The 143,838-nt window shown below is 43.6% G+C and overlaps 6 protein-coding genes across 9 annotated transcripts; 2 read left to right on the forward strand and 4 right to left on the reverse strand.

Moving 5' to 3' along the window:
• Nucleotides 1–3,272: 3,272 nt before the first annotated feature.
• MOB1B (MOB kinase activator 1B) lies at nucleotides 3,273–45,250 on the reverse strand. 2 transcript variants are annotated; one of them, XM_082482545.1, is made up of 6 exons: nucleotides 44,829–45,250; nucleotides 17,920–18,086; nucleotides 13,216–13,309; nucleotides 6,654–6,787; nucleotides 4,346–4,509; nucleotides 3,273–3,762 (listed from the first exon to the last, which is right to left on the reverse strand). In XM_082482545.1, the coding sequence occupies exons 2-6, from the start codon at nucleotides 17,972–17,974 to the stop codon at nucleotides 3,685–3,687; spliced, it is 525 nt and encodes a 174-aa protein (XP_082338671.1). In that variant the 5' UTR covers nucleotides 17,975–18,086; nucleotides 44,829–45,250; the 3' UTR covers nucleotides 3,273–3,684. The 2 variants fall into 2 exon arrangements, with proteins under 2 accessions (XP_082338671.1, XP_082338670.1); XM_082482544.1 differs by lacking the exon at nucleotides 44,829–45,250 and adding an exon at nucleotides 40,161–40,239.
• Nucleotides 45,251–46,161: 911 nt separating this feature from the next.
• Nucleotides 46,162–56,234, forward strand: GRSF1 (G-rich RNA sequence binding factor 1; the record flags this gene model as incomplete). Its single annotated transcript, XM_082482187.1, has 10 exons — nucleotides 46,162–46,335; nucleotides 46,682–46,826; nucleotides 47,723–47,878; nucleotides 48,207–48,347; nucleotides 49,847–49,976; nucleotides 52,410–52,570; nucleotides 52,726–52,850; nucleotides 53,567–53,702; nucleotides 53,928–54,011; nucleotides 56,099–56,234. 9 exons carry the CDS (start codon nucleotides 46,162–46,164, stop codon nucleotides 53,984–53,986), a joined length of 1,227 nt encoding a protein of 408 aa, XP_082338313.1. The 3' UTR covers nucleotides 53,987–54,011; nucleotides 56,099–56,234.
• Nucleotides 56,235–58,242: 2,008 nt separating this feature from the next.
• RUFY3 (RUN and FYVE domain containing 3) lies at nucleotides 58,243–104,342 on the reverse strand (the record flags this gene model as incomplete). 3 transcript variants are annotated; one of them, XM_082482822.1, is made up of 18 exons in its annotated part: nucleotides 58,243–58,991; nucleotides 60,525–60,599; nucleotides 61,615–61,642; nucleotides 62,980–63,059; nucleotides 64,874–64,976; nucleotides 67,910–68,029; nucleotides 71,498–71,595; nucleotides 72,328–72,495; nucleotides 73,094–73,174; nucleotides 73,917–74,009; nucleotides 76,022–76,091; nucleotides 76,201–76,266; nucleotides 77,378–77,439; nucleotides 78,111–78,234; nucleotides 80,032–80,133; nucleotides 81,494–81,611; nucleotides 82,960–83,133; nucleotides 104,165–104,342. In XM_082482822.1, the coding sequence occupies 18 exons, from the start codon at nucleotides 104,340–104,342 to the stop codon at nucleotides 58,848–58,850; spliced, it is 1,884 nt and encodes a 627-aa protein (XP_082338948.1). In that variant the 3' UTR covers nucleotides 58,243–58,847. The 3 variants fall into 3 exon arrangements, with proteins under 3 accessions (XP_082338948.1, XP_082338949.1, XP_082338950.1); XM_082482823.1 differs by lacking the exon at nucleotides 104,165–104,342 and adding an exon at nucleotides 91,275–91,404; XM_082482824.1 differs by lacking the exon at nucleotides 62,980–63,059 and having other exon boundaries at nucleotides 58,829–58,991.
• Nucleotides 104,343–117,360: 13,018 nt separating this feature from the next.
• On the reverse strand, nucleotides 117,361–119,039 carry UTP3 (UTP3 small subunit processome component). Its single transcript, XM_082482066.1, has one exon. The coding sequence runs from the start codon at nucleotides 119,020–119,022 to the stop codon at nucleotides 117,430–117,432; it is 1,593 nt and encodes a 530-aa protein (XP_082338192.1). The 5' UTR covers nucleotides 119,023–119,039; the 3' UTR covers nucleotides 117,361–117,429.
• Nucleotides 119,040–123,803: 4,764 nt separating this feature from the next.
• On the forward strand, nucleotides 123,804–130,536 carry JCHAIN (joining chain of multimeric IgA and IgM). The gene is made up of 4 exons (XM_082482513.1): nucleotides 123,804–123,873; nucleotides 127,458–127,593; nucleotides 128,541–128,621; nucleotides 129,091–130,536. The coding sequence occupies exons 1-4, from the start codon at nucleotides 123,810–123,812 to the stop codon at nucleotides 129,290–129,292; spliced, it is 483 nt and encodes a 160-aa protein (XP_082338639.1). The 5' UTR covers nucleotides 123,804–123,809; the 3' UTR covers nucleotides 129,293–130,536.
• Nucleotides 130,537–132,658: 2,122 nt separating this feature from the next.
• Nucleotides 132,659–139,077, reverse strand: LOC309671228 (protein FAM47E-like; the record flags this gene model as incomplete). Its single annotated transcript, XM_082482433.1, has 7 exons — nucleotides 132,659–132,775; nucleotides 133,249–133,326; nucleotides 134,522–134,671; nucleotides 135,794–136,000; nucleotides 136,565–136,718; nucleotides 137,430–137,563; nucleotides 138,730–139,077. 7 exons carry the CDS (start codon nucleotides 139,075–139,077, stop codon nucleotides 132,659–132,661), a joined length of 1,188 nt encoding a protein of 395 aa, XP_082338559.1.
• Nucleotides 139,078–143,838: the final 4,761 nt, after the last annotated feature.

The following is a 143,838-nucleotide window of genomic DNA, read 5'->3' on the forward strand; positions in this document are numbered from 1 at the left end:
CGATTTAAAAAACAAACAAACAAAAACCTTCCCAAGCAGAAGTATGCCAAAGAAGAGAACTACTGCACTGCTATCACTCCAAGGAAATCCTCACTTCTAAATATTTTTCTTTTGGGTTTCTTGCTAGTACACGACACCAAACCGATGAGACAGCTTGAAATCTAACAGAGGATATCTCCTATTTAGCACCTTGGCGCCAGCTTCTGCCATTCTCGCTCTCATATTTTGCTGCCACGTGCTAACACAAGCTCTGGCGCTGGTTGAACGGCTCCTCTCCAGCACGCGTTCCCTGCACACCGAACATACACACGCAGCCTCTGGAGCAGCACTCTGGCTCCACTCAGCAAAGAGGTTTTCATTGGAAAGTTTACAGGATTTTTGACACCAAACTGCATCCGCAGCGCCCTTCACACCTCAGTAGCTGCAAATTTTCAGTCATTAAACACTCCTCAGATAGAAGCAGGCATAAAAGTCTGCGTGTGTAAGATCACGTTCTTAAATTCAGCGCCCTGCATGACTGAAGACTGCTTAAAATAGCGCAGCTCCAATTTGGGAGTTAAGCTGCTTTTGCATAGTCAGGTGGATGCTGACGGCTCCCGCAACTCTGAAAAGATGACAGTCTTCTGTGTTATTCAGCCCTGAACTAAGAGAGCCCTCCTCCACTGCACTGCCATCCTCCCACTCCCAAACCAGGCTTCCGTAGTCACGTCCAGATGAGGTGTCAGGGACGCTACTCAGTTCAGAACAATCCTGCAACTGCAAAGACATCACGAACGATGTGTGCCGTCCATGGAAGTACTGCATTCCCAGCTACCTTGTGTCACACATACCCTACAGCACCCAAAAAGGAACGCTTTCTCCCCTACTGTTCAACTGGAGGGTACTTGCCCAGTACAACACATGGGACATTCTACCCATGGGAGCTCCATCTTTCTTACCAGCCCATTCCTCAACTCCAGACAGCAGCGCTGAGCTGCCACAGCACTGACCAGCCAACAGAATTGTAGAAATCCAACGTTTGCCAGACCAGCTGTGTCCTATGAACAGAAGGACTGACAAAAGCATTGGGGTGAATACTGCAGTGACAGGTGACTCGCCTAAGGAAAGGAAACTGCGCTCGTGCTTTGTGTTTGCTTTTGCCTCTGATCTTCTTATGCCTTGTGCATATTTTTCCCACCCCCAACTCCCTGATGAGGTAACAGACATTGAGCGTCTGCCCTCTTTTCCTCCCATGTGTGCGTACGCATACAGGAGAGTCAAGATCCCTAGGGCTGAAAAGTGATAAGACCTTAGTCCATTTTTAAAACCACAAGTTTGTTCAAACATCTGAGGGAGAGCCCTCTTTGCATCATCAGCTTGACTCAGTGTGGACTGTGGTAACTCCAGTCCAATCCCTATACTTAATGTTAAAAAAAACACAATATAGAAGTCCTTTCCCTTGACATCCACACATTAAGAAAACTCATTAACTGTCTGATGTACAAAAAGCCAAAAACGTAAGGATAACTGAAAATTTCACTTGTCCTTTGAGCAGATTATAATGGGCAACAAGATTGAACTGCAAAGGAGCCAAATACATTCTACGTTTTCTCAAACTGTAACGATGCTTTGAATGAAACCAAGGGCTGTCTTAATTACAAATACTAAACTGCAAGTGTTTTGCAAGCAGCCTCCCTATCTAACATTAGTGTAGCCAAACCTAAATTCAGTATGAACACCACCGCATTATCACTCGGAGAGACAGAAGAGGTAACAGAACATTAAACTGCTTCTCCAGGAAGCAGTTTAAGCAGATGAGGAGATTTAACGCCACTGAAGAGAACACAGTTCTTAAAATAACCTTCAGGTGCTTCTGAAATACATCATTTTAACTCAGTAGTGATTCTAGTCTCCCAAATGAGTGCACTATTACTGGGCTTAGATGTTTATTAGCTGGCTATACGAATAGCCACTTACATACTTTACAGGCTGCTGCCCAGCGTTTTCCACTTTACTCAGCATTTTCAGTCAAGCCAAGGCGCACAAAATGTAAGCTCAACTCTTCTGTCGCATGCTAACCTTGGCTTCACCCGTAAATTTCAGAGGTTCACAGGCCAGTCTAACGTACACCCGTCAGTTAAGGTCTTCACGTTCTTCAGGTCTAAAAAACAGTGGGTTTGCAGAGTCACAATCTAGCCAAGCCTAGCAACATTAACCACTTAGTGTACTGTATTTGGCAACTAGTGATATCACGGGATAGCACGCTGTAGAACATAATACAGGTTTCTTTGAATCCAAAATACAACAGCTCTGACAACATCCATAAATGAACAAGAGAGCTAGTCGTACAGGCTTCTGCAATGGGAAACCTGACTGATGCTGTTGCAGCAGAAATTTCCAAGTCATCCTCTGTGGATCACCCCAGAGGCTAACATCACAGGTGATTCTCATTTCTGGTTTGAGAAAACACAAGGCTAGAGAGGCATAGAGACTCAGCCAGGTGGGGGAAGGCCACGTTTTGATCAGGTTTTCTCAGAAACAGAAGATGCACTTAGCAAATTGCAAACCACTACAAATCCACTAGTATGTTCCTATTACTCTTCCCAACCGCTGCAGTTCCTTAGAGATGGGCTGTGATTTTAAAATGGGGCAGAAGCCCTTCACGCTAACATAAATCCAAAGTGGTCCATGAAATCATATTCCCTCCAAGAAACATTTCCTAACAAAGAACACACTGGCCACCAGAGCTCCTCCACAGAGCTAGGCTTTTTAGTCATAACTTACAGACATCATTTCACTAGTTATTTTTCAAGCCAGATTTTTCTTCATATTACCCCAGTGCATTTTTTATATTGAATATTTTTCCCTAACTATATTTGTGCAAACTAACCATTATTTGGCAAATACTAGTAAACTTAAGCAAAGTGACTAACCCAGGTTGATGATTCCCTTTTTAAAAATATAAAAGCAACTATGAAAAGCCAAAACCAACGGCAACAAACATGTTATTACTTGCGATGCGCAGGTTATTTGTAATTTTGACACCACCTTCATCATTTCAGTTTAGCGACTAGAACTTCGCCATCACTTTTCTTTATAAGAAAGATCTAGTTTTGAAAAATTCTATATTAATCTCTAAAAAAATAAGACAAATATTTGTATTAAAAGCTGGAGATCATTGATTTCAGTAAGTTATGGCTTTTTTTTTTTTAGTGTAAGCATATATATATTTTTCTAAAAGAAGTATCAGTAAGTGTCCTGGGTGTTAGTTCATATTTTCTGTTTCCAGCAATGTTCAGTATTGTATGTGCTTTGCACCTCAGAAGTGAGTCTGCCAAGGCACTTAGAGAATGTAAGCAAGTCTTTTAGGGACTTCATGAGAATGGGCAACCACTGACACAATACAAGAACCCATCCACCGGCAGAATCAATCCCCCAACCAAGCATGTTTCCTTTATAAACACTCAGCACCTGCTAAAATTCCACAATGAGTAACAATCGGAAAAAAAAAGCTATTTACCACGTGTCACTAACAGATAAAAGATTTCCCCTAATAAAAGCACAGAAAGTAGATCTTGGCTGTCATTAGTAACAGCACAGGGTTTTGTTTTGTTTTTTTTAAAAAAAAAAAAACACAAATGAACAAAAAACAAATATCACACGCTCGCTTAAAGAAACAAGTGACTTCAAGAAAGCCTTTTTCTTTTATCTGTCCTTAGAGGTGAGTTTTTCAATCAGTTCTTGAAGTGGTGCAAGTTCTCTTCTATCAATAAGGTTGAATTCCTGTAACAGGGATGAGAAGAAACACATACATACAGAGTTTAATATATGTAGCTCAGGTAAGAAATCTTATTCAGACAGAACTTATTTGGTAGTTGGCTCTTCCAGTCCAGGCCTAGTGCCTACCGCATTTTCTTCCTGTCTGCCGTTAGCTGAATAGCACCATTCAACTGCCTAAAGCTTTTTTCCCCCCACTTAAAGGAAGAAAACACAAGAAGATGCTCTTTTTTTATAAGGGGAGGAGGAATGTAGCTTTGAAGCAAGCACACTCTTTTTAATCTAGCTTCATATGCTGTCCTTCCTCTTTCTTTTGTTAGGAATTAGTGTTCTGTTGAATTCTTTGGTAGGGAACACTTTTTGGTATTCAATTTTGTAGCTAGCAAATACTTTGTTGAAAACTTTTCCATTTCTTGAATGCTTCTAGCAGTAAACACACATACAACTGGAGTCAGACACTATCTTAGGGTTCTGGAGGTGTTGACTCTCTTACAAATAAACCAGCTGTTAAGAGACTGAAGGTCCATTACTCTAATGCATTACCTTTTCCAGTCTGTAATTGTAACCACCACGCTCCCGCCACACTTACCTGAACAAAAAATATAAAGTGCTTGAAAGAAGTGTTAAGGTGTGCCTCTTCCTGTAGCTGGATCACTGGATCAAAGTGCTGGTGATAAATGTGAGCATAAACTCTGAAGAGACGCTTTAAAATTGTCTTTGCCACTGACATGAAATTCTTTGGGAACGGTACACCTAGAAATAAGAAAACAGAGGGCTTGGTTTTAAATGCCCACGCCACATTCATGTATTTTGAAAGCCATTATAACCCAACCCTCTCTCTTGCACAAGAAGGGCTGTTTTGTTTCACTCAGCAATTCCATCTATACATCAAGCAATGTACCTAGGCTGAAGCACAATGACAAGTTAATTAAAAGGCTGGAGGGGAGATTTCCCTTCCTTCAGTAGACCAGTGGCTCATGAACTTTTCCCAAGACAAACGTGACTACGTTTCCACGCTGGACCCTCCCAGCTTCAGCTTCCAGCTACTAAGTCTTGTTATGTCCCAGTATAGTTCTCTGAAGACAACTCTGTGTGAGAGGCTTTGTGCATGTGTCCAAGATCCCACAGGGTACTCCAGGGGACACCAGTTACCTTTGTGTAGGTAACTGAAACCACCTTTGGTGTCAGCCATCGAGTTTGAGCCATCAAACTATGCTCTCTTCCATCTGTCTCATGCCCAGCAAAAAGGCTCCCGTTTCCATCCTGCTCATCACCATCCCTTAGCCAGAGGCCACTGCTTTCTTAACTGCCTGCTGAAGTACTATGAATCACGCTCCTTTCAGTCATTTCACTGAAAACGACCCAGCACAAGTAAAATCAGTTTTAACAGCAGATCTTTGAGTGCACAAGTTTATTAAAATTGGTTAGGGAACAGCAACTGGCTCCTGGGAGCAATAATCTCTTCAGTCGACACATCCGCAGGCTAAAAAAAGATATGTATCAACCATCTAAAGAGATTAAACCTGTCTAGCTTCTCATCATGTAGCAGTCTTCCCAGTCAGCTTAGTTCTTCTGCAGTCTTCCCAACCGCTGTAGTCCTGTCTGAAGGCCACAGGCCCAAGCTGGATGCTGCAGCCCAATCATGATCTCACCAAGGCTTCAAAACCCTAGCAATAAAATTTTCATACTCCTACTTACGCTTGCCCTGCTTCTATGTACATCGCATTCCCTTCCTTGGGAAGTTCATAATTAGTTTGTTATCCACTGTGGCCTTTAAGTCTCTTTATGAATCGCTACCTTTCAAAATTACATCGTATTAAAAGAAAAAAAAACTCTTCAGCAAAGTATATGCTGCAGTTAAAGAAAGATCAAATCCCAATGTAGTCTTTTGAACACAACTTTAATATTAATTGTAACTATTTAATACCGTTCCTATTAGTAGTGGACTTCTACCCCAGCTCTGAACTCTACTCTGAAACGCTTAAACAAATGTCGTAGTATGTGAAGATACTATGCTCACATCTACCAAGCAGGGAAGATTTAGCTTTTTGTCACTTCTTCCCAAACTAAGCAGCCTTCTCTGTGTATCTGCTTAACTGAAAGTAAAAACAAATGCCACTTGATTCTGACAGGTGGCCCTGTTTCTCCAAAGAGGCTTATTGAAAACCTGTCAAATTCTTCAGAAACTGTTCACAAAATAAAAGCAATTAAGAGATCTCCCTTCCTTTTTTCAGAATGCATCATAAGCCTGTAAGTAGCGGTGTACTGGAAAACTGCCAATTAGGAGCTTTAGAACAAGTAGTCCTTCGTGCCTCTGGAAGAAGGGTTTTCTTCTTGTTATCGTTTCCGAACTAGTGGTTGTTATTATTTTCCTCCTCTAAGAGAAACCTCTTAAAAACATATATCTTTCATCTTCACTTGAAAAGAAAAAATATCATTAACTTAAGATGAAAGATGCAATTCAGCTTCTTTGGAGGTAAGGCCCAGAAGTTCCTCATGAGGATCAAGCATCTTTCCTGTATCAAAAAGCTGCCAGTTTGTACCAACTACCAATCATCAGGTTTTGAGACCCTTATTTCTAAGGAAACAACCCACTGTTCAAAACGAAAAAAACATCAGATTTGATCAACAGTCAGTTATTAAATAGAAACAGTACTTCCTGCATTCGGATTTGTGATAGATGTTTATTTAGAGTATTAACGCATGGATCAGAGTTCATGTACTAACACATACATTTTATCTTAAGAGATAAAAAGGCCTTTATACATATAATGTAACCCTTTAAATTTGCCCTACTCCCATCAGTCATTTAGGAGAGCTTTTAATGCGCTAAGGCTTGAATATTCCTGTACAACTGTAATCCAAACACATTGTTCAAATTTATTTATTTACTTTACCTATTTTAGAAGGAAATAGCGTTTCATCATCCAGCTGATCCTGGACCCAAGTCATCAGGTAATCAATGTACTTTGGTGCAGAGCACTTAATTGGTTTCTTTATGTTTGTCCCATCTGCCCAGTGGTACTCATATCTGGGTTGGGACGACAACAAGAAGACATTTCTTAACACAAAATGAATCATTCATATTAAAGTCTGGCAGCTGCTCTTCCTGCTCTGCTGCCAGTACTCCCACAGCCTCCCACAGCCCTTCCTCGAAACCGAGGTCCAAATGCTCCCGGGTCATCTGCAGCTGCTCTGTACCCAGTCTCCCCACCACTATCCTGCTTTAGCTGCACTCTCTTCTGCAGTCCATTATAGCACAACTCATTCACCCTCAGCTGCTAAAACATATGCGGCAGCCTGCGGTCAAACCTCCATCCCTGTACATCAAGAGACGTTGCACGAGTTGGTTTCCAAACCTTGAAAGTTCAAAGGCTACTTGTTCTTTTTTAAAGCTTTTTTTCCCCCCACCTCCAAAAGAAAAACATTACAGACAGTTGAAGTGAAACATCAAAAAGATTCTCACTTAAATAAAAGCTAAGCTCCAGGGCTCAAATCCGTGAAGGCACCTGACTGACTGAAGAACGGTAAAGCAAATGGCAATGCTCAACATCTGCAGCAGCTGCCAGCCAGACACATTAGACCTCTAACATTTATGGAATTTCTTTACATTTGAAAATATTCTTATAGATTTTGCATAACTGAAGACCAAACTACATTGGCTCTTGCCAGAGATCTCAAATTATGGTCGTATTAGAGACATGGAATAGATTCAGAGGTAGGTGAACGCCGAGGATTACCATTACAGAACTGGAAGCAAGTATAAAGCGCCTTTCAGCTAACAGAAAAGAAGCTTCTAGACTAAATAGTCCTCCTTACAAAAGGTTCATATCTGAAGGTCTAGAGCTACCATGTAGTGCACCGAGATCCAGAAAAATCTCAGTTTCCAGTAATACCACTGACCCACGTGACAGCTGCAGGCCAGCAACTGCCGTTCAGCTTAATTCTTCCATCTGTAGATAAGATAGTATCACACCTTTACAAACCACTGACATGACTATGGAACAGTAAAATGTGTGCTCTTTTCATCCTTTTCCATACAAAGAGCTAGTAACGTTGACATCTTTTATGTAGCATATTTAATGAGTAGATTCCAGCATCATTCATTTTACAGCTATCATTTTAACTTCAGGAATTTAAAAACGCATGGAAAAATGTATTAAACAGCAGCCGTTCACATGCACAACCAGACAGAAACAAGCCCTCATGAGATTAGAATGGAACAGGTATTTTGACCGGCTTGGGGAACGCAACTGGCAAGTCCAGACCCAGGAGAAGATGGCTCATCTTGAGAATATAAAGCTTAAAAAACAAAAATCAATCACATTTAACACTGGGAGTCTGACAATGCCAGCTTTCAACCACAGTGTTTCTTTCTATGCCTTACTGAGTACAAATGCATCTATCTTAGTATTTTTTGCCAATCCGTAACATCTGAGCAGTTTCTGCTCACCAGCGCAGAGCCCTCTCTTTTAGATCGAAACAGAGCATAGTCTCCCGCCTCAGTTTTAAATCAGGCAGCCTTGCTCAGCCGACCGGCACTGCTCCAGAACCACTACCCGTGGGGCGCGCCTGCTGCCAGGCCAGAAGCAAAAAGAACCACTGAGCTCTGCGACTCTGAAATCCTCCCACAAAAACAAACGAATAATGATTCACACTAGTTGCAACACTCCTCTTTTAAAAATACAAAATTTAAACAAACAAACAAAATATACAAGGATCGTGATGTCAGCTCAGTCATGCTTTTACAGGAAACACACCCACTTAATATACAAGTTTTATCTCAGTTCTTTTTAAAAGAATTACAAGAGGTGTTATTAATGGTTAATATTTCTTCTTTTCATGGACGATAGAGTGCTCAATTTGATTGTTATTTCTTAGTACAGCAGTAGCATACCACAACATCTGGGCTGCAACCACCACTGTTTAAATTTTCCCTTGCTACCTCCAATCGTGCAGACACTGGAGAAGGGCTTCTATTTTAAAAATCACACACATCATTTTATGCAAAGCTTAACTGTATCTGATAAATCTGGCTTCTAATTTTGTTTAACAAATTCAGTTTTGTCAGAACAGTAACTGGGAGAACGTTTTCACAATAAACAAGTTTTACAAGTAATTACGAGCATGCTGCTCACAATGGGATAAAAAGATCAGAGAGTCTGAAAGCATTTTAAAATGGTATCGCAAAACCCATGCAAAAATTCCATACATGCTGAATGGACCAAAACGTGTCTGGATTTCAGAAAAATTAGTACTCCTCACCACCCAGTATTACCCTAATACTGAGATTTAAGTGATATTAACTTAGGACAAATATCAACACTCAGCTGAGGTGCCAGTTTCAGTATGGAGAGAAAGTAAAACAACAAACTAAATTACATGTTCAAATCTCATCCAAATAACATCTATCCATGAGATGCCTGCCTGCCTCCCTCCCTCCCCACCTGCCAGCCCTATGGGTTAATTCTACATTTTTTAGAGGAAGGAATGCCACAGAATGACGCTTTAAGTAACACAGCTCTTAAGAAACACCAGATATATCCTGACAAAAATAAACATATAGAGAATCTGAAAGCATTCCGGCAAACACCCCATGCTCCACGCAGTTGGCGTAACATTCACAGTTGTTCCTAGACGGTTGAAAAGCTTCAGGTCGCAAGGCAGGGAAAAAATAAAATAAAAACAAAACACACACACAAAAAATTCCCACATATCAGAATCATTTGAACAGCTACAGGAAATGAAGGGTAAAATCACATTTCTAGCTCAAGCTTGTGAGCAAACAACTACAACTCTGGTGACAGAAACAATTAACCTTATCGTGACAGGTAGTTCCTCTCCAGAAAATCCATTTTTAGAAACCTCTACAGTTTAGTAGAAGTTTTTAAGGGCAAAACAATATGTGAAGGATAGAGCAGAAAATATACAGTGCACTTCAGCAAGTGCAGGGGAAAAGCTAAGAATCCCTAACGACTCTGCTAGAAATCGCTCATATTAATAAATACAAGTTATTTGCCAACTATAAACAGAAAATCCAACTATGCTTCTCACACTAGAAAATACCCCTAAGTATAAACAATCATAGGACAAGCTCCTCTAAGGTGCAATTACAGGTACATGGCCTACAAGAAAAAAAAAAAAAAGAAACAAACGCAAAACAACACAACAAACCAGCAGGTTGACTAAAATTAAAGCTGTTACCCTGTCCAACAGCAATAAAATGCAGCGGCTCAGTAACATCTTTTGAAAGATTCTCAGACATTTATTTAGACCTATCATCTCTGAATCTCAGCAAAACTGTATTCCATCAAGACCTCCGAAAAATACTTACTCTGTTTTGTCATCAAGTGACACAGGCAGAGAATGGAGTGTCACAAAAAGGCAAAAGGATTGATATTGCTAAGAGACACGGGGTATTTCAATGTCCTGATTAGATGATTTTTTTTTTTATTATTTCTTTTTCTGCAGAAGGCAGCATGCAAATATTCAGTTACACAGTATTACACCCACGTAGGATTTGTGGGAGGTGTCCACTTTGGAGCACCCAGCTATTCCAATTTGAACCTATGTTGGAACTGCAGACCAACAAACCAGGAAAAATCAGAAGAATATCACTGTCATTAAGAGTGAGCATAGTGTATTCACACAAATGCCTAAATATGGATTTTTAGAGCCCCAGTTCAGACATCCAGCTTTGAAAAATACAGCAGCCACATCTCTCCTTTATGTTCTTCTTGAAGACTTACAATCAGGCAGGAAAATAAAGAAAATACCCCTCACCCAATGCTCGTTAATAAACATATTATTTCCATGCAGGTTCTCAAATTGTTATCGTGCCTCTTGGACTGATGGTGATGCTGCAACTGATACAAGAATAGCAAGTGATAACCAACTAGGATTTGTTGGGGTAAGAAATGGTTGGTCATTGCTGAAGTAAAAAGAACGGAACATTACCGTGAGTAATCATGTGTTTTGGAACAAGTTAAACCGATATTTTTTTCACATTGTTAGACAGTACAGCAGGAGAGGGAGATCTGTTCTTCAACTTTACGTCAATCCTTAACTAACTCAATGTACCAACACCCTGATACAAGCAAAGTCAGACATCCTTCCCACAAAGACTAGTACAAAGCAAATGAAAGCGATCCCACAGCACACAGAGATTTACCTGCCTCAGCTAAGCCCTTCTGTTTAAGATCGCTACCAAAAGAACCAGTGGGCTGTAGAAGTAGCCACACAGCCCCAAGCATTTGTCTGAAGGTAGCCCTTTAGAGAAGATAACCCTCCCCATGATAAAAAATAAAACGCAAATCCCCCCAGACATGAAACCTAGGTGACCTGTCTGTCACCAAGGGTCTTTTTCCTTTAAAGGGGTTTGCAAGACAAAACACCAGTACCAGGCAGTGGATGCAGGAAACATCACACTTCTGCTCTAGTTACCCTCTCATCTCAGATGTCTGGTTGAATTCTTCCATAGACTGCTACAAGTTTAACAGGTGAGCTAAGAAAATTGTGACTGAGCCACGACGAGTTCTAAACAGCCACCTATGTATGCACCAGCACCTTATCAACCCCTTTTTAACATATGAACCATAAACACTTTTCCAGCGGGAATGCCAAAATCAAATTTTATAGCCATAGAGCACTTGCTGCTTTTTGGTTCTCTCCAGCTCCTCATGTCAGGGCTGCCTAACCTGTTTCAAACAGCCTTATGCCAGTTCTTTCAGCTAACTCGCACTCTTTTGCCTGAAACGGGTGAGGATGCAAGACCGGTGGCAGCTCAGCCACGGACGTCAGCAGACAGCAACCTTCGGCCCAGAAGCACTAATGAGCACCTAAGACTCAATGCTGCTTCAACCAATATAGCTGGAGACAGAAGAGAACAGGAAACAGGTAAGAAAAGAAAAAAAATCTTAAAGTATCAGCGCTTTCATGCTGACAGGTTTTCCAGCGGTACCTCCCTGAAAAAAATTTTGCAGGCCACCTTTTAAGTGAAAGCAAGCCACACTCACTCAAACTAAACCCACTGTATATGGTCATCTGTCAGGCACTGCCAGCTTGACACATCACCCGTCCCTGGCCCTACCTGGCCTCAGGCACCCACACACACACACACCCCCTTCTGGTACTTCCGCAAAACCCATCCCTGAGCACACAAGGGGGCTGCAGTTTGGGGAATGCTCTACCAATTCTATGGACAAGATCACCTAATTTAAATCTTGGCAGAATGCATCTTCCAGCCTCTAGCATTTCTCTTCTACACCACCTCATAACTGTTTGAGCATGATACATATTTCTGTCAATGGTTATTGGTCTCTTTGGAGAGAAATAAACTGTTTACTCTGGCAACCAGACATATAAGCCTTTAATAATTAACCTCCACCCCCAAATAACTGCTACTCAGCAGACAAACAATAAAGCAAAGAAATATTTTCATGCTCTTATTAAATAAGTAAGAGTCTGTTCTGCATGCTGAAGCACAAAGTAGACAATGGGCCATGTTATTGCACAAGCTTATCCCAAAGTTCTTTTGCATAATGGTAAATTTCTATTCCTTTTGTATTTTCACCCCTCCCCGCTTTGCAGTGGCAGGTCTGCCTGCCCACACTGGTTTTGGCATTCAGCAGTGTCCATTTTTAGTTGAAGAACGTAGTGCCAAAGCTTTTCTTGGTCCTCCTGGCTGCTTTTGCCTTGCCTGCCCAGCTGCACCCTTTTGCACGTCCTCAGCTCTCCACCACACTGGCTGGCAATGACCGGCTTCAGACAATAACAAGTCTCACAATAAAAGAGGAAGAAGTGGAGGAGAGGACTGGTTTTTCTTTATTGTTTATTTAAGATTTTTCAGTAATTTAAAAGGAAGCAGTGCCCTGCCTTGCCACTGGCTTAGAAATGCAGGTATTTTCCCCTGCAGACCACACTAATCAACTGGAGAGCAAGCAAAAACACAAACATGGGATGTCTGTACAAAAGCATAACCAAGAATCAAAGAAGTGAAACGCAACTGAGGGACAGGGTAGGGGATTCTTATACAGACTACTCAAAACCATAGCCAAGTTTATTTCTATAATACCTACTCAAATGCCTAAAAGAAATATTTTGGTAAGCCCTAATTGAACATTTGCATATAAAAACTTCAAATCTTAATTGAAGATGCCCTCATTAACATTAAAAAAAAAAAAAAAAGGAAAAAAGTTTTGATAGTCCGTTTACTTCCCAGGCTGAAGAGAAATAAAAAAAAAAAAAAAAACAAACCCAAACAAAACCCCACCTTTCCCTTCCCCACTCCCTTAACAACCATTCAATTTTGCTTCCCCACCAGGTAACACTAGAAGACATCCTTTCCACTCACAGAAGTTACCTTATCTTTGGCATTCAACTGAGCTAGTCTCAAGCTTTCAAATGCAAACTAATCTCAAAAATTGCACACTCTCAAGAATGTGTGAAAAATAATCTTACTTGGGGCCAGCGGACATCACGGGGCAGCTCTCCTCTGTGCAGAAGTCCGTAATGGTTCCATAAAGCATATTGATCTGGTTGAAGAAGTCAACAGCTGTAAAGCAGTTAAACCATCAATTAACACACTGCAGTGTAATGGCACCACAAGCTTCCTACAGCCTTAACTGAAAAACACACAATGCTGAAGAGGGTCCTAGAGTTTGGGGTTTGTTTTTTTTTTTTTTTGGGGGGGGGGGGGAAATATGTCATGGTTATTGCTTTTAAGATGTATTACAAAGGAGATGCAACTTTCTAGAACCGCCTCTGGCAAGTTCTATTTAATTGTTCTTGCAGCAAAATCCTCATTTGAAATAAAAAAAGGGAAAGAGAAAGCAGAGTTATTTCCTTTTCTGAAAGTTTGCTGCCTTTTATTAGAATCCCACATTCTACTGGCAAGTGTGGAATAAAACAAAGATTTTCAACGTAAATTTTCCAACTAGAGAGAACTGTTACCCATCAGCTGATGCTGATGTCCCTCAGGCTTTGTATTCCAGAAGACTATCTTTCAAAGAACATTTCATAGAATCATAGAATGGTTTAGGTTGGACAGGACCTTTTAAGATCACCTAGTCCAACCCCCTGCTCTGGTAGGGACACCTCCCACTAGACCAGGCTGCTCCAAGCCCCGTCCAGCCTGGCCTTGAATTCCTCCAGGGATGGGGCAGCCACAGCTTCCCTGGGCAACCTGGGCCAGTGTCTTACCACCCTCACAGGAACAGATTTCTTCCTAATATCGCAGCTACATCTCCCCTTTTTCAGTTATGCTATGGTTCTTAGGAACTGGAGTCACGGTAACCGAGTTTATAAAAGCCACTTCACCTCCCCTCAATGAATGCCCCCCCCTTGCATCTGTTGGGCTGCACAGCTCATTACCAAGGTATCAATAGGTAAGTTGATCTTTTCAAAACGTCTTTCAGATAACAGATGTAATGAGTGAAAATTGAAAGGTGACCAATATTAAGCACTAGGAAATAAAGTTTTAAGTAGGCTAGGTTAAATCCTTACAACTAACTAAGCTCATGACGTGGTTCCAGAATAACAACTCTACTACATATTCCTCTCTCCCTTATCCTGAAACAGTTACTGTAAATTCTGCTTCTGGATGAACCCAAGTAATACAAGCATACGGGAACTTAAGACTTGTTTGACTAGCTTTGGTGTCCTTATTCATTCATTTTTATTCATGGATAAAATTCAGCAATCATAGAAAAACCCAAATCAAGTCTGGTGGAGTTCAACTCCTTCTATTTAAGCACAGTGCTTTGCAAATTTAACTATTCCACCGACACACCTTTACCCCGAGAGTAACCATATATAACATATAAATAAGATTTAATGTCCCAGTGCTCAGTCCAGGCTACATGGCTTCTTCTGCGACGAGCAGCGGGCCTGCCACCTCCGCCAGCAGGAGCCTTTACAGCTAGAAACTTCATTCAGGAATCACGTCTGCAGAGCTAGTCCTCAGGACGAGAAACCAGTACGCAGTCTGCCTGAGCTCAACATCATCTAAAACTTACTTTACATCAGTGCTACCCGTGTTCCACCTGCAATTCAACGTGCCAGTGATAAACTGTTTCTTTATTGAGACGGATTTCAGGAACACTCAAATAAAACCCCTTATCAGCAACACTGACAGTCTAATTACGTCACCAAATAGCCATGTGTTATTCAATTTAGTGTTCAAGCAAGAAACAAAGCTCTTCGCTCTGAACCAACACAGAAAGGTTTTCCTGTGACCAGTCTCTGCACTAGTTAGACATGTTTGTCTTAACTTAAAAAATGAATTTAAAAAAAAAAAGTTTAAAAAACTTACCACGCTGAATAGCCTCATACAACCAATTTGCAGGACACTGGAATTAACACCAACAATACGCTCCTCTCAAACTGGTGCCGTGCCAAAGAGAAGCCAGCACATTACTGGCTAGCCTACCCAAATTTGTATTCCTTGCTTAACTGTGTTACAGAGCTAGACAGTTTTGCTGTAATAACATCCTAAATGTCAGCACTAGGAGATACCATGTACTGTGAAAGTAATCAATAGCTGAAGGAAAGGGAGGGTTAAATATTGCAGCTCCCCTCACTGATTTTTCCAGAAAATAAACGTCAAAGGTTACAGGAACCTCATGGCAGCAAGTTACAGCTACTGTTCAGCAGATGCAGGATACAAGTTACAACTGCGTCATGCAACTTCCCAGGTACAAAAAAAGGGAAGCAAATTAAAAAAAAAAACAGTATGGCATGCACCTAGAACAGCTCATCTCCAGCAACAGAATCTCTTGGTTTTTTTTTTCCCCTGCACAGCAAAAGCATAAAACAGCCAAACAACATCGGGAAAGGTTGAGTAAAAAAAGTTACAGAGGACGAGGAGGACCCTAAAGCTTGTTCGGGCAGGGGGAGGAGGCAGTTAACACTGAAGGCAGCAAGGAGTGGTTATATACAGCCCTTGTTTCTTAAGTGTACGCAAGAACTGTTAATTAAGTTTCCATTCCCTGCTCCCAGTAGAAACCACAGCCCAATGTTTGCTTCAAGGTAAGCATGTTCAAAAAACCCGCATAGGCTTCAACAAGATGACTGATTATTGTGAATCCCGCACTTGCAAGTCTCAAAAGGCCATGAGACACACGGCCCATCCACCACTGCCAGCAGCATCTGACAAACAAGAAAAACACAAGAACCTCCTTTCCAACATGCGTAAAGCGGTACAGTGTCTTTGCGTGTTTTCATTTCCTCTTTTTATTCATTGGTTTTCAGTTTTGAGGGCTCAGTTTATTTTTTTCCAAGTGCTTTTCTACTCGCAGTGCACACTGCCTGGTGTTCTATTACATGGATAGAGGCAAGATGTACTTCGGAAATTATTCTGTAATATTTTCAAATCAAGGAGATTTCAAATGAAACTCAAAACAAACTGATTGTATGCTTCCCACCTTTTGATTTTTTATTTGAAAAACAGACTTGAAAAATCTACATATAAGTCAACTCATTCCCGTAAGACATCAGTGAGGCTAAGAGTTGAGCAAGAAGTAGCAGAGCAAGGCACATTTGTTCTGTGCTCTCGCTATTGCGCAGGGCAAAACCAATGACATTAAGTCACATATTTTATTTCCTTATTAGATATTTCAATCAACAGAAGGGGCTCATAGTTACCATTAACTGGTACTAGGTGTGGTGGAGGGATGCTGTAAATAAAGGGAGCACCTAATCAGTTAATCACTTCTAGACAAAAAAAAAAAAATAAAAATCACAGCCCCACTTTGCTGCAGGAGGCATGACAGAGGCCCATTTCATTACAGAATGCAGCTGTTATCAAAAGGCAGCTCCCACTCTTTTGTCAAGTGCTTGTGTGCCTTTTGCCAAACACAGCTAATTTAGCAGTTAAGTCATTTGGGAGGGGAAAAACACCACTGCCACATAGTAAAGAAGAGACATGGAGTGGAGGAAACACCAAAAGGGAAGGATGCCAGCAATGTATGAAGCATATTTAGTAATGCTTACTCATAAAAATGGGCTGGCTTTTCTTTCTAGAACGTTTTGCAATACAGTGTGACTAAAGAATGGTGTCAGCAATTTCAACATTCCCTGGAAGCAGTGGCAAATCATATTCCAGAGCACAGTGTGGCTAATTAAGAACCGGAAGGTTGAAGTCAGTATGACAGTTTCACTTCCCAAACATGTCCAAAGAGCAAGAAGAAACAGACAGAACCACATAAACCCTTAGAAGACATTTATCTTGAGCGTAACTTCTACTGCACTGCAGTGCACAATCAATACCATACAATCACAGAAGCACACCAAGCCAAAGACACAGAAGACAAGGAGATACTCAGACAGGACACCAAGTTTGTGGCAGCCAAAACTCTGCATGGGTTACGGAGCATGATAAGACTTGAGTTAATCCATTCTTTAAGAGGAGAAGGCAGGCAGCAAATTAATGCAGCAGGGAGAGGAAGGAGGAGAAAACATGGTCAAGCAATCAGAAAACACTAATTTGGGCATCATTGTTTGGCCTGGCCTAGCGTAAAAGGAGAGAGCAAGGACAAACAGCTTTAGAGGAAGTTAAAATAATGACATCAGAGACTTATCAGAGCAAAGGCTCACAACTTGGTAGAAAAAAAAAAAAGGAAGTAACTAACTTTAGGAAAAATTACAAAGACCTACCTCTGGGTTTGTTACAGGCAAAAGGAAATCCAGGCCATACATGTGACCTCACCCTTCCACACCTTTTAGACCTAGCCTTCACACTTAACGAAATTAAGGTTTTATGCTTAGCATGCAGAGGCTTGATGATACCATTGGGTAACAACCCTAGCTGAAAAAGAGCTAGATTAAACATATTAAGACAGCACTGACAGGCTACTTTCTAAAAACAGCAGTGACATTTCTACTTCAGCGCTTGTTTGTGATCAAGTCCTCAGACTAAGAATAAGAATTATTTTGTTAACAGGAACATATTTTTGGCACAAGGAGATTAAGGAGTTTTTGTCTCCGTGAGTCGCTCTGCATCTGTCAGCTCTCAATGACACCGCATTCACCTCTCCCAACAGCAGCAGAGTGCTGCACGCAGGACAGAAGAGCCTATCCCACCGGAAAGGATTACACAGTTGTCCTCCCACAAGTGTCAGCCCACATTCAACAGCCCCCTCATGAAAAAAAGGTTAGCCGACTTACTGTTAACTGCAACCCATTCATTTAAGTCTTCACCTTCTGGAAGCATAACAGCCATCCGGAGATTACCGCTTCCAAGCGTGGCTTCGGCATGTTTTAGCAGCTCGTACTGGTGAGACCCCTCTGGAATATTCTTCTTTGGTTTGAAGGTTTTGGAAGAGCGACTACCACTGCAAATGGGAGAGGAAATGTTTAGAGAACTTGTGCAATGGGAAGGGAAAAAGAAAGGTGTGGACAGGTCACACATAAGCACAGGATTAACTTTAAATATTATTTCCCCACTCCCATATTTTCATGTGAAAAAAAGATGGCTAACGAAAACTGGGATGCAAAAGTAACAGGTACTTTGACTTGTTGTTTTAAACGATTGAATGATTCTCCACTACCCTGCCTTCTCATCTGCTCACTCTACTGTTAAGCCAGACGGACAATTGGGAACACTCAGACTCCCTTCCCTCTCTCAGCAAACCAGAATTTGGACAGCCACATATCAATGCTAGCAGCCCAGCCAAACACAAACCATTACTCTGAATAGTCATGAAGCTTGCATAGCAATTGAAGATACTATTTGTTTAACAGAATAAAACATGTTCTTTTTCTAACAGCCACCTTCATGAGACATGAAATATCATCACACCTGCACCGTAAGTGTAATAAGAAGGTAGAGACAGCTTGTTCAGACCCCTGTCTTTTCAAATGGTATAATGTGTTAAGTAGTTACTGTTAATTACTCAAAAACAAGCTGCTGTTAGTTAGGAAAGAGTACTTTCTGCAGGCCTAATTGATTCAGAATATTATCTTAGCTACCAACATAAAAAAAAACACAACTTTTTCAGTATCTGGTATTGTTTAGGAATTTAAGTTTTTAAAATATAGTTGCTCAAAAATAAACTAACGCTTTCGCCAAAGACTGATAAACTTGCAATGTCCTTTTCCCCTGGTTTCACAGCATACAGACCTTTCAGATGCCAGTTAGGCAAGAAATAAGGATGACAACTTTTACAACTTTCATATAAATCACTTCCTTACCTACAGTTTTGGTTGAAAAAACATGGACTGACTTAGAAAGAAGTTTAGACATTTGAATTTTAAATGATGGCAGTGAGCCTGGCAGTTAACCCCTAACATGTCAGAAGCATGACGTGTAAAGTTAAATATTTGCAGAAAAGTGCCAAATAAGCCAATATTTGTAAATGTTTCAGTGTATAAGCTGAGAAAAGATTTCTGTCAGAAAACTGAGCTCTGAATTCCAATGAAAAGAAGTGGAAAGATGTGAAACCCAGACAGCAGAATTTTCGTTACAAATATTATGCAGTTCCCGTTTCTTTATATAAAAGACTGCCAAATTTTCACCATCTCTTTACAGGACCAGACAGAAATTTTCATTAGTAGGTTGTAAGGGTTGTCCCCGGCTCACTACATATTTAAACTGCATGTTTGAACACGCAAGGGTTGTAGCTTATCTTTGGGGCAATGCTAGTGTAGCTGCACTGTCACACAGAAGCACTCTAAGAAACTTAATTCTGCATCTCATTTTCCCCACCACACCACAGCCATCAAGAGAAAATTAATGAAGATCACTCGTTTCTACCATCCTGAACGCCAACAGCTCTAGCAGAGATACAATGTGGACCAAAGAACACAACAATAATTTTGCTTTCCCAAACACATAATGACAGGTGATCAAGAACATGTAATTTGCCAAGTATATGACAAAACCGCCTAACAGTTCATTAAGTCTCATTTTAGACCGGAACAAGAACAATGGAAGAAGAAAATACATCGAGTTCCCCAAATTGTCTTGGGCAGGTAACAACATCTTTGCAGGTGCATCTCTGGGTATTGAACAGATCCCACAAGTCTGGCTGGTTAGAGATTTACATGGTCCTGGTCCTCCTCTGGCTCTCCCTGTTAACAAAGGAGCAGCAGCATCCTCCCCCTCCCATAGGCCTCCAGAGTAATCCTGATTTCTAACCCTTGGAAAGAACCACTTGGCTGGACTAAAAGGGATTGGGGGATGATACAGTCAAAAAGGGCATGTACATTCACACAGACACCAGAACATTATTAATGCAGTCAGCTACAAAATGCAAGTAAGAGTCAGCAATAGGAAGAGGAAACGTATGGCTCCCATATATTCTGTTACAGGACGCTTCTAACGTGCACCTAAACTTGCATTTCACCCTAAGCAAGGATACCAGATTCAAATCTTAAATAAAATAATTGCCTCCCAGTGGGAGTGAGAAGCTTCTGCGGCTCAGGGAGTTCCCTTCACCTCCCACCCCTCCAGCCACCTGCGATTGCTGCCAGGCCAGGTTCAAACCAACACTGAAGAGAAAGCAATTGAAAAAAAAAAAAAAAAAAAAAAAACAAAACCCACACAAAACAAAACAACACACCTAAGAAAAAACTAAATCTTCTAACTGACTACTTAAAAGACCCAAGTTTTTCTCTTCAGGAACTTATCCACTTTATAGCCACTATGCCACCACAGTGGGTAAAAAGGCAGCTTAAAACATCTGGCAGTTGCTTTGGTGTATGGCTGTATGGACAGGGCTGACGCAAGGTAATGGTGACAACAACTGAAGAGCAAGAGAGACTGGTATCGTTATCTTTCCATGCTCGTCAGTGTAAGCAGAAGAGAAACAGTTGATGCTAAACACAAGCACAGCACTTCTTAACTTGCTCACAAGATTTTGTTCTCACTCCATCATAACTAGACGATAAGGGAAACCAACTCCTAACACTTTCATGAAAAGCAGACCAAAGGTTTCCACAGACTTATCACTGCTCCAAAGCTCAGGCCATTCATTCATTATAAATGCAAAAGGAAAATAAAAGATCCTCCGCACCAACATAGAGTCCCCAATTCCTGAAGCCTACGTCCTCTTTTCACCACATTTCAAAACCTAACATACATCAGCTTCTCTTTTGCAATACTGTCATTTTCATACAATAAGAAGGACTGAAAAGCTTAACTGCTGTAACTGGTTTGGTGCAGTTGCCCGCAGGAAGACCTACAAGCTCATTATAGAGACTACTACTGGGTGTGTGGAGCTCCCCGAGTGTGAGGAGGAAAGCTCTATCCGGACAGAGGAAGCACTTACCAGAAGGATTCACATAGCAAAGGGCAGCACCCTACTTACACCTTCAGCAGAAAATCTTTGTTTGGGAGGAAAGGATGGTATAGAAACATATGAAGCAGTAACTGGAAAAAGGTTATGAAATAACTAAGCCAAGGAAATTTGGATTTTAGCAAAAAGGCTAAGCCAACAGGAGGCATGAGGGTTCGAGAACAAGGCACAAGGAAAGCATGGCGAAGGAACTCCCTAAATAAAATAGTCTAGTTTGAGAAAACCCTGGGTAGGAATTCACACCATGTCTACCCCAGACTGTGAGCTTGCCAGATAACAAACCAAGTCCTTGCAGATCTGTTGAATGCTCAGCAGAAATATTCTATGGTCAAGGAAGCCGAGAATGCACACCTCACTGGAAAATCATTAGGTATCACCTAGTCTCAGCTACTCCATCCCCAGAAACAGGGGGGTTCTTCCCATAAGCTGGCAAAAGCTTTAACAAGAGGATACTCAACGATTTGGTCTCACCAACTATTGTAAATAAGCCATTCCTTATTTGCCTCCGCTACCTTTCCCATCACCACATCTCAAATTCAGCACAGCTGTCCTGAGAGAGCAGGAAATGGTCTCACAAGAAAGGCAGGCAGGCATCCAAAAGGAAAAGCAATTAGGATAAATGCAGGCTGCTAGTCGTCGCGTGCTATGGAAATATCTGCAATTTTGGCAATAAATTATCAGAATTCCATGCATTTATGCAGTTCACCATATGTGAAAACAGTTAACTGCATGCCCGGTCATACACTCCTTGACACAAACAAAAGTTCAGGGACTCAATAACTGAATACAGCTTCTCTAAGCTAAAACCCTTATAGGACACATCTGCTCTTGGGAAAGTCTAGTTGTAAATGTTGCTGTAAACATTATTTCAACTACCTTATTAGTTCAGAAGCTCTCCTATTATTTAACCAAAACCATCCTCATTTATTTATGCCTTAGCACCATCAGTTAACTACCCAGGCACGGTTACCTTACTAAGTAATCCTGCTTCTTCCCTAAGCCGTGAGCACAGCAGCATCTTATTCCTGCTATCCTACATTACACTGAGCTAAAAGCATCTTAAAAAAAAAACAAAACAAATAAATAATTTTTTTTCCTAGATATTTATCAGTTACACGTGACATATTTGTTAAGTCTTCTTGTTCCAGGTCTACTTCCTCAACTCCTTGAGCATTCAGTGAATAAAGTAACTTTAAAGACTTCTGTCTGGTGGCCAACAACACACACAATAATAGACGTCTTGATCAAGTATGACATTTTCTTTTCAGCTACATTCCATAATAGAATTACCTATATCTGTGAGCCGTTTCTCCTGAGACTTTAAAATGCTCCGAGCTAGCAGGCAGCACCTGCCTTTTCCTGTTAAGAGTCTCTGAACTCTCCTTCAGTTTTGAAACATCACATTAATGCAGAAGTGAAAGGGGACAGAGAAACTCTCAGAAATGCCACACCGAAGATCCCATTTGGCTTGGAGATGAAAAGGTCACAGAATGGGGAAAACATTGCATCATCCCCACTATTTGTCACAACCAACTTCTGGTCTTCCAAGAAGAACTGCCTCCTCAAAAATATCTTGCAATTCCAATGACGTTTTGCTCCTTTCACTCCTACATCCAACATTTCTAGCAAATTATGCCCTTCTATTTTTATAGGTAAGTACAGCTACAGCAGTGCCAGATGCAGTTCCACCTATTGCTAAATCAGGAAACGTGTTTAAAGCAATTGCCTCACTGAGCTGGATGAGTCTGGAAGCCTGGCGAGGAAGCCAACACCTCCGAGTCACAAAGCTCTTCCCACTGTGAAAAGCCCACACGCTGCTTGGCCTCACAAAGACGTCACAACTTGCTTGTAAGCAACAACACCAAATTTCTTCCAAAGCTGTAATTTTACCTACTCATCTGCTGGCAGGGATGCTTTTTAATGATGCGGATTCTGCAAGCTGTTCTGTCTTCGGTTGGCAAGATGATGTTTCCAGAAGAAAGGAAAATTTTCAGGCATCCTGTTTACAACCACACATACTGAGCTGCCTCAACAGCCCACTTCAGCTTCAAACACAGCGCAGCGCTGGCAGGTCTTTTACAATCAAAGCACCTAAATATCCACCCTAAACTCCTGATGCACTTCTTGTTAACCTGCAGGAAAGGGGCCGCTTAAACCTTCAAACTCTTCAGAGAAGCAAGCTGGCTGCCCTGGTTTAGACCTCCCCCAACTATTTGTACAGTGGAGTCTTTCAAGTGAGCTTTTTATCTATTTCTATCAAGTCTGCTGCATATCCAGGGAAACTTGAATTAAAACAAAAGTTGAGGCTCCTTATGCATAAAACTTAAGGCTTCACAGCTTGTCCTTACCACAGAACTAACCTCAAGCTCTTACCAACTGTTGCATCTAACACGGCTCATACTGACAAGCAAAAAACCTTGCCCTGAATCTAGCATCTTCACAATCAAACATACGGATGCAGATCAAAGCCCAAATCCTGCCTCTACCCAGGCTGCCAACCGATCCCTTTCGCTGGAGCACCACAACCTAAACCACTAAACCACTGAAACACTGACAGTGCTCCAAAGTCTTCCTCAAATTCCTCTTGAGTGAAAAAAGACCAGAGCAAGTTATCCCATAATCCACTAACAATTCATTACAGCATCTTAAACTAATGCAGTACTTATAAAGTACGTGACGATTACCATGCCATTGTCAAAATGGAAGTCGTTAAAGAGGAGAGCCACCCTGGAGAAGATGTGAGAGCCTGAAAACCTTTCTTTTTTTTTCCCCCCCTGCACACCTACTTGCACATCACATACCAAACTGACATGTTTTACAGGAAATTAAGATTTTATTTCAACCTGTCACAAGCATTCAACTTCCATGGGAAGCACAGAGAGCACTGCTCCTCCAATCTGTTTCAGGCTACCCGTAAGCTCAAGAACACAGTGCTGCAATTACCTTACATCATTTCATACAGGGCTCATCAGTGGACCATTTTAGCAAACACTGGAAAGGACAGAAACTTGCCCTGGGGAAAAGTAAATAGCAAACACTGAAGCGGCACCGTTTTCAGGATACACCTGCCACCTATATTCTTCTGACTGGTATGTATTGCCGAGTTGTGGCATATCATCTTTCTTTCCTTGGGGGAACGTGTGAGCAAATAACCTCTGCAAGTACAGCTGTACCACTCAGTGCCTCCCCAAAAGCCATTGCCACCATGGTCCAATGGAAATAAGCCTTTCAAAATATTTGGAAGTGCTCAAGGGATTTCTGAAAAAGCCGTACTCAAGACAATACACAGAACATTTACCTGGGGCACGCAAACTTTTTATATTTCAGCTCGTGCTTTTTCATCTTCAAGGGCCTTTGCATGCATTAATTAATCCTCACAGAGTATCTTTGAAGTAGGCATCGTTAGCTTCTTGTTAGACACAGGGAAACTGAGGCAGCAACCTATTGCCAAAGGCCGAGTTAATTTGTCAGCGAAGTCCCGAAGTCTTAGTTCTGTACCTCCTTGTCTTTTTTCTCCTGCTGCTCCTCTTTTTAAACCCTAATACAGAGAAACACTAAGAGGAGCACCAAATTCCAGAAAAGCAAACATTTCAAGCCTTCAAACAATAACATGGGGCTTCATATGATAACATCCTGCTAAGAATAGACACATTAGAGTATGATGTTAGTTTCCAATAGCCAACACATCAACACAGAAATTAAAATAAAAGATCAGGCTACTTTTTGGAAATCAAATCTAAAGTTGTAGCATTGAAACGCATTTTCCCTGTGACAATCACAGCATGAGAAGGACAGCAGGTAAAATTAAGTTGTGCGTGTTCAAAATCTGCACTGACAAGCTTTAACTTGAACATTTCTATTTATAAAACTGAGGAGTCAAAACATTTCTGTTCTGAAGAGACGTCTGTGAGCCAGGCATTACTTTCTTCAGCTCTTACAATACCAAAGGGTCAATTATTTTCCAGTCAAATTTCCACTCACTAAAAGAGCCTGTCTCAGTTAGTTCACTTTAATTTGCTGGTAACAAATTCAATGTAAGAATTCAGGAAGCAAGCATGCCACAACCTTGCGTTTCTTTGATGTACCACCATGCAGCAGGTCTAAAGACAAATAAAGTAACCAACTTAGGACAGAGAAAGACGACCAAAGAAGCTTCAGTCCCACACTTAGAGGTTACAGGGGCAACGGACCAGAGAAACCAGCGCTTCTGCCATACTCTGGAGCAGGATGAGAAACCAGCTATTCAAGAGCTATAAACAATTCTGCCAATGCTGTTCTACTCCCCGATATTACTTCTTATGAAGATGACTATGAGACCCCTTGAACAGAGCAGGCTAACGGTTTGAAATGAGACGCGGTGCTATCAGCCCAGCCTGCTCAAATTCAGAAGACTGAAGTGCTCCAGGACAGTACAATACTGGTTTGCAACTCAACATTAAGAGGTATTTGAAGGCTGTTCAACACAGTCTGAGAGATAAAAGCCAGCACGCATATGGGTAAGTAGAGACTCGTAAGCGCACAAGCTGATAGCTCTCACCTTGATAAGTGTCCCCCTGTGTAAATTTTTCAGATGCAGCCACTGTATTATTCTGAACACCAATAAAAGCAACACTCTTCTAAAGAGCCCTCCCATCTAACAAAAACAACATTCACAAACATTAAGCTGTAAAAAGCATAATTCTCTTCACATAGAGGGAAACGCAGACTCTCGCAAGATCACTAAGCAAACCGAAGCAGCCTGTATGAGAAAGAGTTAAGAGCTGCCAACTCCTTACACAACATAGATTCTCTCCCAAAAGGTAAGGCAGGGGTTAGAAAACAATTCCAGACCCAGGGGGCTTTTTGTTTTGTTTTGGGTTGTGTGGGGTTTGGGTTTTTTTTGTTGTTGTTGTTGTTGTGGTTTTTTGTTTGGTTGGGGTTTTTTTGTGTGTTTTTTTGTTTGTTTGTTTGTTTTGTTTTTTTTTAAGGAAGAATCAGTTGCACTGACTTGAAAAATTGCAATAGTCATTCCTACAGAAACAGAATATGTTGCACATTGTTTATACACTCTATTGTAGGAAACAATAACTGAAATATTTAGATCAATGGCACACAGCTCAAGTCCCCCAGTGTAGCTAGCATGCGATATAAGAATAACCTAAATTGTCTACTACACCCAGTCACTGAAATCAGAAATATCAGTTAAAAAGCAGTGAAAGTAAGTGCGCCTAAGAAATTATTCTTCCCAAAGCTAACACTGCACTTGGTAACCAAGAGGCCTCCACTTTACAAGGAATGTCTTTGTGGGATTAACTCACCTATTGCCTGCCCAAGCCACAGCCAGTTGCCAAGGCTACAAGAGACCATCGCCAGGCTTTATAACCCAAGGACTCGGAGCCAATTTACTTCTTTCCAGATTTCAGCATGCTCCTTCTGCAGCACCGTCATCAGGAAAGCTGTGTGGAGCATCTTCAGGAGTAAGTACTCGATTCTGCCAAAGTACTGATTATGCTTCCAGACATTTCTGTGCAAACCCAGCAGCCCCTGCCAAGGCCAAAGGCCTCTCCAGGGGGAAGCAGGCACTGAGCACGGCGAAGCTGCCCAAAACCACCACTTCCCTGCAGACCTCTCTGGTGTTTCCCCCCCCCCCAAAAAAAAACTGGTCCTCAGAGCTTAGCAGCATAACAAGAAACTCAGATTTAAATATAAACAAACAAACCCCAAGGTAACTGATACAAAACACAACTTTCCACAAAAAGCAGGGGGTCCTTTCAGAAGAGAAAGGAAGGAAACAGCTTAGTTTCAAGCACCATTCTTTTCAGTATTGAACATCACACTTACCAAAAAAAAAAAAGAAAAGCAACCAGCACACATGAATCAAAGTTTCCTCATCTAAAAAAAAAGTATCATAGACCAGGGGAATTTCAAACAATGTTTCAGCACATGGAACTGACAACAACGGCAATATGACACCCGTTATTCCTAAAACAAGAACTTCTTCAGATGTCTGGAGATGGAATTAATACAAATCCAGACAAAACCTCAAATCCCACTTTTTTCTTTTCAGTGAAACACTGTTATCCATCCTTCTTCATCTCACCCTTTTTCTCTGCTACACAACAGAGAAAGTTCAATTTTCTGTCAGCTTTTCAAGCTCAACATGCTTCTCAAGTGGTATAGTGACTGTTATCATTACAACTGATTTGAAATAATGCCTCCTTCTACCAAAGTACTGACAGTCAAATAGGTATTTTTATGATATTTTTAATTCTCTACCCATCAAGGTGGGGACTAAAATGTCCCCTTCTTCACCCTTCTTGGAAAAACAGCTGTCTTACTAGATTGAAGTTCCACACAGGATAGGATGGGATGAGAGGCCGCAGATGAAAAAGTCATCACCTCCTCGATAGCTCTTAAAAAATACAGGTACCATTATACACAAGACTCTACACGTTAGAAGAGCAGAAGTTTATCAGATGATTCACATCCAATGAGGAGAAAGTTATTTAAGGTAGCCTTAAGGAATGGTTTTGCTTTTGCTTGTCCCAACCATCACCACCCAGTGTTGAAAGCTGTCATAACACGTACCCGTCCACATTCTTAAAATACACTTTTTTTTTTTCTTCTGTGCATACACATTTTAAAGCCAGTGAAATCGAGCAGATGCAGGATTCGTCCAGCAGAAGTCAGGTGCTCTCACATGCACCAGAACGCATCTGAAGACAAACTTTTGCTGGCTGAGCTATGACCAGGGGACATGGCACTGGCCCTTGGAAACTGGCCATTTAACTCTTCCCCTGACACACGGCCTTGCTTGCCCTGCAGCAGCACACTTGGTGCCAAATCCACAAAGATGTTAGGTGGCCACAGATCGTTTCCTAGCCGAGCCAGGCACCTATGCTTCCCCGCGTCCCTCCGCCTCCATTTTTCCATCTGCAAACTCAGAATGTGCCTGTAAACAAGGGGGAGGTGTTATGCTACAACACTCATGTCTACTACAACCCCACCCATGTAGGTGGCAACGGTGTTCCTGCTGTTCACCCAGTTGGACGCAACCCTTCTCCCAAGTAATCACAATTCCTAACACAAGGAACAAGGAAGCGTCCAGAACACCATCCCGTAACCAGGAAATCATCATCAGTTTGCTATGCTCACACACAAAATAAATTCCCTTGTTTCATTTACAACATGTTAATTTAATATACTTTCATCTCCTGGAAAATCCTCAAAATAAACAAAGCAAGTCACAGTTGCTCTCACTGGATACTACCAGAGCTCGCCCTGTTAACTCAAAAACACAATTAAACTAATTCCCAGAGCAGCCAACAGTTGCGGAAGTGACTCAACTTCTCAAGCGTTGTCCTCTGTAGGAGTAACGGCAGGGCTGGGCAACGCAAGGAGAGGGACAGGCCAGAGACACGAAAAGGAGTACACAAGAGAAAAAGTGAGTTGAAAAACAAAAAAAGTACACATTCAGCCAAGCATGTCTCACCGCCTTGCACAGACAAGCAGGCAGACATGCAGAGGAACCTGAACATGTCTTGTGGTATAAAATCTGCAGCCTCCCAAAAGGCTCATTCTGCATGTTTTATGAGTGTCACTGCACTGCTGCCCCTAAGTTTCTCCACAGACTTCTTCAAGAGCTTTAAGACCACCAAACATAACTTGAAACAAGTTTTCACTCCAGTTTGCAAGAATGAGGCTTTCAGCAGAGACCGGAGTATCTCCACATGTTCTCCTCTGACATACCATTTGAAATCCTGTCACACGAATGGAATCGAGATTGTCCAGAATGTTTCGCTGCACACTCCCAGGTATCCACGGACTACCCCGAGGCACACACAGTGCTGCCTTCACTCACAACATTTCTGCCTCATTACAAACAGAAGGTAGATTTTTAAGAAAGCTGAGGACTGGTGTTTGCAGTTTTGTTGGGTTCTTTCAACCAGATCCAAGTTCCTCAACTATTTTAATACTAACATTTACCATGTACGTATACGCACACGTATCATGGAACTATAAGGCATAATCAAAACCTAATATCCTAATATTCATGTACTACTTCTTTAAAAGAGCAGGCTACTAGCAGTTTTGAAGAAGGTAAACACAAAGTATCCCTTCCTCTCCAACTGCTTTGTTCTTTCCTAGGGACCACTGAGTTGAAGTTTAGTACCTTTACCATTTAGGTCACTAATTAAGCTCTGTGCAAACTAAATAGCACTATTTTCTCACTAATGTTCTCCTCTTTTCCCAGGAAACCCTTGTTTCTGACAATTAGCATTAGCTCACTTAAAAGGCAGGGCACAGCTTGAATTCAAGCAAAAGTTAGAACTTCACCCAGTTTGCTTCGAAGTTTAGTTTCCACGAAGTTTCAAACCACAGTTTACTGCATGAATGTACTAACAAATCATTCAGTAGACATAAGAACTACACTTCTTTTGTAAAACCCATCCTTTCCCATGCATAAAACTTGACACTATCAAGCCATTTGAACACTTATTCCTGCTGTACATGAGTGTATGGCACACACTCTTTTGAAGAAAGAGGACTCAATCAAGCTGTAAATAGCAGGCTACTGAAAGAAGCGGAAAGGTTGCTGAAAAGATGCCATAGGTACCCCGCAACAAGGACTGCTGTAGGAGAACTCACTCCACAGACAATGCAGTTCTGCCCGGTGGCAAGCAAATTCAGAAAAAAACTCAAATGCCTGTGACAGAAGATTACCTAACATTTGTTAACAAAAGTATACCTACGCGCTCCATACTCATTGAAACCTGCAGAAAGAGTCAACCCTGTGAAGTCTGCAGTCCAAACCATCTCAGTCAGTCTCCCTCTGATTTGTCATAATCATCATGAAGACACAGACCCAAGAGCAAATGCAGGAAGAACATTCGTGTATTTTTGACAAGTTCTTAAAACCTGTCACTCAGATGTTTCCAATAAAATGTTACTTTCTAAAGGAAAACAATTACACAGAGGAAAAACACTTGGTAACACATGTGGGAGTGAGAATGACACAGCACACATTATGCAGACGCATAAAAACACGAAAAGCAGTATTAGACAACTCAAACGTCATGCAGAACATAAGGGAACTGAATAATTATTTTTTTTTTTTTCTTTTTAAGAGGGAAGCAGTAACATTCAAGTCCTGGCCTGGCAGTCAAAGTATATACCAACAAGAGAGGGAAACAAAACAACCACAGAATACGAGCACCCGCAGATGACCAGAAATCAAAACTAGAGAGCAGCGTTACAAATGTGACTAAGCAAATTATACAAGAAATACAAGAAAAATATGTAAAGCTACAAGTCTGGATTATTTCATTCAATAACACATCTGATTGTGTTGAAAGAAAAGATACTGGAAATGATAATCAAGAAAGAAGGTTTACTAAACCATTTTAGCAGGCCTGAAAGAGTTGAAGATTTTCAAGGAGGAACTGAAAATACCACGAAGTGGCTGGAGAGCTGCAGCTTGCCTGGAGCAGCCTCGCATGCCGCCAGTCCCATCGAGCATCACCCAGCCTGTGGGGCACGAGGAAAGTGGGGGGGGACATGTCAAACAAATAAAGCAGGTGATTAAAAAAACAGTGTTTACCTACCTCTAACTTCTTTACTGTGGTACTTTTTCAATTCAATAAACTAAGGAAAAAAGTGTCTTATACAAAAGGTATATGCTAATTTCCATAGCAAACTGTTCCTCCTGCTACAGAGATTTCCTTATATTCAGCTAAATTCTCTTTAAGTCCTTACATTGTTCATGCCCTCTACATCCTAAACCGTATCTGCTAGTACTAGTCACACCCTTTAAATACATTTAAGAAAGTGCGAAGCAGAGCTTTACAGAAAGTGATCTACAAGCCATCAAGGATGATAAATTGCAGCAATAAAAGCTTGGCTCTAGAATCAGATTAGATCCTTACTTATGCACCAAATATAGTGCTTGGAGAACATGCCTCAGAACATGGATGGTTTCCCAAAATGCTGATCAGTGCTTTTGAAAACCAATGCTTTATGAATGACTAAAGCAAATCTAGTCATACAACCTAAGAAATCACAGCAGGGCACTTAAAAAAAAAAAAAAAAAAAAAGAGAGAGAAAAAGAAAAAGAAATAGCAGAACAGTTTAAGACAGTCTTCAATCCTTTTAAACACAATAAAAGGAACAATCTGTTAACACGTTTAGGAAAAAGACAAAGTTAAACAAGGAGAAACAATTAAATTAGAATGGGGGAGGAGTTACTTTAGGACTTTGTAAAAGGCTGTATTATTGTAACCCCTTTGCAAAACAGGCTGATGATACAAACACGGCAAATCAGAAATACTCGGCAACTTCACAACAGAAAACCTCAAAGCACATAGAAAGATTAATAGGTAAAATGGGGTCTGAACTCAGGAAATAACAGAACAATCATTAGAGGCAAGAAATACCACAGGGAACAACAGGAAGAAGAAATGGACAGGAGACGGTAATGAATAATCTAACAGCTTTCCAAAAATACACTGCGTTATCTCATCACCAAGGATTTCTTGGACACCCCCATATTTAATACAATCTTGGATGTGCTGTGTATAACTATCTCCAGTAATTGCTTATATCTTGTGAAGTATCATATCACAAAATACCACCTGTCTGAAGCATCTGAGGGGGAAAAACAGCTCCTACATACACAGGAGAACATTTACTTTGGAATTATTTAAGCTTGTGTATTTGACAGATGAGTCCACAGTCAGTTTAACTGTTCTATGGTGAGTTTAAATATACAGATTTTTTCTTCTTTTCCACTCACACTGCAGCAAGAAATTTTTAAGACGACCTGTCAACCACAGGCCACAAGAATTAATAGTAGGACATTAGAGACACTTGATTTTTTGTTGAAGTTACACTTCAGTGTTAGAAAAAACAGTATTTTGTTTCCACAAAGTATGACAAGTAAAAGACACAGTAATGCCATTTTGATTCCTGAATCTAGAACACTCAGTGATTCCCTAAAACAATTACTCCATTCAAGCAAAACCAGGACCGTGCTACTGAAGTTGGTGAAAATACAACAAAAATACCAGTTAGCAAAACAAAATATGGGTTATTTTATTAAGGTCAACATAGGAAACCCACCCAATCATTATTTGGGTTGAAAGTATTTCTAGATCAAAAATCAGATGTCTCAATTTTTAGCAAAAGAAGAATTTACCAAAGCTTACTTAAGCTTATTTATTCTCTTTGTCATAAGGAAAGCAATTAGACTTGTGATAAAGATAACAAATCCAAGCATTATGAGTTCTTATCTGTAAGATGTTCTTCTTCACTGAGTAAGGGATTAAGACTTCGTACGTCAAGAGTGCACGTCAAGAGTGCTCCTATCTCTAGGACACAAGCCATTAACTCTGGAGGTAAGCTACCAAACTTAAAGATGAAGTGCAACAGTAGACAATCAAAAAAACCCAAGTACGTGGAAAAGAAGCAAACTTCAAATAAAACTCAACTGAAATATGGATAGGATCACAGGAGGTATGTAGGAATAACAAAAGAAATGGATTCCTGCCAAGGAACAGCTGTGAACCAGAGAAGGAAGAGAGGAGAGGGTGAACAAGGCAGAAGTGTCTTCACAAAAAAGCAAATTTGGGACAAGAAGCTAAGGCCGCAATTGGCTTTCAAGATGAATGGGAAAGGACAGAACAAAGGAAGGAGGACCATTTACATTTGCAAGTTATATCAGAGCGGACGCACCTCATCCTTTATCCTTAGCTTTCTCCTGAAGAAAAATAGAAAACATGCAAGAGAAGAGTGAATGAATTCACTTCCAAGCACTGCTTTTGAAAGTTTCAAAATATATTTGCAAGGAAAAAAACACTGTTACCTTCATGAATTTACAGTGGGGGACTGTCTTTTTATTAACACAAAATTACCATCCCTGACGCATAAATTTACTGTCTGCTGTCTCAGCCTACATATTTGAAATGGGAAGCAAAGACTTGAATTCAGCAGAACACATCTGAGGTGTGCAACGCATTTTACTACACTGCGTGAAACTGGGTATCGGGTCCTGGCAAGCATACACCTACTAAGCTAACTAAGAAATCATTTCAAACTTTTTATCAAAGAACCATACATGGATACGTGCCTCTCCAGACAGCCAATCCCCAGCTCTCATTCCCTTCTTTTGAATCCCTTCCCCAAAATATTGACCCAGGCAGCAGTGCCTTGAGAAAGCATGTGTCAGAGCCACACGCAGACTAATCACCACCCTGGCTCCAGGAAATTATTTGAAAAATTATAAAATTAACTTTGTCAATACTTATTTATGATCTGCTTTATACTGGTCCAGAAAAGCTGGACATACACAGGTTTAGATAACCTGGTCAGAATGTACTGTACATCTGGAGGGAAATTTATAGCACCCTGCCCAATTTAAAATTCAGTGTATTTTCTTCCAGAAGAGGTAAATACAACAGATGTCTTCCTCTGGAAGAGAGCCCCCTAAAAACTCAAAGAAAAATAATTTTCTTGCCCTCAGTTGTCTCACAGAGACTTCAAAAAGGACTTTTCCAGTTTTTCCTCCCAAACGCTTTCAGCGTCATTCACCTATGTTGACCGTCCTACAGCACAGTGTGGTCCTTCACATCAGTACAAATACCTCCATCACGACCTCTCTCCCGTAACGTTCACTTATCATGCAGCAGGTTAAGTCTCAATACTGACAGCCAACATTACACCAGTGCCACAAAAGTACTATAAATGTGAAAGGGAAGGAGACATCATGTTTAAAAAAGCAACATACACAGAGATGACAAAGCGCTGGATCCTCAGAATCCCACCTCCTAAAATTTACAGGGTAGAAAAATTTTACAGTCTGTGAAAAGCTATTAAGTTATATTCAGCTATAGCTGAAAACAGATTCTGCAGCATTTGAATACATAACCCACAATCTCCCTCTCTCTGCTTCAAACAAATAAATAAAAAAAGGCAAAAACCAAACAGCAAGTTTATTGTAGCTCAACGCTAATAGGAAGTGGCTTAGTTTACAAATGCTAGAAGCATCGCAAAGCATATCCTGCGGTTTAGGTTGATTTGTGGGTCAAAGGCTTATTGATAGCTTTGGCAGCAATATCTTTCTTACTGCTTACTATGGAAGACTTCAAGTGGCATAATTAAATGCAGCTATTTACTTCTCTAAGAAAATCAAACAGCTTCATTCTGTCAGCACAAAAACACATTACCAGACTTGCAACTCTTAAGTCACCCCTCCACGGACAAACGCTTCTAATATTTTATCCTTTTTTCAAGCAAGATAATAAAAGACTATGTATCGCTCAGGATACACACACACAGCATAAGACGTAACTGTGACCCCTGGTTGTCTGCTGTCATGAAGAGGTCCTAAATCCAAAGACGTGACAGAAAATTATCAAATGCTTTTGGCACCTTTTCAAGATTAAAAACCAAGCCACTTTACGCCTGCACAAATCCCCTGAAAGTGATCCTTGTTCCACCACTATTCTCATCTGACAAATGTAAATAGCTAATTGCATAGGTTCGCTCACATTGCAAACACAAAGAGAGAAGGACAAACAAGGGAAAACAATTGTGGCATAAAAGCAAACAATTAGGAAGCAATTAAGACCGGACATCACTGCGATGCAGTAAACACAACTTTCACACTGAACAATGCCTTTCTTCGTATGGGTTGGTGGGTTTTTTTTCCATTCCACACTAATGCTTCTATACTGAGAAGGGAGCATCTAAGAACATTTAAAAGTGCCAATCGCTCAACTCATCAGTTACATGTTCCCCAAAACAGAATATTAGTGACAAAAGTTTTTTTCAACTGGAGTTCCAAGCTCAGGCATCTTACAGCCTGGGCTGCGCAGCTCTGTTATCCTGAGGCAGACTCGTTCTTTCTGAAATAAAAACCATGCAGCAGCGTAAACTCAGCTCCGCAGCCCCCTACCTCCAACCTTACTGGTAAGGCGGCAGCACTCATGCATTGCTGGCTACAACATACTTCCATTTTATCCTCCGCAAATTTGATGAGCTACTTCTTGAAAGCATATGCTAGTTTATCATGACAAGTAGACTTTTCATCAAACTCATCAAGAAAGAAGCCTCTAACAGGGGAACAGCAAGAACTCAACTACCTACCAGGTAGAAACACACACACAGACAACTGAAGTTTGAAGGCCTGGGTTGGCAACACAGCTTATTCCATTGTCGGTTTGCACAGAAAAAGGAAGAAGCCTCCTCCCTGTCTTCTGCCATGTCAACATTCCTGCTGCTTCCATTATTCCGACACCATCCCTGATGTCGCTACACAATGACACCAAGTAACTAAATTAGCAAAAAACTAATCCCACCAAAAAGGAATTAAGTTTTCTGCTGGTTTAGCTTCTTCAGCCGCTCATAAGAAGGATAAGAAGTGCCTCAGTGCCTTGAAAGTGCGAGACCAGCTGCCAGCCAAGGGGCAGATGTTTTGACAGCAGGCATTCCAAAACACAAATTAAACACCAAGTTAACACTACAACTGAAGTGATATGCTTCAAGAATATTAAACGCAAACTTCAGGTAAAAGCATATATTTCTATAGCAAATAATTCAATGAATTGTAGAATCATTTAGGTTGGAAAAGACCCTTGAGATCATTGAGTCCAACCGTTAACCTAACACTACCAAGGAAAGCTATAAGCAGGTAAAAAAGAAGGGGGAAAAAAAAAAAGTTTTACTTTCTGTGAAGTTCATTGTCAGAGCTGACTCCATATAAACTCTAAGGAACCCTTTGGCCTTCCTCAAAACTCAAAATTACTGTTACCAAGACTCAAAAAAAAATACTTTGAAAAGTTGCAATAACTTTGCAGTTCTCTGTCCAATTTACTCATAAGCAAACTCAAGGGACTTTTCATTCCCAGTACTCTTGAAAAAAAAAGAAATTGAATGCATCACTAATGGTACGGGTTAAACAACACATTTTTGCCATAAAGTAATATATTCATGTGGGAAGAGCCTCTACCCTGATCTCTGCTCTAGGAACACAGCCTGCACAGTAGTGGTTCACTAATCAAGCTGAAACTGAAGAAAACCAGTACTTTAAAATACAGGGAGAAAAAATCTGAATGTTCGACAAGTATGTATTTCCAATTTCTAAGTTTGTCAATGCCTACGTGTTGATTTTCAATAATAAAAACTCCAGTTTATAAGTGCCTAACAGTCTTCTGTGGGAGTCCTTGATAAAGAAGAGATAAATACCACATCTCCAACTTTAACTACAGAAGGAGCACTCACGAAGCGCTCGGTTGCTCTCCAGCTAAAGCAAGGCAAAAACCACTGCCCACTTTAGAAACAGCTTTCATTAGGTAAGTAGCAGCAACTCAGCATCTAGGAAAACTGAGGGAGGGGAAACAACAAATAGCCATGGTGTTCTTCAAGAGCAGGAACAGACTGGGAAATCAGGAAGGCCACAACGCTTGTTTGGAAACAAAACGCACCAGCTCTGATTTTGGTATTTCTCTGCCAGAGATGTAAGGAAAAAAAGATCATGTCCCAGTGCACCTTCTGCACATACATACTATAATTTTAATTAATTTAAAAAAAAATAAACCCACACACATCATCAGTAGAAGTTGCTAGGCTCTGCCGTACTGTACAACGAGACAGAGAAGAGCGAGCACATCTTTCCCCCTATTTGCTTTATAAGATAACTTTGCATGGATTCATAAACATGTGTCCCACACAACAGCTACTCATCCTCAACCTTACTTGCTGTTTCCATCAGCTCCTAGTCTTTCAAAGTCTCATCAGTTACGACTACTTAAATGAATCTCATTTTAAAAAAACTATACACTGCAATTTTCTGAAAGGGATTTACTAATACAGAGATGGCTTTGCTGCTTTTTTTTTTAAGAAAAGACAATTTCACAACTTCAATAATAAAAATTAATCTTTTCCTTTTAAAACTAAATTGTTTTCATCTAGCTTCTTTTTTACGTAAGTTTTGCCAGCGTAGGATAACACAAGCATGTTACCATATGGCACGCCTACCAGAACTATCTTTAATTTTTTTCCTTGGAGATGTAAGCTAAAGTACCTGCAACTATGCTGTAATTTCCTTTTAGAGAGAACTTATCAAGCTGAATTTTTTTGGAACTGAAGCTACTTTCTAGTCCAATTCCCATGTTTAATTTTTTTTTTTTTTTAAAAGATTCAGGATAACCTACTCAAACCATCAGAGAGGTTTATAAAGTCTTTTCAGAAAGGAAGAAACAGATCAGAAAGAGAAAATAGCGGCGCAGAAAATAACAATTGCTGTCAAAACTGAGTTGTATTAATTCAGTGACTCGTCTCACAAGACAGTCTTTTTATAATGTTACCCATAACGAGAGAAGACAATGGTTTCCCTTGATTCCCCCCCCCCCCGCCCCGTGTAGCTTTATATGTCACTGGCCCTAGCAACAGCAAAGAATAGCAATGGATTTGTCAGCGGACAAGGACCATACAACCGGCCCGCGAGGGGGGCCCCAAGCACCCTGTGTTATCCAAGCACAATCGCCCTGTTATTTGACAACAAGCAAGTCTGCAAGCAGAACACAGCTTTTGATATCCTACTTGAGTGTCAAACTGACAAACTACAGCCAAGTTACTGAGGATAAACCTGCCTGACAGGTTCACTGTAATTTAGAAAACATTTCTAGTCTCAGTGCACAAGGACAATCTTCATCTGCCACATCTTTATTGTGACTTCAACGCTGAGAGTCAGTTCACAAAAAGACAACAGTGTCACGGACACAGAGAAAACATCATGGGTAAACAATCAACTTTGCTACCTCCATACCAAGGAAACTCGGTGAAAAAGGAGGTGAAAAAGTACTATGAAAAACTATGCTTAAAGTACTGTGAAAACAGAGGGGCAGGGTTGCAGTTCAAAATACAAGTTTGTACTACTAAATCTGTAACAGTGTGAAGATATCCAATCACTAGCTTTGAGTAACTCTATTGAGTTCACATGAAATTCAAGCTTGACAAAAGGTGACTCTAACTTACTCGATACTTAAATAAATAAAAAAAAAATAATAAAAAAAAAACACACAACAACCTAACTAATTGCCAGTAACAAAGAAAGTTTCCCTGGTCTCCCTGACGCCTACCAGCCATATTTTAAAATTACTTTTTAAAAATCCATTTCTAGGCTGCAGATGAGGAGATTAGGTGCAGTTTACAACACTGCCAACAACAGCTGAGACAGCTTTGCCATGCAATAACTTCAGTTTCCATTTCTACGTTTCATCCAGTAGGGCCGCTTGAAACAATGGAGGTGGGGGTAAAGGTTTGCTTTCCTAGGTTTCAGAAGGGTCTGGAAAAAGAAACAAGCATCTCATTATCACCCGTGACAGAGGGTGGAGGGTTTCATGCTTTTCCGTTACCAGTTAGCCAAATGCCACAGAGCAGGAGGCGCTCTAATTTGCAAACCAGACTCCCAGGACACCACCATACTCCAAATCCTGTGTGTCCCCCCCTTCCTCGTTGCAGCAGCTGAGATTTATGAAGGAGGGGGACAGCTGGGCTTCTCATTAGGAGCACCGCGCCTGAATCCACGGATGGACATTTGTGCCCACCTCTCATTCGCAGCTTCCACCCCACAGCTGAAAAGTGTCTTTCAAAATCTCTCTGGGGGTAAGGCAGCACAAGCGCAACGACAGGCAAGCTGGGTTGGTACAGCAGAGTTAAAAGATAAACGAAACAGAGAGATTTAGAAGGAAGCCAGCGTCAGTGTTATTTGTCTCCATGAGAACGCAACTTACTAGAACACTCCAGTTCCCAAGATAAAATATCTTCTCTAAAAGCAGGCTACATATACATCTGTTGGTTATCAATATAAGCCTTTAGCAACTGTCAGATATTATGGCAACGGTCCCACTAACTGCTCGCAAGTAACTCCAAACGTGCAAGAAAACTCAGCGGCGCCAAGGCCTTAATGGAGCTTGGCTCTGCAAGGGCGCCTTTTTCAGGGGCTTGGATTTCCCTTCTTTCCCTAGAGCACATCTTCACTTTAATTAATAGGTCACTGAACCGGTTTATGTTAATTGCCAGAAGTACCTCGTCTTTGTTCCCAAGGGGAGGGACCAAAGTTCACTACTCGGTTGTTGTCTACGAAGCAAAATTGCAAAATGTAAGGTTTCGCACACACCTAAATTGCCACCAATTCCTAAGGGAGCTTTTTTTTTTTTTTAAATGCCGCAGTAAACAATTGCCTTCTCACTAGCAAGATGCACCCTGCCAGCCATCCCTCGCTCTCTGTGCTTGTCCCACACCACCTTCCCTCATGGGCGCAACCCCGACCTGGCCTTGGAAATAACTTTTAAGCGCTGCTGCTCACCGAACCTGCGCCAAGGCCAACCAGTCTGAACTTAGCTACCGCACAGAACGCGGCGGGCCGCACTCCTGCGCCTATCGTGCTGGGGATGAGTGGAAAAAAAAAAAAGGTTAAAAAATTATTATTTGAAAGAAAAAAATAAAAGGCAAACTCCAACAAATAGGGCAAACCCCTAAAGCTGCCCTCACCCTTCCAAGCGCTGCTCCTCTCGGCCCGCGGAGCTCTCCCCGGCCCCCCGATTTATAGGATTTATTCGCCCCGTGTGGGGAGTTTATAAATTCACCCCTCTCCTCGCTGCTGGAGCCGCCCGGCCCATAAGGAAAGTGCAAAATCCCGCTCCCAGGGCCCGCTGCCGCCCTCCAAACGCCCTCGCAGCCGCCGGCCGGGCCGCGGCAGCCCTTAACGGCTCCCGCCGCTGAGGGGACGGAGGTGGGGGCGCGGCCGTTACAGCCGTTAGCGCGGCCGGGGCCCCCCCGGGGGACCGGGGCACAAAGGGAGAGAGCGGGCAGGGCGCTGGTCCGCCGCCGGAGTGGACAGGGTGAGGAGAGGGCGAAGAGAGGAAGAGGATGAGGGAAAGGAGCGCCATTGCCGGCGGGGAGCGGCCGCCCCGCTCCCTCAGGGCGGCGGGTGGCGGCCGCGTCCCCTCAGCGGGCTGCCCTGCCCGGCGGGACGGGGTAGAGGAAGAGGAAGGGAACCCTTCTCCCTCCTCAGGCCGGGGCAGGGGCAGCCTCCTCCCCGCACGCCGCTGTGAGCCCTCCGCGGTTACTCACAACAAGAAGCTCATGGCGATGGCGGCGGGAGCGGGACCGGCGGCTGCCTGTGGGCTCGGGGCGGCTCGGCTCGGCTCGGCGCTGCTCGGCTCCCAATGGCAGCAGCAGCAGCAGCGGCGGCGGCGGCGGCGCAGGGCGGGCGTGTGCGGGGAGAGCGCCGCGGGGCGGGGACACGGCCCGCCACCTCCCGCCGCCAGCCGCCGCCCGCCCGGCCGCCATCGCCCCCCACCTCACCTCAGGGCCGCGGCCTGTCCCCGCGCACCCGCCCCCCCCCCCCCCCGGCTATCCCCGTGTCCCCTCTGCTCCCTCAGACACCCTTGAGACAGGCATCCCCCTGTCCCTCCAAATATCTCCCTCTGTCCCCAGGCACAGCGAACTCAGCTCCTGGAGGTCCCTGGAAGCCTTTCCCCCTGCCCCGGGTCACCCAAAGGGGACAGGGAGCAGGACATGGCGTCTTTGGGTAAAAAAAAAAAACAACAACTCTGCACGGCTCCAGGCCACAGTGTCACAGCTGACACTGGGCCATACTTCTTGGGCACATAAAATGACAGTTTTTAGGTAGTCCTGGCAGCGAAACCCCCAACCAAATGTCACAGGGGAACCACGAGATGTGCCTGAGCGATAGTGCGGCCCAGCCAGTATTCATCCATCTTCTACCCCAAACTGTCTCCTGTGGAGCAAGGCCGCAGGGTACAGGAACACAGCGGTTCACTTTGCTTTAACATGTCACGCCAGGGACACAAAATGCGTTATAATTTCATTATTTATGTCATCCAGGCCTCCTTAGGCAGCCTGTCCTCTTTCTTCCGGTGCATGACAAAGCGGTTCAGGTACCCAACCCATAGATAAACACCGCGGTCATAAAAAAAATAGGGAGAGCTTAACTGGCATTTCTGCCCTCCTCACTCAACAATCTCACCCTTTTTAAAATAAATATGTAAAAATGGCTTCTAATATTTCAACACAAAAGTCAGATTTGTGAGCAGTTTTGAACTCAGCTGGCTAGGGCGAGCAGTCAGCTGAAAAAGGACATACCTCAGAAGAGAAGGGCAGCTGCAAATTACTGAGGTAAAAAAAAATCCCATTTTTCTTCCAAATCCTTGGCAAGTCCTTCACCCGACCTCTGCCCTGAACCACCTCACCTTGTGTTAGCGTGGTTAAGAACTCCACGTCCTCCCATTTGTGGAAATTTCATGCGCAGCATAGTCAAGAGTATCATTTCAGCATTAAGTTTTCAAATAAGCACAATCGCATCTTTGCTGGCAACGATTACAACCCACAGGCAAGAGGGCTGTTCCATGAAGCACAAACCGAGGGTGTACAGTGCATTGTAAAAGATGTCCGGCAGCTCATTCAACACCAGACAAGAGCTGCAAGCTGTGGTTTTGGGGTCTGGGAATCCCTATCTCCCGTCCCCAAACCAGGAACAATGGTCTTAATTTTTGGGTTTGTCTCAGACAATTTATATGTTCCAGGGGAGACAGCAAGCAGCATCCAGAATACTTCAAGATAAAATGTTATATTCATATCAAACAAGGACCACATATTCCACTGTAGACTTAACCACATCCAAGTGCACCTCTTTATGGCAGAAATTACAATCCCAAGGTGTAATTTAATGTGAAAATCTGCCTCCGTTTAGGTCAGTAAGATGCCAGCTGGATTTTGGAGAGGTACCATGACCCCCAGAGATCTCCCGCTGCCCCAAGGGGATTCAGCAAGCCCTGGCAACCCCACAAAGCCGATGCTGCTGCAGGTAGGCCAGAAGAAAATTCAATTACTTTCAGATTCCTTATCAAGCCAATTCAGTACATCGAAACGTGCTACAATCCCTCACAGCATTAAGTTTCTGTACGGCACATAAGGGGTGTCAGCTATAATGCCTTACGTGGCAACACTGACAGTGTCTGCTTCTCTCATGTTTTCAACTGCTGAAACTGCATTTTCTACTTTTCTGGCTCTGTCCTTCAGACCAAGTCAGAATGCCAGGTCAGTGCATTTCTGAGTAAATTAAAATTAGACTACTGTTTTTAGGACACTTTTAAAATCAAGTGTTTTACTGGGCAGCAAAGGCATAATTAGAAAGCATTTCATGACGTTTGCAGTTTTCCTTTTGGCTGTATTAGTAAAGGCAGGCATGAAACGCGTCTCGGGGCACTTTTTAACAGACGCTGTCAGATGGACTTGGCCACGTAAATCAAAGTTAAAAAAAAATATTGCTGATCTTTCTGGCATGTTCACTTTAGGACACGAATGACCTCCATTCTCTGTTCCCACCCGTACACTTCCTTCTACCCACAGAATGTTTTATTTTAGTGGCAAGTTAAAATTAAAAGTCTGTTACTGCAGCAGTCAGTAGGAAATACTCGGCCTGGGCGGCTGTCAGGAGAAACGGTTACGCAATGTGTACATTTTATGTCTCACATTAATATCGGTCTGTTCGGGATGGCTAAGGGTCAGATGAAGTGCTCGCTTCAGACGCTGCCGACACAAGGGACTGGCAGCGTGCTGCAGCCTTACGTAAGAGTCGAACAGCTCAGTTGCTCCAGGAAAGGCACAGTGAATGCACCCCTGGCCTCACGACTGTCGTTTTGGTTTATCCATTATACTGCAGAGCTTAAAGAATTACTCTGAAAGGGCCCTCAAGCTGACAAAGTGCTTTGGTCCTCAGCTGAAGTTTCCAGCTTTTGCAGCACAGCTTGGTAAACACAGAACATTCCAGCTGAAGAAAGTTCAAAAATTAAGATCACAAAACTTAAGGTGCATGTTATTGGGAATTAAAAAAAAAGGAAAGAAAATTTTCTTTTAAAATGTAAATAATACAGTATGTAAACGTTCTCCCAACATTATAGATTAAACCGATAGCATCCATCCATTTTTTAATTGCATACTTGTTTGAGCATTAAGGTAGGGGATTTGATTTGTGAACAAACAGTACCTAGGAGACTAATGATATATATGTAGTGAAGCATTTAAGTATACATATCATCGAACCTGCGCTATGTATGTGTAATTATTCTCTAAAAAAAAATGCCATGCATGAAGAAATTCCAGGAACGATGAGGTGGTTATACATCGGTCCCGAGAGTCACCATAATTTTGGAGCTGGGATAGTATAACTCATCAGCCTTGTTACTGCTGGACTGCAGAGAGAACAATAAATATGGCCCTCTGTTGCCTGCAGCGCTGTTACGGTGCTCAGATATGTCATTCGTGCTACAATGCTCATACACTGTAGTAACAATGTCTCAGAAATAAACTTTTTGTGCAGGACCTGCTCCACAAATCTCAACAGTATTTATGGTGTGGACACCATCTACAGGGGGGTTCATGCGACTGAAATTTCTCCGTGCAAAATATGTTATCCGTTCTGTTTTGCAGAGTTGGTGGGCTCACTCAGGCTCAGCATGCTATCTCCGGCTGAATGCTCATCTTTCATAGAAAACGGTGGAAGCCCCACTGCTCAAATAACTTACAGCTAAAAAAATGATTTTGGAAAATACTGCAACAGAATATAGGGTCAGTTTTTCTTCATGACAGATTATACAGTGATAAGTAATGTTTCCCAGTATAAAATAAGCATTTGTTTTAGTACCAACTCAGAAGATTTTTACTTTTCCTCTGATCAAATTAAAGAATAGCTAGTATTAATTATTCTTAACAATAACCTGTTTAACATTAGGTATTGAAAAAGGCATCTTCCAAGGTAGATAAATTTAACTTCTTGGGCAACAACAGTACAGAGGGGCATCTCACAAATCTTTTAATTTTTACTTATGGTAACAGATTTCCTCTCATAAGTAGACCAAATTCTATTATCCTAGGATGATTTTTTTTTCCCTAATCATAGGTGCAGAGGCTTTGATCCCTCACATTTGCTAAAGAAGCTCTGAGATTCTCGTAAAACTTCAGCGCCAACATATGCCCAACAAAATGGTGCCCTCTAAAGGTAATTCGCACACACTGACAAAATAGAAGCTAAACAGCAGGGTGATATTTTTTACTGTACTTGGGAAGCAAATATATTGAAGGAAAAATGGCTGGAAGATGTGCATCTCTTAAAGAGACTCTTCCTTGCTCTCCGCTTAGTTCACAGGAGAGGAATGCATGTAACATTCCCTTGGTCCGTAAGACTAAGGCATTTGCTTATTCAATTAAACTTAAGGCACGAAAGCCAATCTAGATAAAGACAAGTGTTCAAGAGGAATTCCTACAGTTATCTTCATTTTTTGCTCCTATAAAATCTGCTTGCTTCTTTAAAGAAAGTTTTGAAGAGAAACCCAAAATGTAGACTATGATAAACTGGAATGTGAACCACTTGAGCTCTGAGGTCAACATTCCTTTGAAAATGTGTATAATATGTGATTTACCTTGAAAAGTCGAAAGGGATTAAGAGTGCTATTGTCAAGAGACTGTGCCATTATCGAAGTAATAGTCTGTCATATTAAGTTTGTTAGAAGAAATAGTTTATAAAAGCAAAAGCTGGCAACAACGATATGACCCATTTTATTTTATTTTAACAAGCTATTTTATAGCTTGTTAACACTTTCAAAAGGCTTCTGACAAATTAATGGGCTGGCAGTACTACAAGCTGAAGGAATTCTGATGACAAACCCAAGACCATATTTTGGGTGATAGTTTGTAATGGCGCAAGGTGGCAATTCTTACCTGATAAGCCCAAGACTAGAACTTCAGGATGCTGGAGAGCAGAAGAAAGTCCTCCCTGTTGTAGCCGTCACCATCTTCCCGATGCTGTGGTCCACATGCCAGGACTGTCTGCCACATCCTCTTTCCGAACAACCCCTCAGAGATCTGCCTATATGCCCTGGATCTGAGTCTCCACACTATCCATTGGCTTCCTCCACTGTTGGGTTTGATTTTGGGGTGTTTGTTTGTTTTTTGTTTTTTTTTTTTTTCTAGGCTTTTTTCTTCCTGCTCTTTTTGCTTCATCCTAAAAATTTTTCTGCTGGGTTCAGCATGAGCTCCCTTTCCCATGTGTGCCCTTACAAGAAGCCGGTGCTGGCTCTTTCCCCCTGACCCTCTTAGGTGCAGCAATAACAGGGGGACAGTTTTCCCAGATCATCCGAAAGGTGTTCTGTTCCTCGCCAACAGGCTCAGCCAGTACTGCCTCTAAGCTAGGATGGGAGCGAGGGGGAGAAAATTGGCTTTCTGGTAACAGGGAAGGGGTGTAAAAGGGTTGTCGTCCGTAAATCTGACTTTAAACTTTAAATTGCAAATATACTGTGGGGAAAAAAAGTAACATTGGTGGCAACAGAAACTCTAAATCGGCATCTTGAGGGCCCCGGAGATGCTGGGAGGGCTGGAGCCTCTGCTGGGAGAGGAGAAGAGAAGGCTCCGGGGAGACCTCAGAGCCCCTTCCAGTGCCTAAAGGGGTTCCAGGAGAGCTGGGGGGGGACTCTGGATCGGGGAGGGGAGGAGGGATGGGACGAGGGGGGATGGTTTTAAACTGGAAGAGGGGAGATTTAGATGAGAGACAAGAATGAAATTCTTGGCTGTGGGGGCGGTGAGCCCCTGGGGCAGGTCGCCCCGAGCAGCTGTGGCTGCCCCATCCCCGGAGGTGTCCAAGGCCGGGTTGGACGGGGCTTGGAGCAACTTGGGCTGGGGGGAGGTGTCCCTGCCCAGGGCGGGGGGGTGGGACTGGATGATCTTTAATGTCCCTTCCAACCTAAACCATTCTGTGATTGTATAAACCAGTAACAACTTGTCGCGAATCCCTGACCACCCTTCTCCCTTCCACCCTGTCACCTCACAGCATTTCATCCGCAACCCTGCCGCGCCTGAAGGCCCTCTGCACAGCGCAGCACAGCGGCGGCCGCGGCCTGCACTGAGGCCCGAGCAGCGGCCCCCCGCTGCCCTCTCACACCCCCCCCCCCCCCGCCACAACCGCCGGGACGCGGTGAGGGGACGTCCCGCTCCGCGCGGCCCCGCCGGCGCCTGCTGGGAAGGGGAGGCGGAGCGCCCGACCCCCCGCCCGTCGCTCATGGCCGCCGCAGCGCGCCGCGGCCTGGCCGCTCTCCTCCTCGGCCGCCGCCCGCCGCTCTGGCTGCGCCCGCCGCCCGCCCGCAGCCTCCTCAGCCCCGCCGCCCTCGGGCCGGGGCCCGGCGCTCCGCGGGCTCCCGCTCCGCTCTGCGCCGCCCTCCGCCGCTACAGCCAGGTAGGGGCACGCCGCCACCGGGCCTAAAATGGCGGCGCCGCGCGGCCGGGGCAGACGGAGGGGACCCCCGCGGGGCTCTGCCCGGGAGGGAGCGGGGGAGTCGGGCGGTCCCCCACCGCCTTGGGACGGCGGGGCCGGGGAACACGGGCGAGGGGGCCTTTGCCCCCACCTGCACCCTTGGGGAGGCGGCTGGAGCGAGTGGCGCTCGGTCCTCCCTGTTTCCCCCCCCCCCCCGGCCCCGTTACCGCCGTGCTGCCCAGAAAGGTGAACCGAAATGGGCACCGCTGCTGAAAAAACCCATACTTCCACTTCTTAATTTGGCTTTTCTGTTTTTGTTTGCTGGCAGGTTACAGATGCACCGTCGCAGGAAGGTCACCTCTCCCAGCAGGAGCCGGAGTCACCCGGGGCAGAAAGTGACAATGTCTTTCTCGTCAGGGCACAAGGATTCCCCTTCTCCTGCACCGAGGAAGACGTGCTTACCTTTTTTGATAGTACGGGCATTAATTTTCCCGCCTAACTGTTCAGCATCATGTTATTGCACCCAGTAGTTAATGATTACTTAACGCACGGAAAATGTAAAGATCATTAGACAGCGAAAGATGAGTTTGTAATATCACTGCAAAATTATTTGTGATTTACACATGTAAAGCAAATAACGTCCAAACTGCTGGACAATAACTAGAAACTCATCCTTATGGCATTTTATATTTAATTGAGCAAGTCTTTCCCTTCTTAGTCCACATCTCCAGAGTAAAAGCAGTCCAATTCAAAGTGGTTCCTTGTAAGACCATCACGGTTGGCTTTTCCCCCCGCAGCTGCTCTCTTTCAAACAAACTGATGTGGTTTTTACTTAACAGTTTAAACTTGTGTTGCTTTCTGATCCTATTTAATGGGCTTGTGCATACCTTTGCAGGGCTGATCCCTCTGTACCACGATATTATGAGGCATCCTCCCGGAGCAGGCTAGATTGTCAGATCTACGTTTTTAAATGCTTTAATAACCAGCCAAATTGAATTACGTCAGTTCAAAATCCTAGGGAAAAGGAACATAGAGCAGGGAGAGTATAGCTGTAGAGACCAAAAGACTATTTGGTTTTGATGTCGGATAACCCCAAAACAATTAAGTTCACCAACAAAATGAGAATGCATGTTATCCAGTTATACAGATGTGGAAGCCAGTAGATATCAGATCGATTTCGTTTCTGTGATAAGCATTTAGTGTTGGAGTTCCGGTTAGAAATAGGAGATTCCTAGCCTTTGTTTCAAGACAGTATTTTGCGCTGCTGAGGGAGACAGCTCTGTGCAGAATATTCAGTTTTCATCTGCAAAGACCCCCATGTTTGATGCCATTGTGTATGTTTCTGTATCGTGTGTTCCTTGATTTCTAGGCTGTAGAATTCGAAATGGTGAGAACGGAATACACTTCCTCTTAAACAGGGATGGGAGACGCAAGGGGGATGCCTTGATTGAGCTAGAGTCAAAAGCGGATGTCCAGAGGGCCTTGGAAAAGCACCTGAGGTATATGGGCCCACGCTACGTTAAAGGTGGGTTTGGAATGACAGAAGTTACAATGGAAGAGAACTCATGATAAAGTGAATAGGAACTGCTTGAATAATAAAGTGGGCTGGTGTGGAGAAGTGCAGGATGTGGAAGAGAGCAGCAAATTAGCCAACAAGGCACCATGAAGCCAAAACTTCCTAGGCTGGACAGGAAAAGCGAAGAGCCTTCTGTAGCGAGGGGCACCATTGCAGGACCAGAGAGTATGGGGTGGAGGAGGAAACATGAAGTCTTGCAGAGGGGAAGAAGCTGCCTTGAAGAGTGCCTCCTGAATACCGTGAGGGAAAACTTGTTTTGTGCCTGTATTCCTTGCAGTTTTTGAAGTACACGATAGTGATGTAGAGGGCTTACTACGAAGTCTGCGGGATGAGTCACAAGCCATAAATGATGGAGTCGTACTACTCAGAGGCCTTCCGTTCAGCTCCACTGAGGAGGATATTGCAGATTTTTTCTCAGGTAACTCAGCCTAGTCTGTCCTTTTTGGTCATGAGGCATTTACTTATCCAAGTTGATGCTCAGCTAGGCTTTTGTTTCTCTAAGTGAAAATTAAAAAAAAAAAAAAACAACACAAAAGCACATGCAGCCGTGAACACCTGAAACAGTATAAGGAGTTGCTGTCCCCCTGCAGCTAGAAGTAACTAAAGCTTCTGAGCAAGCTTTTGGCCACAAGGCTTTCTTGCACCTTCACCTTTCTGCAGGTCTAACCTAGGATCAGTACTTGCAGCACTCTTATGGAGGTGGGGGAAGGAAAGAGTGGAGGAACCTCAATCCTATTATCTGCAATTTAATTGCTACCAGTGCATAATTTGTCAAAGTTACAAGGGGGGAAAACGCCTGTATGATAATTAAAGTATAAGTGAATGCAGTGTAGATATTCACAGCTGTATAATCACAACAGTTAGATCTTGTATACCATTCTTAAAACCGTTAACAGCATTTATTTTTTTTTTTATTGCTGGCTTGTTAACGGTTGTGAAAGTTTACTGCAGGAGTTCTCAGCTGAGGTAGTATTGCTCAATGTGCGTGTGCCCACTCAAGTCCCACACTCCATGCTAGAGCAATCCAGGTGGTTGCTGCCTGCATTTATTAGGAAAGAAGCCTTTCTAGGTTTCTCAAAGTAATTTGACACTTCCTTAGGTAAAGTTTAAGCTGTAGACTAAACCCAAACCAGTTCTTCTCCCCAACTTCTTCCACTCCAGGTGGGCATGCACACAGAGTCTGTAGCACTGAGACTCAGAATAACCACCATCGTGCCAAAAGCAGAGGCCACCGATAGTTAAGTTTTCAATTGATAACCAGTAGTTCAGTGTGTTTGAAGGCATCTGGTAGCGGAGTTATCCCAATGAGACGACTAGGGCAGCATCGTGCAGCAAGTATTTCTATTTTTCTTAGGAGCTTGGAGGAGACCCCTTGAGAAACTAACAAGGCGCAAAGAGGTACGCAAAAAGGCATTCCTGAATAAAATAAGTGTAGGAGCTCAGCCTAGTGTGCACTCCATATCATGTCAGATAGAGCCGTTTAGTGGATTACAGGCTTCCCAAAAAGATACACAGAACAACAATTGAAGTTCAGTAAATTTGAGCTGGGCTTTAAACAGATGGGGAGAAAGTTACCATAATAATGAGAGAAAGTGTCTAGAACACTTGTGTTCTGACTTCTTTGTTGTCTAGAACCTGGATTTGCTTGTTTTCGTAGTTACTTGAAGCCTCAAGTCAATTCATTACTGGCAGTTAAGCCTTCTCTGAAAACTAACTTAAACAAATACACTAAATTTGAGTTAAAAAAAGGTTTAAAAAAAGGTATGCGGGCCAGCATGAGCAGTTGTTTCAGAACTATTTAACTGTCTTGATTAGCTTGTCAAAAAAACAGAAGAATAAGGAAAAAAAGATGCGTCTCTGAGCTATGGCACAAGTTCCTGATGACATAAACACCTTTTTCTCCCCACCCTTGAATAGGTTTGCAAATTAGTGACATAGCTTTTGTTTACCGGGGAGAAAGAAGAACAGGAGAAGCTTTTGTGCAGTTTGCAGCTCCGGAAATGGCAGCTAAAGCCCTGTTACGACACCGGGACTATATGGGAAATAGGTAAGTACTTCTCTGGGGTTCCCAAGGGTAGAAGAACGTGGTATGAAGCATGCTGTGCAGCTTACAGCTTGCTTCTCACCAGTTGAAGCAGCTAATCTTAGGCTATCCCATACTAACATTATTATTAATGAAGCTTCTGCCCTTATTACCATTAAAACCTAGAACTCCGACTTTAGATTCAAAGTTTCAGTAGAAATTATAGCTAAATCTTTCTCGTCATGGTGTCAGACTGTTACTGTGTGGCTTAAAACATTTCCTGTTTAATAGCACCCTATGAAATATTCTGTGTAACCAAAGTGTTGCCTCCTCCGGTGAGGTTTTCTTTAGAAGCTTGACAAAACTGGAGAAAAGATGAAGCTTTTTGCAGGCTTCTGTGCACTGCAGTGACACCTACAGCACTCAAGTATTGAAAGAATTTGGGGCCTCTCAGAGAAAGTCTCAGTTCTTTTAAAGTATTCCTGAAAGCATTCTTATCCCAACAAAAATGGGGTGATGGCATTCAGAGTGGAGAATACTAGATAGATACCACCTGCCCAGTCACAAGTGCATGGGGATCCTGTGCCTTCTGCAGCAATTTGCGCCTGCCAAATTTCCACCAGGATACCTTGTGCTTTCCACAATTTTGGCAACCCTCACCCTTCCCTCCATTCTCCACTTGGAGACTACACCCTCTGAAGCTCAGTTACCACTCACCTCTGGGTTGAATCCACTCCCAAGCTGACTGTTGGCCAACATGACACAGTAGTCTCTCTCTCTCTCTGGTGACCACATCCACCTAGGCTGTCCTCCTTTCTCAGGAATCCAAGTTTAACCCTTCTCTTCCAGACCACTGAGCCCTGTACCCCTCAACTCTCTCACAAGCTCCTCTCTTTTTCAAGCAGAAACATATACCACCTCTTCCCATAATTCTGAGCTACAGTCAAGAAAAAAATCCTAACAGAGATTGTTTTTAACCTTCTGATGCTTCTTTAATAACCCACTGAGTTCTCTTTCTGAATACCAGGTAGCAAAAGACCTCTCTAAACCTTATCACTTCTACACAGCATCTACTTCCTTTCTCCTATTTCCTGTTCCCACTCTGCATTTCCTTGGGCTTGTCCCCCCACCCTTATTAATAGAAAACGGCTGCTCTGTAGGTGTGCTCAATAATTGAATTAACTGACACACTTCCCCACCTTCCAGTAGCGATTAATTAGTTCTCAGTCTGCCATTAATTATTGCTTCATCACGATCGAACAAGAGCCGATCTGACTCACCTGCCCGAGCTCATACACCTCTGTTTCTGTGTGATTAGCCAAAAAACTGAGTGGTTTCCAAACCTGCTGTCACCTTGCTCTCATTCATTCTTGAGGGACCATGAGTTATAGCTAGAAGGGGCCTTCAGCTGTGCGCAGCACTGACTGTGGGTTCCCGGGGGCTGAGCTGTGAGCTCTGTCAGCCTCTACTGGGGGGTTACTTCCCTAACTGGAGCTTCTTCATCTCGTCATTCCTTCAGTGCTGTGGAAATTGCCTAATTTAACACTGCTAGTGAATTTTGTGTGGCCCAGCTGGTAGTGTTGCCGGCACTCTGGAAGATGAGCACAGGCAGCTCTTGAGTTACCGGGGTCTGGGGCACACAGACAGAAATAAAAGGCATTATAATGTTGTACTTCGACTAAACCTGCAAATAGGGGTTTGGTTTCTTTTTTTTTCTTTCTGCGGTGTAAGTGGGATCTTGCTAGAGTCCCTTAATGTGGCATTACATATTGGGGTACTATACCCACAACTTCCACGCCCCCCACCCCTCCCCATCACATTTTATCCCATCGGTTTCATAACCATATCTTTAAATCTTCATAAAATGTTATGGCTCCACTGAAGTCTTTAATGTGATCTTGTGCATCTTGTGTGTTTGCCAGTTTCAGTGACCTGTTTTGGGGTTGGGTGTTGATTTTTAATTTGGAGTTTGTAGAGCTGTGAATAGTGCATTTAGCAGAGATGCAACGAGGGGAAAGGAGCCTGGTGTACAGGGCTGCTCAAAAGGGATGCGTACTAATGAAAGAACTAGAAAACATTTTTCAGAGGAAATAAATCTGTATTTCTGTGACAGAACAGAATTTTGACTTGTAAGCGATTGATACCTTCTACAACAACTGTGTATAAGGCTGTAAAGTAAAGACTGTCCAGACCAGATCAGTAATGTCTCACAATCTGTGGGTTTATACTGGAGGGTGGCTGTCACTGCAAGTAGAAAAGGGCTTTTATAAACATATCTGTGCAATTTAAGTGCATTAATCCTTCCAGACCGTTGCTTGCCGTACCATGGCTCTCACACCTAGTACGGGAGCAGAGCTGAGATAGGAGAACATTCTGAAGTAGTGGTGCTTTCGCAAAACCTCATGTTCTTTGCAGAGGTGTCACATGTGCCACATAATCTTTTCCTTTGAATTTTAGATACATAGAAGTGTACGTAAGTAGAAAGCATCAAATGCAAAGGCACGTCCCTTACGACAAGCACATGGTGACCTACCCCAGAGTGAGAAAAGAACATGCAGCTGTTTCTGAAGAAAGGGGATTGAGCAACACAGGAGGCTCCGATGCTGAAAGAGAAAATAGTGAGTCCCTCCCTGTCGGGTGTGTTCTTTGAGGCCCCTTCGGTTTACTCTCACTGTCTGCTGTGAACGTGACCCCCGCGTGTCTACAGCTTTCACGTTAGGGTGGTGATAATTGCAAGCACTAATGATGTTTTTTTTTTTCCTCCATTCCACAGAATTGTGCAGGGAAGGAACAGAAAGCTCCGGGTCCGTTTTAGAATCTGCGAATGTCTCATCACCACTGCACTTTGTCCATGTGAGGGGTTTTCCTACTCAGAGTAGTGCCCAAGACATAATAAACGTAAGTAACAATATAAGTATGAATGAAAATAGCAATGCAAACCCTTGATTGATTGTTACAGATGAAGTGACTTCAAATTTTTATTTATTTCTGTCTGTGTTAGGCCTCAGTGCCGTGTGGTTTCAGGCTGTGTTTGGAAGCTGGACCTTGCTGAGGGTCACAGGCTCCCCAGGGTAGCTGTGGCACAGCAGTGATTCGCTCGCCTCCGTAAATAAAAATGGATTAAAGCTTCCTGGGCTGTCTAAATAGCTGTCGCTTTGACTCGAGTAGCCGTTTGTAATCTTAGCTAGATTTCAGAGTAGCTGACTGTACAAAAATGAATTTCAGAATCTCTTTAGTATCAATTTTACTTCATTTTAATAGTATACAGCATCACAGAGCGAATGTACCTGCACGAAATGACTTTGACGTGTACAGAACATGTGTGCTGTGTCGGGATTTTTGTTCCTGACAAGAATTGCTCTGCCGGGAGCTTGCAGAAGGCGGGAGGCTGCGCAGTGTGGGATGGGGGACGTGGGTGTGCCTGGGCTTAACCCAGATGAAGAAGGGGTGTGTTTTGCTTCTCAAGAGCTCAGATGACGCTGCCCCCCCTCCCCCAGCCCTAGCTGGACAGGCTGTAAGAGTAAAAAACCATCAAGTTTCTTGATAATAGGGTGCGTTGTCGTTCTGTTGTTTCTTTCTCACCAAACACTGAGTTTTTTTTCCTCTTTTTTTAGTTTTTTGCGCCGCTGAAGCCCACAAGGATCATGGTAGAATACAATTCCCACGGAGATGCCACAGGAGAAGCGGACGTACATTTTGCGAGCCAAGAGGACGCAGTCGCTGCCATGGCGAAGGAGGGGTCACAGCCGCGTAAGTACAGAGAGGGGGATCTTACAGCCCCAAGACTCAGCTCCGGGGGTAGCTTGGCACAGGTTGTCCTGCTGCTATTAACACCCTGTGCTAAAGGATAGTCTTAAGTGTAATTTCCAAATTACCCTATACTGTGGCATTGGCATTGCACAAAAAAAGAAAAAAGAAATAAATGTAATACATACAAGTCACTGAACCCACTGTCTCTCTCAACTTGTTCCCCAGAGTGCAGTGCCATTGAATTATTCCTGAATAAACATCCAGAGGCAAAACAGGACTGCTAGTGACAGTGGCACGGTCTCAGATTTGGTAAGTGCATCCTTCTCTGTTGTTTCTGTTCTGTTTTTAGCAACGCATGCCTCAGGCTCACTATTTCTGATGCTTTGGATGTCAGCTAGCGTAAATGCTGGAATTTGGAGTGACCGAAGGGGCTCATCACAGCTTAGGTGAGGTCAGGCACCGAGTGTGGCCACTCTGTCCTGCCAATCCCAAGTCCAGGGGCTTGCAGTCCTGCGGGCAAGGGGCAGCAGCTCCTTCCTGCCACCGCAGGCAGAGCTGGCAGAGGGTGCTGCGCCGCCCAGGCACTGCGCAGCCACGCAGCAGCTCTCCCTTGCCCAACTGAGGCCTGCCGCAGCGCGCGAGAGAGGTGTTTTTTTTTATTTTTCCTTCTCCCCTTAAAAACTCTGCTAGTGCGAGTGACGAACAGTGCTGCTGGGGTTGTATTCCCTGGCATGGAACAGGAAACGCAGCTAAATAGGTAACTGGTCTCTAGGCTGAGGGGGATATTGCTTACCTTACAGGCAGTGGAGTTTGAGAAAGTAATATTTCAGGTAATTTTTTGTTTGTTTGTTTTTTTTTAAACTCCATCCACTCTCTCATAGCTCAGTGTGCCAGTCAACCTGTTCTCAGCACAAACAGGTTGTAGTGTTTTTCACAGTGTTAACAAAAGGGGGGAGGTTTCCTGGCCCAGGACAGTTGTTTTTTTTTGTTGTGTTTTTTTTTTTTTCTTTTTGTGTTGGGTTGTGGTTTTTTGTTCTTTTTATTTCCCACAGAAACGGTGTATTTGTCCTTGCCTTACACAAGGGAAAAAACCGTGGGCTGCGATGGGGGTGAGCCTGAGGGAGGTGGTACTCCTGCAGTGTGCACCACAGTGTGGCAGTGCCAGCTGCCGTCACACCACCATGTCACACCTTAGTGAAACCACAAGGCAGCCCTCCCTCCCCGCTGCAAAAGGAGGGTTCCCCAGCGCTACAGGGGCCTTTATGGACAGCTCTGGCCCTCTTGTAGTGCTTCCATGAATTCCTTGCAGGAAGGGGGAGGGGCGACAGTCACTGCTCCCCGCGTTCCCGCTCCCCCAACTGCCTCACAGCTCTGGAGTTCTGTTCCAGGCCTGGGGTCAGCTCTTGGGGTAGATTTAAGGGACCAAGAACATCCACAACAGTTTCTGACCACTGTGCTGGGACTTGGCCCCGTGGGATCAATGCCTGTGCACTGCACGTGTGTGTGCGTGTCTGCCTGCATGTGTGTGGCTGCGTGTGCACGCCCGCCTGCATGTGCGCGCCCGCCTGCGTCCATATCCACCTGCGTGTGCGTCTGCCTGCGTCCGTGTCCGCGTGTGCATCTGCCTGCGTGTACGTGCCTGCCTGCATCTGCGCGTGTGCGTCTGCATGTGCGTGTCTGCCTGTGTGTTTGCATGTGCGTCTGCCTGCCTGCGTGTGTCTGCCTGCCTGCGTGTGCGCGCCTGCCTGTGTGTGCGTCTGCCTGCCTGCGCGTGTCTGCCTGCGTGTTTGCGTGTGCGTCTGCCTGCGTGTGCGTGTCTGCCTGCCTGCGTGTGCGTGTCTGCCTGCGTGTTTGCGTGTGCGTCTGCCTGCGTGTGCGTGTCTGCCTGCCTGCGTGTGCGTGTCTGCCTGCGTGTTTGCGTGTGCATCTGCCTGCGTGTGCGTGTCTGCCTGCGTGTTTGTGTGTGCATCTGCCTGCGTGTGCGTGTCTGCCTGCATGTGCGTGTCTGCCTGCCTGCGTCTGTGTGCGTGTCTGCGTGTGCGCATCTGCCTGTGTCTGTGTGCGTGTCTGCCTGCGCGCGTCCGCCTGCTCACGCCCACCTGCGTGTCTGCGTGTCTGCCTGCGCACGTGTCTGCGCATCTGTCTGCCTGTGCGTGTCTGCCTGTTTGTACATGCATGTGTTTACATGCATGTGTGCGCATGCCTGCATGTGTTTTTGCTGCAACCGTGCATGAAACATCTCACCTGGTGCAGCTGTTTGTGTTATCTTACCTTTTTTTGGAGAGATCTTTTTAGCATTGCTGAATTCTACTATTCTATGTTTGCAGAAAAGGAAGAAGCAAGCAAGAAAGCAAGCAAGGAAGTAATTTGGCTTTTTCCTCTTCCTTTGTTTTTAGGCCAACGCGAACACATTCCGTGGGTATGAGCGTAAAGATCGAGTACGACTGTCGCTGCTCAATTACAAGGATAAACTGTATAAAATTAACTTTAGCATTGTGTAAAAGCATGTAATAAATTGTGTTGACATACTTCCAAAAAGTTGTCTGTTGCAAAAGCAGAAGCAGCTGTAGTGGAGAAATGGGGAATGCTGCAGGACGGAGCAGTTTTAGTCTCCGACTGTGTCATGGTCGTCAAAGCATTACTAAAACACCAATATTCACGATTAACAGAACCAGAGCGCTTCAGCATTCTCATACACACCTGAGCAGGTGCCAATGCCTCATCCCTCCTACCGCACTTCTCTCAGTCTCTCATCCATTACCAGTTCTGAAATACTTCCATGTGTGTCGCCAAAGCAGCATGGGATGGAAAGACCACTCGGGACACAGGATACAGGTGATCCAGTTTTTATTATCGTATGAAACAAAATTAACATCAGCAAAACCCTGCCCCGCACTCCCCCAACCCAAAAGGCCAGGTGCCAGCCCACACTCCAGCTTTACAGGCAGCACCTGAGCAAACACGCCTTGAATATTTGCAGGATCCCATACTTCCAGGCAGGCAGAGACATTCCTGGGAGCCTAAGACACCGGGAAAGAGGCGGGTGTTGGCGCAGAGAGCTGGCAGCGAGCAGCATCTCCCTCTGACCTTTTCAGACAGCCCCAGAGCTGTATGCTAAAGGGTTTTCAGCCGCCTCTCTTCGTGTCCATAGAGATCTCGTTTCACTGCAGAGGACCCACTCAAGAGCTGTCCTGCTTTTCATGTGAAAAACAGCCACAGCCTTCACCTGGAGCAAGCAGAGCGGCAGCCGCTGCTGCCGAAACAGTCACAAATAAGCACGTGCTCCAGCGCTGCACTACGTGGGACACGGCAGCATTAATATTATTTACAGTAAGTGCCCCATTTCCAGTTTAATCCTCTAACAGAAATGGTGTGGGTCTCGCTTTCTCCTTAAGGGACGAGTCACCCTGGGTGACTTTCAAATCTCATAAATGCGTACAGTTTGTACGCAAAACTATTAACGCTAAATTCCGCATCTCCATTCATCTCTGGTGTCTCCCCCTGCAAAGCAGTGTGCCCACACTTGAATTCCAGGCTTCTCGTGTTGCATCACTGCTTACAACTACTCATCTACTTTGATGGGACAGCAGCAAGGAAATGCCTTTGGTAACTACCCTGAAGGCGGGGGGGGAGGGTGGAAAGAGCAGAAAAAGACAATCGATTTGAAGTTGGCCCCCTGTAAAGTGCTCTGGCTCTGAGGGGCACTCAGGGAGTCAGAACTTGGGTGGCTCAACATGCCGAGGCCTGGAGGGAACCAGGAGAGAAATCCCTGGTACAAACTACCACCAGGCACGTAAATGGCCTCAGCTCTGACACGCTTTTCAATGCGGTTGCAGCCAGTGTAATAAATATAAAATCCCCTCCAAGCAATTAAACTACCAATCCCTAATCAAATATGTACAAAACCAAATGCATTCATCACATATAAATACACAAGTTTTCTATGGACTACAAAACATTCTGTGGTCTTGAAGACTGAAGTAAGCTTCCAGTATAAACCGGACCCAACACAACAGTGACGCGCTATGTGCTTCGTCAGGAAGCCACCACCGCTTTTCGGAGTAACACAAAATTCCTTGAGGTAACTGCAACAAAGAATGATGTAGCATGAAGTGTGAAAACTCTTCACACTGTGTTTCAAATCAGAATTTCTAGTAGGCGAAAAGCATTCCCCTTTCATCTCACCTTCATTTTATTCCAACAACTAAAAAAGTGAAATGCTGGGTTTATTGCAACCATTTTTTCATGTGCACAAGGGGGAGAGGTGGATCAAAATGGCCCTAAACCTCCTGTGTCATTGTGAGGATTTGGTATCTAAATGCTGGGGAATCCCAACTCCAGTCCCCATAGCGAGGTGAGAAGTGCAGCACCACCCTTCGCTTTGACCACCGCTGTGTGGTCACAAAGTCACAGTGAGGGTCTGAAGGTCCCAGATGCCTCAAGGCCCTTCCATGCCAGATCAGCGCAGGTCATCAGTTCTCACATCATGCACACCTCAGAACCCCTACATCCCCCACCCCCTAAAACACCCAAAGAGAACTGTCACAGCTTTGTTTGGTTTTTCAATATTGATTTGCATAGCGAGCCCACGGCCAGAGGGCTGAGCCCAGGAGATGAAGCTGTTGATTGGCCTCTACACCCGGCACTGATGTAGCAGTTGATTGTCAAAGGCAACTGGGACAGGGACATGGTATTTCAAGTGCAGCCAGACACAGGGATTCAAAACGCTCCCGTTCTGCTTTCAGTGCGCCTTTGCTTAGCAGCAGCGCACTTCCACCCCACGCGTTTGAGGACGAGACCGTTCCCGACTCACACACTCAGACACACGCGCACACACACAGCTCGTTTTGGGGTGAGGGCGCTCTGTTCTCGCTGCGCCCCACGACTGCTTTGGGTGCCCCTCGGGACAGTCCCAACGCCCTTCTCCCCAGCAGAGGCTCAGCTCCCAGAGCAGGCAGATTTCAGTACAGGGAAGGCTCAGACTGTTTTTAGTCCCAAGAGACTGTAAACACCATGAAGCTCCTTCCCCTCTGACCTCCGAAGAACACAGGCAAGTGTCTTCTCTTCACGTTCCCCCCGAACAACTCTAGAAACCATCATCAGCTACAACCATTTTTTGGTCACCTCTCTCTGCAGCGGCGTCCCCTACAAGGGACTGGTCGAATACTGCTGGATGAGCTGCTTGTGACAGGGATTGCAGACGCGCTCGGGATTAATGCTAGACGGGAGGGGCAGCTCATTCGCTGAACAGGCTTCACAGAAGATGCCACCACAGTTCTTGCAGATGTTCTGGAATGCAGGAGGAGGATAGAAAAGTTAAGGAGAGGCTCAAGACGCAAGAAACGCAAAGAAACTCAGTGTTTTCTTTCATTATCTTTCCCTCAACCCAAATTTTCCACCGGGCTAAAGAAAGACACTCTAAAACTCCACTCTTGTCCCCTCTGGAGACCACAAGTTCGCTCCTGTGTTCAGGACCAATTTATAGTAAAGCTCCTTAGGTCAAATGAGAGTAGGTGAAGGCTTGTAGTAAATCAGCTAAGAGTTGCCAATAACAAACCATTCCAGTTCTAATTGACTCCATCTACTACAGCATTTTGTCACAAACAGTGCGCGTGTATATTTTATAGCCCTATAAACACATCGGGACAACAGGTCTTGCCCGACACCAGTATTTAAATGTGCACGGGCATTTGGAAATTTATCAGGTCGGATATAAAGCTGTGTGGCATTTGCTTTGCTTTGAACTCGCATGTTTTCTCAAACATGGGAACGAGAAAGACTAGAAAATCTACACAGAGTTCCCACATGTGAACAGGAGAGGTTCACGGGGTGTCTGGAGGGCAATCGGGCCCCCCCTCACTGCCTCTTCTAAGCACCGTGGTCCTGCGGCGCTGAGGAGGAGAGAAACGCCGTCTTCGTGGGCTTTGCGGAGGGGACTGGCTCGGAAGCAGCTCTTTACTGTGGTGAAACCCCTAATTGCCAGCCCTGTCTCTGCGCGTGTTGCCTCGTCAGGTAACCTCGCTGTGCTCCCCAGTGCCCCCCCGAAAATTTCCCAAGACCTATTTGGAACTGAGGTACCGGTTCATCTTTACCCAGGGGCGGAGGTCAGAGCCCTGCGTGCTGCGTGGTGGGGAGGTGGCACTGCTGAGAGCGCTCCTCCCTGATCCGCAACCGCTTTTTGGTTCAGGTCTTGGCAGATCCACTGGGGGAAAGACACAACCCAACGCCGCCTTCCAGCTCCCCCCTGCCGTACTCGCAGCGGCGTGACCGGGACGCCTGCTGTGCTGATAGCAGTTGGAACAGCGCCTTGACTTGTTTCCTTGCAAACTGCTCCTGCTCTTCAGCATCAGTGGAGGGAAGTATCCGGAAGAAGGCAGCGCTCCCGCTGAACGCCCTTTTGGGTAACCCTCTTATCATCCCTCTAGATTCAGACTGTAAAGCAGTGAGGAAGGCAAGAGGGGCTTAGCCATGAAAAAGAATAAAAATAAGAGGGAAAGGCAAGGTGCCCTAAGCGGAGAAATAACACACCAGTGTCTACACCTCCTATTCTCACTTCTGATTGATCCCAGAAAAAAACCCACTTAGCTAAAAAGGGAAGCTGCTGCTAAGGGAAAGGAAAACCAAACCACTGAACAGAGTGCAGAGCGAGGAACCCTCAGCCGACCACCGTTTAACAAGTTCAAGGGTAAAGTGTATTTCAGAAAAGCGTTTGTTTCTTTGTCCCAAGTCACCAGTAGGAAATCTGTGTTGTTCAAAAATGAAAATCAGAGGAAGCACGCATTCACCAGATGACAGAGATGACAACACAAGTCTTGGAGTTACCTTTTTTTTGCTTCGGCTGCTTTCTTCCTGGCACAGCTGGCACATCTCCGTGTTTCCAGGTCCTAACAGCTGTTCCTAAACCCCAAGTGAAAAACGAGACGTTCTGCTTTACACGCTTCTGTACACAGCACCTATATTAGAGCTCTGCGGCTGATCCCCATCTTACAACAGGGAGGAACATTTCCCACGGTTGTGTTTTTAACCCCTCTCTGTACACAGCACACCGTGCAGCCACACAGGACCCCCCAGCATTTGCAGGATGATCTACAGTTGCACCGGCTACACCAACAGGGCAGAGGGGAAGCACAGCACGGCTGCATGAACCAAGGACCACGCAGCTCTGCTTTCAGGCTGAGACCAAGGCTGCTGGCCCAGCAACAAGGTGGGACCTAAACAGCTTTTTCACTATGAAAAAGAGCTGACAGATGCAGCAATTCCCCGTAGACGGGACACAACGCCAATGTTGCAGCATCCCATTGACGGTCAGGGGTCCAGCCGCGCTTTGCCAGGCACCCAGGGGAGAAAGAATGGATTCTGGTCAATTTGATATACATGGAAAAAAACAAAACAAAACAACTGACCAAAACAGCCCTTCCCTCTTAGCCTACAGAGCAACCGGCAAAGCCCTAGCCCGGACCACGGGGCTTAAACGCCACCACAGAGGTTAAACACCACCATTTTCACAAACACAACGTTATATTACGCTTCCGTTGTTCTTTTTAGACGCACCGACCCAGGAAAGGAATGGGGCAAAGGAATAACTGAAGGGGGTGATATTAATTTAAAAAACAACACGGCTGTGCTGAGGCGGCAAAATGAACTCACATAGGTGCAGCACAGCCAACCAAAAGCCTTTCTAATGAGATAAGCAGCACTTTTCCACCAGGGAATGATTGCTGCTACCGATTCGACAGACAAATCCTCACCAAGGCAAAACCTGAGGGACAAACTTCAGGGTATTCAGGCAGGGAAGATGGTGCAGCGACCCAGGAGCTCCCTCTGTACCTTTGCCCTTCAGCATTTCAGTGAGGGGGTTAAAAAAAAAAAAAAAAAAAAAAAAAAAAAAAAAAAAAAAAAGACAATCACCAACCTGCTCGTCCTGTGTGCTGCTCAGTGACCTGCAAAAGAAGAACATGGTCACTTGGAGCTGGCACTTCAGTCACCGCATCATTTAAGAAAACCACCTGGACTGTCAGAAAATTCCCTCAGCCTGTTTTTAAAATCCCACCCATACAGATTTTTGGGTTTGTTGCTTTAAAACCACCCTGCCGTGTCTGTGAGAGAGGAGGCGTTCACAAGCTTCGGCAGCCAGGGAAGCCAAGAGGCACACGTGGCTGGTGCTGTTCAGACACGCAGCACTCCCAGCTAAACGGGACCAGCGGGAGAAAAACCTGCAAAGCACCTTCAGAAGAGCAGAGGAAAGGGAGCCTGAACATTGATAAGACTTTAGATCATACAAACACAGTTTAAAACTAGCTTTAAACATATTACTGCAAAACATTTGATGCCCTACGACGTCTGCGAACAGGCAGCGACACCGTGTTTTGAGGCCTTCCAGACACACTGGCAGCCTGACGCTCACACTGCTTAAACACTCAAGGTGAAACGGGGGTAAAAAGCATCTAAGGCCTGGAAGGTTTTTAATATCTGGTAAAGCAGGTTTGAATTGGGCTTATGCTATTTTTAAGACAATACGTTTCTGATTAACTTTATATTGGCACTCAGCGCACTGTGTCAGAGCACTGTGTTTTTTCAGACCTTGAGAGTACTGCAAATCAGCTGTCCCCCCTCTGAGCAAGATCCTCCTTACACAGCTGTTCCCTGTGGCTTTTAAAACATCTTTTCCCATTTAAAACAAAATCTGAAATTTAGCTTGCAAATACTAAACAAATCCTACAACAAGATTCCCCCCTCTAATACTGAGTTTAGAAACACGCTACCTCAACTGCATTTTTATACAACCATCTCCTTCAAACGTTATTTCAAGTTCTGTTTCTCCAACAGCTTCTGTTCTTGTCCAGAAGCCACTGGTTTTATTAGCTCCAAATGCCATTGATCCACCAACCTTCTCCTTTCCCACACCAACAAAGATACCTTTCTTTGGACACAAGTACTGAAGGTCCCAGGTCTCTGCAGCACTTGGCTTATGAAGGTTCGTTAAGTAAGACAAATTAGTAAACAGCAGATTTATGAAGGAACAAATTCAAAGGCAAATGGGAGAGAGGCAGAGCTTTTCAGATCTGGAAACACTGATGGCAAGCAGAACCTCCTTCTTCCCTTTGAGAGCTATGAAAAAACAGCGGAGACCTCAGCAAAGGGCATTAGGTTGAAAAAAAGTCTTCCTTAGACAGGGAAGGTGCGCTATTCCAAATTTCCCATCAGCAAAGAAATCAGAGAAGGGGAAGCAGGACTTAGAAAAGGAGAACGCAAAAATGAGATTTCTTTTCTTCCATACTTGTGTGGCAGGATGCTGTTCTCCTCTCTCAGTGGCTGTTTCAGTTTAGCGTTTTCTTCCTGGATTTTGAGCTTCCCATCCTGCCGAAAGGAAACATTTACCCATCAGTTGAGCTTTGTGAAGACTCCAGTTTGACCCCTGCCACAGTGCAAAGGGAGAGTTTCCACTGATGCTTCGGGAATACTGATGTACCCCTCCTTGGCACCGAGGGGTATTTGGCCACGTGAAAGCACACCAACCCCGATCCACCCGAAGAGCAGCTCTACCTGCTTTCCTTCTGCTGTAAACAAAAAGCTGACTTCACATTTTAGAGACGGACTCTTAAACACATCCCGTGGTCTCCTCTTACTAGAAGGTACAAGCAACTTCACAGCCAACATTTTTTATTTTAACGGCAAATGTGGAACAGGTCCATGGGCTGAACAGGCTTTTTAAAGGCTGATCAGCGAGACAAATCCTCTCAGCCAGGAAAGGAAACAAATCCTCCCCTCCTCCCCAGGTAAGCCCTGGGTCTCAGCCCGAGCCACCCATCTCCATAACACCACACTGGAACACGACTGTCAAAAACCAGCCGCCCGCCCGCCCACGCAGCACTGGCAGAGTCACCCACACGTGCACCGCGCTCACGTTGTGACTACAATCTCGGTGGAGCCCTTCTATTTCTGCAAATTTCCACCAGATCAAGCACCACCTACAAGTTTCGTGGCCAAAAAAAGATTTTAAAAGGCCATTCTGAAATTGCTCTTTTTGCACATTGGCCCATTCGTTCCTAATGGGAGCGCCCCACTCATGCTACGGCACTCGCCTACTGGGGAAAGGAGGGGAACCCCACGCAGACTCAAGGCCAGTGACAGGCTGTCAGCTACGCAGCAACGAAAAGAAGCTGTTCCACCTGCCGGAGAGCCAACCAAGCTTCAACTTCACAGATCAGACTACCCACTTCTGGGGTTTCTTCTTCGCATTTTGACTGGCCAACTGCACCGCACTTGGCTCCCGATTCCTTCTACTGAATTACAGCTGTTCTGCTACAGCAAACATCACTCTTTGATAAATGAATCATGATGTGTAAATAACTTCACTGACGTGATGTGTAATATTGGTTAAAAAAAGAAAAACAGGCTCAGGGGAGGCCAGTGAAGGCGACTCTCAAGTGCAGCAGCACACGTGGGAATTGCAGAAACAACCTCTATCACTTCACAGTTCTCAAAGTTGCACGTTTTGTTCTCCAAAACAACTGTTTCACTGCCAATTCCCAGCAAAAGAGCCTGTTTCGTTTTACAGAAAAAGCCACAGAGCAGATTTTCACTTTCAAAGGCAAATTTACTGCTAAAAAGGGAGTTTCACTTGGGGACTATGAGTTTTATTCTCAAGATGAACACAACACTTCGCTTTAAAAAACACTGAATTCACTAATGTGCAGCACTAAAAGAACACTGAAAGTGACTTGGGATGCCCTCAAAAAATAATTTTGTCTTCCAAGTTTTGCTGTTTACCTCTTTCAGGAGAATATCCTGTATTACGATGCAAGAAATAAAACCGAGCAAGTTTGCTTTTTGTAAGATGTAATGTTTACAGCATCTCTCCTGCTGTATTACACTTGATTTTATTGATAATTCGAAAAAGGAAAATCACAATCACTGCCAAGATTTTGTCAGGTACCCAGCTTGGAAGAGGAAATCAGTGTTCTGCAATGAAATTTAACACCTGTAATATTTTTCTGAGGCTCAACTCAATAAACCACCTATTTACTGTGCATAAAAAGACATTCCAAAGCTCATTTTGCGGTGGCACATCGACAATACATATTTATTGCCTAATAAAGCTCAGGAAAAGCAAATGAGCAAAACGAAACCAGATTTCAAACACGAGGCAAGAAGGATAAGAGTCACATTACCTGTCTTAGCCAATTCTTTGCGCCTTTTTTGTTTTCTTGGATGCGTTGGTGACTCTGTGACCATCTGTCTCTTTCCCGCTTCAGTTCTAGTTCAAGGTGGCTCCTAGAATACAGGGGTGGAAGTGTCATTAAAGGCTCTGGCTTTGGAACACTTGACATCGAGAGCAAATGAACTATTTAACCATTTAACCCTCTCTTTACGCTAAAGCAACCAAACCCTAACTCAAGAGCTGAAAACTGCCTCCTTGAATAAAAAGTTGTCTTGCAGTACATTAAGCCATAATATGTCAGGATGTAAAAAAAAAAAAAAAAAAAATAATAATTCTATAAATTCTTCATCTAATTCTAGCACAATTTTGCAGGAACCAAACCTGCTCACTATGTCTACAAGTCCTTAAAAATACTTATTCATTTAGTACAGAACTGCTGATCAGTGCGGTGTTCAAAAGGTGTTCTTCAGCACACCAACTGCTCCAGGGCAGGCTGTGATGCCGAAGTCAGCATCCCTGACCACTTCCCAATGCCATCCACACAGCATGGACGGACTGTCCCTCCCTGAGAGCTGTGGCAATTCTTCTGACACCTCACCTGGACGTGAGGAATGCTCCTCAGCAACGGAGGGCTCAGGCCAAGGGCTCCTCCCCAGGAGAACCTGCTCTGCTACTGCCCTCCGTTGAGCAACAGCACATGAGCAGGTCAGTACATGGGCTGGACCAGGAGAGGTGTGCCCAGTAGGCTGAAAACAGGCTGCACATACTCTTTTACAGACCGAAATCAACTCCCTGGTCTACCCTAACCAAGGGATGGCAGATGCTCCTTGAAGACCGCTAAGCAGCTGAGGCACGGAGCTGCACTGGTACCGCAGCCGAGGCTCCTGTGGCAGTGCCATGCAGCGCGTGCTGCGGTACCTCGAGCCGCAGGGAACAGACGTGGCTGAGTGCAGCACATTCATATTCAGGAGGACAACTAATCAGCGGATCAAGGACAGATGAACAAGCACATCTGAGGTCCCTGACGCAGCCCGAAGCAGGCTGAGGAACAGCACGACTCTAAACCTAGCTGTGGATCACGGACCTTTTACTCTGGGGCACCAGAAAGCTCAGCGTCCCAACGACTGCAGCCTGCCTGCACGCAACAGCCACAAAGCAGGGATCAAAGTGCCATAAACTCCATTTTCCGAAATCACAAGTAAAATACAGTAGCTGCCGTAGGGAACGACCATCACCAAAATCAAAGCCTAGAAGCTGAGTATCTGCTGGTAAAATTAGTGGCAAGACTTGTACTATAAAACATTCCGAATGCTCATTGCTATTAAACCCAACATTATCCGTTATTACCCTCGTTAGCCTCCATAGCGCTCCAACAGTTTTATAAACAGCTCATTATGACTACAGCCTCATTAATTACATAGCCTGACTGAAGTGAGTAAAGCTGGTGGAGACTTTGATCCAGAAATGAATCCTCACCTCTGTTGACATTTAAAAACCAAACCAACAGAGGGAATTTTTGTTTGTGACATGATTTAAAAACAGTATCACAGGAAACACAAAAAGCCCCATTTCCTCTTAAAGGAAGATAACTCAAGCCAGACTACCCACCACCCACTGCAGCACCCTCCAACAGCTCCCTGCTTTGAAACCCAGTTAAATAAAGCAGTGCAGCCTCCCAGTAAAAGAGGCTCAATCACTTTCATACTGTCATCTTGATTTAGCTTGAGCGAGAAAAGAATGAGAGAGAGTCCAACTGGTGCAAAAATAAACCAATTTGCAACTGTCCTCCCCAGGTCACTACACTAACCCAGTTCAACTGGCGCAGCATAAGGTGCATATGCAGAGAAGATGCGTTCCCCGTTTATACCCCAGAACACGGCTAAGCTCACCTCCGCACGCCCAGGACCTCGTACATATTTCTGATAAAAGCCATTTGCTGGCTTTGTGGGTGCCCTCTGTAACTTTTTAAAAAAAGGCAACAAAGCTGTGCCAGGAGGGGAGGAGAGGACCAAAAAAAAAAAAAAAAAAATGCATGCAGCAATGCTTCCACACAGTTCATTGCAGTGACCTTGCAACAAACAGAAGATGCATCACGGCTGCGGAAGGGGAGATGCTCTTCTATTTTAAGATAAGAGGATTTCTCCGTTTTCCTGATACTGGTAAACTGATGACACTGCAGGGCAAAATACGATAGCTCTTGCCAAGTTCTCTGCATTTGGTTTCTAACTCTTTGGTTGCCTCCCAGCAAAACTGAGACCAGTTTCAGCTGGGAAAAAAAAAAAAAAAAAAAAAAAAAAAAAATCACAGCACTGTTTGTCAGACTGACAGCCAGGAGTGACACCCCTTGCTCCAAACTCTTCAGTGTTTGGAATCTAAAGCTAACAGTAGAAGCAAATTATGGTATTACAGTGGGAAGCCTGACGCAACGCTGGACGTTGGAGAGGTCTACATTGCCATCAGAGACCTCACTGCGCGTGGCAGCACACATCCAGCTCCTCTCATTCCCTAGAGCAGGCTAACGTGCCACGCGACCTCAGCGCAAACTGAGCATCTACAGAGCATCCCAAACCGGTTTTGCAGTTTATGGTGATCCGTCCTGCATCTCTAGCGCTGTAGGTTTCCAAAAGAGATGGTTATCAGCAGATGCCCAACAAATCTAACCGCAGCGCAGAAAGCCCCCATGGACATTTCCGTATTCAGAAAAATATCCTGACATTGCATTTCCACCTGAGAGATGTTCTGCAACCCGCTTCTCATATTCCACAACCATGTAAGGTCTGTACTTTTGCTGGTGGTTTCTGCCGACCACGTAGTTCTTAGGCATTTTCCTCCAATCTGATTCTTCTAGTTGTAACTAAAGACCAACACGTTAAAAGATTTGCCGTCTCGCAAAGCTTTTCACCTCCCCAGACTTAATGCTTGCCTGGCATCTCAAATGCCACTTGTGTCTCCAAGCCCTACTTCCTTTCGCGATCGCCCTGCCTGCTTTCTCCTAGACACAGCAAAAGCACGGCCCAGAAAACAGATTAGAAAAGGATCTCTTCACCGCTGCCTGGAGAGCTCTTCCACTTCCAGCTGGAGGCTGTTGATTTTGTCCCCAAACTCCTGCTTGAAGAGGCGGTTGTCCTGCTGGGCCAACTGACGGTCCTTCTCTGCCTGTCGCAATCTGGATTTGAGCCACATGAACTTGTGATAAAAAACAAAAGCCATGGTGGGGAGGAAGACCGAGTTTAAGCAACAAATAAAAAACCCAGTGAAAAGGTAAAGCCAAAAAAAGGAATGGTAAAAACAATGGAAAGGAGAAAAATATTTTAAAGAAAAGCAAAATGTAGGTGAACCAGGCAGAAGCTCCGATTTTCAATAGTTTTTATTCTATTACTACAGTTTACAGCCATTAGATGAAAAACATAAAACATCACTTTTATCCAGATTCAAAGCAAACCTCAAGTACACAGAATTTTAAGTCAAATTTGATTTTAATGTACGTTACATTTCAGCTTTACACATGTAACTGGAACTTGCAACATAGGTTAGCTACTATATTGGGAATTAGTGCATTTTCCTGGTCTCTTCCCCGGGCTGACGCATTGGCTCAAGCGCCCAGGCATTTGCACACCAAAGCGTTTCCGCTTCGGGCCTGACATCAGAAATGGCCAGATCCTTAATTCTGCCTCATTTTAGCGTTACTGTGACAGCAAACAAAACCAGCCCAACCCCTATTTCTACAGAAGAAATCTGGGGAGGGGCAGGGGAGTTAACCCGTCTAACTAGCGATTGGGATACCTTGATGAAAGCTTCCACCTATTTGTTATTTTATTTTTCTCCTGGTAGTTAAAATGAGTTTCTAGTAAAAGGTTACCGAAGGTTAGGTTTACACTCTCAAGCACGCGACTTGGGCACGGCGGAGAGGTTTAAAACGGGTCCCCAAGTCTGCTTGTGTGCGGGAGTCCACTGAACAAGCTAAGCAGTGGTACAGGAGGACTAGGGCTGAGCCTCCTGGATTTCGGAACGTACCTAGTGAGAATCAACAGGTGTCCTTTCCCCAGCTGTGTTTCAGTCACTTCAGTTTGCCACCCGCTGCCCCGAGGAGCACAAAGGGAGAACTGGCACCAAAGAATTCCTACAGGCATCTCACCAGAGCAAATAAAACCCTTATTCAGCACAGAAAAGCCCCTGATGTGATCTTCTTGAAAGAAAAGAAATAAATCTCTAGGAGCACTTATAACCTGAAGCCTGGGATGGACCAGCACGGTGAACTTGTGCGGCCAGAGGGAAGAGGATATTAGTTTTTAACAGTCCAAGCTACAGTTACCTAAAGTTTTGCACTGGGGTGTTAAATTGGCAATTATTTTTCTTGCTTAGAGCTGTTTCCAAGCTTTAGCTGTTCTTTCATTAGCAAATTCCATTTGTGTTGAGCAACAGAAACTCAGAAGCAAATGAAAGAAGTGTAATAGTAAAAGGCAACTCTTCGTTTTAAACCACTAACTACTCAGACAAGGAATGGTCAAGTACCAAATTACCATTTCCACTCCCCACCACTGCACATTTCTTTTTTTTTTGTTCTTTTTGTTTGTTTGGTTTTGTTTCTTTATACTCTAACACTAGAGTATAAAGATCAGATTATTTTTTTGTAAAACATGTAACTTCCCTTTCTAGCAAGAGGAGAGACCTACCAAAACACCTCCCCTCAGCTCCCTTCGCTCGGGAAGAACCACAATGTGTGTCTAGAGGGATTCATGGCAGAGGTAGAAGGCAATGCAAAGATAAGGAGGTTTCCACTGAACTTACCACTCTATCATGTTATTCTAAGACACCTAACTACTAATTCTGGACACATGAAGTTTAAAGGAATAAGGATAAATCATTAGTCCCCAGCCTCCCACCAAGTCACTAAGGCAAAATCGTTGCAAGCGGTCTCGGTTACAAGAGGGCTGGTCTTCACCGTGATGAGCTATCGAGTTGCACCCTCGTGTCTCCGACACGGGGCTGAACCCACAGAACAGAAGAGAATGGGTAACGGCTTGGGGTACGCACACAACTACTTTCAACAACTTCCAGGGATGCATTTTTTTTTTTTTTTTTTTGTCTACTTCACAAAAAGGGTAACACAGAAACTAGTTGACTTTCCAGAGCTGGCCAATCTGATATCGGCTTGACCAACGCACCTAGTATCCATAAATGCTGACGGCTTGTGCTGCTGTATACGGTATGCATCACCAGGATGTACAGAGCCACATTATCTGACATTCCTGATGCTTTTCTGGTGTGTTTATTGGCCAACTCATCGGTACTTAAACATGGTTTAAATGGCAAAAGTAGGGATTTTTTTATACCCAACTCTAAATCTCTGAAGAAAAACTCACTGATTTTAAAAATTCAGCAAATTCCAAATCAACTGTAGGTGACAATTAACATTTTAACAGTTGCTTTTAGCAATTCTCAAGTTCTCCCCTCATTATGAGTTCTGATGTCAGAGCTGTGAGGTGACCAGACATAAAAATGTCTAATGATGCTTCTGGATCAGTTTGTTTGCTGCACTATTTAAGGTTTTTGCCTGTTTCACCAAATCCTTTTCACTGTATAAGTAAGTCAGAATGAGGATGATGTAAAAAAAACGGAAAAAATAAGAACAGCAAGAGAAAAAGAGCAAATCAATTAGCTGAGTAGATATCAAACCATTTTCAAATACAAGTTTTCTACAAACAAAATGACCTTTTTTTATAAAGAATCATTCAGAATATAAACCCTAAAATGAGAACGTTAATTTAGTGCATTGACCTTCTCATTAGTCCCAGACGTGTTGCTGAGAGCTATGCTTTCCCCTGATTTTCTCGGAGCAATTCACAGAGACTGAAGTTCTGAACTTTTGGGCAAACCACAGCAAAAAAGCCTGGCTTCGAGAACAAGACAAAAGGGAAAAAGGAGCACTGCTTCTCCTCAAATCCATCTGACTGAGGCCCTTCGAATTTCGTGAGGGTTAGTAACATGAGAGCCACAGGGCCTTTAGGATGGAACCTGGCCCAGCCCAAATGAACACTATAACCAGGGGCTATCTTTATCAGCTTATAGCGACAGCCAGGCTGCCCTCTCGTCTTCCTCCATTTACTTTCGCTTGAGTATTTTTTCAAGCTCTTCTCCCTCAGAAAGTACAAGGCTGTTCATCAAGAGAATGCTTCAATTGTTATTTTTTTTTCAAAACAGTACCAGAGAGATGTGGAATAACCACGTGTCTCCGAGCCTCTGCTGCACACTCATCCTTCCCGCTCCTGCCGTAATACTGTCATTAACAGTCAAGCACTTCTCTAAGTTCATGTTTACATTTTTTAAATCAGTGCTGTCAAAGATGGTAATTTGACTTGTAATGACTGGATAACGTACAGTGCAGCTGATGTAGATAAACAAAACTGCTATGTTAATTACTGGTTTAGTAGTATAGTCTCTTCTCACGGAAGCCCTCCTGAGCGCGCAAAACACTTCTAACAGCGTGTCAAAAATTATAGCTCTCCTCACGTAGCTCTGTTGAGCTGCAGCTAAGCAGAGGGCTCGGGCTCTCACCTGGTCTGTTCAGGGTCAGTGGGACACTACCACTAGAATACACACGTGACTTTATAATTATAAGAGGTTCATTTTTTACCTTTGTTCAAGCTGTTTGATGGTGGCAGCCATCTGATTTGTTTTTTCTTCCAAACGGCTGTTTAATTCACTCTTTTGTTTCACTCCCATGTCTGAACTCTGGAAAAAGTAGTATTGGGGTTATTTATAAGCAGCAGTGAAACCAAAATAAGCCATGATAAATCATGCGGCACATGAAACGAAAGGGGCAGAAGCCAAAGAGGCCAAAGAACGTGCTCAGAAAGCAAATGCCAGGTCAATATTGCGAGGAAAAACATCCTGCCATACAGGTGCAGGCTACATCTGGACCCCACAAAAGGGTAATACCATAAGCAATGAAGCTTCCTCTATAACACATATTAGCAGGTACTGCAGTAATAACATTCGACTGTTTTGCACAGAATGACTGGCTCAAACCAGGACAGGAGAGCAGAGGTGACTCTTCCCTGTCCGAAAGTTTAGTTTAGAATTTCTTTCTGAGTTTAAGTCTGCTTTTGTCATCACACAGTAACGTAATGACACCATACACCTTCAAATACGAGATTGTACTGGAACAGAAGCTACCATGGCTCAATTTTTACACCACAGAAACACTGAAGAGGCTTCCCCAGTCAAACACACACATTTCCAGATCATCAAGAGTCCTTCTTCAGAAGAAATTATTTTCCTTTAACCCCCAAAACATTCAATTGTTCACGTGCTACAGCTTTCTTGCAGCAAGACTCAAGTATGCTACACAGCCTGTAACCCTCCCACACCTAGCACCTTTTATAGATAGACAGCAGGGGGGGAAGAACAAGCGCTATCACTTTGATCTGGAATTCACTGCATTTGATTTAATTATTTCCCTACCTGCAGCTTGAAAGACAGTTCATGCTTTAGGGCCCTGAGATCATCCAGTTGCTGTCTGAGCGCCACCAGCGCATCTTGCTTCTCACAAACATCTTTCTCCAGCATCTTCATGGCTAGCTCCATCTCCTGTCGCATCCCGATCTGCACCTCCAGCTCTTTCTCCACATCCTGGAACATGCACATCAGTCAGCGTTACCAGCCAGCTTTCCTCACCATCCACAACAAAACCACCCTTAACTGCTGCTCCTGCCAAAGCAGGCACAACCTGGAAGCGTGCTGCATTGCCAGTGTCACAGATCTGACCCATCAAAGACAAATAAGGACAACATATCCACATTTTCAGTCCAGTATTAAAGCAATGTCATTACTAGCCAAGAGTCAGAAAGTAAAATGCAGGCACATCTGGCTGATGGGGGGGACTAGGGAAAAGCTGGCAGACCTCTCATTTCCTAAAGAAGTTCTGCTCAGCCATTTTTCTCCCCACCAGCTGAACACACGATGTTGAATAACAGTTCAGATAGTGGCAATATGCTTATCTGCAAGGGGGATATGTCACACACACAACTGCAAGTGCGCTGCTCATTTTGAGAAATAGACCTCAAAGTGATCAATAGAGCCACAGAATTAACATCGCTTCAGACAAGACTGTCGCGGATCAGGCAGAAATTAAAAAAATCCCCTGACCAAACATTTTCAAAAGTGATTGTCTGGAGTTATTGCATGAAAAAGCCATTTGTGGTGAGGTCCAAGCTCAGACATTCCTTACCAGTCGCAGCTGAGTTTCCTCCTTTAACTGTTTTCGTGCCTCAGTCAGTGCATGTCCATCAGCAGTTCTGTCTTTAGTGACCTAAGTTAATGAAGATACCCAATTAACTTGTCAATATATACTACTAACCCTCACATTTGCCAATTATTTGCTTTTACCACCGCTTCGAAAAAATTCTGCAACTATCAAAACTCAGAGCTCCGGTCAGTTAACACAGCACGCAGCTTCCATGTGAAATGGCTCCATCTCCCTGTTTCCCCAAGCGCTCCCTGCACTTCAACGGTTATGAATTAAATGCATGGACTGTCTGTCTTCAGAACTTTCACAATATACTAAGAAGAGTTACAAAACCTCAGAAAAAAGATCTTATAGGTTTTAAAGCTGAAACCAAGTTCTGCCGCAGTTACTAGCACTTTCAATCAATCAACAAATAAAGATTATAGATCCTGCCCCCTGACTTACAAAAAGGGTAACATTTGAGGCCAAAAAAGCAGGACTCCTACATCAAAATGTTTTTGCCACCCCCCCAGTAAATCCTCCTTCCTCCTGTCCCTCCTGACACCTCCGCCCAGCGAGCCAGGAACACGCTGTGTCAGCCCTCTGCTCTGCGCAGGCTCAGTTCCGTCAGCTACGCCAGGCAGGATTTACTGTGGCCGGGGTCCATCTGTTACCTCTGCGGAGGACCCACCTGGAGTCACTCTTCTCTATTGCAGTTTTTCTGAGAGATACATAAGGAAACAAACGCTCTTGCAAACACCCGCTTATCGGTTGAATTTGGGCTGGGACTGCCCAAAAGGCTCGGTAATCGTTCACACACACCAACCTTACGATTGGACTCTAAGATGTAAGAACTTTCTTCTTTAACCCGTTCCATCTCTTCTTGCAGTGTAATAATCCTGTTGTTTGCAACAGCAAGCTGTGGACAAAATACAACAGTAACATATCAGAAACATACTTGGACCTTTTTTTTTTTCCTCTCTAGACACATTTTCTGTACTTCTTACACTCAAGGTGAGAAAAATAATATTTGGAATGGTAAAAGACAACTCTGCCTCTACCACAAAGACTATCTGAAAAAGCATGTTAGTGACAGTGTGATGGGTTTCCACTATCGGCTAAAATAGAGACTTCCCAACCTATTTTGGTTCCTGTCTTTTAGTAAAGTCATTGATTTCCTCAGGTCTCTACCTGCTAGACTCTACCTAATGTGGTTAGTGCAACTCAGAGATCCTCACTCCATTCCCTTTCCCTTGCCAAAGCTAACAAAAAGGAAAAACGTGAGCACACGGCAGCTAGGTTTGGTTGAGTTCTAGGAAGTTAAATATATTACCAGAGAAGAAATACTTGGACCGGTTTGCTAAAGCTTCAGTAGTTCGGGTATACTGCTAGGCAAAGCATGGGCGATCTAAGATGCTCAAGTATTTGGGCAGGAGGAGCTCCTCAAAGGAGGAGGATTTGGCTGGAAATGGAGGATCAATAGCACACACCACCCTCACGGGACAGGACATCTGCCTCAGAGGAAATCCCAATGAAGATACCACAGCAGACTAACAGATTACTTTGAGCATGTGGTCAAAGACCAAAATAACTTCAGAAAACTCCGGGCTTCGTAAATCCTAACTTACATAAGCCTTGCACACAAGAAAAGCTCAGTAACATTCCAAGAGATCAGGAATATCATTAAGTGACAAACCCAAATAGAAATTAGCCTGATAGACATGCGAGTCTTTGGTACAGCTCAAGCAAAATACACAAATTGATGTGACGTGTGACACAGTTCATTAACTACACCCTGCAACTAGCCCTGCTTGGCACAGCATGTTCCAGTGCCACAAATTCAGACTTTGAGCTACATGCAGACTTCAGTAAGACACAAGCATGTAAATAATTAAAAAAAAAAATCAAAAAATACTTCAGTTAACATTGCAATTAATCTTCTGGGTACCATGCCTCATGGGCACAGCACTCATACTCTGCAGGTAATAAATCAAAAGCCACTTATTATAGCAGGACTGAGAAAGGCAGCCTCTACTGCCGACCGCCTTTTCCGAAATAAAAATTTTAATCATCAAAAACATTTCTTACTCCTTAATTGCAAGGGTTGTTGAGCTAATTTCATTCGCTAAAGCTTCTCATCATTTGGTATACATCCATTAGAGTAAACGTTCAATAACCAAACACACAGACCACCTTTAATGAGGGTGACCAGGCAAAAAAGAATTTCCATTTCATATTTGTACTGCAAGAGCACTGAGGCACCCCAACCAAAATCATTCTGCTGAGCTAAGTGACACATGGACAGAGATATCGTTAGGATGAGACCTACTGTCACCCATTTGCCAGGGAACTGACCCCAAAAGATTTTATTACATTTATGCCATTACTAATGAACTGCAAGATCAACTTTAAAAAAACAGGTTACACCTAAGACGCACATGCCAACCATTCTCCATGCTTAGACTGAACAACGTTTTATCTATAATGATAGTTTTCCCTTTATTTCCTGGAAATTGTGAAACAGAGAGAAAAAGTTACCTTACTATCTTTACACTGTGGTAAACTTCTGCACCTAAATCTGTCACGTCTGGACATCTCCTAACCTACATCAGCTGTGTGGCATTCGAAACCATATCCCACCATACAATTTATTCTAAGGCATTTTCCAAAAAATCAGAAAGCACTCTAAAACTTCAGAGGGATAAAGTGTATTCAACAGCTTTTGGTTTTTAACATAAACATTTGTTTTTCCACGTCATGCTTAGTTAGTAGCAACAGCCAGTGTCATTCCTTGGCAGATCAGTTATTCCAGTTCTGTCATTAAACACTCATCAGTACGAACAAAAGTAGTCTGAAAATAACTCCTCCCGTACCTTTTTAATCCTCAATTCCAAAAGGCCAAAACATCAGATAATTCTCTGTTACGCTTACCTCCTCAGTCAGTTTAGTGTTGGATTTTTCTAAGGCGTCCACCTTGGCCTGTAGGTTGTTTACTGTAGCACTGTTGAAGAGGAAAAAAAACAACCACCTACAGTAATCCCTTCTTTTTTAAAAGTCAGTTTTCTATTTTGCTATACTATATAATACAGAAAAAATAACTCATGTCTTACCTTAAATGTCTATTGAGTTCTTCCACATAGTTCTTCTGGTCCAAAATAGCAGTTATCTGACCATCTCTGGAAAAAAGAAATACCATTCAGCTCAGCCATTTGAATTCAAAGCACCAAGAGCCACCACTAAAGGTCTAAGAGGAAATGAGGCAATGCAGTCTGCGTATCCAGGTCTGGATGAGTCCACGTGACACATACGAAATAGCAAAGCCAAGTTACAGGCTGTGCCTTTATAATCAGTCACTGTATAATCAGTCACTGTACCCTGACTTCTTAGAAGCTGCAACTGCTACTTTCACCTGGATGACATTCGGGCATTTGGTGACACTCAAACCAGAACCATTAAGGTAGACAACATTTTAAAGAGAACAGCGGTATATCAAAGAAAAAAAAAAAAAGTGGTTTTGCTCTACATTTATATTGGACAAGAGTCATCTCACCAAAACCCATTCAAAGAAATCTGTGAACAAATGCATGTTTTGCATGCACTCCCAGCAGGAAATCTTAACTAAAGAACGTTCTAACACCGAAAATATAGATATAGTAATTGCAATCAAAATACCCGATCCTGAGAGACAATGATTAAAGATATACCCATATTCAACCCAGCAGGACCTCCTTAGAAGGAGAAAGTACTCTTGGAGAACCTCAGAAAACTGCAACGTCTGATCCATGTGTCAGTGTCCCCACACTGTTGTTTTCAGCCTCTTGCTCCGAATGTTGCCCAGCTCCATTTGCGTATGCTGGCACAAGCACTTTGGGCTATTCTTACTGTTATAGTCTTTTCCAATTGGAGATTTTTTTTCCTAAGGATGCTATGGTGCCAAAAATCAATTCCTACCCTGCGAGCCATACAGCTGGGGAAGGCCACGAAGCTGCTTACCGAACAGGCTTTAAAGGTTGGCAGACCTAACTCAGCAGAGGGTCACTTCAAAAATATTTTTATCTTCAGTTGCCAGTTAAGGAAGTACACACAGAATTTCTGAGAGACTCTCCTTTTCCCCTGCACCCTCCCAATACTTCCAGTATCTTATTTACACATTATGGTTTATCGCAGAAGAGCAATTCAGTCTAAATAGCTTTTTAATTAAAAATGTAACAACTTGCAGGGCAACCCTGAATACTTGAATGCAACTTACCAAGAGATAAGAAGCAGAACAATTTTGCACATACTTACCCTTCACTGCCTTTTGTGCTGTTCCCATCTTTCAAATACATTGAGAAATCAATAACTCCAACCTAGAAAAAATTGCATTTTACATTAAATACTTTTTCTAAGACTAAACATTGTCCATTTATGCAAGTTCAGAGTCATTCCGTTAGAACATCAGTACATGTTGTGTTATAGCAAGGATTCATTATGCCAATAATCCATAAAAAATTAATGAGAACTTGGCGTATTTTAAAGTATAAATATACTAGGATAAGCAGCAAGTTGGCAAGCAAGTCTTAGGACATAAGGACAAAACATTACCGTCACCCTATTTGTATATACACTGCTCATGCAAGCTGGAACGTAAGTGCATACAGGCTCATTTTCTTCTGTTTAACAGCTACAATGATCTCACCACACAGCGTGAGTGAATTAACAGTTCTGCTGATCTCTCCCCTCCTTTTGGCTATGACCTTCCCTGTTTTCGCCTCTTTTTTGCGTTTACTACATTTCACTCCGCAGTGACCTGCATGCAGATCATAGCAATGCATAACAGCAAAGAGAAAACCAAAATCCTGAGTCTCTGATCTCAGCGGCAGCAGCTAACTCAAGACCACAATCATTGTAACTAGCTTATATTAGTCTTATGTTGCATACAGTAACAAACTAGTATCTCAGTTGAATAAAGTCCTCTACAACAGGAAACCCTTCCAATTAAAATAAGCAGAAAAAAAAGCATTAACTGAACACCCAGTACCTGTGAGTCCAGGTCTTCTCCTTTCATGCAGAAGTTGGCATCGATGACATTCAAACCTACTAGGAGGCCAGCAATGATAGCACCTTCTTCTTCCATCATCAGTGCATTGGGCTCGTAAAACTCACTGCAGGATGCACAGCAAGAGAAGACAAAGTGTTACATCTCTAAAAGTCAACTACAGTTGTATTTCATACACCAATAACACAAGCTCAGCCTTAACAAAAACCCAGGCAGCAGCCCAGCATCCCCACAGAGCTGTACTCCTACCTACTACCCATGTACCCTTGCTCTGACTGAACAAACTTCTCTTAGTGCACTAAGCCTTTAGGTGAGGCAAAGACTCAATAAGTAGGAGACCTGGTCCCTCAGCTGTTGAGAGACGATGGGAAGTGAGCACAATTCTTGAGCACAGCGCATTCAAGATTTAAGACTAGGGCTTAATATCAGAGCTTTTTACGTAGCATATTTCTACTTCTCTATTACTACTTTTATTAACACAAGGCACCACCATATTTTCCAGTGGACAATACCAAGTTCTCCTTTCTAACTCCGTATCGGCTATGGATTTACATGGACAGCCAACAAAACTTATGTATTTGAGTAAAGAAACACCAACATAGAATAAGAATGGTTTAGGTTGGAAAGGACTTGGAATATCATCAAGTTCCTACCCCACGTCCAGCCTGGCCTTGAACACCTCCAGGGATAGTGCCTCAACAACCTCTCTGGGCAACCTGTTCCAGTGCCTTACAACCTCCATAGTAAAAAAATTCTTTCTAATGTTTAATCTAAACCTGCCTTCTTCCAGTTTAAAGCCATTCCCCCTCGTCCTACCGCTACATGCCCGAGTAAAAAGTCCTTCTCCAGCTCTCCTGTAGCCTCTTTAGGTACTGGAAGGCCACAATAAGATATCCCCGGAGCCTTCTCTTCTCCAGGCTTAACAGCCCCAACTCTTTCAGCCTCTCCTCACAGGGGAGGTGCTCCAGCCCTTGGATCATCCTTGTGGCTCTCCTCTGGACACACTCCAGCAGGTCCATGCCCTTCTTATGTTGGGGACCCCAGAGCTGGATGCAGTACTCCAGGTGGGGTATCACCAGAGTGGAGTAGAGGGGCAGAATCCCCTCTGTTGACCTGCTGGCCACACTTCTTTTGATGCAGCCCGGGATCCGGTTGGCCTTCTGGGCTGTGATTGCACACTGCCGACTCATGTTGAGCTTTTTGTCAATCAGCACCCCCAGGTCCTTCTCCTCAGGTCTGCTCTCCAGCCATTCCCTGCCCAGCCTGGATTTGTGCTTGGGATTGCCCCGACCCAGATGTAGGACCTCGCACTTGGCCTTGTTGAACTGCATGAGGTTGGCTGGGGCCCACCTCTTCAGCCTGTCCAGGCCCCTCTGGATGGCATCCCTCCCCTCCAGCATGTCTACCCCGCCAAATATATTTATTAAATCCTACTTACGCAGACATAGTAGTTCAAATCTGTGGACCTTCAATTAAACTAAAAAATTATTGCTGATTTATAAGGGGGAAGCAGAGATATGGAGAAGTAAAGTGACTTGTTCCAAGTCAGACGGTACTGAAGTGACGAGGTCAGAAATACACCCAGGGCCAAGATTTCTCAGAGAATATTGTATCCCCTCTATACAAATATTTCACCCAAATCAACTCTTTGGGACCAAAATTTGTGTTTCTTCTAATGGATATTTGAGACAAAGTGGAGCAATAACAGCTTCTGAATTAAGAAAGAGTACTAAGCATTTTTAACCCCTCAGAGGAAGCTTTCCATTTCACAAACACTACCATTTCTCAAAAAAAAAAAAAAAAGTACACACATACTTCACCATTTGGGTGTAAAATACTGTAAAGATCTTACAAAAGGGCAGAAGTGAACCCAGCCTAATCCAAGAGCAAGTTCAGCGCTCACCTGAGAAGATCCTTTCTGTTGATCAAGGCTTTCATGTATTCTGAAAGTTTCTTCTGCATTAGAGCCAGGCGAAGCCAAGCTCTTCCTCTACCCACAGGTGTCCTACAAAGGCCAAAACCAAAACAGTTACAGACATGCTGCAATGCGCATTCACGAACTCCTTTAATAATCTTTTTCCATCTAAAGTTTCTGCATCTCAAAGATAGAGCTGGCACTGATGAAAACAGGGAAATACAAGGTGCAAACAGTTACAGACAAGTTTATCTATGCTATCACTGCTTCTCTATATATATTTGTTGTTATACTAAAAATACTTCCCTGACTTTACCCCTGCTGGCTGCATAGGCAGAGATCAGCTGCTTCAACACATCACCTTCTAATTCAAAATCAGTTTTGCACAAGGCAAGCCAGAACAACTTGTGTATACTTCAGTCCAGCACAGATGCCCAAGCACCACTCCTTCAGGTAGGTGTTAAGTTGGGTGAGAATCCACAAAGACAACTGGAAACACAAATTCAGTACTGTTCTCTTCAACTATATGGCTGATTAACACACTCGCAGGATGCAACGAGTTATAGTCACAGCCCTTCCTCCTCTGTTTCTCCTGGCAATCTGAAGCTTGCAGCTTTAAAAATACGATAACTGATATGCTGCATCACAGCTCTGGCTCATCTACCCTGGCGTGCTGGCCAGGAGCCAACACCAGATGCTCCGAAGGAAGGTGTAAATCCTCCGTGTTGAGCAGTATTCTGATTAGAAAGGAAATTTCATTTGCACTCCAGCAGTCAGTTAGCTGTCTTACACCAAACAGCACGTGGGGCGCTTTACTGTCTAACCTTAACTAGTATAATCAGCAACTGCCCATGAAAGTCATCTTCATTACTCCCTATTCTTGACCTCGGTAATACACGACATGACATTTCCCAAGCGTTAGTATGAACACAAAGCTGAGGCTTAGAAGCAATACATGCTTAGAGTGGTTTTTTCCTCTCCTCTTTAACATAACCTAGTAAGTTCTCCAACCTTGTGACTGAGCCTCCTTTTACACAAATTTTACAAGTTTGCCTGAATTTATTTAAAAGAAAAATTATGTCTATCAGCCTCAAAAGTATTTAACCTGTCATCACCTTCCTTCCAACTCCCTCCCTCTTCAGTCTGACTTCAGAAAGAGAATCCATAAAGGCTGTTCCCGTTCCTGAGACACAACCGTCAGTCATTTAGTGCTACCAATAAATGCACTATTGTCCATAATGCCCTGTGAACTTAACACAGAAATAATATATCCTATCCTCTCCTTCTGCAGTTCCTTGATTAAGAATAAGTAAAGAGTAATGATCCATTTTTATCAGCAAGAGGTGGCAGATGTATTCCTGAAGGCTATGTTTGCCCTTCCTTCTCTTCCTCAGAATCCTTCTTATAATAAAAAACATTATGTACTTGCGCAGTGAAAGACTTTACTTACTTCAGCCCTGGGAGATCCTTAACACTTGCTGTAATTTCTGCAGCTTCAGGAACAAGTTTTTCTACTAGTTCTAGAGGTCCCCAAAATGATTTATTTTGCCCAAGAAAAGTCTTTTTGGCTAGAAAAAGAGAAAGATAAACAATGAGCCTGTTAGGCCTGTGCTGACTACATACATTCTCAAACATCATCAGAAGCAAAGGAACAGTAGACAAAAACTTCCAGAAAGATTCTTCTGGGACTGCTGCTGGGCAAGAACAAAAGATGACTTTTTACGCCCAAGTGTGGCAATTACTGGGATCATTCAAATAAGGCAACAGGAGATTGAGACAGATGCCAGAAAATATTCCATACATCCCCAATATGCCAAACCAACAACACCCGGTGATAACCAGCAACTCAGATTCACTGCTAGAGGTCAAAATTTCTACTAAGATGCTGTCGCTGTCCCTAAGTTACACTTGATGTGTGCACAGTAGTTTTCTCTCATTGACTGTCCCACTACAAGCAAACGGACCACACCACTTCAAACCCGCTCCTTTTCCATAGCTGCCAGACGCTTCTCTGTGCATCCTTACATCCTTCAGAAAAGCTTCCTAGTGACCCCGAGATACTAAAGCTGGAGATTAATTTTCTTCTTCCATAGTTCTTACTGCTGCTTCACAGCAGCAGTGAGAAGACCGAGAACTCTGTTAACTTCAAACTCATGACCAGCAGTAGGGACACTGGTGAACGGCTTAACAAAGAAGCTGAAGAATAGGAAGACTTCTCCCTTGCACAACGTTACGTTAAGCAACACAGCAATCCCTTCTGCACACAGTGCTGAACTCGACTATTAAAGCACCACCACAGGGTGTATGTATGGGTGCTGAGAGGGCATTTCATATCCTCTGCTTTTCATCTCAAGCTAATATCACACAAGGGCAGCACATCAAGAAAAGTAGTCTGGTATTTGGCAATTTTAGTTGTGACTCTATTATGTAGCTAAATATATGCTCCGCTTGCTATTTTAGCAAGCGGCATACAAGACGTTAGCTGCACAACGCCAAAATCCTCAGTTTTGATAGAAATATTGAGAAAGGACCTCTGTGTTGTAGTTCCTCTTCCAGCAAGAGGACCGTTGCGTCCCTAAAGCATGAGGAAGTGCAAAAAAGAAGCGAGTCATGAGTTTGCCAAGGAGCTAATTTTATCACTGATCACTTCGCTACACTGAAGTCATCTGAAAAGCTGTTTAAAAAACAGCAAGCACCTGCAACAAGGGTCAACTTTTCTCCTGTGGTGTTATACCTTCAGCAGATGTTTTCCCTTCCTGCAGCCTGTCAAGTCAACCATGATCACAGCAGTGACCCGGCTCAGCCTCTCTTTAGTCTACTGTAGTTTACAAAACTAGATTTTTAAAACAAGGTTGGTATTTCTCGCTCCTACTGTATGACTAACAGCCCGAGAGGACTCCTCTCATGCAAGGTTACCTTTCAAGCCATGTTTAAGGCAATGTTCCATCACAACGAAGAACTGCTGAAGAGGTGCATAGTCGGAGTCCAGCGTCCTGCCCAGATTAAGAGCCGATTCAATCAACCCCTTGATACTCAGTTTCGCCATGTTCATCAGGTTCATGCGTTCATTAGCCATGAGATAATTAGGATCTATTAAAAAAGGAAGAAAAATACTGTTGAGTAACAAAAGCTATTTTTAACACAGTAAGATATCCCACATGTCTGCCTCTCTGCCCCTCAGCTTTCAAGACATTAAGGGCAGTCACATTTTCACGTGAGGCACTGTCTTCAGGCCTTTTGTTGAGAAAAATCAAAATTAACTAGCATTTTACGGCTGAAGCCACAACAACATGGGAATAAGCAATATATCACATTAAGAGTGCCTCAATACTACAAATAAGGCCAGGCTGGATGGGGCTTGGAGCAACCTGGTCTAAGAGGAGGTGTCCCTGTCCAGGGTAGGAGCGTGGAACTCGATCATCAAAGGTTCCTTCCAACTTAAACTATTCTATGATTCTATGATAACTACAAAAGCTTTAAATTTTCGAGAAAGAGAAGCTTGAAAACAGCTGTAAATATTGCACTTAACATCTTGACAGCACTGTACTGAATGCTATGGCCATCACTCGCTCCAACCCAGATCCCCAGCTACGTCGAGGAATTACAAACCAGTAAGAATCCTCCTCTTGTGATTTGTTCTTCCATCTAAAGACAACCTCCCACACTTAACCCATTCATGCGTCCCTCTACTTCGCCTTGCATCTTTCCTTCTCATGATTTTTTTTTTTTCCCCCAAAAAAACTTGGATGCAACATGGACCCAATTGCCACCTCTCTCCATTTTCTCAACGCTACTGTTTTTTACCATTGAGAAGTAAGGAGATGATGTTCATGGCTCCTCTGACAGATCCCTCTAAGTCCCAACACACACAGGTCTTCCAAGACTATATTCTTCCTCTACCATATTAATATTCAGACCTTTCTACTTGCCAGTAGCAACAAACAAATACAGACACTCATTTTCCAAACTACACCCTGCCTGCGGGCCTCCTGCTCCCTGACCTGTGTAACGTGCCCGTGCCAACACCTATCCTTTCACCCAGTGCCTCTCTTCCCAAACACCATCACTGTGTTTCCAATACCTCAAGAAACAAACTCGTTCACAACAATACTGTCCTGTTACTAGAGTGGAATTGTCCTACGGCCACAGCAAATAAAGCGTGTTTAAGCTTTAGGCCTGGAGATACACAGTAATAGAGAGCAATTCTTGTTTAAGAAAATGATGCTGCATCAGTTGCAAAGTTTCTGTTTGTATCTGTTCCACCTGCAACCTCACACCCCGTTTTTGAGCTGAAGTTCTTCGGCGCAAGCAGTTTCACCCCTGTAAGGCACATTTATTCCAGGGCTGCTGTAAACAGCCATGGACCCTTGAACCCATTTGCCACCTTCATGGGTGAATTTACTACACCTAGCAGCAGAAACATGACCAGAGGACATCTAAGACAACATATCTAAGCACAGGGCACACATTTTATCTGCTATACTGACAAAGCATGCTTGCATTTAACAAGTAAACGTCAGAGACTAAAACCCTTCAATTAGAACAAAAGGAGTTTCCTGTTTAAATTGCAGGGGAGTACGTAGCTAAGTGATGAAAAAACTCATAAGAATATCTAGGAATCTAAGCTGTGGAAGAAAGGCTGTTCTGGTGGGCTCTGTGGAGTACCACCACTCGCACACATCCAGCAACGCTCACCACCATTGGGGTGTTCTCAAGCTCTTGTTGACTGTCGGGAGGCTCTGTCACTTCAACATACAGACAGCTGAGACAGGTTCTTATGTCTCTCCTTAAAACATCTCTCATGGTCAAGGAGGAGGGGAAGACGCAACCCTCATCCCCAGTGGATCCAGTCCCTAAGTAAAGTCTTGCAGAAGTTTGGGGTTGCATTCAGCAGGTTTGCCACTGAGTAAACATCAGATCTCTACTGGGCTCTACTAGGACTTAAGCTGTCTGGATTGTTAACAGTTCTCATCCTCTTGTCAACATAACTGTGAAGGACAATTTCTTGCCATTTAAAATGCAAGAACTGAGCCAGAAGAGGCCAAGGGGTATATTGTTCTGAGACTACTGCAGTCCCCTACAGGACTTGTCCTGATGATGCAAGTCATCATCCTGCTTCATCACGATGCTCATACTGACAAGTCCGGTTGCTCGAATACAAACTCCTTGTCAACTCAAATATACTGCCACTGCAATGAGGCATCTTGTCACCACTCACTAGCCAAAAAGAAAGAAAGGAGCAAGACTTTATAGAATCACAGAATAATGACAAATTAAATCATTCCCACTTCCAATCTTGGGTATCTCCCACAGGTTGAAAAGCACCGCAGGCCCAGCAGCATGTAGCCAACAGGAGTAATATTTTATTTCAGTAACCTATGGCTGAACCCAAATCAGGCAAGAAGAGGAGCAAGTGCTGCTGTGCAACTGAGACTCCTCATGCCAGACAGGAGACACTGAAAGGCACCTCAGGGTTGAGAGACGAAAATCAACTACTGAAGTGGAGACACAAACATCCTCAATCAAAGAACCTGAGAAATTATGAAAGGGAATCAAAAGAGAGAGCACTTGTGAAACCTGGGAACAAAGGCGGGTTTGCTGAACCTGCCTCTGAAGCATGCCACGGTCAGGTTCCCACAGCTCCAAGGCCAGCTGGCACCCCGGCTGGTGAGGGCTCCTCATCGCTCCTTGGTTTCGGGTGGCCTGTGCGCCAGAGGACAGGCTGCTTTTATCATTAGGGATGGTGCTGATGACTCCAAGAAATCCACAGACCTCACGCTGTGGCAATTGCACTAGCAATGCTCAAGTCCCCCTCATCAAAGGGGCACTAAGCAATACCAGCTGGAATCGCCATCCATCAGCAGCCACCCGTCTAATCACGCTCCAGGCCACATCTCCTGCCACAGACAAATGCCACCTTGTTCAGAGAAGCTGCAAACAAATCGAGTTGCTCCTGCATCTCCACCCAATCTTCTACTGCTGAGGGACAAAGTGAGCAAAACCACCCTAGAGTTGTTTTATTACTCCTCAAGCCCTGACTGTCTTGGCTCACATCTTATAAAGAGGCCGAGATTAGGCATTCACAATTTATTTTCATAGTTTAGAAAACTTCGAAGTACTCATTTAGGAATGCAAATCTCGTAGCAGCATTGGACTGCAAAAAGGTTTCATTTAGGGGGTGATTCTTATTGCTGAATTTCTGTTTTAAGCTGATAGATCTGGCATGTACATTGAGCAGATCACCTATTTTATGATTTGCAAGGTAGCTAACAGTCACCGTTACTAGGAATGCACACCAGGAAAAAAGGTCAGACATCGTATTACACACAATTGCAAAACCTATTTTTTGTACATGCAATTAAAAACATCTGCTGTGTATTTTTTTTCTGTGTACTTCTGCATAAAACTGATGAACACCATCTCCGAGAGCATCAATCCCAGTTGCCCTTTAAGAGTGTATGAACATCACTACAGTATTTGCTTCTATTGCAAACAACTACTGTCACAAAATTGTGCTTTGCTTCAGTACCATGATTCAAAATCCGCTCAGAACAAGCTTATCTGGTAAAAAACCCCATCAACCCGCTCCCTCAACACTTCTGGTAGCACCGCTGCACCTACAGTATATCCACACTTCTGACAGAGAGAGATCAACCAGCAGAAGTCTCTAGTGGGTTCTAGTTATCTAAGGCAATTTTTAAACATACCCTTAAAAGAGTACGGTGCTACGCTAAAAGAAACAAATAGGCTTTTTAAAAATAATTTAAATACATTTTTAAGTCTGGCTTAAACACCATTATTTGCCTGCCCAGGCTCTGAAGACAAACTCCGATGCATACGCATGCATGGAAAATGTTGCTTTGGCTACAGTTATTAGCTAATTTGAATCACGGCAGAGTCCAAGGACACAGCTCAGAATTGGGGTCTTACTCCCTTATATACTCACAGGAAGCCACGCACACAAAGAGTATGCTGTGGTCAAGGGTGGCGTATGCTTTTCGAGGCAAGGTGCATGGTTTTCCACCAATCTGAGAGGTCTGTGACTGCTGTGTGTTAATTGGGGTCAATACTACCATAATTAAAATAAAACCACAAACAAATAGCAGAGGGGTATATGAAGTACATTCAAGACGACTAGATTCTTTCAACACTTTTAAGAGCTAATGAACATTTGAGCTGATGAAAGCACTTAGGAAAAAAAAAAAAGCAGGGCTCTGCTTTCATTTAAGACTAAAATGTGCAGTCACAGTCTAAAGAACTGAAAAATGTTTTTATCACATTAACTAATTAAAGGTTACTGCCTTATTACCCTGTTGTGACCAATGGTGCTCTGCATATGCAGCTTATCCAAGATTCTCATCTTGCAAACTGATTAACCGTTACGTAACATGAAACTGGATAAAACCCTAAAGATTTACTCTAAAAATGAAATCCTAAGTGATTTATATCATTGTTATATAGGCTGCAACATATACACCTTTTAAACTGAGCCTAGAAGAGCAGGGTAAGCAAGCAAATATGACTTTTACACAGTAAGATTACTCGGCTGTCTTTAAGTCAACCCAGACGCTTTCTGCTTTGACAGTCTGACTCTGATGTGCAATTGAGATTCTCTGTTTGAGTCAGTGTCTTCTCCAACTTTCTCTTTCTGCCTCTAACTGCAAAAACTCTACCTGTGTTTTACTATACATGCCGTGTCATAGACCTTAAAAAGTAAAATCTTGGCCCTTAAACTTTGTCTCCCAATGCGGTTTGGATTTCAACTGAGTAATTTTGAATTCTCAAGACAGTTTGCTATTTAATATTGTAGCTTCTCCAGACCAGGTGTGTTTTCTAACCAGCAACCTCGCACACGGGTTGCAAGCGGTCATGACTGAACTGGACTTGCATCCCACTAGAATGGCAGGGTAAAATAAACAGCTCATCCCTTTCCTTAGAACACCGAACTTTCTGGTTTCTAATGAGGTAAAACCGTGCCACAATCATTCACAAAGCTAACAACATGAAATGCAAAGGGTTCCTGAGAAGCTTCCGCAAAGCTGACATTTTCAAAAGTATCCCAGAACCTCGGGGACCCTGTAATTTCTTTGAAAGTTAATGTACGTACTCAGGAACCCAGAAGTCAAGGAAAAAGCCCACGCAATACTGGATCTCCAAGGGTTAAGCTGCGATTGTGGTCTAAGTACTTCTCACCTGGTCACAATAAATGTTATCATTCCTCACATTGAATTACCCAAAAAGAATTAAGAAGAAACTAAAATAAAGCCACAACTTTGCTCAAATGCAGGTAGTCATGAAAGACTATAGATTTGAACTAATTTGCTCAAAGTATTGCCAATTAATTAGTATTTCAGCTATGTTCTCCATGTACTGAATCCATACCAAATCAGGAATCCAAACTTAGAGCAATCTGAAATTTAGAAAAGCTGCTTCTGTGTACGGAAGAGAAATGGCATCTTGCAAACAGATCATCCTGCGTTCAGATTAACTGAGATACATTAATGGTGAAACACTTGCTCTCCAAACAAACCATCCACAGGGCCCTGAGTGTCAGTTAAGCAAATTCACATTAGGAAAGGCATTAGTTCCAGCTGCTCAGACTATGAAATCATGAACACATGTAGAATTTCAAATAAATGTGGAAAGCAAATCCCTAGATAAATTAAGGGCTTTCATCATTTAAACTGGAGTTCAACATCATTATCTATTTTTTAAGCTTCTTGTATTTCAGTTGAAGCTTTCCTGACATTCCTCTACATTCAAATGCCTCCTCCACCTTCCAGCAACGTGAACCCCTGACTACCATCACAAGGCGATACACGTTCTGCGTATCAGGCAAACACTCTCTTAAAGGTAAGCAGCAATGAAAAAACCAACATGACTATTCACAAGTGAAAAGCAGAGCTGTGTCTGTTTCCACAGAAAGATGTTTTATTCTACTAATTTTTAGTAGATTTTATATTCAAAATTCAACCTGTCTACTCTGCAGACTGTGGATGAAGTGGAAAGCAGCTGGACTAACACCACCTTACCAAAATGAAATCTGATTTCCTAAGAGAGAAAACATTTTCACAGAGAGTTTAAAAGGTTTCTTCATTTATTCTTGCTATTATGTACTTAATGTTGACGTTTGAGGGGGAAAGCACACTCCACGTCAAGCATCCATCAGTCTCCGATGGATCACCGAGGACAGTTTCCTGCACGCACCAGGCATGTAAGAGTCACAAAAAGACAGAACAGGGTGGTGGTGATGGAAAACAAAGATGCGAGTGCAAACAGACAAGAAACACATTTCAAATGTGACACACTGACAAAACTCAATGCAAAAAGTCTGTACAATGTTTAATGGGGAAAAAAACCCAAGTCTCAACTTTTTCCCTTTTTATATGTTTTTCTTTATTTTTTTCTTCCTCAAAGACTACCTAGGGTATGCCCTCGGCTGGAGGTGCTGGGGGAGCAGCATTAGCTCTTGTGCCAGGAGAGAGACCATCTCCCATGGGGGGTGAGAGGGCTGCTGTGCTCCCAAGGCCACCAGGCAGACGCCCCGACACGTATCCAAGCACAACAGCTAAGAAACACACCATCCAGGGAGGACGGTCAGCAAGAGATCCGTGTAGGTAATGCATCAAAACTAATTTTTGTGCACAACACACCCTCTTTAAAACAGATTTATACCATCTGAGCTTCCAATTACAAATAAAAGGAAATTTTGCTATGTCATGGCTGCTTCTGCTTTTTCCTTCTGCCAGAAACATGCTCAAAACAATTTGCACTGGCAGGTTTTTCCTGAGCGAGTCCCAAACCTAGCTGCATCCTTGCCATCCTTCACAATCATTTATTCTTTTAGTAATAATCACAGCTACATATTTTAAGACAGATGTATCCTTCATGGTGTTGCTCATAAGTTGCCCTCTATTAGTAACTCTGAGGCCGTAACAAATGTGTTTCACTTAATTTCACAATTTAGCTTACCAAGTTTGACAGTTAAATTGCTTAACTGTGCCATAAAGAAACAAACGCAGCTTTTGGTAAAAATCCTACCAGTGAGAATTAGACCAAAATTGAATAAAACACTGCTAAGAAAACCACCACCGTGGGATCTGCAACCCGCAACACCTTCGAAAAACCTCAATGTGCAAATTGGCAAAAAGAGCTGAAATTTATCCGCTGACTTTATAACAACAGGACTTATGCTCATATATCACCTAGATTTCAAGAACCCTTAGCCTTCTAAGTGGAAATTGCCATTTTATAAATATTTGGCCTGTATAAATATTGCTAACCATTTTCCTGATGACCAGCTAAAACTTTTCACCACAAAAGGAAAATTCCCTTCTTATTCCCTCGCCTCCAAAAGGTACCTTAGCCTCTTGCGCTGCAAACGCTTTCATCCCAAGCATCAACAGTTACAGTTAGTCATCAAATGACAAATCTACTTGACTGCGCTGCTAAATTGGGGATTCCGCTATTTCACATTTGCAGCATTTTAAGAATCAAGTAAGAAGCACTATAAAAAAAAAAATATTTCTCTTTTAGTACTTCACAAGTTTTAATCAAAATTTGCAATACAAGTTTTAGAGTCACTTACGCGAAGTCTCAAGTTGATAAATAGAAATACTTCAGAAAATCTGAAGCTTTGGGGTGATTTCTCAAATGTGTTTTAAAATTTAGCTTCCATATATTGCTACAACCTTTTAAGCTTTGTTTATGTCAGGCTCAGGAAATAATTGCTTCAGAATGCATTTAATATAAGTAGACTAGCCCCTTGTTGGTTCACTTTTTCTACCTCCACTTGAAGTAAAAATACCCCAAAATTTTTTACACATTTTTTTAAGCAGCATTGTATTTCTAAAAAAGAAATCAGTAAGAATTTAGAAACCAAAATTGATCACATGGAACCCATGAAGGCGCTGATGAAGTTTAGAAGAAAAGCCTTCACAATACACACTTTAAATGTAAATCAATGCAATTGCAAGAGCAATACATACAATCGAGTGATCGAAGACGTTTTCTTTACCAGGCTAACAGCAGAAACCAAACATCCACGCAGCGTGCGACTAGTACAGCGTGTTCTGGCTGCGAACCTGGCCCAACCAGACCAGCACGTTCAGAAAGCCCCAGCGACTGGCGCTGGAAAAGAAAACTGTATTTTGCACTCCGGCTCAAAATAAGAAGTCAAAGGCCAATCATTAGCGGAAATAATAGCTGAAAGATGTTGGTGTGGCACGCACCTTCAGTATCATCGCGCAATTGCTCCACCACATCTGTCAAATCCTCCCAAGAGTCTTTGCAAACAGCAAAAAGAAAGGAAAAGAAAGAAAATGTCATGCAAGCCACGATGCAAAGGAAAGATTCAAAATCAAGGTATAAGAAAAGGATAACTGAAAGGGAGATTTGCATAATACAAGACTTAATTCATAGCGGGGAGAGATTTGCAAGTCAAAAGGGTTTAAGTCTGCACAAAGCAATACAGCAAAGCTTTTTTTTTTTTTTTCCGTGAGAGTCAAATTAGTGTAGGCTTCAGTAAAGCTTTAGAAGCTTTGCTTCTTTCTGCATTAAGACAAGCAATGTTTTTGTAAAGCACATCCTACAAAGAAAAGCAAGAAAAGCATTATTTTGTTTTTAAGATCAAAGCACTGAACTTCTGATATTTATGCAACGTCAGCATTTGCTTCAGTTTCCTCATACCCAGCCCCAAAAGGAAGCCCCCAACAGCGAAATACAGCCACACACAAAACGCAAGGACGTTCCAGGAAAGGACACGCTAGGGGCATTTTAAATAAGGTTAAGTAGAGCTTTAACTCTGTTATGACCGTCACTCCAAATGAGAAGTCTTGCAGAGGTGATCCAGCTGAGCCTGGACATGGGTCAGAGGATTTACATCATCACTCCAATGATGATGCACTAGGGCCTTGATGAGGAAAACCCTTCTAGCTCCTCGCCGGGGGCCTGCACAGGGCTGAGACGCAGGGCGCGGAGGTTAGGTATGATGGCAGGGGAGCAGGCAGGACAAGGACAACACCTTTCAGCACACCCACTCATTCCCCGGTTTCAGACCCAGAAAACAAAGGCAGACAAAGCCGCGGAGGGTCCGAACCCTGCGGGATTTTCAGCTCCCAACTTACGTGCCCACTGTTCCCAGCGCTATTTCGCAATCGGTTGAACGTCCGAAGCACAAGAAAGGCTCGACTCCCTTTTACAGGCCAACGGTGCCAAAGTCCTGAGCAAAGTACACATACTACTAGGACCTCCTCCCTCCCACAGAAAAGCTATCGGCACCTCCTCCTGCCCTGGGAGCCAGTGAGGCTAGCAGACAGCACAGTCAGGCACTGCGTTTAAAGAAAAAAATAAATAGTCTACATACCAGCACGACTAACAATTCAACTTATCCCTAATTCCTTCACTGGAATACCTCTGACCAACAATCTTCTCATCCTTTGAAACTGTTCTACTCACAGAGCTGGTTTTCAGCAATCAGTTTTCTTCATAAACTTCATACCTTCATTTCTTCCCCTGCGGCTAAACATTATGGAGACGAGCAGCAAACCACCACTCCGTGGGTCCTGCCCATGTTCCCAGGCTGAAGGGATCAACCGCCTGCGATTCAGCAGGGATTTCTCCTCTCCCCATCGGGGTGACGAGGGAGAGAGGGAGAGACGCAATCAGGTTCACCTACCTTTGCTCGCTAGGAGCAACAGGGAGTTTTGGTTGAGAAATTCCCTGCTATTGCGAGAACAAAGCCCTGGTGATGCTCCCCTCCCCACCAGCTTCCCCCATGCACTACACTTAGCTTTTGGACGACTTTTTTTTTTACAGGTGTTAGAGTTTTCCGTAGGTGCAGGAGACTTTTCATAGCTCACCATGCAGTGGTGGACCGACACATCAGAGACTTTCCTGAACCCTACTGCACTCTTACCTTGGAGTACCACAAATCTGACTGTGACTCATGGATCCCTTTCACCCCTTTACTTTTTTTTTTTCCTAAAGACTTAAAACACATGTTAGCACGATTGAGAAATGCAATATTTGTACAAAACGCTTTGCATAACACCACATTAACCACCTAATATGGCTAGTGTTTCCTAGCTATATTTCCAGCATTTCTGAAAACAAATCAGATGAGAACCCAGGTGCACGTACAATAATTTAACAGCAGTTTCCATCCCATGCAAAGACCAGAACCAGATTATGATCATCCCAAAATCCCTACCTGCACACTCAGATTGAAGCCAGACATCCTCACATAATGGTCTGTTAGGTAATAATGAGGGTTTAGGTTTTTTTTCCTTCATCTGAAGTGTAAACAGTGAAGAACATGTCAATCAAAGAGAGATTTACAATTAGCTTGGTAATGGGGGCAGAGAAAATTGCCAGCCTTCACCTGATCTTTCATGTGATCTTTCTGACCTTGATTTTATCACTTCAAACTCCACCCTACATATACCATGTAGACACCAACTATTTAAGGTCTCTACTCCTTTAAGCCTCTCTCGCTGCTCAGCTCCATATCCAAAACACACCCAACATCTCCAACCTACTATGGCAGCTGTTAACAACAGGTAGCGAGGCTTATGCATGGGAGAACAGGTTTTGCTTTCTCATCACTCAGTTTTTTATTATTTTTTTTTTTTAAATGAGCACAGGAAATCACTTACCTGCATTAGGTCAGCCCAGTCCCAGCAGCCCAGTACCCCACTTCACCCCACCTCTGGGCTGCGTTTCACAGAACGGCACAGGAAACCTCCCATGGCTGCACTGGCTCTACCTGGACAATTGCTACCCACTTCACTGGAAAGGATTAAGGCTTTTTGGTTTGTTTTTAACCCTTAAGTGATTCATCTAAACCTTACAGACAAACATCCAGTGGAGTCACAAGTATTTTGTTCTATTATATCCCTACAGGCAATAATCCTATCCTCTTTCCAGTGAGAAATGCTCGCGAGAATTGCATGAATTTATGTTGGCACAGGGGCACCGTGGGATTTGTACAGATTTATTGGCAAAAGTACACATTTAATGAGCACTTTCTTTCATTTTTTCATTCGTTTCTTCATGCATCTTACTGCGGCTTGCAGACGTTTCATTTCTTCTTTTACATTGTACAGTTTTTCTCACTTGTCTGCAGTTTCCACTGAACAACAGTAGGGGAAAAAAAAACCCTCAAGACACACACAAAAATAATTAAATAAATCAAAGAGCTGCGACTTGCTAGTGTTCATGCTCCTTATCGTGGTACATCAAAGACAAACTGAATACTTTTGATTATTCTGGAAAAATATTAAAGCTTGTCACTGCTGTGTACCAAGTTCAGAAAACAGGATGACCAAGACTTTTAAGTCTTCATAAAACGATTACCTCATTCCAGCTAGGTTCCCAGGAAGATCAGTATTATGGAACTGGATATCCCACTGGAATAAACACACAAGCAAGCTCTTTACAAAGCAACTGGAGTACTTACAACCACTAATACTCATCATGAAAATACCTTCTGTTATTTCAGCAACAAGGTTTCTTTTGATGTTTCTCTTTCCTCTGCTTCGCTGACACAGTGGCAGTGTTCTCAACTGGTTTGACTGCAAGTGGCAGCCCAGCAGCAGCATGGGGTTCCATTTGGGACACTTTACCCAGTTTAGCACTGGGGCAAGAAACACCTTACAGCCTCAGGGACTTAAGCTACCACGGAGCAGTGCCAGTTTATACACTTGTTGCCAACCACAAAGTCTTCCAAATCCAACGTCAAATACAGTTTAGCATTTTATCTTCTGCTAAAAATTAAAAAAACAATAACAACACAAAACCATCTTAATGAGCAGGGATACTAATGTACGTGAAGAAGCAGCTTCTCTGTGTTACGACTTGGTTCCCGCTATTAAGAATACTTAAAAAGAGGTGGCAGTTAATGAATAGTGAATGATTACATATAGTAAGAAAACAAAGAATAACTTTCCCTCCTAATTTTATCTTCCTGAATTTGCTCATATCTTAATTTTTAGTTTGGTATTTCACACAGACATACACCATACCTAACAGTTACATCGAAATGTGAAACAACTTGCTCAGCAGTAAGGGATATTGCCAGCAGATACACTTTTCCCATGCAAATAAAACCTTTTAAAAATAAACCCTGGGAGAACGTACCAGCATAAAAAATATTTCATGCCACTATTAAACAGATAGACTGCTTCATTGTTTTGGTTTTGGGTTTTTTTTGTTCTGGTGTTTTGTTTTGGGTTTTTTTTTTTGGTTCTGGTGTTTTGTTTGGGGTTTTTTGGGTTGTTTGAGGATTTTTTTTGTTTTTTTTTAAAGATTGATGTTATTAGCCTGAAGTGGGGTTCAGAGCAAAAACCTTTATGAATATTCTGAACTACCACCATACCTCTCCAACTCCCATCCAGCTGTGCGCTGCAATACAATGCTCCTACACAGCCTGGCAGCCCCCAAAATGGTGGTGGTAAAAGTTGAAGTCCAAGGGCAACGCTGGTAAGTGATGAGCTGCCACACTCCAGTGCTGAGAAAACACGCTACGTGGAAGAGTTGAGTGCATGAAGGGGAAGTCAAAATCGCAGCTTCTCACACTGTGGACAAGACGGGTGTAAAAACAGCATCCAATTTGTGTTCTGAGGTTTTTGAACAGGTGTTTCATGAACAGAAACCAGCAAAAAGTTCCCAAATGTACAGCAGAAGTATCCCTGTGGTATTTTTAACAAAGCTGAAGAAGCGCCAAATATGTGCCCTTTACTACATGCTGAGAAGTTTCCATAGTCTGGAGCTGCACAAAACCCTAGGTATTCCCCCTCAAACGGCCAATACAGAATACATTCATTTAGAAATAACGTGCTATGAACATTATCACCTCAAACACAGCATCTTGGCCACCTACAAGTAGGCTGCCACAATTTGCAGTAAGCCTAGCAGGCAAACTGCCAGTTCCCTGACATACAACAGCTTCCCAGGCCACCCGTTTTCTGTCCACGTCCTCTTTACTTTTATTATTAAATACCATGCGAGTGCAACTAGGAGGGTGGAAGGCTCCAAACTTCTTATCTAGAGACAACATTTTTTCATGTGTAAAGACTCACAGAACACACCAATGAATCCACACGCCCTTTTTATAGTTTCCAAGCACAATATGAGAATCAAGTTCCTCCAAAGACAGACTAAATGGGTCAGGATCTGCTTGTTAGGGGCTTTTTGGTTATTGTATGTGGGGTTTTGTTTTTTTTTTTTTTTTTTTTTTAATTATAGAAGTTCTTAGCAAATGATATCTAAGGAGAAGCTGAGAAATCAGTAAAATAACCAAAAAAACCCCACCAGCACCGAATTTGGGAAGTGAGAACCCAGCCTGATACAAAAGTCCTCGGCAGCAGGGCAATGTCAGTTATGCTGCCTTGGCTGCTACGAAAGGCTCAGCACAAACCTTTTAGTTTTTGTACAGATGCTTACAGAAAACATTAACTCTGTTGAAGAGTTGTAAACAAACAAAACCCTAAGAAGGCCAGGGTCCACATGGTGTGTTTACTGATCAGGAAAGGGGTTATTTTTTAAGCTTGCCCACACCACCCCTCGAGATAAACACCGAACACGCCAGGAGCTGAACAGCAGTACCAGGGAGGACAACTGGTTAAAGCCCCTCTGCTCCTGCCTGGTCACTTGCTATAAGTGAAAAAAGTTCTGAGGAAAACAGAAAAAAGAACCAACACATTTAAAATAAGACCTAGAAAAGCGCTGACAAGTTAGTGAGGACTGAGCAACCGAGGCAGGAATTGGGATGACGAACCAAATCAAACCAAACCACAAACAAAAATGCCAAGCAACAAGGGTGGCTTCCTCCTGATCCCCCCTTTTTCCTCAACATCTTGATTTTACCTAAGCCCTAAAATTCAAAGCACTCCAGGAACTCTTTCTTTTTCCTCCAGAAAGGAAAGACAAGCCCATTCCTCCACCCCTGCCTCCGAGTGCCTGGCGTTACAGCAGCGCTTCTCGCATTCGCTCCAAGGCACTTCCAAGTCTAACCACATGTGAAATTCTACTGCTCCCACCCATATAACCCCAACTGAGCGTTTCTCTGACAGTTATGCCTCATTATGGCCTAAAAAGTACTGCCCGTGTTTTAGAGAAGGATGCTAATGGAAGAAATGGGCCCTTTAGAAGGTTAATTATAGGATTATTTGTCCGATTCCAACATTGAGCTTGCTGCTTTAACCACTTGCTGTTCTTTTTGGGCCAAAGCATCCCACAACACAAGGGAAAGTTGTTAGAGCTTGCTGAGAAATACTGCATATGCATGACTAATGGCATTCACATCACTTTTTTTCTTTAAGCACATTCTCCTTCATTGTATGGACAAATACTACTTTTATTGTGAAACGGAAATACGTGCTCACATTATTATATTTATTTATATTGCATTATCTCATATTTGTTGCCTTCAGAATGATAAATAATACATTTAATAAGAAATAATTGAAGCGGTCAAGAAAGAAATTTAATTAGATGCTGCTAATATGATGGAGGTATGGAATGAATTTTTTAAGATTATATTTGCAAAACAGGTGGATCACGAAGCGTCAACAAAGAAAAGGGGCCAGCAAAAGGAGTTTCAGCATCATGGTTCAAACACATTGTAACCCCCAAATTGAGGAAGCAACCAGACAGCCTGCAGCCTGGACTGCCAAGAACAATCTACTCAGAACTTACAAAGTAGCTTCAGAAAAAAAAACATTTTAAAAAACCCACTACCTAGAAATCCCATCTCTAAGTATGTACGTATAGAGAGAGAGCCTTGCATGAAGAATTAAAAATAGGTGCATTCACTTCACCCTGCAACTTCTGTCTGGGAAAGCAATTTTTAAACGAGGAGGGGTGAACAATGGACACTAAAAATCCTCACACACATACTCCTGTGCAGGTACCGCACAGGAGTTAGGGTTAGATGAAGCGGAGCACCGAGTGCTTTGGTACCGCTGCTGCCTTGGGGAGCCCCTGCTCTCCCCTGCTGCCTACAGCTGCACTTTGCTGACGCTACCGACCTTGGCAGTATCCGCTCCCTGCGGATAACAGTTTATCTATTTCCTCTGACCACACCATGCACATCAACTCAATCCCCTTCTTTGTCCTCCCAGTTAACGCATCCTTATCCAGCACCCAACTGCCCAGAACTGCTTTAACTCACCAACAGCTTGTGCTTTCATTGTGACATTCCACTGCGATTTTTTTTTAGTGTAAAACTGGTACAAGATTTATTATTTTTTTAAAAGGCCATTGTCATCACTCTTGTTTTAGCACACGCTACTACCCCTCACTTGGCAGCATCAGAGTCAAAGACCGACATCGCTGTTTTTCCCACACCACAGACATTTTGACATCAGTTAAGGCTTGCACTGCAAAAAAAGCCAAGTCACATCTGCAGCAAACTGGGAGGAGATAACAAGAAAGAAAAATAAAACGTACAGGGGACTCAGGAATCGCAAGCCCGCTCCCTGTTACACGCATGGGACAAGTAAAAAGCAAATGCACATCACATATATTAATGGTGTGATCCCACCCTAAGTTTTATTCCCATCTCCACATGATGACCATCAGGCATTTCTCTATGTTGCAGATGTGTGGAGTTAGGTGGAATGTTTCTCCACAACCAGCCTCTTTCCAGAGGGAAATACTTGAGTAACTGCTATGGGAAATTTCTCATTGTATTTTGGCACTTGATAGTTTGCATAAAAAAAGGAAAAAAATCCAAACCTACTGTTTTTCCCCTTGCTTCGTACCAACAGGAGGGCTGGCACATCATCCTAATTGTCCCAAGGAGCTTTTTAAAACTTAATCTGCCCTCCCCTTTGGTTCAGGGTCAAGTGTCCACCTTCTCCTCGGTCATTTCCCTTTCTTCCCGACTCGTGATGGGATTCAGTGTAAATCCAGTAAGCAAGACATCTCCTCACCCCTGGGGAGATGACCATCTTTATCATGTTACTCTTCAGTTTGTGCTGTCTGGATTATATGACCTAACTGCTATTCAAAGATTTATGACCATTAACACACTGTAATTCATTTGTCTTGCTTATTATAGACTTCACGTTTGTTCTGTTAAATCTGGTCTCCAGCTCCTTCAAACTTTTCATCTGTTTAGGGGTTTCTGCCACAATGTGTATTCTAAGAGGTACTTTTCTAACGAGAGAGCAGTCTCACACACAGTTTCTGCCAACACGTGGACGGTCCCTGCTACTCTCAGTACAGTGTGTACAGCAGATTTGGTTTATAATGGGAAAGGCACAATCCATGGAGCATCTGCGGCTCTCCCAAAAGTTTGCTTTTCCTATTCCAGTGCTAGAGAAAGCCTAACCCAAAGCAAGAGTTACCAGGGTTTCCTCCTAGATGTGCTTCCTTGTCTGCAGACCGATGGGGCTTTATAAGGACCGCAGTATTCCCAGCAGCACAGCCCAGTAGGGCAGATGAGCCCTCGTGTCACACCGCCCCCTCTCAACTCATGGTTCTGTAGCTCCCTCGCCAAAAATAAGCAGATTCTCGCCCCCTCCATGTAAACTTAAGTTCCAAGACAACTGCCAGTTTGCAAGACAAAAATATAATCAATAAGGTCATGCTGCTTCCTCAAACCATTTTGAAGTGTGAAAAGAAAGACTGAAAAATATTTGAACAGAAAATGGCGAGAAAAGGTAAAATTTGAAGTATGATTCAATAAACAGTGCAACAGATGAACGAGGTAGAGGTGTCTGAGCATTGAGAAGAGCATTTGCTTTTCTCAAGAGCTGTACAACTTCTACTCAGGGTAATTTACATAAGCATGTGTCTGAAAGGAAAACTTTTAATTTACTGGTCAAAAAAAGAAATGTGACCTTAGCTACCAAAAATTATACCATGGAAAAGATAATTTCATCTTTGCATGTTATAAACATACCACCCAATTCCTCATTTTAGTGCAAATAGACCGGGATTTGAAAAAAAAAACAAACCCCAAAACAGAAAACACTTGATATCACTTCTTGATAGTTTTAAGTGAATTCAGATCATACAATTACCACGTGTACTCCTTCTGTTCTCAATTATAAGATGATCCCATCAGGATTAAAATTTCCATTGCTCTAACGTGAAGCTCCTCCTGATTATTCAAAGTAGAAATTTAACATCCAGTAAAACCACGCGAGGCCATTTTGCATTTCCTAACTTCTCCCAGAAGTTGAGATCAGTGTTTGATCCCATATACAGGTGCATTCTTGAACATGAAACAAATACAATCTCAGTCCCTAAAGATACCTCAATGATCATTATACATACTGCAAACAAACAAGAGCTTAATGGCCACTAGTGTCATATTTCATGGTGTGACACCTGCATAGCACAGTGAAGTTCTGATTACCTAATTAAGAACCACTGTTTAGGTTTTTTTTAAAAAAATCCCATTTTCTAAGCCAACCAGACTTGCATATACAGCAAAATCAGCTTATTCTCATACACAGAATTGTTCCAAACAGTTGCAAATTAACAGCTTTTACCGTTAAATTGACCAACCACATTACATGCTATATTGAATACCTACAGTTGCAAGAGACTCTGTAACTGCACTAACTCGTCTACCCTTCTGCTACATACTGGTCTTAAATGCAATTAAATTTAACTTTTGCTCGGAGTTACACTCAAACTCCAGCTGTGTGGCAGGAATGGAAATATTCCAAATTTACAGTTTTATCTCAGATCAGAATCTGCTTCCCCAAGTATATTGCCTTTGGCTTAAGTAGTAGCAGAATTTGGCTCGGTTCTACTAGAAAACATCACCCACATAGGAGGATGCCTATTGTTTTTAAACATCAATAAGGCCATGATTACCGCTATGCCCTTACATTACCAGCTCCCTCCCTACCCCTCCAGCTCCTATCACAAAAATGGCCTCAAGTGGGATTATTCCGGAGAAGGCTCTGGCAAACAGACTCCCGAGGAGAGGGCTGACAGCAGGTCTGGCCTCAGGAATAATAAGCTCCATCTGCAGTTCCTGTCTCTCTGCTTGGGAGCCCTTGGAGCACAATGAGAAAGCACAGCAACCTGCCTCTAGCTCCGCCAAACACCCCAATTCTAAGATTCAGCGCCATTAAAACCTCTTCTTCCGACGCTCCTCTCTCACTAGAATTAAGACACAGTGTTCCGGTGAGGGGTATCAAACCAGAGCAGGTAAGAATCACTTACATTAGCCTCCTCCTGTATGTTTAAACTGTTGTTGCCAAGTAATCAGCTTCCAAAAAAATCAACAAAAAAAACCCTAAAACAATAAAACTAACCACTATTAACAAACTACTTTCATTGGAAAGAAAAATAAGTTATGCATTGCAACTCATTTTTCTCAGAGATTTTACTTTCTTTGCCCTAACCTTTGCTGTAGCTACAAGAAAAAAAAGGCTTCTTCAAAACCAGCAAAGCAGAAGCTCAAGCTTTGCTTTGTAAAATTTGCCATAGTTCGAAGGTGTAAGGCCTGTAAGACAACTCAGCTGAAAAATCTGGGAACGCAGCAGAGGAGAAGCTAGGGACCACAAGTCTCACATACAACTTAACACAAGAGCAGCCCAGCGGAAGTGTACGGCAGTCAAAATTCTCGAGACTAAAAATCTTATTTTCCCCCTAACATTTTAAACCTTCCCCACCCTGCCTGCTGTCCTGGACCCTGTGTCTTCTCTTCTTACTTCCTCGCTGCCCAGAACCACTGTCTTCCTCTGCTTGCTATGACACCATGGGCTGGCCAGGCGAGGAGCACAGCTTCTGTTCATCCTTAGAACGACGGGTGCACGAGGAGGAGGAGGAGGAGGAAGGCAGGATGGGCTCCTGGTGGGCTGGGGGCATAGCAGATCATGGAGTGAAGAGAGGCCAGAGGCAAAAAACTCTCAAAAAGCAGCAAGAGCTGAGGGACAGCAACCGACCGCTTCAAATCCTTATTTCATCTAGCTGGTGGATTTGTTACTGCAATAGATTATTTTTCATGTCTTGTTTATTAAGGAAAAAATGCAACGCTCTTCGGCAGGTCTCCAGAGCCTTTTTTTTTTTTCCTTCTTATTCATAATCCCTACCTTCATACATCAGTTTTATGGAGATATTACAAAACACACCAGCCTCAGCTCCTGCTTTTCCCCTCAGAGGAGCACTTGGTGCCCGCAAGCATCGTCATCCTGCCCCCTCAACCCACTGAGGCACAGCAGCAGTGCTGATGCAGTAGCACCAGCTCGAATACAAGGGATAAAGCTGTGTCAGCTTTTCCATTATCAACACTTTTTCCTGGCCTTATCTCTCTGTTAAAAATATGACTTGTGTCCGAAAACAAACCCCTAAACCAACCATTCTTTCTGCGCTCCTACAAGCAACCTGAATTTATGAACGTATAAACATCTCCATAAAGGTCATGATATGGTTCTTTTTTAATCCATTTTTGACACATAAATTAAATAATATGGCAATGAAATGAGCAAATACTGTTTTCTAACTCTTTGCGATACTTGCAAGAGCTTTAAAAAACACTTATTTTTCTAGTTTTGGGGAAAGGTTAGTCTAGTATTAGCATTTGAGATGTTGAGCAGGCAGACACGAGCGCAATCTAAATACAGATCTAAAGAACTGACTCACAGTGTGACTGAAAGGTTTTCTGGGCTGTGCGATGAGAAGAGTCCTAGATTGCTTAGAAGGTCAGTTACTGACTACAACGTGACAAGTCAAAAGAGAAGTTACTATTTATGAGAGAAAGAGGTGGAGAGAACGTACAAAAATCAATCCACCTACATTAGAACGTATTGTTAAAAAAAACCCAAAGCACTGAAAAGTCCAAAACCATACGAGTAAGACCGAGCAAGGTCTGAACAGGCCTGTGCCACAGACAAGAACATGGGAATGGGAAGATGGCTGAATTACTGCACCCTTGGCTCACCCTCTACTCACCACTCTGGTTCTGCTTTCCTGAGCCTGCAGCACCTCTCTGAAACCCTGAAACCTCTGAAACATACTTCAGAGGGAGAGGCAGTCTCTGCTTTTGAAACCTCTGTCTAATATCCCACTGGGTGACTAAGGATTTGGCAAGCAAATCCAAACCCAAGGGCTGCTACCACTGAAAGTAGCTGTTGAATGGAAATGAAATTATCACCTGTGAATTAATTTTAAAGTTGAAATCATCACCACAAGTTAAGTTGCCTCATCCAGCAAGACATTACTGACTTGACAAGCCAGCATCAAACGGGTCAGGCGAGACTACTTGGTGGAATCGCACTTCAGTAGTTACTGGAAAAGTGTCAGGCATGAAAAGATGGAGCCCCCTCGCTGTAAGCCCAAGAGATGCTCAGCATCCACCCAGGGGCACTCAGAACCCAGCAATGTTGGTGACCACAGAGGCATTGGCTACTGTGCCAAATTCCTGCATAACTTCATCATGTCGTCTTCTTCCCCGCTTTTTCTTATTGGTGGAACCGTGTGAGGATGTCCTCTTGTGGTTTTTGTACTCACAAAGCATTCAATCCTCATTTTACATGACCCAGTATTAAACTGTTTTCACCATCAACCCAGATCACAAATCTTTTTTCAAGAAGAAAGCAAGATGTGTTCCACCTCCACTTTCCAGGCTTCCAAGCCATTACAAACAACAGCACGCTCAACACAAGCGAGCTGGAAGACTCGTGATGCTATTAGGACCTGACAATAGCCACAACTGCCTAATCACTTGGGGCTTTCCAAAAACTACTCACTGACTGTACACAGACACACATCCGTGTTTTGCCAGTGTGCTCCATTTGTAACAGCTGACAGCTAACAGAGCTATAACCCCTGTTTGAAGAATAAAATCAGGATTAAATGTATCACTGAGCATGCATTGTGCTACCTTCAATCCCAAGACATACAAACCTGATCTTTCCAGCTACATCTTAAAAAAAAAAAAAAAACAATAATCAAGTACAAATCTGTCTCAAAGGGGTGGATTACAAAAGATGCAGCAAATTCTAAGGGCAATCTGAAGCACCAATTTGGCTTTCTAATAGGTGTCCGGGTTCTGCAGGCAGGACAGGAGCATCTCGTCCCGGAGACACCCCCTCCCAACTCGTGCAGCGGTTGGAACAATGCAGGGATGCCGAGGGGGGAAACCGGACCGTACCTTCGTGGGTAGGTTCTGGGTCAGGTGTCAGCGAGATGTCGTCCAGCTCGCGCAAGCAGAGCCATTCTCCATCCATCGACACTCGGAATTTGCAAAGATAGATGGTCTCCATGGCAGCCTGAGTGATCTTGTCTGTGGTGGGGGTTGGCATGTCGCTTTGAGGCGTCAGAGCAGACATGATGACTCAGCTGGTACAACAACAACGGGGGGAAAATAATAAGAACTAAAAAGAAAAGCTTTCTGAAGAAGAAAATAAGAAATACCTTGCTATTAAAGGGCAGATACGCTCAGGATCGCACAGACCGCTCTGGCCTTTTCATATATAAAGCAAGGTAAAAGCGCTGCTCCTTCACGCTTCTCTCTTCCCCCCTCCTTTCCGCCAACTGTAGTCTTCTTCAGCTATGCTAGAGGCTATTGATCCTAACCAACCACAGAACACCTGGCTTCTGCATCAAAGACAGGAGGTAAGGAAAAAAAAAAGTAAAAAAAAAAAATATAAGAAGAAAAAAAAAAAGCAGAAGGATAAAGAACTGCTTCCTCTGATGATTACCCAAGCGAAAACAAAGAGAGGGCGCAGAGACAGATATCCAGGTCTGCTGAAATCAAACTGCTGGTCCCCTTTCTTCCCGGAGAAGCCAGGGCGGCAAGTGCCGGCAGGATTGGTTGTGCGCAGTAAGCAGGGTGTCGACCAAAATGGCTGACTAATGAACTGAACTGAAAATTCAGGCTCATGTGACCAGCTGCTGCGAGCGCCGGGCGAGCAGTTCCCAGGATGCTCCCGAGACGCTGCTGATGCAGGGACGGCAATTAGGCTCCCATCATCCGCAGCACCTCCTCATCAGGCTGTGCCAGGCAATTTGTGAGCAAGCACAACGCACCGCACGGGTGGCTCATCGGTCGCCCCCACACTACAAAGGAGCACACACTAGCAGCGCAAGGAATACAAAGACACATCTGTATTCCTTTCACATGCCTGGATGTCACTACAGGAATTAAATAAGTATCTTTGTTTTCACAGTAGGTGTACGTGCGGTATTTTATGCTTTATTCCCTGTGTGACCTTCTCAAAGGGTACCCTTGAGCTAAAATTTCCCACGTGCAAAAAAAAAAAAAGAAAAAAAAAAAAAAAAGGATGGATTTATGGATTTATCCTCTTGGGGAAATAATGAGGAAAGAAACAGATCTGGCTCTAAGCACTTCAGGGATGGAGGATTAAGCTCTTTTCGGAGGGCACGTGCGCATGGAAGAACAATGAGGGAGAACACCACAGACACGTATAGCGAAAACCTCATCTGAAAATTGGTGCTGCCAAGGTGAGGCTGATGAAGGAGTATCACCTATCAGCAGGCAGAGAAACAGATTTTCAGTCTCTCAAGAATGAGACAACAGCCCTGCGTTGCCCTGTCCCTTCTCAGCCGGATCTCCTCTGTGTTCTCAGCCCATGCAGCCCCTCCTCTAAAGGACAAGAGGTCAACAGACACCCTTTTTATTCCCTTAGCTTATCTTAATTTATTCCTGTGTGGCTCCAGTATAGTTGTGGAGAGCATCTATTGGACATAGATGCCTAGTCCCCCCTCCCCCCCGAAATTCGGAAAAGGCTGACTGTTTGCTAAAAAACTGTGTTGATGGGAACATATGAATGATTAATGCAGGGGACCTTATTCTCCGTACTTTTTCTTCCCTAAAGAAAGACCCTAAAGGATGCGCATCTATTTCTTAGGGACATGAAATACAGCAACTGATCACTTGAGACAGAATTCAGCATGTCAAGGTATATAGCTTTTTAAAGGAGAAAAAAAAAAGCAACCATTATATAAAAACCTCAAAACTGGAAAAAAGGGTTAAGAACTGTTATTTCTAACAGGCAAGAGGAAGCAGTTACATTCAGTGAAGACTTCCTTCTTGGTGCACAACATTTTGACTCAGCAAATACTTCCCCCCCCATTAGACTAAAACAAACAAAGAGCCATGCAGCATATTATCACAGTGGTGCAAAGGAGAATTATTTCACAAACAACCATTACTATTGTTCCTTCTCCCTAAGAAAGAATGGGATTTATACGCCGTGCTGACAGCATTTTAACTCATACGATATTTATACATCCTTTCATCAATGACAACCTCTAGTTTTAGCCTTCACATGGCACCTCTCAAAGCCAGTGAAAGTCGCCATACACCAACAGCTCCAGGAGAACAGCCCTTCGCTTTACTTTTGCTAACCTTTGGAAAGGGACTAAACCAGCAAATAATCAGAATAAACCCTTGAGAATCAACAAAGTACCATAAGCTGTTGTGCAAGCTATTATCCAACATATCTAATGAGCAGACCGTTGAATTTTTTTGTTTCGAAACAATTAGAAATATGAACAGGATTAGGTATAACTCCGCAGCTCCCATTTCACAACACAAGTCTTAACTGAATTCAGCACCGGCAAGTGACTCAAATACCGGGATCACAGTGGAGGTTTGTTAAAAAGTTAAGTAACTGTTCAACTGGTTTTCTTTTATGCCATTTACTGCTGCTTAACCTGAAGAAATAAAATAAGCCAGTCTGCCCTTTCCAGCTCAGTTGTATTTTCAGGCTCCTTGATGCAATGTTTCTGCTGCACGTACACCATAGAGATATTTAAATTACTAGAAAAGTGATTTTCAGCTTTGATTAATTTCAGTTTATTAGTATGCTTTGCCCAAAACAAAGCTTTGGACACCATATACAGATTTTGAACAATGGCCACCTTAAAAGAAACTGAGCTACTTCACCTCTGTTAAACTGTACCTTTTACTCCCCTAAGAAACAAAAATTACATGAAATATGCACATGCTTAGAAACTCTGTTAAGTTTTATTTGATTTAAAAAAAAAAAAAAAAAAAAGACAAATCCAGAATTTACTTTTCAGGCTGATTTGTTTTGTCTTGCGGAGTTTTGATACGGGTATTTGAAGACCTAAGAACTCTTCAAGTGTCCAGAGGAGACAGTAATCTCCAGGTTCCAGTCCACAGTTCAATTTACACCTACAGGATAAAAATAAACAACTTGCCTTCCCAATACAGCTTTGAGGGTAAGCTAAGGCAAGTAGCAAAACCATAAAGCAAGCAAATAATGTCTATATGTCAGCTACAGTACTATGGGAAAATAAGAACTCTACTCAGAAAAGGAAAACAAAAAAAAAGAAAACCAAAAATCCTAAACAGTAACTATCCTATGACTGACTGATCCACAAGCCTTTTTATCACCACTGGGAAAACACAAGACAAACCCTCGACCACCCCCACGCTATGCCTCAAAGTTATAAAGCAACACAGCATCTGATAAAGAAACAAAAGAAAGGTATCAAGTACTTGCATTTTCATGAAGCCTTTGATGAAACTACCATGCAACTCGAGGTTAAGTGATAAAGCTCCATGAGGGTTCAATGAGTAGTCAAAGGACAAAAGAAAACCAAGTGTAGATGTAAGTGAAGAGGTTATTAACGCAGAATCACTTTCTCCATCTCAAACGAGTCCGACAGACTTGACTGGTCTTACAAAACACTCTTATTAGTCACACTTTGGCAAAAGTGGATAGAGGCTTTGGCTACATTCCGAAACAAGGCAGATTTTTGCAAGAACGTTTTCAAGATAAAAGAATTAAGTGGACTGTGTTGGAAATTTAAGACTAACCATCTGAAAGGAAAGCACCGCATCAGCCACTAGTACCTGAAAGCTCAGCTGTACTGGAAAGTATTTTTAGTTTCAAAAGGTGAATAAATTAGAACAACCTAAGCAATAAAACACAAACAAATTCCCAAATAACCTTTGGCACTCCATGGGGCACCTTTGGGTGGAGTTTTCCTTCCAGCGCCAGCAAGCCCGGCCTGCAAGCAAGCCGAGTTTCAATCATGAGGACAAAACTTTCCCCAATCCCTGTGTAGGGATTGCAAAGCAGCCATAGAGCCAAATGGCAAGGTTGGCAGATGAGATTATTGCTCCAGAAGACTGGCCTGCTGCTGGCTATTTAAAATCACAGGAGACCACAGAACCATAAAAAAGCCACCAATACTATGCAAATGGGAACCACTGCCGAAGGAAACTGTCTGATGGTAACAGCTCAGATGCACTGCTGAGCTCTAAAATAGCTGCTCGGCATGTCTGAGAGAGACTACAATGCCAGAGGTAACTCCATGCGAGCAGGGTAAGAATTATGAAGAAATACAAGCCTTTATATCACAGTTTAAGACAAGCATGAATCATGAGCAGGTTCCGGCAAGTTTTCTTAAAGCCTGCAGCCTGTTCATGGCTGCTGGATCAGATTAAGCAGCCTGCCAGTCTGGTCCAGTAAGGCAGCTCCCACGTTTCCAAGCGAAACAATTCTCATCTTCCTATTTTGTGCCTGTGCTCTTGCTCGACGTACGAAAACCTCATATCGGCAAACCTACGAACATCACTTTTGCTCTCATGCCCTCTCTTTCTTTCACTTCTGCTTCAACATGCCGTTCAACTACCTGTTCATCCTCTCAAGAGCTGTACCAGTTGTGATGACTAGAACAGCAGCATCAGGGCTATGCCCGGTTCTAGAGCCAACGGAGCTGCTATTCCCCAAAGCACACACTCATGCTCTTCCAACAGCCTCCCTCCAGGCAATCTCTTACGTGGAAAGTCATCTAAAAAGATAAAATTAGTAACAACGCCATCTACATTGCAACGTCTCTTTCAGACTCTTCTGCCAGCACAGATACGTACATTACCTCAAGTAACAGTGGCACTTTGAACCCTGCATGCTAAAAACATGAGTGGGCAAAAGAAAGTTTAACAACCCAAAAACCTGTGACACAATTTCTTAATTCCTGGAATAAATGGCAAACTGGTTTTTAACTACCTACTGTGAAATAGAGGTATTACTTAAGGACTCAAATAACTCCCATAATTATGAGTACAATTAAAAAAGGGGAGGGAAAAGTCTACTTGAAGCATCATGACATCTGGTAGGCTTTCAGTAGGAGCAAGGAATGGTTTGGGGTAACCTCTGATTTGTCTTAGTTCTTTTGTTTTGAAGGGCGCCCTTTTTTTGAAGGGCGAGTTCTTTTGTTTTGCTTTGTTCAGGTGGTTTTGCTTGTTTGTTTTTTTATAAGACAGCATAATCAAGTGTTTTTTATTGTATATCAAAAGTATTCTAAGGATTTACTGCAGCTCAGCATGTTTAAATCTTCTTTCTTCTGCGTGTCTAGAATCATCTGTATCAAAAAGCAGGGGCACTGGCAGTAAAAGCTTTTGCAGTCTCCTTCCCTTGGCAGCCCTTGCCTTCACCTGACATTTGGAGTCATCTCAGCTCTCTTACCTCATCAACAAGAAAACTTATAATAAAGGGAGAAAGATTAGTTAGAGGGGAAAAAAATATGTCCGAGAGAATCTGTAGAGAAAAAGTTGTAATAGACACCCAATCTTAGGATTTCATTCTTTGTTACCACATATTCTTCATTTACGTTCATCGCTGGGCTTCAGGTCCCCAGCACCACTGGGCTTGCACCACTGCCCTGGGAACACCAGCACCATGCCTCCACCTGGCTGCAAGTAACCCTGGGGTTGACTTCCACAGCTGGAAACAGCTGTATGCAGGATCCCCTCAAGTCACCGCTCCCCAGGAAAACCCTAACACATAGCTACGAAGGCTGAAATAAGATCACAAGCAGCAAACATGCTTTTCCAGATTTTCACATACGAAATTAAACAGCTGCAGCCAAGCTCTCTCAGGACAATGGTTTAATGATCCCATCATAACAGATCGGTGGGAGACTACTTCAAATGAAACTCAAAAGTATTCTGAAAAATTGACTTTTCGGTATATTGGTCCCTACCTCCACTATAACAGATGTCAATACAGAGTAATTATTGTCATTCCTATTCATGCAAAGGACAGCCTTCAGGCACTGAAGGGAGGAACTCATGATCCAGCAGGAAACATCTTTCACTGAAATTGCTGCTTTCTGTTTACAGCTACGTAGAGAGGGATTAGTATTCATAGAATATATCACTTTTTTTTTTCTTAATACACACAGAAGATACAAAAATAGCCTTCCTCACACTCCTCAGTTTATCTTAACTCTAAAAATAACTCCAGCGCTGAGTAATCAAGGGAAGCAGACATGAACAATCACTTCAGGTACTATTGCAGAATGAGGAGAAGCAGGTCAAGGATATTCAATGCTGAGGTGTTACATGTTATGGCAACCTAAATTTGTGATAGCTGAGAAGAGCCTGTGAAACAGGGCTCCACAGGCCACCAGTGGGTCTCCACAGCAATATCAACACGGACATGACAATCTTTATAACTTGGACCCCGATTAATGTTGCCGCACCTCAATGCTGCACAGAGTAACAGTGATTTAGGGGAAATGCAAGAAGTGATGACACCTGCAAGGCCACACACTCTACAGGTAGCCAGGATTAAGTTAAGCAGTTCAACACACAACATCCTTTCCGCACCAGAGTGAAGTTCTACCCACTGCTTTCACAACAATCGCAATGCAGCCAGGGAACAAGGAGCACTCTGCAGCAGAATCCACTACTCCTGCTGCTCAGTGCTGAACGAACGGAAGCCACTTTTTCAGATATGAGAAGTGGGGAAAAACAAACAAAAAAACCCAACAACCAAACCCAAACAAAACAGGGATTTTGAAATAAAATTGATTTACAGACAGAGTTTGCTCCAGGAGAAAGAGAGTCCAAGACACCATGAAAATAGATTATGATTCCTGTTCCCTTCAGACACTTCTGTCACTTTATCTGTCACTCAATGGGCTTTGACATATGGTATTGCACAAGCAACTATTACCTCTGAGACTAAAAAGAACAAGTGAACTTCAATATACACTTTATAAGGCTTTTTCACAAAGCTCACCTGAATATCCAGTGCAGAGTAAGGCAGAGGGATAAAGTGTTGCTCAAGCAGTGAATTTTTACAATAGGTCCTTGTGAACAAACATGCTCATCTCAACGCCTCAGTTTCACCACATCTACACAGAAGCCTTCCTACAACAAAGTCTGAACAGTAAAAGCGTGTTGGCCAAGATCAGATATGTTTCTTAAAGGCTTCTCTTTTATGAGCGATAGCTCAGTCCCTCGCACACATATCACAGGACTAGAGTGGGTGAAGATTTCCTGATTAGGGAAAAAAAATAATGTAAAAATGAAGGTTTTGACAGGAAGCCACCAGTTGAAACAACTCATCTGCAAGGGAGTTTTGGACTGTGGACAAATGTTTGCAGACAGAGACAACCTTCATAGGGCTCAAAACAAAGGTAGGTCATTTCATCTGCTCTTGGCATTACAGAAATTGACTTCTTACCTCACTGTTACAGCTCTGCTGAGTAATGCTTAAATAAAGTACATTAGAAATAAAGTACATTAGCTGATTGTTTTGGGGTGGGTATCTCCTTTTTCCTTCCTTTCTTTTTTCCCCCCTCTTGAAGCTAATGTGTGAGCAAATGCTCACCTGGGACACCAGCAGAAAGAGATAAAGCCAAGGCAAACAGCTCCGTCACCCATACACTGGCCCAAGCCCAGAAGATGAAGCGAGTGGCTATTTTCAAGATGGATGGACAAGGGAATATCTCTTCTATACACACCCATAGGTGTAGTTTCTGTTCGTTTTTAAAGCACGTGCAACAACTACTTACCAGTACTCCTGCTTACCCAAACACACCACAAGAACATTACGAAGAACGTCAGGGTGCAGAACGCTATTTGCCACCCAACATGCCCCATGTGCCGCCATGCCCTTCACCCTCAGTACAATTAAGGCCGAGTGGGCTATTCCCACCCTGGCTACATCCCAAATCAAGGAGAGCTGGTGGGATTCCGGATAAACTCGTCCCAAAGGCTCCCAAAAGCAGAGGCACCTCTGTAGTGCTGAGCGTGTGGGTCAGCACCGCTCACCAACACACCATACACACTGCCGCTCGCTGTCCCTTCTCCGGCCACCTCACCCACACCTCCCCTGCCCTCAGGGGAGCTGCCGGGCCACCATGACACCCCCCCTTCCCGCAGGCTCAGGGGGAGATTTGGGGAGAACACCCTATTTTTCGGGAGCCGCAGGGCGTACCGTGGCGGGCTGCCCTCACACCGCTCCCTCAGGCGGGGGCAGCCCGGCAGACGGCGGCACTCGGCCCTGCCATGACACTCCCCCGGCCCCGGGAGGCCCCGAGCCGCCGCCCCGGAGTCTCCCCCCCCTCCACCCCGCCTGGAGGGAGGCTCCCGACCCGGGGAGGAGCCCCGCGGCTACTACTCACGGCTGCCGGAGCCGCCGGCTCCCTCAGGCCCCGGGTAGCTCAGCAGCAGCACGGGCAGGGCGGCCCCGCCGCGGGCCGCCGGGGGTCTCCACACGGCGGGCGGCGCGGCGGCGCCTCCATGGCCGGGGTAGAGGAGGAAGAAAGGCGGCGAGGCGGGGGGCGCCTCCTCGTCCTCCTCCTCCTCTGCCGCCGCCGCCGCTGCCTCCTCCTCCTCCCCGGGCTCGTCCCGCCGCTCCATGGAGGGGGGCAGCTCCGCGCCGACCCCGTCCCGGGAACTTTCCGTCAGCGGCGGTAGAAGCGGCGGCCGCTCCGCCTCCGCCATCGCCGTCCCGGGCCCCGCCCCGGCCGGGAAGCAGGGCCGCGGCCGGCCTCCGCCCCCGCTGCGGGGGGGGGACGGCGGTGTGGTGGTGTCCCCCGGCGCCCCTGTCCCCTCCGGAACCCTCCCGCCACAGCGCCGTACCTGTCGCGGGGCCCGGGCGGGCCGTTACGGCGGCGGCTCTCGCCCGGCCCGGCCCCGCTCCGCTCCGGGGGAGCGGCTCTACCCCCGGGCCGGGCCACCGCTCCCCCACGGCCCGCGGCCACCCGAAGGATGGATGAGGGAAAGCTGAGGAGAAAGGGATCACCACACGCCTGGGGGGGGAACCTTGTTTCCACCCCTCTTCTGAGGGGAGCGGCGTGTTTTTCCAGCCTCTTACCCTTCACATTTGCTTTTTCATTGCTGCCAATTTGCCTTTCTCACACTTTTAAGGAAAAACAAACTAAAGACAAGCCATCTTCTAGCACAGGCTTCCCAGCCCCGCTGCCAGGCTGTGGAGAAGCAGTTCGAAATAAGCTGCTCTCCCATCATGTTTTGGGTTTTTTTTTTGTTTATTTCTATACCAAGCCAAAGGGAAGGAGGCAGCAGCCCTCTGTGTGTGGAGTGGCCTTGGCAGGACCAGAGCCCACACGGGGAAAACACAGATTTTTATCTTAATAAGCTTCCTTCATACATCATGGAGGAAGTCAGGCTTCCAGGGGCTTCAACTCACCCCTGAGGCGAAGCCGCACCACCATCTCCTGCCTCCCCCTCGGTGGGATCTCATGGACAGCAGGCGTTTTCACATCCTCTGGCAAAAGATGACAACGCAAGGTCCAAATATATTCCTTACTATTAAAACTACCAAACAGGCCGCACCAAGGGGAAGTTCACTTAAGAGACTGTCTTTCTGAGGACAGTAATAAAGCCTTCTCATTAAGGCAGGATTGTAGCATTGTCAACAGGCAGGGAGAAAGAACATAAATCTGCCAGTTTTGAAACAGTATCCTGCATTCAGTGCCCTTACGTTAAGCTGAAACGTTGCTTCTTTCTTTTTACATCTCACAAAACTTGCGAAAGCAAAGCGGTAAAGGCAACTGATTTCTGGAGACCGTGTTATCCAGTGCTGCCCCAAGTCAGGCAACGTGTCACAACTAATTTAACAGACACTTTAATCCATTTTACAGATCTCCAAGCTCAATGTTTAAATTTCTATTTGCCAGTGCTAGCGAGACTAAAACAACATCCAGACTGTTGCTGATAGAATATTATGGAAGACAACTAGGAAAGCCTTGACAAAAATTAAGGCAGTAGCAGATGCATTTCCGTGCAAGTTATTCAATATATTTTCCTTACCCGGTATAAATAGAAATTTCAGGTCATGATGGAGAAAGCATTGTCCACCTCTCTGCCACCGTTCATTTTCTGCCCAGCTTTCCAAAGGCAAGCCAGGCATACTGTGGATGCTTATCACCCACCAACAATGATGTTTTCCAGGTGTAAAAATAAAAAAACAAACTAACAGAGCAGCTCATACCTATCCTTAGAGCTTTCTACACACCACCTATATGCTGCTGTGATATGAATCGTTTATGTGCAAGTGCACATGGGACTGAATCTCTTGAATTACTGTGCTCCCAGCGAGCAGATGAAGAGGACCTGGGGGCAGGTATCTCCCCAGCCATACGGGGCGATTCAGGTACAGCACAGCTGTTGCCTGAGCATGTAAATCCTAACCTGCATTGGGTTCTGCCAAGGCAGACCCACCACCCATGCTTTCTGAGCAGGGCAGCCAGCGCTTGGTAAGCAGGAGCCTGGCAAGGATGAGGGCCATCCCATGGTTGAAGCTTCTTGCTTGGCAGCATTAGCGTCTTCTCCAGAAACGCTACTGGAAGAAAGAAAAAAAACCCAACCAAACAGCATTAACCATGACCTTGCTCCACTTCTCTATCATTTTCCTGACCATCATCTGTGGTCCTTCCTCTATTTCGCACGAGTCCATTTTCGTAGCAACCTTCAAAACCTATTTACCATCAGGGATTTCCCTTCAGCACAAAACATCACTCTAAGAAGCATTTCTTACAGCAACATTACAGTGCCCACCCTCCCATGGCATTAATAATTACAGCCTTCCCATGATCACTCATACATAAAGCCATATGGGAAAGAACTATTTATGGCTTTGTCCAATCTCCGAACTAACCAACTGAACATAATGCTGTGTTTAATCTTTATTAAAAGGGGTTGGCACAGCAGTCTGGGGAGACGTGCTGTGCCATCTGCTGGCTGCCTGTGTGTTCCCTCTTGCCTTCAGCCTTCATCCCAACATTTCTGGGGAGCGCGTCTGTGATATAGCGCACTCATTTATTGTTTCCCTTACTTATTGCTCAGATGGAAGTTGCCAGAGTTTTGCTTGCCTAAAGCTTTTCAAGGGAACACAAAGCCGCCTTGGATGCTTACACCTTGCCTACAGATCTACAAAAAGTTGTCAGCTCTTCATTTTTGCACAAAGCGTGAAAGGTGCGTGAGCAGGCGCTGCAGTAATGCAATCAGTTCGCATATCTGCCAGATACTTTCCGCATCCCATGTGATCCCTGTTATGCAACCCCATTCCTTCCCAGAAAAAGCACCTAAGCTGCTTTTTTTCCCCCTAGCACATTACCTTTTACTGACCTCTTCGCAAAGCCTCAGGAGCAAAGCTCAGCATTATCAGCAGTGGCCTCCATCGTGATCCCCGTGCAGAGTTAAAGGCATAGTTTCAGGAAAAGCTCTAGTTCCCTCCTTGGTAAAAAGTCGAAAAGCCATGCATTTCTCACTGGGAAGAGCAGGCAGCTGGCACTGTTGATGGCTGCTCAGGGTAAGTGAGAACAAGTACGCACAAGTGAAGGACATCTGTAGCCCCACCGCTAATAGGTTACACATCTCACCTGAGGCCATCAGGTTGCAGACAGCATTGCTCAAACGAGGATACATTCAGTGACCTCTTCAAGCCAGCCTCACTTTTGTCTCCATGACCCAGGCAATTTCATGGAGGGGATCCGTTCCCAATGCTTTGTAGCCTGTTTCTGTGGAATATTTTATTTTTTCATTTTTTAAAATGCAGCATTTAACTGCTGTTTGGGCTGTCAGCAGCAGGGGGCAAACAAAGACAGGGCCATTAAAGTCAGGAGAACTCGTCATTTCACTATTTTGTCCTATACATCTACCTGCCTTACCAGAATCCCCTCCAAAATCACCATGCACAGCTCCACATCCCATGGAGCCAGGGCATTTAAGGACTATGGAGTGTCCTTACCTCTGTTCCCATCTGTCCAGCTTAAGTTTATTGTTTTTCTACCTCTCCCTTTAACAATCAGCTTTGAAAATTAACACAGTATTCTCAAGTCAGCAATTAACAGCATGTTCCTGGCAGAAAAAGACCTAGGGTATAAAGGTTTACATCAAAACCTGCAGAAGCACATTTCACTTTGAGAAGATAAGCAGAGTGCCCGCGTGTTTGAATTACAGCATCTAGACTGTCACAGGTTCAAGAACACAGGCTTGTATTTTGGCTTCCCCCAAGACTATCACACACACACAAAAACCTACCACCCCAAACCAACCACCTAGGTACACTAGTGCTTCCATAACATGAAACAACATTTATTGACAAGACAATTATTCCCCTTAAGTAATTTCACATGGGAAACAGGTAGTAGCACCTTTCAGATGCTACTGGTACCCACATCAAGGCATGAGCTCCCCAAAACAGGCAAGTCTTTCCTGAGACTGACTGTTCTTAAGAAAAATTAATCCATCATTCTTCTTTTACAGCCTGAACTGGAAGCGGCCACTTCCAGCAAGAACTTCAGTGCAGGGTTAAATGTGTTTTTCCACCAGAAGGCAAGCAAGTAAGCAAAACATTTTGAAAGTTTACCTTCAAACTGAAGGCAACCTTACCTGTTACCTGTTTGTTCTGCAACAGCAGACAACAATTAACTTATTTATCATAGATTAAGTGAATGTATTTGTCACATATATAAACAACTATGAAATCCAGCGAAGTCCTTGCTTTGCTTCTCACCGAATTGAGGAGGGGAAACAGTATCTCAGGCCACATGGGATTTAAGTAATACCTTTCTGTTCAGTTACAAAATCAAAAAGATTTAAGCGAGCCTAGAAGCAGTTGGTTTTTAAACATTTGAACACAAGGAGTTAATCAGGACAAGAACTCAAGAAAATACCATAACCACATGTATCTCATTCTGCAGCTCAACACAGAGAAAGGATGGACCAGAACAAGACAGTAAAAAGGAGAAAGCAGTGACAGCTGCACAAACCCCATCCTCACCCGCCCGCGGGAAGTCCCTCCATCCCACCCCCCTCTCCCCATCAGTCCCACACAACCCATTTCATTCCCTTCATTTGACACATCCCTCATAGCCTCTCAAAGCCAGTATTTGATGGTGATACAGAAAGATGACAGCATCACAATAGAGGAAAACACCTTAACACACAGGCCAGCTGAGGAAAGGGCCCTGTGTTACTTTTACAAGTGGCACCTTCTGAAAAAGTACCCTCTGAAAAACGAAACAAAACAAAAAAACCCCACCAAATACACCCAACCCCCAGTTTTCTTAAGTATAAAAACCACAATATCTTTTATAAAATTTTTATTGAATTCAGTAACACTACTCGCAGGTCCCAGAAACAGAGAAAAATAGTTATCATTGAAGCTTCCTGCTTTTCTTAACTCCTGCGCGAATGCCAGACAGTTCCCCGGCATATCTGTGCAATTCCCTCCGAACTTCACGGACCTGGCCCTTGCGGCGAATCTTGGCCCGACGAAACTTCTCCCGATGCTTGACCCTGGGGTTGCGATCGATCTTCTTCCTTCTGGGCGTGAGGCCTTTGTTCTTGATCATCTGATACGTCACACCTCTCTTTTTATTTGGATCCTCTCCTTCCGACACCTCTTCTTCTTCAAGCTCGTCTTGGTCTTCAGTTCTCTTCCTCTTGAGTTTCAACTTCTCCTCCATCATCTTATAGTATTTTAGGGCAGCCTCTTCATCCAGGTCTGACTCATCTGATGGTTCATCAGCAATAGCCCAGCCATTAGCAAGCACAGGAGCACGTTTTGATTTGTTTTTCCTGACATCCAGGGGGAGAAACACCGCAAACTTCTTCTCTTTCCGTAATTTATTTTCCTTCTTATCATAGTAATTTTTCAAAAGCATACGAACTTGCGAGGATAACTTCTGATCTATAACAGCTAGGTCGTTGATTATATTTCTATAAGCAACCAGCCGTTCAATAACGGGGTGACTATGAACCGGCATCCTCTTGGACTTCAAAACCAAATAGAAACTGATGTTGGCACAATAGTTGAGGTAGAGATGATACTTGGTCTGCAGATAGCGACTGCCTTTCCCTTGTGGGATAGTGCCATTTTTGACCATTTGCAGCAGCGGGTGCAGCTCATCCTTGAGCTCCATCAGCTTGACTTCAAAGTCCTCAATCAGCTGCAGGAGCTCAGGGGATTCCTGCTTCAGTAGCTTCAGCTGCTCCTTCTTGGGAAGGGCCTGCAAATCCTTGTTAATCTTCTGCCCCTTGCCATCATGGGTTTTCTGTTGCTCAGCCACATAGCCCTGGATCATATCCAGCCCATAATCATCTTCCCCCAAGTCTTGCACCAACCGCCTCTGGATGACTTGAGCCTCCTGCTCCTCTTCCTCCTCCTCAGCATCAACTTCTTGCTGACTACGCTTGCCCTTGGTCTGGGCATCGCTCCCGTAGTCTGTGTCATAGTAGAGCTGCTTGCGTTGGCCCCAAGAGAGCTCATGGGGGAGCTTGGTGTCCTGACGGCGCTCCTCCAGGTCGCTTTCCATAGAGAGGTCCCCATCTTCATCTTCAACGTCATCTTCCTCCTCCCCTTCACCTTCTCTATCCTCCTCCTCTTCCTCCCCCTCTCCATCCTCCTCCTCACCTCCGTCCTCTTCTGCGCTGTGGTCTATGTAAAGACCCACCCCCTGTTCTTCCTCCTCCTCCTCCTCTTCTTCCTCACCGTCTTCCTCCTCGCTGTCTTCGGGCAGCTGCAGCACCAGCACCTCTTCCTCCTCCTCCTCTTCGCTGTCCCCGGCCTCCTCCCCGCTCTCCAGAGCCGCCATCACCGCCCGGAACCGCGCCTCCTGCACGTCCTCCTCCACCTCCTCGGCCGCCGGCCCGCCGGGCGCTTCCTCTCCACCACCATCCTCCTCCTCCTCCTCGGCGGGGTCGAGCGGCGGCGGCCGCCGCAGGACGGTGCCGCGGCGGGTCCTCATGGCTGCGCTCCGGCACTTCCGCCGCGCTGCGCTTCCGCCTCCCCCCTTCCGCTTCCGGCCGGGCCCGCCGCCGGAAGGGGTCGGGCGGGGACATGGCCGGAGGAGAATGCAGCCCGGGGAAGCCCGGCGGGGTTTGGGAAGAGCCCGGGGAGAGCCCGCAAGGGCGGAGTTGGGCCCTTTACGTTCAGGGGATGGTTTATGGGTGAAGCCGCTGCAGGGCCGCAGCAGGAGCGAGTTTCCGTCTCCTGTTCCGTTCTTTCCCCTTTTACGTTATCTCCCCTATTCCGTTACTTCCCCTTTTACGTTATTTCTCCTATTCCATTTCTGACAGAGCAATGTGGATCCGTAAAGGATGGTGGCCAGAATTTCTTTCCACCGTGGCAGGTATCATCAATGAATAATGTCACATAGAAAGAAATTAGTACCTCCTCCCCCCGCTTTAGGGACTTTTTTCAGTGCAGGCACGTCCAAATGCCATCTGTGTAGTCATCGTACAAGAGGAAAAAAAAATCAAGAAGGAAAGCGCACCTGACATCTGTCCCCCTTTAACCGAAACTTCTCATTACTCACTTCCCTACAACCAGACCAAAGTTTCAGAGAGAAAAAGGAGTATTTGAAAACCTCCCTGAACGCATCTGAGGTACATACATCAACTCCGCTGACTGTTTCCCATTACCAAATCACATCTTTACAGGAACGTGGGCATCTCCTGGCCGGAGCCCGCCCATCCCCAGGGCTGCGGCTCAGCTTTGGGGCCGCAAGGCGAAGGCAAACTGCAGAGCCGGGCTGCTCCCGCTTCCCCCTCCGCTGGCCCTTGGCTCCGAGCTCAGAAACCCAAAGCCTGATAAATTAGGCAGCCACCAGTCCCAGCAAGAGGAGTTCTGCGTAGAACAAGCACAGGTGTCTTTTTCTCACCACACAACAGATGCAGTTTTATTTATAAATACTCCCATCCCACATTCTTGTGGAAAAAGGCACGTCAAGCAAATATTAAAGTTAACTGAAACAGAGTGGGGGCACACAACTTTACTCACTTTTTGGTGATCGATTTGGTTTGTGGTAGATCTGATGGCAGACAAACCTCACTTGTGAGCCTTTTTTTTTTTTTTTTTTTTGACACGCTCAGCTTCTCCACATGGTCACCTCTGGGTTAAAATTTTCCATATTCGCTCTTGCTCCAAAGCTTTGGCTAGCTTCAGAGTAAGACACTTTCCAAATTTGTCCGTGCCAATTTTCAGTTATCACCTCCCCTGGATACAGGCCTGTATGAGAGAGAGCGAGCAACAAGAATAACTTGGGTTTGGTCAGCGAGACATAGCATTCATTTAATTTGTTAGCCACACCTCGGTGGAAATACTCACTTTACACTAAAACTAAACATTGGAAGGTGGTGGATTCACCATCCCTAGAGGTGTTTAAAAAAAGGGTAGATGTGGTACTTAGGGACATGGTTTAGAAGTGGTTTTTGTCAGGGTAGGTTAATGGTTGGACTTAATGGTTGGACCTTAAAGGTCCCTTCCAACCTCAGCAATTCTGATTCTATAAAATACAGTCTTCTCTGCTGATCAGGCTTTGAAATCTTGCTGCTTAATCCAACCAGTTTTTGTGTGAAGTCCATCCATAGAAGTCTGCACTTATTTTCTGTGGTTAAAATTCAGATACCTTTGCTAGCATGACTTAGAGAAACTCAGGCTTCTATATGTCCCTGACAGTTTTCATCCAACTGCCCTCAAAATGTAGCACCCTCTTTTTTTTTTTTTTTTTTTTTTAAAAACCCTGTCCTTTCAAAATTAAGAGCCCTAAAACCAGACCAACTTCCACTTAGACTCCCAGTGATTTAAATGGAATTGACATGTTGACTCTCAGTCCAATGTTAATTTCTAAGAGCAGGAAAGAAATAGCATCCACAGACATTTGAACCTCCTCCAGGACTCACTGAAAACATCATCCATTTCTGGTGACGCTGGAGATGACCTCCAATGGTGAGTCAGTTCATCCAGTTATCAGGAACTGCTCAAGCTGAACCACAGCAATTTGCTGAGTGTCACTGGAATCACCGCTACCAACATGGTAACCAGTGACATCTGCAGGTCTGTTTTAATCCCCCATTTTCTCTGCTTCTGAGAGAGAAATGAGGAGAAAAGCACGCCATAGGACAGACTGCTAGTGGATGGTGTGTTATCTGGAGACACCCGGTGCCCTGGTACGGCTGTCCTCCTCTCCACTCCTCACCCAGCGTAGCAAGGACACAGAAAGACAACTATTTTGCCTCCCTTCATCCAGGCACCTGCCCAGCTTCCCACCTGGAAAATCCCGGCTCAGCATGTCCAGGGCCAACTGGAGGCACAGGACAAGTGCAAGGAGACTGACACTACAAGGCTGGGCCCCATTTCTTTTCGAATTCTCAATTATTCCTCCACTATCCTCCGCCTTGCGGTGAGGCTGGGAGTCGTTCCCCGACTCAGCCCAGAATTTATGCTTGGGGTGATGGTTTCCCAGCCCCCTGCCAAACTGCCCCAGTTCATTAATGCCTGCTTCCCCAGGTAATTCTCTGGTAATTCAACACGTCACACAGTAAAAAGGGGATAGTCCACAAAAGTCACAGTCCGAAAAACAAATCTTCCCCTGAAAAGGTAGCATTCTAGATAGAAATCCTCAGAGACATGCAGGTGGCTGCACCGGACTAAAAATAACTCTCGCAGCACCATGTACAGACCAAAGGGACTGCATGCAGACATGTAGATTTAGCAACCGAAATTCAGGTACGCTGAGCACCGTCAGTCAGGGAAAACCACCGAAATCAACAGAATCACACAGAACATCCTTCTGCTCAGTCTGTCCCTTCGGGTTTGAAAATACTCACGGATGCCTCTGCTTGGATTTTACCAGTGCTGTATTTTTATCAGTGCAGTTTGGCAAAAGAGACCAGAAACAGCTTCTTTTGCGTGTGCTTTATTCTGCTGCCTGCATCCCCCTTTCTTGAATATTTCTAAAATAATTTCATATTTTGTTACAAAAAAAGGTGACTGAAACAAATAGCACTTTAGATAGACATCCCTACCACCCCATGGTTAGCCAGCTTTATTTTTAACATTCTGCAAAAGTTGGGGCACAGGGAACATCTTGCTGCTCCTTTGGAAGAGAGCTCCACATAAAACTCTTGGCAATACTTTCTGGGGAGAGGGAAAGGAAACAAAACCAAATTTTTTCCCTCCTAAAGATGGAGCCCTGGTGAGAAAATAAGGTTTGTAAAGAATTATGGCATAATCTGATGCTCTGCTCGGAGCTGGGCTTGCACCCGTCATCCCCCCCCACCTCTGAGGAGAAACCTGGTGCACGAGCACTGCTGATGCAACACAACAGCTCATTGCATCATGCAACTGCTGCATGACACGTTTGCACTAGGACAAAAAGCTCAGGACACAGATTTTGGGGTCTTTGAGCAGCACTAGCATTAGGGACCCAGGCAGAAAGGTCTACAGAAAGGGAAGATGGCCTGGAAGGTAAGAAGTGGCCCTTTCAGGAACTGGGATGCCTGGCAGCACTGCCTGATGGCTTTATCTTCTTTGAGAAGCTGGCAAGAACAACCAACCCTGGGGAGCCAAGGGTGGCACAGGCTGCATGAAAAGCCTGTGTCTGGTCACAGGGCTGGTGCTCTGCTGCCCGAGGAAAAGATGGAGAACACAGGGAGGTTTACCATGTGCTGCTCACATTAATTGAGAAAACGTAGCAGAAATTCAGCATGCAGTGAGGCAATAATGCTGGCTAAGAACGGGCCTGCCAGCATCATGCTTTACTTTGCCTCCCCTTTTGTCCCCGATGTAGGCGTTTGGAGACTCGCTACAAAGTGCTATTAAAGCTGGGCTTCACTTAAGAAGTGGCCTTTCCTGTGCAAGACGCACATACACATGTTACAGAGACAGCGCTGGACATTGCAGGTTGCATTGCAATGTTTGTTTTTGAGTTGCACAGGTGATTCCAAATATGGGACCAAAAAAAAGGCCCAGGTCCTATCCAGTATTCTCCCCCTTCAGGAAAAGTCTCCTTGCCCAATAGCTGAGGGAGTTTGCCTGGGACCTGACTCTGACCGTTTCATACACCACAAAAACCACAGAGCCCCTTTTCCATTCAATAAGGAAAGAAATTCCTCAATGCAGTGGGCAGAGCTGGAGGAAGAGCTCAGCTTTGTCACATACCTGCTTTACACCTCTTTTACCCCTCCCCTCTCTCATCTTACCTGCTTTGACTGCAAGCTCTTTGGGGGCAGGTCTAGCCCTTAATATATGTTTGCAGAGGATCTGGTGCAAACAGGATTCTGATTTTGAAGCCCAAAGTGTTTTTATAATATGAGTCAAGTGATCTTTAAGTCCGATTTCTCAAAAGTCAGAGGCAGAGCTGTGACCCTTGGGCTATCGGGACACTTTCTTCCCTCACACTCCTCACCCCCAGGTGGGACAGTGCCGCTGGCCCTGGCAGTAAAATGTCCCCTAAGGACCAGGACGGTTTTGCACTCCATTGCACTCAGCAACTTCATTGCTCTTTGGTGATGAACAGAACAAAACCGCACAGTAATAGCGCAACCCCCTGCCCCTCCTTCACCTCTGAAAGCCAGAGCTCTCTGTGCTTTAAGCATGCCTGGTTTCAGTCCTTGGCCACATTTTCCACAGTGTCAGTGCTAGCCAGTGGGGCCGTTTATTTTAGGAAACAAAGAGCTGTATCATTTGCACACGCCCTTATAGGCAGGCACAGTCTCTCCGCTCGTGTTCTTCAAAAGAAGGGAAGGCAAGATGAAGAGCTCTTTGTTGCTGTGCGTGGCCTTGGCTGTCTCCTTGGGGTTCGTCCTTGTGGCAGGTAGGTGAGAAATGAAGAGCATGGAAAACTGCTTAAGATATCAGTGGCAGGTTGTGTAATCAGCCATTAATTATGTTAACAGTCAAAAAAATCCAGCCTCAAAGCTTGCTCAAGGAGTTGTGCCTCAGTGGTGCTTGGACACCTCAGTGTCTTTCTGCATCACAGAGCTGCGTGGTTTTAATTGCTGCCTTGAGGCTAAAGAAGCGATGACTAGTTACAAATTTAAGACAATTATTTTTGATCAGGTTCCTGAAGCGACAAGCCAAACATGCATGCTTGCTTTTCTGCAGTGCTAGTAAGCTCGCGAGACTCTTACCTGCTAGATTTGAAGGCTTCTAAAGTCTTCCTGGTAATCCCATCATATGGCTACAGCCAACTTATTTCTGATTAAACTGTAGTTTATCACGTAACTCCACTGAATTTCTTGGAGACTCTTGATTTAGACTGAGTTCAGACTGTCATGCCAGCACACTCAGTGTGGTTCACAGGTAACAGGGACTGACTGTACTAACGCCAGATCTCTGTACGACAGTCTAAAGTCATCCTCACTCATGTGGTGGATCTGGCCTGCAGGATTAAACCCATGCTGAAGGATAACCATCTCAGCAGCGCAGATAACAGCATCCCTGGCATTTCCTCCAGCTATCAGGAAAGGGCATTTTATCGCCTAACAAGGCAGGTCCTCAAAAAATACAGCTTGCTAATAAAAGTGACCAGCTGTATAAACGGTTAGCTGAAAAGGCAGAAAACAAAAAGCAGGAAAATTCCATGTCAGTTTTTTTTTTTTTTTTTTTTTTTTAAAAAACAGAGCCCAGTCTGGTTTTCCCCATTCATACACATCACTTAAGATATAGATACACACATAAGCAGCTTCGAGGGGAAGTCAAATCTGAGTTACAGGCACCAACAAGAGTGCTGTTTTTACTACTTATGTTTAAATTAATATAACTTTGGGCTAATTGAGCCCTCTTCCTACTTTATTAGTCACTTGCACCTGCAGCAGCATTTGAACAGGTATTTTTGGAATGCATTTGCTGCAGCTGAGTTTTGTTCGTCTTTAGAGTGTATTACAGGACAAGCTGATATTGAAAGATGAGAAATTTGGTCAAAATAATCCGAGTGTTGAGGAGGGAGAGAACACTCTATTGCAGTAAATCATGCACCAGAAAAATCCAAACAGCAGACACTTAGAAGGGGATTAGGAAAATTTTTATATAAGTACTCTCTCCCCAAAGGGAGAAACATTGCTGACAAAACTATCTTTTTTGCAGCTTTGTAATTTTACTTTAAGAAAATATGTGGAGTACCTATGTGTAACTTTTAGTTATTGAAGCCAAGAGTATTACACTAGGAATTAAATCAGGACAATATTTTTAGAGTACAGTCAAAAACCCCCTGCATTTTCATAAAAGAGCATATTAATATAATTTTATAAGATGAATTAAAGCCTGCTCCCAAAGGTTTGGGACAAATCCTGAAGCCAATGAGATCTGACTTGAACATTGGCTTTGGATTAAGGGTTTAGAAAGAATTGCACACAACATTACATAGAAGGCAGTGACAGACATCGGAGGAAGCTGCATGTGAAGGACAAGGAGCCAGCGACTTTCTATAAAAAAAAAAAAAATAATGAAGGGCAGGACTCAAGGAGGCAGAGACTCAAGAGGCTTTTCTAGTAAGCTTCTGCTTCAGAGGGAAATGTTCACGTTGAATGATGAGTTGGCAGAGAAGCAGCATGCAGAGCAAGAGAGATTGGAATAAGGGGTATAAAGAGACAAGGACCATTTAACTCCAAATAATGACCATCCCCGTGCGTCAGATATGATAATGTATTTCTGCCTTGGCGGGGCGTGCTGCAATCGGAGGCATGACTGAACCGATGCTCTATGTGCACATTTTGCAGTGGCTTTTGTACCGCTGGCCAGTTGTGCTGGGCGCTACACAGAGAAATGCTAAAAGCCAGGGCTCAGTGGGCACACGCTATAGCGGGACATGGTGTAGAGGCATAAAGAAAACCATGAAAGCAGTATGAAGGGCAACATCTCCTACATGCCTGTAGCAGCTTGCTCCACTGCCCAAAGCAAGGGAACAAAAGTAATTCCCTTCCAGATTGAGAAACTCCACAGTGATTCCTTTTCAGAAGATATTCTGCTGCCAGTTGTCACATAAACAGCATTTGTAACCAGCAGGTGAATTTTACGGTCACTCTGAGGCCTAATTTTAAACAATTTTGGTGTGTTTTTTTTTTACAGTCACAGGGCCTGTAAGGATCTCAGAAAATAACCCCGTGGAATAGAAGCAGCATATTGTAGGGGCCAGAAGCTTCCATGCTTTGATAACTCAAAAAAACCCAGCTGTTAGGACCAAAGCTTTTAAGTCAAAGTGACTCTAAAATCCTTAGTAAACATGATGGACACAGACACTTTTAGCCTGTTTCTTCGTTATCCCCACAGTTAAACCAATGGACAAGCCGTGTAGGTGAGTCCCCGGAACTGAGGTCCATCTGAGCCCAATGTTAACTATCTCCATCTTACAAAAATCACTGGGTTTGGTACTTCTAAGCAAGCTGAAGGAGCTGTAGAAAGAGTGATGCTGCAAAGTGATGGTTGTGAACTTGATTTTAGCAGCATTTAGAAATACAGAGGGATGTAAAAACAACCAGGTCTGATAGTGGGTGCATATTAAAGCAAGGCTGGCTTGTTACAGGTGAAGAGACCAGAGGTTCTGGGGTGGGAAAAAAATCAACTAGCAAAACCCAAGCTATTTCAAATCCATCTACTCGCACAGTAAGTAGGCATTGCATGCCATCAGGAACATTCAAAAAGCCTCTAGTGACAGATGGGATGTTTTACCCTGTTTTGACCAAGTTTCATATTGAATAACATGCAAAAAGTACACGAGACATAGGCAACGTGGTTCTTCTCTATTTGAGTAAGGACCTCAGCTGCCAAACTCAACTTCAGTGTAAACAGAAGACCAGAATATCAGGCCACTTACCTTTCAGTGCCAGGTCACCGGGCTGCCTTCTTGCTGGGTCCTGTGGTGCTTTTTGGCATCTCCTTCCTCAGGGACCTGAAGAACAACACACCACTCAAGGAAAACTGACACATCAGCCACATTGGCAAGGTCAGAGACACTTATTTAAAGGCCAGATCCTAGGATCCGGACTGCTAGAATAGTCCTGGTGCATGATAGAAGAATTGGGTCACCTCCCCCATTAGGGTAAAAGCAGCACTTCACCTGCCAGGTATAGCTCGAGGCTTGCAAGGAGGCTTTCTTGCCACTTCATGAGAAACCCTTCCATGTTAGCCCCTCTCTCCAGCAACACAGCGTTCAGGTTCATTCTTTTCTCCTTCCCAGTCCCCCCACCTCCATGTACAGAAGCATACCGTAGGCTGAGCAGGGAAGGCAGCTGAATTTATCTTTCCCAAGAGGCTCATTTGTACCTGTTGAAACCTGGAGTTTTATCAATCCAGATGCCATGAGGGTGCATTTCTGGCATTCTCATCACTTAGCTTTCTGCTAGAGCAGGTTTCAAGGTTTTTTTCTTCCTGACCCTGGGATTGTATATCCTGTGCTTGCAGGTTATCCACAGGACCCTGAGGATGACGAATATGTGCTGGTCAATAACAAGTGTCAGTGTGTAACAGTAACCTCAAAGTTCGTCCCCTCCAAAGAAAATCCTGATGAAGAAATCCTGGAGAGAAACATACGCATCCTGTAAGTGGCAGACAAGTATTACATGGAGATAGTGAACAGGAGATGAAGTGTTCTAGGAGCTCCCTTTTCTTTGCATTGTATCCCATGTCCTGGGATTGATCGAGTTAACCATTTTTCCCATGGGCTGCTTTCTATGATGTCCTGGAATATTTCCTTTTGCTTTGTGTTTTTCTAGCTCACGTGAAGCTATCCGGTGTTTGCCCCTTCAGATACGAAAAAGCATCTCTATGTTTTAAGTGGTCCAGGAGTAACTTTACAAAACAGGCTGGGGAAGTTGAGTGTAACATTTCTACAGCTGATCTAATCTGAATCCAAACGGGCCCATGCCACTGGACTCATTTACCAATCTGATAGCAAGGCAAGCCTGCTACTTTATAGGCTGTTATAGTTTATTAACTATAGCATTATTGTTAATGCCTAAACTATCAGCAAACATTAATTCTATGAGGCCGATCTCAGTTCAAGAGTAGGATTTTGTCCTATTTATTGACATAAACCTTACAGAAGTGTCTCTCTCTCTCGGAAACATGGACCAAGTTCAGGCTCAGAGCTGCAGGAGTTCTGGCAGAGTTTACAACCAGAGAAACACTAATTAAACATCTCTGTCTATGTCCTGCAAGTCTCTCAGGCATCTGCCAGCTCAGAGTTTTGGTTTGGGTTTTTTTTTTGTTTGTTTGTTTTGTTTTTTTGAAAAAAAAAAAAAAATTATCAGCACTGTCACCTTGAAAGTGGCACTTTCAGTAATTGCTGCAGTCCTCTCGGGGATGGTTGTTGCCTTTGGGGGCACAGAAGGGCCAAGATCTGCCATTCCCGGGCTTTGCTATGGAGAAGGACTGGAATGCAAATAACCTGAAGAACAAGATGAGAGTTGAAAACTGTTCACATCAGAGTAGTCCCCTGTTTAATAAGCAAGTTTCATGACAGCAATTCTCTTCTTTCCTTTGCAGAGTCCCCCTGAAGGCTCGAGAGAACATCTCTGACCCCATGTCCCCACTTAGAACCACTTTTGTCTACCGCATGACTGAGCTGTAAGTCATTTTATTTACTAAGTTCATTTCCTAACCCGTAACCTCCCCTGGAGCATTGCCCACAGCAGCTCAAAAACATGCTTGAAGGTCAGTAGGGAAGTTGAGGCAGTGCCACAGAGGAAAGTTCCCCCCCGGAGTCTAGCTTTCGTATTCCATTGCAAGCCAAGAAATTGTTATCTCCATGATTAGTTCACATAAAAAGGTCTCTAATTTGGAGGGAATGTTTCAATCTGACCCCTTTTCATCTCAAATGTCTAAAATATCAGCAAATTACACATTGCCTGTTTAACCCTCTCTTTTAGGGACCAGTCTTGCCAATTGCAGTTTGACAACACTAAAAGCATCTGGATGGGAGTTCCTATGCAAAACCTAGAAAACCTCTAACTATATTTGCCAATCAGCAACAAAGATTTGAGTTTTACCATCTTTTCATCACAACTCTTAACATTTACTCTACTGTCTCTTCTAGCTGCAAAAAATGCGATCCCGTTGAAGTTGAGCTGGGTGGTGAGATATACCAAGCCCAGCAGAGCACCTCCTGTGATGAACCTGAAACCTGCTATACCTACAACAGGGACAAGTGCTACACCACAACCTTCCCATTCCTCTACCACGGGGAGACGAAAAATGTTCAAGCAGTTCTGACACCAGCATCCTGCTACGCCGATTAGCTCAAGCCACCGCTCTACTAATGCCTTGTCACAGTCAGTGTTCCTATCAAAAATATATGTATAGCATCATAGTACCTGGACAACAGTGTCCAAGATATCAGCTCCCAGAGTAATGCCGACTTGCCTCTTCATACTGTTTTCACCATCAGACTAGTGCCATCTCCCAAGAACAGCCACTGGTTGTCATAGACTCTGTTCTCATATCCCTGGCACATATCTGCAGTGCCATTGTTATGTGTCTCAGACATTATCACCATATAGACCAGATCCTCAGTAGATGGAAATCAGTAATTCCCTTGAAGTCAAGGGAACTACAGCCATTTACAACACTGGGGAACCTGTCTTGTTGTCAGTCTTCCATTGGTCTCTGTCTGAGCAAGGCTGCCATGGACATCAGCAGGAATGTCCCTGTACTTCCCTCCCTGAGCAATCTAAAGCAAACCTCTGCACAAGCTTTATAAAACGCCCTTTGATTACGTTACAGACTTTGTGTCATTACTAGAAGGCTGTTGTACCATCACATTTGACAGAAAAGGAAACTGAGCATTCAGATTTCAAAGTTACTGTCCAATTGGGTATTCCAGACCCTTCCAGCACTTTGATGATTGCAAGCTTCTTGTTCACACTTTCATTTAGAGAACATCAAAAGATGCCGCTACCCTGAAGTGTTTTACAAAGTTGCCAGGACCTCAGCTGTGCCAGAAATAGTAAACTCTTCTGGGACATGTTCGGTATTTCACTTCCCATGCTTATGTAATGATATAGCTGCCTTCTTCCAATTCTGCTCCCGGTTCAACTAATGTAAAAAAATAGCCCAAGTTGGCTCAAATTTATTTTCTTTTTTCTCATTAGGCTTCAAGAAATGATGAAGGTGAGTCAATTGCTAGAGCAGGACCCTAGTTAGGGATTAATTCCTTCTTTCACCAGTAGCCTGTGTTTCTTCATACAAGAAACTCTCCCCAAATAAAGGAGCTGATTCTCTATCGCACCTCACATTTAAATGCATTACACCTGGTATTAACCAAAGAGTCACGATGTATATAAGTGCATAAGGTGTCCAGCATTACGTTTGGGACAGTTGGTATGTTTCTCACTGTTGTCAGAAGTCGATTGTAAAGCCTCTAACCATTCTGAAAAGTCCTTATCTCGCTTCACACATAATTGGAATAATAAACCAGCAAAAACCTTACTCCCCTAATTGTAGCTTTGTTAGTGAACCATTAAATAAACTTTTTTCTGCAGCAGTCTGTGTGTTATATTCCAGTTCAATAAGAAAAGCAAGTCTATCATCATATCCTTTCCTCCTTTGCAGTGAAGTAAGAAGCGCTGCCTAAATAACTGCTTATACTTAGAAGCAATACTGGGATAGAAATATTATAATGCACTTGCAGAAACTATGACAGATTGAGGTTTATGATTTTAGGATCAGCTCTGCCTCACTGAGCTGCTTCAAGGCCCTGTGAGTCAGTGCAGGTTTGGAGTTTAGAAATCCAAACATTGCCTAAATGACTATTTAAATAGCAATCCGCAGATCAGATTTTTTCCTCAGCACTGAAAAAAGTGCCTTTAAGACAGATCTGTCAGGGGCTAGTCATTCAGATGCAAGGCATCTGTCCTAAGGATAAAACAATCTTGGGGGGGTGTGTGTGCAAATTTTGCAGAGCAAAAGAGTAAAGAGGCCCGAGTCAAATTATTCTAATGTTACATCAGAATTATGGAAAATGAACCCTTTTCCAAGCAGCTATGAACAAGTACCTGCTTAGATTATCTTGTGCTGAGCAATCAGCCACTGGGAAACAAGAAAAAGCATTCAGCAAGTGCCCCGTGTGCTATTCAGCTTTATAATAATTCAGGACTCATTCCCCCCATCTTTTCTGAGAGGTAGAAGCCTACATTGGCAGCCCTGCCCAACCCTTCACACTGGATTGTGTTAGCCACATTTTAAATAACTCAAAGCAACACAGCAAGTCAAATCAAGCTCTGAATCCTTACCTGAAAGACCAGGACAGTAAAATAGGAGCAAGTGAGGTCTTATTATTCCTGAGAGCATACTGGGGAGGGTCTGGGACCTTCTGGCCAAGGGAAGAGGTGCTGACAGATGACAGAAATTCCCCTTACTGGGGGTTGTCTTTCATGTGCTGACAAAACCATGTCCTGCTTTGAAAGATCTTGTTTCTCATACTGTGCGGTCACTACTACACAGTGGGATTTTTTGGCGAGTCCTGATGTTGGGGGTAAGATGTTGGTGTGCACTCCTCTGTTTTGTCCTAAGTGACTACGGTGAGACGAGGCTTCCTGCTTGGGCTTGCAATACTTTCCTGCCAGCTCCCTCTTTTTTGTTACACGTCAGATTGATTCTTTAGCTGCATTTCATGTTTCTTGAACAATTTGTCTTAGTGCATTTAAGCTAAATTAATTTTGTCGCAGACTTGTAGGAATACATTTCTATTTTATCTCCTCAGACTCCTTCTAGGTTTAATTCTTCCCAGGCCTGTCCTCCTTGCCTAAATACTTTTCTGTTGCTTATGCAATGTTGAGTTAAATAAGGATTTCTTGCTAGTTTTTTTTTTTTTTAAAGAAGATTTTTAGAGCATGGAAATCTATCCTCATAATCCGGTTTCCAGTTTGACAAAAAAGTTTAATTAGCAACAGCAACTATAGCACATAGTGAAGCTGAGCAAACCAAATCCTTGAGTTCAAATAAGTTGTTTTACAGTAGGGAATTCAGCAAAGAAAGCAGCTTATGACCATAACCAAACAGGCAATAACTCACAAATAGGCCAAAGGGCTATGGGACAGCCCAGTTCCTGCACTATAAAGGCTTTGGCTGTCTGAAATTAGGTATTTTTGATGTAGTAATAGACAACAGGCTATGATCTGTAGTGCCCTCACTACATTAAGTCTTTTCTTGTCAGTGCAAGGTTTGTCCATGGTGGGATCTTTCTGCAGAAAAGAACTGCTTTGTAGACTCCTGGGTGGAAGGTTTCATGTTTTCAGTAGGTATATATATACAGCCAGTTAAATCTTCGAGAATTTGGGGATTACTTATATTCTGTAAAGCAGTAAGCACAGTGTGGATGCTTAAAGTGTAGATTTGCGGACCAGGATCTTTGACTAAGCTAGCACGTTACAGCACACTACATCATCAATGCCTTCTAGCCAAGCCCAAGCACTGCTAAGCTAGCCAAGCGGTTTGCACCTGAAATTTGATAGTCCAAATCTCATCTTCTAACTATTCTGCCATTTCAGAAGTAACTCGGAAGTACCTTTAAGTTTATTCTAATGCAAAAATATTCTTTTAGGAGCAGCTTAGCTACTAGTTTCCATTCATTTTAAGAAAATTTAGAAATCTGTATTAATTCATGGTCATGAAAGAACCTTCTCTTGTTTTTTCATATCCCTTTTAAATACTTTCTTGCAAGCTTCGGATGTCTCCTCTGGAGCTCTACCACCATTTCCCCCAGCCAGCATTTTCAGAAGGAACTGAAACAATAGATTAAACAACTATAATTAACAGCCTCAAATGACACTTAGAGTGATTGAAGAAAAATATGAAAATATGCAAACAGAAAGGGTCAAAAATCCAGTGGACATATTGCTCAGTTGCAGCTCCTGCTTATGATACGAGATCAAAGGCAGTGAAGTCTTTTTTTGAGCATTCAGAGGTTGAGATCTGTTTTGCACCCCCAGTTAACACATAGCACTGGCTTCTGCACGTGCTGTTGAATGTCAGGCACACAAGCTGCAAAGCTCTACGAGCCCCAGCTCCTTCTGAAGCCCCACTTCCAATTACACCAGTTCCTCCCCTCCAAAAGCTTCAAGACGTAGAAGAGAAGAACTGGGGGTCCCTAATCTAGGTGGTTTTACAACCAGGACCTTGGGACAACCCAGCAATACCTACAAGAACATCAACATAGGAACACCAACACCCCCCTCAGCAGATTCTCATGACTCACCCGAGGCTTTCTGTAGCCCTTTCTTTCCAGGAACTCCTTAAAGGCCTGCGTGCTGTGGAGCTGTGTGAATTCCATCTCCTGAATTAATTTCCGCAGTATATTAAAATAGAACATGCCAATTTCATTTTTATATACAAGTTGCATATGCCTAAAAAGACCACGCAGTGTGTATCTGTCTAGCTCTCATGAAAAACTTGTCAATCAATAAATATTTTAACTGCTAACAGCTTTAACTAGTTCAGAATTCATTTTTTCTTTTCAATAAAATGAGGATGCTTCATGAACTTGAAGTTGTTTTTAGGAAATTATAACCTATGGTCCTGTAATCTGATGTCCTGTGCTACACAAAGTAATTTCCCCCACCATCTTCGGTAAGGAAGGCAGCAAGAGTTATTCTTCATTTTCCAAGGAAGCGCACCTACCCTCGATAATCTGCAGTGTGTTCCCAGGAGGAGCTGGACAAAATGAGTTGGATTATCACTCAAGTGTAAACCTTGCCTTTATTTTTAGGCAGCGTTAACAAAACCGTAACCTTCGCCTTTGTGTTCTAAGCTCAGCTGTTCTCAGGCATCCTCTCCGCAAAAACCTACTCCTTTGTCTTACAGACAGTGTTTTACCATAAAACAGGAGTGATACTTGTCATTCTCTTTGCATGTGGCATGATTTTAGTCACATGCAACTGCTCAGTTTTGCCTTTGGAAGGGCTGCCCTCTAGAGCATGAACCATGTCTTCTCTTTTACTGTGTAGTAAGTGTCAAGATGGAGTAATTTTTTTTTATTATTATTAAAAGGAAACTAAACCTATATCTAAGTAAACCCAGTAATTGAAGAACCTGTCAGCTCTTCAAACTCCTCCTAATAATCTCTTGTACCACAGCTGAACCCAGCACCTTTTTCAAGATAGATACTGCAGTAAAACAAAACCAAGATAAACACACCCTAAAACATTCTGGGCTGCCAATTGCATATGAATGCATTCTGGTCACATACAATACCAAAAGGCATTCAAGGAACTAGATTTACAACAGTTACTTCCACAAAATCTTGATTTGTGCTTATTTGCCTTCTAGAGCTATTGTCCACACAGACCATGGTGTAATCCAAGTGAATGAGTCTGTTTAAGCACAGTTATATCAGTTTGGATAACATGGGCTGTTCCACATGTGTTTGTGGCTGTCAGAGACAAAACAGTGCCCAGAGACGTTCCCGTAAGAACATAATCTCTCATAACTGTGTCACAAAAGAATGATATCACTTTTTACATTCACAGTACCTTTTCAGACCCGTTCTTTGCATTCCCGAGGTTGTTGATTGCTGTCTGCAGAGCTTTTAATGGTTCATTGGCTTTCTGTTTTCTCCACATTGTGGGATCAAGATACCGTGCTCCATATCTGATCTTCTCCGATTTCGTTTGGGAAGGGACCTGCAAAAACACTGCCACAGTGTTCTTTCATCATGTTGGCATTTGTTCCTCATGTCATCGGCAGTACAGACACTGTCCCAGAACCTGAATACCACCTCTGAAGGGTCTACCAGGGATGACTTTGTACGCTACAACTGTACAATATAAAGGCGATGGCTGATGAGAATGACTGACTAGCAACTCCTTCCCTTTTTCCCCCACAAAGGCAAAGAATATTAAAAGCTACTTTTGGTAACCTCTACCCTCAAGTCGTCTGACCATCTTTTTTTTTTTAAACTGTTTTTTGTGACAACCTGGGAAGGAAGTCTGAGGTTCATACTTGGGGAGTTAGAAGCTGAATATATATTTTTCTACTTCAAAACTGAATTTCTGAACATAGACAAAAAAATACTTACAGGATTGAGAAATGCAACCCTTCAGTTAAGCCAGAACTGGCCCAATTTCAACCTCTTACCCAATATCCTCCAACAAATGTTTTCCCTAAATTCCTCCTTCAGTTTTGACCTCAACCATATATGGCCACTGATTATGTATTCAGCGATTAAAAGAAAATACAGCAAGAAAAACAGGTAATGGGAAAGGTGGGGACTGGAAGGTCATTGCTCTATGCTTCAGCTTCTTCTAATTGTTGACATCTCCACCAGTCCCCCTACTCTCCCGCATCAGTGCCACAGACACACTTGGGACTGTGGACTTCTTGAAGCTCCAACTGTAGCATCTAAGAAACCACCTCTTGAGATTGGTCAGACATCATGTCTTTCACCTAATCCAAAGCTCACACAGTATTCAACCATGTTTTTCTGTGGATTTCACTGGCTTTGGGAATCAGTAAAATGGCCGAGAATCCTTTAGAGTTTGACCAGCAAAAAGACTGTACAGTTGAGCCCTAAATAATATTCTTAGGTGTAATTATTCTATTTTACTGCTCTGCTGCATGTAAAAAGTAACCAATGCTGAACATTGTTTTTCAACCATACTCTGGATCCTTAAGATAAAATTATAAGGAAATATCAAGTGCTCCCTAGATAAAACAGGCTCATTTGCCATCTGCAATGGGCACCCGACCCCAGAAACCATCCAAAACAATTAGACTTTCGCAAATGTAAATATGGGCTCTTTTACCTTAACCTGGCAGGGCAGGCTCCTTAGGTGATGAGAACTCCTGACAGCTAACTGGGGAGGTGAAGTCTCCTGGCTCTTTGACTGCTCTGCTTCCACATTATTGAATTTCACAGCATGGAAAGATGAAGGGACAGTGGGGTCCCTTTCACAGCCTGTGTTGAGCAAGCTCATGAGGGCATCTTCATCAATATTGCAGTTCCCTCCTCCCTGGAACAACCCCAGGACAGCCTCAGAGTGAGGAAGAAAGCAACATCTCATTACTAGTATTTTCTTGCATACATTTCTCTCCCATCATCAAATCTATAGTACTATTAAACTCAGCATCACACTTTCAGCTGATCTACGAGCACGCTTGCATTAGCATCATCACAGTGATAAGGCAAGCGCAAAGACAGTTTGGAACAAACACATGAATTGGTGTGTTAATTTCAGATAGAAGAGGACTGCTCCAAGGTTAAATAGTCATTTGGACATAGATGAACTCCCTGAAAAAAAAAAAAAAAAGCTTTCTGAAGCATATTTACTTAGCAGTATTTTTGTATAATACTTATTTGTTGCTTTACATTTCAGTGGGCTGAGCCCTATTAGTCACAACAGGCCATCAGAGCTAAGAGCCAAACCAAGAAATCTTGGGTTTCTGACTTTGACTCTCAGATTCACACACCCAGAGCCATATTTTCACTCTGCAAGTCCAAAGACTGTACCCTAAATGAAATAGTTAGGTTTCTAAAAATCAAAGAGAACAGGTGGTGGCAGTTTTGGTTTACTTACCAAAGACATAACCCAGTCACAGAAGTGCTTGGTTGCTCGCTTTACATGTTCATCAGGGGGAACAAAGTCAGTCAGCGTGGCCTCCTTTTCTCTTCCTGCTACCTTCTTCTTGGAAAGCCGTGTAGACGGGGTTTTGCCTCGAGACTCCTTGCTGCTGCAGGTATTAATGCAATACAAACTGGATCACCCTTTGATTAGCTGCAGTGATAGCATCACCACATCACCACGCAGTCAGTATTAGACAACTGCCTGAAGCTGGATCCTGTGTTTGCACATATGCATTTGGATCACAGATCCTGCAACTGACCACCAGACGTGACAGTTCTTCTCCAAGGAATAGCTTGAGCTGTTTGAACCAGTCGTGAAGAGCACCCTCACAAAGAGAACAAAGGGCTGCACACACTACGTCGAAAGGCACAGACCCAAGGTTTGGATGCAGGCCTTCAAATAACCTGCCACCTTCAAAATAGAAAACTCTAAAAAGTTGAATCTTGGAGCTGTGTGTGCCCATCACTATGCCTTTCTGTCATTATTAAAAGTGCTTAGGGAAGAATAATGTGAGACCGCTTATTTTGCCTTAGCTAATTCAGCCTGTAATACTAACCACCAGTGAGGCCGTCTCCTTATGTTTTTGTATCACTCATAACTAATCCTGACTGGTCTCTGAGCAGGTGGCAGGATATCAATTAATTTATCAGTATCATTGAGGAAGGCAGAGGAACCCATTTTTTAATGAAAACTACTCCCATGACAGATTAACGTAAGTTTTAATTAAGTGCTTAAATGCCTTTTTCCGCTCGTGTCATCACAGAAGGGGGCATTCAGAGCCATTTGTGTTGCAGTCTTCATGTTCTCCTGTACTCACTGTACTTGTGTCTTGGAAACCACATGATGCGGCACCTCCTGAAGGGGTTGGTTCTCCTGTCCACAGACACTGTAGCCAGCCTTGCTCTTCAAAAGCACTCCAGGATCCAGGACACCAGCATCTTCACTCAAGATCTGCAAGCCAAGCAAAAAGACAGCCTGTGTTCAAAAATAACCTCGCTGGAGGAAGTCTGCTTGGGGGCTGCGTGAAGGACTGCCCAACAGGCAATTCTACTAACAGTTAAGGCAGTTCATAGTCCAGAAGCTTCAATTTACAGCCCTTTTTCAAGAAGCCCGAAAGCATTAATTGCAACTCAGGCTGTTTGCTAGATCTGCGAATCACGCTGAAATTCTGGTGTCTGCCATCTTCTATGGCCATCTGCTGTACCACCTATGAAATTTTCCTTCAGCTGCTTTTAACTTTCCTTCCTTTCAGTACAATCCCTTATTTCATGATCCCACTGTCCCAGTAATATCAGCCTGGGATCGGGGAGAACTCTGCTGTTGTCTGGTCTCACAGAACAGAAACCAAAGTCCCTTTTCTGAAGTCTAATGCTTCTCCCAGTGAACCCATCCATCGTCTTAATGCATTCAAGCCTTAGGGGATTGTATCCCCTCAGAGAAGGCTAAACAATACTAAGGTGCTTCACTCAGGCGTCCTCACCTTCTGTAGCATGAAGCCTGTCCCTTCCAAAAGTCTCCCAGCTCTCCCCTGTATGTTTTGAGAGGCACTAGGAACAAAAAGCTTTATTTCCCCACTGTATTTGGTCACTGTACTCCATCTGCAACATCAAAACAAGCATGTTCCATGAGTTCCCAGCTGCACAAGAGAAGGACCTGATCGTTTTGGCTTGCATGAAGCAGAGAAAGCTGAAGAACTGGAGACTGGGAGAAGAGGGATGCTTCTAAACAGGCTGAGAAATAAATGTAATGAGATATACTCTGCTATCTTGGGCATACTCTTAACTTCTCAATTCTGATTAGATTCTCTCTGCTTTGTAAAGTCCATTTGCACCAGTGCCTGGAGATAGCTTTGCAGATAATGCATTTTCTGTTGGCAGTTATGGCAGGCAATAGGTTTCTCCATTAACCCATTTGTAGGGCTGTTTCACAAATTACTTGCTGACAATTTCGACTTAACTAAATCTAAGTTACATTAATGTAATTTATCTTGTTTTTCCTTTGGAAAGAAACAGGAGTTGCTGTGCGTTTTTAACTTTACAATAGTAGTTGCACACTAGATTAGTTTCCTGTTCCAACGCTGAAGAAACAGCATTTAATCAGCATCACAAAATCATTACCTTTGAGGAGATACTTTTTTCCAAGTGTGGGTAGAGCACTGAGGGACATTGGTTCAGGCAGCACTCTATCCGTGCAACGTAATCCCTCCTGGCTTGCTGCAGCTGGCTGAGCTTGGAAAGACAGACCTGCGCTTTGGCACACTTCCACGGAGCTGCGGAAGAAGATTTCAGTGTGCCGTTCTGAAGGGTAATTGAGACAGGCCGCTTTCTACCATACACAATCATGTTATCAGATGGAGGCAAGCCATCTCTGAAGTCATCTAAACCTTTTTTCAGGAATATCCAGCGCTGACCGTTAAGGGAGTCCGAGAACCTCAGTCTGGTTTCTGGGAAGTTCTTACAAGACATTTTCTCCCTTCTGTAAGCAAATTACATTAAGCAGAGTTTAAAGGTTGTATTCTAATGAAAAAGACTGGAGTGCATTTAGAGTACAAGTGGATATTCAGCTCCAAGCACGTTGTCCTGGTTTGAGGGCCTAAACCACAACACATGTTTACCCACACTGGCCAGCAGTTTGCTGCTACTCAGCTTTTGAGAAAAGCTTATAAAACTCTTGACTTAATCTGCATGAAGGATCCCCACCAAAACCCAACATATTTCCAGCTCACAGAATATCCTGGCACTTCAAAAATTTGTTTTTGAAATAAAAAATTGCTAGTGTTGTCGAGTTTCTGTTTGAAGACACATTTCTTTTAGACATATGTATATTGCTTCAATGACATGAAAATATTTTACAACTGTACGTTCAAGAACACTGATATTCCTCACAAATGCCTCATTTCAGTTGACCACAAGTCTTCCAGCTTTCAGCCACTCCACATTTCATTTGTGGCCGACCTAATTAGTTTAATGTTTCGAGCAAAATATCTTTGGCAGTTTCAGAGAATGACTTAAGAGTTAGTAGCTGAACCAACCTTCATTTTCCAGAGCTCGCAGATACAGTGTCCAACCTGCAGTTTCCAAGGTGGTTCAGGGTGTCGGAGGGAACACTGGCAGGAGCGTGGCCATGGCAGCCTGGAGCAGGAGACCCTGACTGTTTGCTGAAAAGGTCAGAGGCTGAATTAACTCCCAGGTGGCAGTGATTTGTATCTCCAAACACTATCTGAGGAACTCCACAAGCACAGTAATAGAGTAATTCACAGTTATGAAACTCATTTAAATCCTCTTTGATCTGTAGGCATTAAATGCTGGACAACAAAGTAGTGACTTAATCCTTACTGTCTTCACCAGAACAACATTGTCTATGCTATGGGAAGGTAAAGACTCTGCTACAAAGCTAACGGCAAAACCCAAGACAGGCATGGCTAAACCCCAGCCAGCCTGTGTTTTGCACATAGCAGGTATTGATGGAGAAATGCGTGTATTGACCCTACTTTAGTTTTACTATTTCATGCTAAATATATTCTCACCCTAGTTTGCTCTGCTTCACTTACTCTTTGGATGCTAGCAGGGCGTTTCTTTTTTCTGCCAAATCATTCAGCAGCTGGGAAGTCTGTCTATTTACAGTAAGCACCGAGACACTGCTACGAAGCCACGCACAAGCTACTTTAGATTCCTCTCTGCTGATACAAAGTCAGATCCAGAGATTTTCAGCTATACAGCACAGATGGGTAGTTCTCCAGAGATGCTCCGGGTCCCTATTAAGCCCTCTTTGCCTTTTCGCCTGCGTGCATATATGTCAAAGCATCACTGCCCCACACCCTGAGAGACATCTGCTCAAGGCTTTATCTGTTTCCATACAAACACGAGCTAATACTCAGTCCTAAGAGCCACTACAGCCTTGACAATACCTTGGTCTTTGCCATTTTACTGAAGGCATACGAAGGTTCTGGATACACAGCACAAGTTGTTGGGTGCCCAGGAGATCTCTACGGCTCCTTGTCTATGAGACTCTTATATCCCCACTCTTCTCATCTTTTACATTATTTTACAGTCACAAATGCCTTTTAATTAACAGACTTCCACTTCTTAATATCCCTTCCAGAGCTTGGAGCATCTCCCTGAATTGAGACAGAGACCAAACTGATACTCCAAGACAAAAAGTATTCTGAGGCTTCAGCCCAGCCTGCCCGTGTTCTGTTGTGCTGTTACTCTTCATTCGCTCTCACATCCACACAATTCACTTCTTCGACCTAAATTTTATGGTTTAAGCTGCACATGGTAATACCAGGTCAGACTGCTGACCATGCTTGTGTAATTAGTTTATTTTTAACTGTATTGGTTTAAATTATAAAGTAGCAACTGACAGATAACTTTAATAGCTACTTTTAGTGCCTTAGCAATGCAGTCCCTGATTGCTAAAGCATAGCAAAATTGAATAACTCAGTAAGTTTGCTTTAGAGACAATCGGTATCCTTGCAATATCAAATACTGCAATGTTAGTACTTGCAATAACAAATGCCTCTGGATTAAGCAATTCCTGAATAACTCTGTATAATATGTGTTCTAGGAAGTAATTTTTAACGACTGTAAACAGTTAAGTACATACCTGATATTTTACAACTCTGACAGTGAAGATGCCATAGGGGAAAAATAACATCTTAATCTGCATTAACTGATGTACAGAAAGTTACCTCCATGGCATTCTGCAAGAAAATTTCGAGAAAATCTGCAGAAGCCAACACTTCAGCAGCGTTGCTTCAGACAAGGAAGGCACTAGTGTTAAGTCCCTACTGGCATGAAACACTAGGCATGTTTGCAGCAGGTTGTTGTGGAAACCACATTCACAACTCATTATCTGCCTAGAGGAAAGGCTTCTTTAGCACACAGAAACATGCAGAGAACTCCTGGGACAGTGGAGAAAAGTGATGGAATTAAAGCAGCATTTTGTTGTGCCACAACACACCCCCATACCTTTTCAGCTCCAGCACTTATTTATGGCAGTACAACCAAAGCCTTTGCTGCTGCAGCAAGATGATGCAATACACTATGCCTTTACTAAGTGCTCTTTATCATTGGTCTCCAAGAAAAAATTTAAGCAGCAAACATGGGTAAGGTCTGGTATTACCTCTTAGCTTCTTGTGGGTTTCAATGATGACACAGGCTGGTAGATGAATTTGAAAGGAATGACTTGGGACAGGTAGAGTACACTGGAGTAGCTCTCCTTAGCAGCTGGTGGAATACATTGTACTAATTGCTCATCCAGTTCTCATTGCAGTGCCTAAATATGTTGGATAATTTACGAGCATGCTGGGAGCTCAAATGAAAGTTTACAGAGGTGGTATCCCAGTACCTGTAGACACTGGGTTGATATTCTTCTACAAGTCTAAACAGCAAGTCTGTGAGAAAGGGTGAATGGTTAACACTTCTTCCTTAATCAAGTGATCAGTTTGTTTGGCCTCGGGAAAGGGACTACATAAACAAAGTTGGGATTGTTTGGCACATTATACACACACACAGAGTTAATATGTGTATTTACTGAGTAGGTGAGAGAAACAATGACTCAATTCTCCACAGTGAAATCCCAGCATGCCAGCTTCTAGTTAAATGAGTATTTCATATACTTATATATAGCTACATATATAGTTTGATATACTTAAATATTTCCCTTGTCTACCCAGTCAACACCGGATTATTTCATGCCAAGAAGGACAGTTACCCTGGAAGAGACAGGAGGAGAGTTACCTTAAAATATACCAGAACTCCATGGCTCAGAGACAGGTGTGTCGCTTCATTTGCCTAAAACAAGGCCATGTGATGCTCACAAAGACACTTCACAGAGCCAGCAGGCACAGAACAGGCACCAGGAGAGATCCGGGCCACCCTGCCCCGGCTGCAGAAAGCCAGCTGGGACAGACACTCACAGATACCTCAGGTGTGGAAAACCTTTTGACCTTCAAAATTGATTTGCAAAAAAATTACTCCCTTCATATGATTTAATGCAGTGACACATTTGTTCTGCAAGCGAAAGAACGCCACTGCACACAGAGCTGAGGCTGTCATGCCTGTAGTGTCACATAGATGGCTTTACATCAGCAGAATCAACTGGGATGGTTGTTCTCCCACTGCAAACGACTGAGCATTTATCAAGACTAATACTGTAACACCACCCTACTTTGTTGAACAACAAAACACAGTTGTTACGTTTCAGTTGGCAAATAATTAATAGGTCTGTAACATAACCCAGAAATAGGTACTTGTGTTGGTCTTTGAGACTTACCTTTTTTGTTTTTAAGGAAAAGAGCACTGACCCTCTTCTCAATTACAAAAATGCAAAAATTAAATCCAGAAAGACAAATTCCCTGCAGCAACTGAAGGTCAGGAATTAACATAAAATTTAAATGAGAAGTGAGCCATCAAATACACTAGATGAATTTAAGTACAACCTCCCAGACCTTTTGAAAACTCTGCTCAAACTCTACAAATCTTGATAGGATAGAGAAAGATGGGGGCTGACTGCAGCAAGGTAAGCTGTATTCTTCTGCTTTTCCAGTCACCGCAGCCCAGTACAGAAGTGCTTTTCCCAAATCCACCTAAGAGCTCGCAGGCTCTGCTCCTCACAAAAGCAGCTACGCAGCTTAACAGCTTGCTTCAAGCAAAAGTGCCAGAACATTCATTACAGACATAACCACTACCATAGGTAACCTGCTAAATGAGAAACATCTAGATCCAGGCAAAGCAGAACCAGTAACTGCTCATCTCAAAGTTTCCCACCTGTGATCAAATGAAATTTTGCTCCGTTTGCGAATACCGCAACCCCAAATGCTGCTTAATCTATTAAAGAAATTAGGAAGCAGCAATTTACAGGGAAACATCACAGTGCTTTAATAGTGACCTAGGTAACATCTGTCCTTCTTTACTTTACTTTCTAATGGGATATAATTCTCTGATTTACCCTAAACACAGAAGACACTGGAATTGAATTGGGGGGGTTGACTTTTTTTTTTGGTGAGGAGGCATACTTAACCCATGTGTGAATTATGCACAAAAAGGAAAACTATTAAAAAAAATATTGTGAAAAAAGGATTAACAATAAGACTTTAAATATTTTTTTCCATATTTACAAAAACTAAAACAAAAAAGAAAAAACCTCAAAGTTTGTTCTCTATAATCCCAACAACAGCTACACTCATATTTAGAAGCTTTAAGTAAAAATAAAAAAACCCTCTT

This window comes from Vanellus vanellus (genome assembly GCF_965231255.1).
Source record: "Vanellus vanellus genome assembly, chromosome: 4".
In the NCBI taxonomy this organism is placed as follows: domain Eukaryota; kingdom Metazoa; phylum Chordata; class Aves; order Charadriiformes; family Charadriidae; genus Vanellus; species Vanellus vanellus.

What these genes read in the sequence shown, in the direction of transcription:
- MOB1B (XM_082482544.1), bottom strand. An exon ending in GCTATTTCCTTCTAAAATAG is followed by an intron (nt 4,510 to 6,653) that starts GTAAAGTAAATA and finishes TCTTATTTCTAG; the next exon opens with GTGTACCGTTCCCAAAGAAT. An exon ending in ACTTTATATTTTTTGTTCAG is followed by an intron (nt 3,763 to 4,345) that starts GTAAGTGTGGCG and finishes TCCCTGTTACAG; the next exon opens with GAATTCAACCTTATTGATAG.
- UTP3 (XM_082482066.1), bottom strand. Translation starts at nt 119,022, where the DNA reads ATGAGGACCCGCCGCGGCACCGTCCTGCGGCGGCCGCCGCCGCTCGAC.
- JCHAIN (XM_082482513.1), top strand. Translation starts at nt 123,810, where the DNA reads ATGAAGAGCTCTTTGTTGCTGTGCGTGGCCTTGGCTGTCTCCTTGGGG. An exon ending in GGGGTTCGTCCTTGTGGCAG is followed by an intron (nt 123,874 to 127,457) that starts GTAGGTGAGAAA and finishes CTGTGCTTGCAG; the next exon opens with GTTATCCACAGGACCCTGAG. An exon ending in GAGAGAAACATACGCATCCT is followed by an intron (nt 127,594 to 128,540) that starts GTAAGTGGCAGA and finishes TTTCCTTTGCAG; the next exon opens with AGTCCCCCTGAAGGCTCGAG.